The 125111-nt window shown below is 39.3% G+C and overlaps 4 protein-coding genes, 2 long non-coding RNA genes and 4 pseudogenes across 7 annotated transcripts; 3 read left to right on the forward strand and 7 right to left on the reverse strand.

Annotated features, from left to right (window-relative positions):
• Window positions 1–11763: 11763 nt before the first annotated feature.
• LOC148698617 (uncharacterized) lies at window positions 11764–12638 on the reverse strand (annotated as a pseudogene).
• Window positions 12639–28588: 15950 nt separating this feature from the next.
• Window positions 28589–29317, reverse strand: LOC148698618 (secreted RxLR effector protein 161 pseudogene; annotated as a pseudogene).
• Window positions 29318–38789: 9472 nt separating this feature from the next.
• Window positions 38790–43640, reverse strand: LOC137734301 (uncharacterized). Its single transcript, XM_088678474.1, has 7 exons — window positions 43430–43640; window positions 43177–43234; window positions 41686–43042; window positions 41359–41604; window positions 39745–40698; window positions 39056–39507; window positions 38790–38892 (listed from the first exon to the last, which is right to left on the reverse strand). Exons 1-7 carry the CDS (start codon window positions 43638–43640, stop codon window positions 38790–38792), a joined length of 3381 nt encoding a protein of 1126 aa, XP_088534600.1.
• A 2848-nt stretch (window positions 43641–46488) lies between these two features.
• LOC137746605 (uncharacterized) lies at window positions 46489–47233 on the forward strand. Its single transcript, XR_011069880.2, has 2 exons — window positions 46489–46555; window positions 46650–47233. It is a non-coding gene; the product is annotated as an uncharacterized LOC137746605 (long non-coding RNA).
• Window positions 47234–50384: 3151 nt separating this feature from the next.
• LOC137747912 (pectinesterase inhibitor 9 pseudogene) lies at window positions 50385–51198 on the reverse strand (annotated as a pseudogene).
• Window positions 51199–57982: 6784 nt separating this feature from the next.
• Window positions 57983–59941, forward strand: LOC148698619 (uncharacterized). Its single transcript, XR_015951983.1, has 4 exons — window positions 57983–58355; window positions 58470–59272; window positions 59480–59651; window positions 59755–59941. It is a non-coding gene; the product is annotated as an uncharacterized LOC148698619 (long non-coding RNA).
• Window positions 59942–61004: 1063 nt separating this feature from the next.
• Window positions 61005–81723, reverse strand: LOC148698620 (uncharacterized; annotated as a pseudogene).
• Window positions 64042–66092, forward strand: LOC148698621 (uncharacterized). Its single transcript, XM_088700324.1, has 2 exons — window positions 64042–64050; window positions 65349–66092. The coding sequence occupies exons 1-2, from the start codon at window positions 64042–64044 to the stop codon at window positions 66090–66092; spliced, it is 753 nt and encodes a 250-aa protein (XP_088556450.1).
• Window positions 81724–88973: 7250 nt separating the features above from the next.
• On the reverse strand, window positions 88974–92198 carry LOC137746928 (protein GRAVITROPIC IN THE LIGHT 1-like). Of its 2 annotated transcripts, none has more exons than XM_068486938.2 (3): window positions 91920–92198; window positions 91749–91809; window positions 88974–90457 (listed from the first exon to the last, which is right to left on the reverse strand). In XM_068486938.2, the coding sequence occupies exon 3, from the start codon at window positions 90392–90394 to the stop codon at window positions 89126–89128; it is 1269 nt and encodes a 422-aa protein (XP_068343039.2). In that variant the 5' UTR covers window positions 90395–90457; window positions 91749–91809; window positions 91920–92198; the 3' UTR covers window positions 88974–89125. The 2 variants fall into 2 exon arrangements, with proteins under 2 accessions (XP_068343039.2, XP_068343040.2); XM_068486939.2 differs by having other exon boundaries at window positions 88974–90464; window positions 91920–92160.
• A 26927-nt stretch (window positions 92199–119125) lies between these two features.
• On the reverse strand, window positions 119126–119566 carry LOC148698622 (uncharacterized). Its single transcript, XM_088678484.1, has one exon. The coding sequence runs from the start codon at window positions 119564–119566 to the stop codon at window positions 119126–119128; it is 441 nt and encodes a 146-aa protein (XP_088534610.1).
• Window positions 119567–125111: the final 5545 nt, after the last annotated feature.

A 125111-nucleotide genomic window follows, 5' to 3' on the forward strand; every position in this document is an offset into this window, starting at 1 on the left:
TGACCCGTAGCTCACAACCTGTTCGTAAGCATATCTCCGACTTTGACGGTGATTTCGAGAGGACTTTGAGAAGGAACAAGAAATTGCAAGATTCTAATCCTCCTAGTCCCGAACCTGAAGTAGAAGAGGAAGCCACGGATTGGGTTAAAGAGGAAGTACCAACCATGGCCGTGGACAATCGAACCATCAAAGAGCTTTCTGCCTCGGGTTTGGCCAATCCAGCCCCTCTTTGCATTCAATACCCCGCGGCTGCCCAAGGCAAGACCGATGAATTCGAGTTGAAGTCAAGCTTGTTGCACCACATTCCGAAATACCATGGGCTTTCCATGGAAGATCCCAACAAGCATCTCAAGGAGTTCGAGGTTGTTTGTTCGAGCATGACACCCATAAATGTCGATGGGAACATTCTGATGATAAAAGCTTTTCCATTCTCTCTTGTGGAAAAGGCTAAGGATTGGCTTTATGAATTGGCACCCGGGACCGTTACTTCTTGGGAAAGCATGAAGAGAGCGTTCTTGGAAAAGTTCTTCCCTACTTCAAAAATCATTCTCTTGAGGAAGAAAATTAGCGGAATCCAACAAAGTCAAGGAGAATCTTTTCCGGCATACTACGAGCGTTTTAAAGCCCTTGTTGCATCATGTCCTCAACATCAAATGAAGGAGGAGCTTCTCCTTCAATACTTTTACGAAGGTCTTCTACCACTTGAACGGCAAATGTTGGATGCATCCGCGGGAGGAGCTCTAGTGGACAAGACACCTAGGGATGCCAAAACTCTCATTGCTAATCGAGCACTCAATGCACAACAATATGAAGGTGTTGGGCAAAGAGACACCCCACGGCCACATCATGTAAATGAGGTAAGTTCTATTTCTGAGTTACAATCCCAAATGGCTAACCTTACATCTATGTTGTCGCAGTTTGTGGAGGGCCCCAAAGCGCAAGGAGCTACAATTTGTGGTGTATGCTCCATTCAAGGACACCAATCTGATCAATGCCCTCAATTAATTAAGAACGGAGGATGGGAATCTGCCAATGCCATGGGCTATGGGAATCAAAACCAACCGAGGAACGATCCATATTCTAACACATATAATCCAGGTTGGAGAGACCACCCAAATTTCAGATGGAGAGATGCACAACAACCTGCCCAACAAAGTGGATTCCGACAACCCCCAGGTTTCTTTCCAAGGCCAATGGCACCACAACCACCTCCTCAAGCACAATCATCCCAAACCAACTCAGGTACGTCTATGAATGACAATAAAACATATCAGTTACTAACCACAATGGTGCAGGGAATGCAGAACCAAGCAAAGGAGGTTAATGAGCTAAAGAAGCAAATGGGTGAAATGGCCGAATTTTTGGGACAATTTCGTGAAAATGGTAAGTTACCAAGCACTACGGTAGTCAATCCAAAGGGTGGTTTCGAAACCGCCAATGCAATCACCTTAAGAAGTGGCAAGGAAGTTGGAACCACCTCACAACCACCAAAATCCAGTCAAGAAGAGGACATGTTACTACAAGAAGAGGAGGAACGAGCAAAGAAGGCCACGGCAAGGGTGAAAGAAACTTTGCCGCAACCCCCTATTGTGCCAAAACCATCCAACACGCCTAAGGTAAGTCCAAATTCGACTTTGTCAAGTTCTATTCCACTAAACGTGCCCTTTCCTAGCAGGTTTAGGCAATCAAAGAAGGAGGAGAGTGAAAAGGACATTCTGGAAACCTTTAGGAAAGTTCAAGTCAACATTCCGCTCCTTGATGCAATCAAGCAAGTCCCTAAGTATGCCAAGTTCTTAAAAGAGCTTTGCACAACGAGGAAGAGGATTTCAAACAAGGAGGTGGTAAGGGTAAGTGAGAACGTTTCCGCTATTTTACAAAGAAAGTTACCACCAAAGTGCAAAGATCCAGGTAGCTTTACAATCCCTTGTATTATTGGTCAAACTAAGTTCGAACATGCTATGTTAGACTTAGGAGCTTCAATTAACGTCATGCCATACTCTATTTATGCCTCAATGAACCTTGGTGAATTGAAAAATGATGGTGTGATTATTCAGTTGGCCGATAGATCTAATGCCTATCCAAAGGGCGTATTGGAAGATGTCTTAGTGCAGGTGAATAATTTGATCTTCCCGGCGGATTTCTATGTCCTTGAAATGGAGGAAACCACCCATGCTCCATCCTTGCCGATTCTTCTTGGGAGGCCATTCATGAAGACGGCCCGAACTAAGATAGACGTGTTTAAAGGCACTTTAACAATGGAATTCGATGGGGAAGTGATTGATTTTAATATTTCTGACACTATGAAATTTCCGAATGATGATCACTCATGTTTCTCTATTGATATTCTTGATTCTTTGGCGCAGGCACACATTGATCAAATACATGGCGAAACGGTCATTACAAATGGCAAAGAAATGAAAGATCATGTTATGGAGGAGATTCCATTGCATGCCGTGGGCTCTAAGTGAGAAATGAAGGTTTCGTCCGGCCGCAAGACGTAAAAGAAAGCGCTACTTGGGAGGCAACCCAATACACTGAATAAAATAAAGTTGTCCATTGATCTCCGATTTGATTACAAAAAAAAAAAAAAAAAAAAAAAAAAAAAAAAAAAAAAAAAAAAAATAAAACTAGATACTAAACATGGAGAAAGATGGAGCCTTCACAAAGGATGTTTACGTGAAGCCCCACTACGAGGCGTCGAAGCGGAAGGCATAGAAGCGGAAGGCATCGGAGCGGGAGGCATCGGAGCTAGAGCATTCCAGGCCTCAATACTTGGCCAAACGCTGGATGACCCAGGAAAAAGGTGCCTCTGGAGATAAGACGCAAGCCTTTGACGGTCACTGTGAATTCGACCCTCAGATTCTTGCAGCTCATCAAGCTTCCTCTTCATGCCCGACGAATAGTTATTTGCAAGCATATGCAAACTTCTATTCTCGTACTTAAGCTGTTAGTTCTCTTGCTTAAGACTTTCCACCTCTGCCATCAATGATTCCACCTGACGGGACCGAGCAAGCAGGCGTTGGCCCATGTTGGACACAGAACTCGCACACTGGACACTAAGTGCGAGGGACTCTTGAACGGCCAACTCATCGGACCGTCCTGACAGCAGCCTACTATCTTTTGGAGTGAGGAGGTTCCCAGCTACTATTGTAGCTGTTGTGGCGTCCTGCATCACGGAGTCTTCACCTGTAAGAAGACCGTTCGAAGATAAAAAAGAAGAGCGCCATACATTACCTTGACGGGGCGCAACCGGATCGCTGCTGAGACTCAAATCTAAGCTAAGGTTCGATGAGTTTGCCATTTTCAAAAGTGTTCAAAGAGAAGGGGTGGATGAAGTTAAAATTTCAAAGGGCCGGAGACGATGTTCAAGAAATCGAAGAGGCGCCACTATTTCAAAAAGCCGGATTTGTGGGATCAAAACGTTTGTCGACAAGGGTAAAAGAACAATACCACCACTTGATATTATCTCTATATATGTCGACCTTCGTCTTTTATGGCAAGGCAAACCTGAAGAAAAATGCCCAACTCTCCCTCACCTCTGAGGGCGCACTCCCAGCAAAGCCTTTCGAAATACCCAATTCTTTCTTCTTCCCCAAAGATGATACCAGATGCCTGGAGTACAGATGACCCAGGAGGAAACGGCGGATTGAAGTATGCTGATTCATTCACCGCTTCTTCAAAAGCAAAGGTATCTCATATCATCAAGGTCAAAAGCAAAAGTATCTCATATCATGCTCTTTCCCTGTCTTTTTCTTTGTCCTTGTTCTTACTCGCATGGCAAAGTAAAAGAAGCAATCAGCCGGCACTTGGAGTCAGTCTTCCGATCTGGAGCCAACTGCCTGGAATCTATTCCTGATTGCTTACCTAGCGTTGCTCTCGAGTAGTCATCTTCAACGGTTGATACACTTCCAGAGAAGGGACCACTTCTGCAAAGGGGAGCGAGTAAGGCAAGTGAAAATGATACATTGAAGCATGTGGAGACAAACTTAGGCTGAGTTATCCTCCAACCCTTTTCAATACGAATTGGAAAGATTGAACAAAGAAACAGACCAAAGGAGTAAGCTCAGACCTTCGGGGGAGACCAAAAGAATCCTGCTGCCCAGTTCAAGAGTAGCACAAAGGAAAATCAACGATGGGCGGAAACCAGTTCAAGAGAAAGCCTGTGGAATCACAAAGATCAAAGCCTCAATGCAATCACCAAGGAGAAGAGGGAATTTACACTCCATAACCAGATTTGTGTCCCTAAACTCTTCTCTTTGTTAATTACATTCTGCCATGTTTAGTATGTTTAAGTGCTTTTTGTGTGTTTACTTATGTTTTGTGTGAATCTATGCTTAAAACATTGAGGACAATGTTTGATTTAAGTGTGGGGGGGGTAACTAATGTTGTTAATGCAAATTCGTGGGATTTTATCACCCATAACTTCAAATGTTGTTCCTTGCTGTTTTAAGGTGTTTTTAAGTTGTTTTAGAGTGTTTTAGTATGTTTTGTTTTTATAACTCCGAAAAGCACATAAAAATTTGAAAAATTGTTTTGAAAAACCCAAAAAAAGAGTTGTTTTTGTGTGTTTGTGTCTTAGGGAACCTTCCAACGTTATGATGAGGATTTGGTTTGTAATTGCATGACTGATAAAAAGAGTTATAAACATGGAGAAAAGTTTGATTTACTCTTGGTATATGCTTAGTTATGGTTATAATGTATGACTTCACATGCAATCATAAAAGAAAAATTCGTTTTTGTAACATGCTTGAAGGAAGGAACTCATACAAATGCTACAACCTTGTGAGACTCGAGCTATTACCTTCTTTGGAGAGTTATAATCTGTGATTCTGTGTTTTCTAAAGTTGTTGCATGATCTCATTATTCCTTGCTTGGTTGCTACTTAGAATGCAATTGTATCATGATAGAACTAAATGCTAGAACTTATATCCGTTTCATTCAAAGCATGACATTGAATTGCATAACATATATCAAGATGAAGTTGTGTAGTTGCCATCATAGCCAAGTAGCCTTATTTCCCATATTACGTATATATTGAAGGTTTTAACCCCGTTGAGCCTCGTTTAGCCCATGTTCTTTGTTAACCCATATCATCTCACCTAGCCTAGATTAGGACCATCCGTACCCTTGTTCTTGAAGCATAGTGAGCATGACTTAAATGAATTCCTTTTGAGTTACATTATGCAAGAAAATGAGTGTGGGGGAGTAAAAGTTTGTTCTTAAGTTTATATGAGATTCAAAAGAAAAAGAAGAAGAAAAAAAAAAAGAAAAGGAGTGAAAATAAGTAAGAATGAACTCACAAGCGTTGATGGTTGAAGAAAGGGTCCAAAAAAGTTGAATATGGCCCTAAGTTTTGTGAGCTTCCCCCTTGAGTGATCAAAGTTGATTTTTGCGTTCTAAAGGGAATTCTAAATGTCTAATTCATTACTTTGCTCACTATTGCTTAAAGAACCCTTGTTTTCCATACTCCTTCTTTGTTATCCAAACATCCCAAGCCCCATTATAACCCGTGACTTCAATCTTGAGTGTTATGTATTTCAATTGTGGAGTTTGAACTTGGTATGAGCATATGGTGTCACTGGTTCTCGCATCTAAGTAGTAGCATTCCATTCATGAGATCATATCTAAACATGCTTATTAACTCCAGAAATTGCTTCCTTTGAAATACATATATGTAAGTGTTCGTTTTTATGTTTACATCAATCTTCTCACATATAACTAGTTTAGGGTGTGTAGTCAGAAAATCTGAGTGAAAATTGAGTGCATATCTTGTAAGGAATTGAGCAAATTCTCTAAGGCATGTTACTACATTCAAAACATGGTTTTAAATGCTTAATTGTGAATTAGTATGTGGTGACTATGATTAAGTATGTACTTAAGTGTAAAGATAACCAAAATCTGTGGGAATGATGATTTTAACTTGTCATGTGCATTGGAAATCCCTGAGGCAACGTTGGAAGGTTTAAGATTGTCTTTGGTTTGTTTCGTTTCGTTTTATTTTGTTTTTCTGTTTTGCTCGAGGACTAGCAAAAGCTAAGTGTGGGGGAATTTGATAGGAGCATATTCATGCGACTTAAATGGCTTGTTCTCGTACATTTACGTTATGTTTCTTTAGTTATTTTAGTCCTTTATGCTTCTTTCGTGTGTTTTTAGGTTCATATGGCTAAGGAAGCAAAAAGATGCATTTTGGAGCATTTTGGAGCAAAATCGGACTTGGAATGGATAGCTTATGTTTGGAGAAAAAGGGATGGACGAAATTGAAGACCAAATTATCATCACCACCTATCATACAATTATACACTTATCATCACCACATATCATTCATTTATCACTTAACATATCATTCATTTATCACCAACATATCATTCATTTATCACCTATATAACCATACACTTATCACTTATCACAACAACAACCTTGCACATGCTTTCCCATTTCATTATTCATTCACTTTGCATTCATTCAATTCAGCCACATGCACTTGCTCTTTCATCATTGCACCACCAATTCAACACATGCACCCATCACCTAACACAAACATCTCATTGCCGTGCATTACCCTTCCCTTTCCAGCTTTTCCCTTTGCATTTCCCTTTCATTTCAGCCACATGTATCCTTCAATTCAGCCACACTTCCACATGCATTTATCATCATTCACCCTAGTTGTCCCTCACATGCTTTTCCAACAAAGAATTCAGCCAACACATGCACCCATCACCCAAAACAAGTCCATGCCGTGAGCTTCCTTTGCATTTCCAGCATCCCACTTCATCATTTCAGCTTTCCAACCTAGCCACATTCACATGCATTCACTCATAATCATTCACCAAACTTGCAGCCACATTTCCACCTATTCCTAGCTGTCATGTTCCCTCTCATTTACCTATAAATAAGCATGCATTTCAGCCACAAAAGGATTCATTCCATTCACAACACTTCACACAACACAAACACAACCCTTGTGCCGCAAATCCCCTTCCATTTCTGTGCAGTTTTTCTCCTCCATTGCAGCCACTATCCAACCACTTCCCATCCCTCCAAAACACTTCACATAATCCCCAAAGCTCACCTTAGACCTTGTGCTACAACAACGAGGAAGAAAAGAGTGCCTAAACGTTCATACAATTCAAGTTTGAGTTGTTAGAATGTTTAGGTGTTTCTTTGATTTCAAAGTTTAAATTTAATTCTCTTTGTTTTGTACGTATGAGAATGGAAGAGAAGAGTGCCTAAACGTTCATACAATTCAAGTTTGAGTTGTTGGAATGTTTAGGGGTTTCTTTGATTTCAAAGTTATGAGGAACTAAACCCCCTTTAGCTAGGGGGTGATTCGAAACTATGTTTATATTTGCAATATGAATTGATTAACTTTCGTTGGAATTTCATAAGTTGTGGATTCAATTTGTTTAACCGTTTGATTGATAACTTATTTATGAATGTTTATTAAGAATGCGCGCTTAATTTTCATGCATGAATATGACGCTAGAATATAAGTGAATTTCACCTAATCGTTATGAACTTATATTCACAAGTAGTGGAGGTTGCTTATAAACAATCGCGTTAAATGAATTCTTGGCACGAGTTTCATGCTCATCATAGTAACGAATGCCTCGTCAACACTTATAGTTTTCATAATGCTTAATGATCTTTGATTGTATCTTTATTGTGCTTTTCACGTAAAGGACTTTTGGAGAATGTGGTGAATTGCGTTGCGCTAACCCATCCAATTCATTAACTTAAGGAGAACTTGACGGTTAATTTAAGCGGACCTAATTAACCCGGAGTGTTGAGTTTCATAATTTATCGAAAGACCAACTGAGAATCAATCTTGTATGCAAGTGTAACATGTGTGGAGAAGAACCCCTTGGCTATTCCATCATCCATATTTTCATCACATTCATATTTACGTTTTGCCTTTAATTACAATTTGTCCATTTAATTTAATCTCGTCCAAACACAATCCCCCCCATCTTTTGTTAAGTCTTAATCATTCGTATTTGTTTTATTTTTGTGTTTTCAAGTATTTGAAGTCTTGTGTACTTGTTTTGAGTTCTTGTTAAGTAAGTTAAGTGTTTTAAAAATTAGTTTTATTTATTTGAATCAAGTGTTTAGCACCCCTAGTTAATCCCCGGTTACAACGATCCCTACTTACATCATTACTACAATTGTCACAAATAGGGTTTAGTTTGTGTGCGTATAATCTACGTATCAGTACCTTGAGAGCATGAACCTGCGAGAGAAGAGATTGCCATACACACACACACACACACACACACACACACATATATATATATATATACACATACATACATATATACTTCACATATTAGAATGTGGATTCTTTATTAGAATCCTTATGGAAAACAACTTAAGTTTTCCCAATTCATATCAGTTCACTACTGCAATAAAATCCTTTATTGACAAGAACTGATATTCATCTTCCTATAAGGCTTTCTTATACCTAGTGGACTCATATAGCTAATGCCCGATCATCAAATCTCATGTTCATATACTTACATTCTCCCACTTGAACATGAGACAAAGATCAAACATAGCTTTCACCAATTATAAGAAGTGATCACATAGCCCTATTCAAGATTTTAGCATCATGACTATCGTCCCATTACATCTCAAAATACAGAAACTAAGATTCACAGACTACAACCAAAATGTAGTATTGAATCTAAGCTCACATGTATTCAATCTCCAAATATGACTCATGATTCAAAACAACATAAACAGTCCAAATTATGCTCCCACTTTTCAAAAGATCTTAGCACAAAACAATCTTCAATGAAAAGCAACATTTTAATGACTGAATAAAATTCATCAACTAGAAACTTCAAAATAGATAAACTGTTTTCCAAAGTATCAAATGAATCTAACTTCTAACATGGTCCATCACCAAAACTACAATACTTTTAAAACTAAAGCATTGAGTCTGGACACAAGGACACTTGTTAAAACACAAAATCAAACTAGCAAACTAGCTATAACTTAACCTCAGAATGTCAGAACTGCACTTCATTGTTCTAAATCCTTCACAGCTGCAACCCCGAGGCCTCCAAACATTCATGATTACTCCCACTGATCAAAACTTTCTAGCACTCCCATCAAGGAAACATGTTTTCTAAATTCTCCAATAGGCAATGCTTTAGTTAACAGATCAGCAAGCATCATTGCAGTGTTTATGTGCTACACTTCAATAACTCCTTTCTTGACCTGTTCTCTGACCTCAAGAAATTTCACATCCATCAAACGTGAAGCTCAAGTACGCCTACCATTCTTGGCAAAGAATACAACTGAGTTGTTATCACAGAACATCTTAACAGGCTTCTGAATTGTATTCACAACCTTTAAATCTGTCAAGAAATTCTTCAACCATGCTGCCTATTTCATGCCTTCAAAACAAGCTACAAACTCATCCTCCATAGCAGATGTAGCTGTAACAGTTTGTTTTGCACTTTTCCATGAAACTGCCCCTCCATTGAGCATGAAGATGTAACCCCTTGTTGACTTTCTGTCATCCACATCTCCAGCCAAATCTGAATCTGCATATCCCCCAAGTTCCAAAGAATTGCTCCTGCCATACACCAACATATGACTTTTGGTTCTTTGCAAGTATCGCAGAACTTTCTTGGCTGCCACCCAATGTGCTTCACCTGGATTTGCTTGAAATCTGCCTAACAAGCCAACAATAAAGGCAATATCAGGCCTTGTACATATGGTTGCATACATGAGACTTCCAACCAACGAGGCATAACGTTTAGCTTGCATTTTCTTCACTTCTAAATCAGTTTTTGGACACTGACTCTTCGAGAACTTATCACCTTTATTAACTGGAACTTGACCATTATTGCAACTTTCCATATGAAATCTCACATTTACTCTTTGAATACATCCCTTTTGAGATAAGCCAAGAAGCCTCCTTTGTCTATCTCGAACAATCTCTATTCCTAATACATAATGTGCTTCACCAAGGTCTTTCATCTCAAAGTTGTCACTGAGCATTCTTTTAGTACTTTGAAGTAATTGAGGACATGAACTAGCGAGAAGAATATCATCAACATAAAGCACCAAGAAAATGAGTTTGGATCCTGAGAACTTAATGTATATGCAATCATCTAGCATATTTTTCTACAAAACCTTGTGCAGAGACAATTTGATCAAATTTCAAGTACCATTGCCTTGATACTTGTTTCAAGCCATATATTGACTTATTGAGCTTGCATATCATACTCTCTTTCCCCCTTTCAACAAATCCAACAGGTTGCTTCATATAGATATCTTCTTGTAGGTCTCCATTAAAAAAGGTTGTTTTTACATCCATTTGATGTAACTCAAGATCAAAATAGGCAGCTAAAGACATTATTACTTGCATAGAATCTTTAGAGGAAACTGGAGAGAAAGTGTCATTGTAGTCGATTCCCTCTCTCTGAGTAAATCCCTTAGCAACCAACCGTGCTTTACATCTCTCAATTCTTCCATTAGCATCTCTTTTAGTTTTATACACCCACTTGCAACTTATTGGCCTAATTTGAAAGTTTGATTCCACCAATGTCCAAACTTTATTCTTGAACATTGAATCTAACTCATCCTTCATAGCATTGTTCCACATAACTAATTGAGGACTTTCAATTGCCTGAGTGTATGTGAGAGGGTCATCAATGTCACCTATATCGAACTCACTCTCTTGCAAGTACACATAGTCACTTATTGCAGTAGATTTTCGAGCTCTTGTAGATTTTCTGAGTTCAACTGGAGGTGGAAATGATGCTTGTGACTCTCCAAAGGAAATCAATGTTGCAGGCTATGTTAATTGACCAACCTCCATAGTTTTGTCAACTTGAACCCCTAAATCTTCATTCATATCCTCAATGGCCGGTGACAATGGATGAGAAAACAATGGAACCTGAGTGTAATCCATTTCTACTTGGTTATCACCAACTTGATGCATTTCTTCAAATACAAAATTTTCCCTTGACAAATGTGAGACATCTTGATCTTCTAAAAAAGTTGCATTATGTGTTTCTTAAATTCAAGTGTGACTTTGAGGGACATAGAACCTGTATCCTTTTGATTTCTCAGGATAGCCTATGAAGTAACATGACTAAGTCCTTGAATCCAATTTTCTTTCATTAGGATTGTAGAACCTAGCTTCTGCCTTACAACCCCAAACATGGAAATAAGTAAAACTAGGAACTCTCCCATACCATAACTCAAAGTATTCACCTAGCAAATGGACCCTTTTGCTGCCTGGATTTAATGTACCTGCCAAAGTATTCACCTCGCCTATCTAATCTAACAACTTTTATGACCTTCCCTTCCCTTACATAAACATTAAACAAAGTATTTCCAATTTCCTTTTGTTTTTGAAAACCATTTAAAGAGTTAGTTATATGTACTGAGCATCCAGTATCAAACCACCAAGAATCAACAGGTACTTCACAAAGATTTGACTCAACACAGACAAGTACTTGTTCCTTTTCTTTGCTCTTCACATAGTCTTTGAAAATTTCACAGTTGACTTTTAAATGTTCCTTAGTTTTGCACCAAAAACGTTTAAGTTTAAACACATCTTTAGGTTTAGCCTTAAACTTGATAGATTTTCTAGGGGACTCAACTACTTTAGCAGAATTACTGAACTTACTAGAATTCTTAAATGGCTTAGAATTCTTACCGGAACCAGAAAAGCCTCTATTGTTGAATAGCTTCTTCTCATTTGCAGTTTGCACAAAGTTGATATCCTCAATCTCTTTGCCTCTTTCTTGTTTTTTGACGAGCTTCTTCTTGCACACATTGTGCAATCCACTGATCAACATCCCATTTTTTGTCTTGGAGTGTTGTAGGAGATCTTCAACTGGCCATATTTGTTGGGAAGTGCTTGAAGAATCATGAATACTAGCTGCTTTTCACCAATATTTATATCCATTGCATTGAGTCTTTCTGCAGCATCAATCATCTTCATTATGTGATCCCTTATAGAGCCAATTCCCTCCGTCTTATATGTAGTCAATAGAGACATGTACTAACTCACTTCAGCTTTTTCAGATTCTTGAAATTTCTTTTCTATGGCATTCAGATAGTCAACAGCCAAATCATGTTTCTTAATTCCTCCTTGAATTGTATTAGTCATGCCACTCTCTAGAAAAGGCAGTGCCACCTTATTGGCTCTTGTCCATCTCTCATAATCTGCATTTTCAGCTCTAGTGCTCTGATAATTGATGACAGGCTTGGGGTTGTCGATTGCTATATCAAACTCATTCAGGGTTAACAACAAACTAATATCCCTTCTCCACTTTTTCACCAGTGAGGATTGGAATGTTAGCCAAATTAAGGGTCTTCATTGATATTGCAAACACTGAAGAACACAATGAAATCACCATATGAACACTTAGGCTCCTGATTTCTATTCCCAGTCTATTGCACATCATATCATTTGAATCAATTATCCATATACATAACCATAACAACCAGAGGTGATACGTATATATATAGAATATGAGATATGAACAGAATACTTATGTATCCTCGGACAATCATTCCATTTAAATAAAAGGAATTTGTCTCATGCAAAATAAACTCAGCATATCAATTTTAATCTTGTAATTATTTAGAAATTTCTGAAAAAGATCCGGGCCCTAAATGGCTGACTTCCACAGATGATTAGATAGTGAATCCAAACACAAATTTCAGATCACAACAAAACCATATATGTCTACGTTATTCGAATCATGCTAACAAAGAATGTATGCGCCACAAGTATAATTTGAGGAACATCTGGGTTTAGACTTTCCGATTCAAGTTTCAAAGGACATACCATGGAAAAAAAGCATCAGTATCCCGCGGCGGAAGCATTTATTACAGGTATTATAAAACTCAGGCATGGTATGAGCCATCATGAAGCACTCAGATTATCAAAGTCGAAATCCAGAAAGGCAAAGGAAAGACAAAAGATGTGTATCCCAGCCCAGAAAACCCCAATTGAATATAGGTATGAAGTTCTAAGTCTAACAGTCGAGAAATCAAACAATTATATTTAATTAAAACGCACTGTTTTGACTATGCTTAACTTTAAGTCCAGAACCAGTTTCGAAACCTGAAGAAGGAAAAACCACCCCTCCTTCTTTTTTTCTTTGGATTCTATCGATTTTGTTGATTGAATTAAAGAACATGAACCTTAAGCTCTAAGACCACATGTTAACTCTTAAATCCCATGAATGATTCAGTTGCTAGAATCACAATCAAACAAGACATGAAAACATCAATCCATATAATGACTAAAGCATGCTTACCTGAAGAACTTCTGTTGGATGCAGCCATGATCCAATTTGTACAACCTGTGAACTCAGCAGCTCTTCTTCTCTCTGTTAGGATACTTATAGCTCGGACCAAGAATAGGGCTCGGTACCTTGAGAGCATGGACCTGCGATGCAGTGACGGATCCAAGATTTTAAACTCGGGGGTCCCAATAATAAAGGTCAAAAATCATATGCAAAACAATATTACAAATTATAAAATCATAACTCAAGCGTCCATTACGATGTTTCATAAGTTACTAGGAAGTACCTAAGTTATTGATTATCTAATATAGACCACTAAATTTAAAACACCGGTCAAATAAAACTCTCCCCAAACTCCCACTATCTTTCTAACAAAACACACCATTTTTCTCTTTTACTAGTTTCCAAACATCGACCTTCTCTCTCACTAGGAACACAGTTGCCATACCTCCACCGACCGCCTCCCTCCCCATTCTCCCTAAGCCATGGCAGCTCCACCCCCAAATTTCACCAACCCATGATAGATCATATCCATCTTACTAACCTTATGAAGGAAATTTCACCCATAAGAAAAATTACTAAGGTGGTTGAAATAATTTGGGGAAATTTGGGCTTACGTACTGCCCCGCCAGACGACAGAGAAAGGTTGGAGAAGAAGTGGGTGGCACCGATGGATGAGACCATGGCAAAAGCAAGGAGGAGAGAGGCTGGAAGGGTCCCTATTTTCTTTTTTCTCCGTGCGTGGTCATCTTCTCCGAGAAGAAGACAGCCACTGCAACCTACAACCTGCACAAAGACCTCATGCTTGAGTACGAGGGGTCCCCGGAAAATTTCTAGCAGCGATTTAGGATCGCAGACGGGTCCTGGGACCACCCAGGTCCCTATGTGGATCCGTCCTTGCCTACGAGAGAAGAGATTGCCATATATATACATATATCCTTCTCATATTAGAATGTGGATTCCCTATTAGAATTCTTTTCGAAAACAATTTAAGTTTTCCCAATTCATATCAGCTCACTACTACAATAAAATCCTTTATTGACAAGAACTGATATTCATCTTCCTATAAGGCTTTCTTATACCTATTGGACTCAAATAGTTAATGCCCGATCATCAAATCTCATGTTCATATACTTACAATAAGTGCAAAGGGAACATTATAATACCAAATGGGTTGTACTGGAAGGTTAGAGCGAGTTCTGAATTCTGATACTTATGGTTTCCAAAGATAGCTTAGCTCGTTGGTAATGCATTATATAACTTGCACTACAGTTGAATTAAGAGATTCTGCCTATTTAAGGTAAAAATTTACCGCATCAAAAAAGAACAAAGAGATTGATGCAGAGTATGATTCTGAATCAAAATCATAAATCTGTAATGCTAAACTCCTTTCTGAAGTTACTAAGCAAGGACAGAATTTGAAGATATCTTAGTCTCACTTTCTATTCAAATAAGTCTTTTCCTTTTCTTTTGGTCAACTTCCCAGTAATAGCTTTTAATTGCAGGTTTTACTGGAATATATGACCCCTACAAGCGACCAGAGAACTGCTAGGTATGTGTTTGGTGGAATATAAAAACTAATGACCATGTCAGCATGTATCTTCTATTACACATTGCTTAGTTTAGAGACATTATAAAATCACCAGTGTTCTTCTGGTGTATGCAAATCACCCTTCTTTTGTCAGGTAGAAATAGAACAAGAAAATGGAGTTTGCCCCAAGCTTGCAGCCATGGCAGGAAAAGTAGTGTACTACTTGGAGGAGAAAAACTGAATGCCAACAAACGCACATAATGTATTCCAAATCGCTACAACTAATACAACTATTAATTAGCTGCATAGAATAAGCCTGAAAATGAACATATGCACTATTTTCTTTCTATCTAATGATGAACATATTGAGACAAGTTAAACAAAATCAGTTTCATACTTGGGGAGATGATTTGGAAACCTGGTAAGAGGAATTGGGAACCTGTTTTACACCATTCTTAGCCCTTTGGAGATCTATAGTGCCTCCATGTTACTAATGAATACGTACTAAATAGAAGTTGATCAGTTTCATATTCAACAAAATATCATTTTTTACTAATGACACAGTTTTACCTGAGGCCTATTTGTGGAGACTTGAATTGCATCAGTGGTATTAGTTTCTTTACCATTTCCCTGCAGCGACATTATTAGAAGTTAGGATATATTTTTTAGACCATTACTTATTGTTTTATTTGTACTCATTAAAAAACGAATCCAATGAGTCTTTTGTAACAAATATCTCCCATTCCGATAAAAGATGCGATTGCTAGGGTAAAGTGGGATGTATCAAGTGCTGTTGACAAATATTCATCCAGTGTTGGTGTGTATTTACGGTGGAACCATTGGCTTCCCTCAAGTAAGCTCTAACTATATACAAAGTGATCATGCCGTAAATCTTTTATCATTTTTATAAGTATATACAAAGTTGCAGATATAATTACCTCATTTTGTTGTTTAGCCAACACAAGATCAACACTTCCCGCAATTTTCCTTCGACATTTTGTAGTCGGTCTCTAAGCTCTCGATTACTCATGCTGGCATATGTTTGGGCATCATATATAGAAGGTGTAACCCCATAACCACCTCCTCAAAGTCGACCTCGATGTTCAGGTCCATGTACTTGTGAGAAGGCTGTTAAAGTTTCTGATCTGAATAATAATCAATCTATCATATCAGGCCTTACGGGAAGGCTTTGTTATATACACTACAACATACAAACTTTACAATTTAAAATACAAGTGACTGCACGCCACACATGCAGCAGCACACAACAGCAATCGGATGCAATAGCACAGCAATAATAAAATGTCCTCCCTGCTGTCCATGAGTCAGCAATCACATGTCCTCCTTGCTGTCTTTCCTTTATGGCAATGATGACTATAGTTGTAATGATGGCAGGTACATACACTCATGCTTGCCGACTAGGATTCTGCACTGCATGTGGAGCATCAAACTCCTCAAGTTGCAGTGATTGCCTTAGCATACTGATCTCGTTTAACAGCCCCCCGCAAGCTGACAGGTTGTGGAACAACAGGAAGCTTGGAGACAAGGAACTTAAACCGAGACGAAGACAGACCTTTGGTAAACAAGTCAGCAAGTTGATCTTGCGAACAAAGATAATTAACCAATAATTGCCCACGAACCACCTGCTCCCGTACATAGTGATAGTCAACTTCCAAGTGTTTAGTTCGTGCATGAAAAACTGGATTAGACGCGAGAGCTATGGAAGATATATTGTCACACCAGATTTGAGGACGAACCAAATACAAATGCAGATCTTTGAATAATGATCTTAACTAAGAGAGCTCAGCCGCAGTGTATGCCAACTGCCTGTACTCGACTTCAGCACTAGACCTAGAAACAGTCTTCTGCTTCTTTGAACTCCAGGATATAAGGTTGGAACCAAGGTATATACAAAAGCCTCCAGTTGAATGACGAGTATCCGGATTCCCTGCATAATCCGCATCAGAGAAAGCACTGAGTTGAGTAGGTCCAGGTTTATAGAGAAGACCATGAGTATGCGTGGCCTTCAAATATCGTAAAATCCGTTTGACGGCCATCCAGTGAGTTGTTTTGGGAGCATGCATAAACTGGCATACTTGGTTGACAGCATAGGACAAATCTGGGCGTGTAATTGTCAGGTATTGTAGTGCTCCAACCACACTACGATACACATCTAGTTTGTCATACAGTTCAACCCCATGCGCACTGAGCTTTTGACCGGATGAGACGAGAGTAGATATAGGCTTGGCTTCAGTAAATTTGGTGCGAGATAGCAAGTCCAATGCATATTTAGATTGACAGAGATGCATAGCAGTCCCATAATAGTTGACTTCAACCCCCAAAAAATAATGAAGGGTTCCTAAGTCTTTCATGGAGAACAACGTACCCAAGCGCTGAATTAATCGGGATATTTGGTGAGAACTATTGCCTGTGATGAGTATGTCATCCACATAGATTAGGAGAAGCAAATACACACCGTTGTGTCTGAACACAAATAAACTGTAGTCGCATGTGGATTCCTGGAACCCTAATTCGAGCAAAAAATCTGAGAACCTCTGAAACCAAGCCCTGGGCGCTTGCTTCAAACCATAAAGACTACGTTGAAGTTTACACACATGATTTGGGAATTGCTGATCAACAAACCCCGGCGGCTGGCGCATGTAAACTTCTTCCTTCAGAAACCCATGCAGAAACGCATTTTGCACGTCAAGCTGCCTGACCTGCCATTTATTAGACACAGCAAGACTTAAAACAAGCCTGATCGTACTGTGCTTGACAACAGGACTAAAAGTCTCACTGTAATCCACTCCAGCCTGTTGATGAAACCCATTGGCGACAAGCCTCGCTTTATGTCGTTCAATCGTACCATATGCCCGTCTCTTCAACTTAAACACCCACTTGTTAGGAAGCAAATTCATGTTGGAATGATGGGGAACCAAACTCCAAGTTCCACATCGCTGCAATGCATTAAATTCTTGACTCATCACATTTCTCCATTCCGGAAACTTAACAGCTTGACTGAAACACGTTGGTTCAACAGGTAACGTGTCAACAGTTAAATGCATGGCATATTTGGGATTGGGTTTATGAATCCCTGACTTGGAACGAGTAGTAACTTGATAGTGTGGAACATCAGGAGTAGCAGGGAGCACAGGTTCAAAATGTTCAGCGACTTGCTCATTTGATGGTGCAACAGACTGGATAGTAGGGGATGGCACAGGTATTGTAGGGCAAGGTTGAGATGAAATAGGGTTAGGATGGGTGTCAGTTGGAGAGGGTCCTGTGGCAAGAGTGGTTGGATTAGGGTTAATGTCTTGGGAAAGAGATGAGACAGCAGGATTAGGGTTAAGTGGTTGATGTAAACTAGATCTGCTAGGGGTGTCAAATGTCAGTAAGAGATCTGGGGTCAGAAGGGTACCTAAAGATGTGACGCTTTCTGAAGAAGATGTGAGTCCCTGAAAAGGGAAGCAGTCCTCATCGAATAGGACATGGCGAGACACATAAATGCGTCTTGTAGACAGATCCAAGCACTTGTAGCCCTGATGATTCAGTGAATAACCCAAGAAAACACAAGCTTTGGATTTTTGTTGAAGTTTATTTTGTGTATAAGGCACTAACCAAGGAAAGCATCGACAACCAAACACCTTTAAAACATCATACTTTGGTTTTTTTTGAAAAAGTTTCTCATAAGGGGATGCGTAAGACAAAAGTTTAGTTGGCAAACGATTTATCAAGTAAATTGCCGTGGAACAGGCATCAAACCAAAAATTTTTGGGCATGTGAGATTGTGAAAGCATGACTATACTTGTTTCAATAATGTGTCGATGTTTTCGCTCGGCAATTCCATTCTGTTCAGGGTGTTTAGGACAAGAAAATCGTTGTGAAATGCCATTATCATTGAGAAATTTTTGAAAGGCATGGCTTTTATACTCGCCACCTTCATCACATTGAAGGGTTTTAATGGACAAATCAAACGTTTTTTCAACTTTGGCCTTAAATGTAACAGAGATTTCGAACACTTCACTCTGCAAACATCCTGCCGAGTGTTCCCTTTGGTTTTGTGAAAGTTTCTTGTGCACTACATAGTCTTGATTAGGAACCAAAGTTGCACATCACAATTAGGCTCATGATTAGAGACATTTGATCAAATCCACATATCATATGGCTGATCATATCTAAGTGAAACAAACCCAAGAAATAAGTAGAGGGATGAGTATAATCTGACTTAACAAGCATGGACTTGGCTTAGCAATGGTGAAATCGAATCTCTAGCTTCATCTCCATTTGTGCTATCTCTTTTTATTAGCTGTTGATTCATTCATTTTGTGTTTACTTCATTTCCTTATGCTTTAATTTACAATCTGTCATTTAGTTTAATCAAAACCTAAATCCCCCTTTACCTTATTGTTCAATTTAGTTAGAAATCAATTTAGTTTATGCTTTAAAGCATTTTGAGTCTTTGGTTTGTCTTAGTGTTTTAAAGTTTAGTTTTGCATTCTTTGAGTCTAGTATAGTGTTTTAGATTGTGTTTTTAGCGTTTTTGAGTCAAATCCAAGTGATTAACAATCCCTCCTAATCCCCGGTCCAGAACGATCCCTACTTACATACTTACTACAATTGTCAAAAAGAGGGTTTAATTTGTGTGCGTATAATTCTCGCATCAAATTATGGCGCCGTTGCCGGGGATTAGAAAATTTGCTAATCCCTTGGATTGTTTTATTTTCGTTTGATCTTTTTATTTTTTTTATTCCAGATTCTTAATCTTGTTTTGTTTCTTGTTTTAGGTACTAGTTTATGACTCGGAGTTTTCATCCGATTCGTCCGGCTGCAAGACGTAAAAGAAAGCGCTACTTGGGAGGCAACCCAATGCACTGAATAAAGCAAAGCATGTTCATAATAAAAAAAAAAAAAAAAAAAAAAAAAGAATAAAAATAAACATGGCAGAAAGATGGAGCCTTCACAAAGGATGTTTACGTGAAGCCCCACTACGAGGCGTCGGAGCAGAAGGCGTCGGGGCGGAAGGCATCGAAGCGGGAGGCATCGAAGCGGGAGGCATCGGAGCTAGAGCATTCCAGGCCTCAATACTTGGCCAAACGCTGGATGACCCAGGAAAAAGGTGCCTCTGGAGATAAGCCGCAAGCCTTTGACGGTCACTGTGAATTCGACCCTCAGATTCTTGCAGCTCATCAAGCTTCCTCTTCATGCCCGACGAATAGTTATTTGCAAGCACATGCAAACTTCTATTCTCGTACTTAAGCTGCTGTATCTCTTGCTTAAGACTTTCCACCTCTGCCATCAATGATTCCACCTGACGGGAGCGGGCAAGCAGGCGTTGGCCCATGTTGGACACAGAGCTCGCACACTGAACACTAAGTGCGAGGGACTCTTGAACGGCCAACTCATCGGACCGTCCTGACAGCAGCCTACTATCTTTTGGAGTAAGGAGGTTCCTAGCTACTATTGTAGCTGTTGTGGCGTCCTGCATCACGGAGTCTTCACCTGTAAGAAGACCGTTAGAAGATAAAAAAGAAGGGCGCCATACATTACCTTGACGGGGCGCAACCGAATCGCTGCTGAGACTCAAATCTAAGCTAAGGTTCGATGAGTTTGCCATTTTTTTCAAAAGTGTTCAAAGAGAAGGGGTGGAGGGAGTAAATTTTCAAAGGGCCGGAGACGATTTTCAAAGAATGGGAGATCTTCAGAGTGTGTATGTTGGCGGTGATCGATAGCTCTATAAAAGCCAAGGCGACGCGTCCACCGATTCAAAGAGCCGGATTTTCCGGTGTAAGTTAGGCGACGCTCCCTCGGCTTTTCAGAAAACGCGTTCAACTTTGTCAAAAGATTTCTGACAAAGCTGAAAACATGTGGAGGCCATCATCGCAACTACACATCTTTAGCCGACAAGCGCAAAGTCCGGCGACGCTTTCTCTGCTTTTCAGAAGACGCGTGCAGCTTTGTCAAAAGGAGCCGCATCCGCACTACTACGTGTCGTTCAGAAAGCAAAGGGGCGTTTGCTCAGAAATCGAAGGGGCGTCGTTCAGAAATCGAAGAGGCGCCTGCTATTTCAAAAAGCCGGATTTGCGGGATCAAAACGTTTGTCGACAATGGTAAAAGAACAGTACCACCACTTGATATTATCTCTATATATGTCGACCTTCATCTTTTATGGCAAGGAAAACCTGAAGAAAATGCCCAACTCTCCCTCACCTCTGAGGGCGCACTCCCAGCAAAGCCTTTCAAAATACTCAATTCTTTCTTCTTCCCCAAAGATGATACCGGATGCCTGGAGTACAGATGACCCAGGAGGAAACGGCGGATTGAAGTGTGCTGATTCATTCACCGCTTCTTCAAAAGCAAAGGTATCTCATATCATCAAGGTCAAAAGCAAAAGTATCTCATATCATGCTCTTTCCCTGTCTTTTTCTTTGTCCTTGTTCTTACTCGCATGGCAAAGTGAAAGAAGCAATCAGCCAGCACTTGGAGTCAGTCTTCTGCTCTGGAGCCAACTGCCTGAAATCTATTCCTGATTGCTTACCTAGCATTGCTCTCGAGTAGTCATCTTCAACGGTTGATACACTTCCAGAGAAGGGACCACTCCTGCAAAGATTGAACAAAGAAACAGATAAAAGGGGTAAGCTCAGACCTTCGGGGAAGACCAAAAGAATCCTGTTGCCCAGTTCAAGATTATGTAGCACAAAGGAAAATCAACGATGGGCGGAAACCAGTTCAAGAGAAAGCCTGTGGAATCACCAAGATCAATGCCTCAATGCAATCACCAAGGAGAAGAGGGAATTTACACTCCATAACCAGATTTGCGTCCCTAAACTCTTCTCTTTGTTAATTACATTTTGCCATGTTTAGTATGTTTAAGTGCTTTTTGTGTGTTTACTTATGTTTTGTGTGAATCTATGCTTAAAACATTGAGGGCAATGTTTGATTTAAGTGTGGGGGGGGTAACTAATGTTGTTAATGCAAATTCGTGGGATTTTATCACCCATAACTTCAAATGTTGTTCCTTGCTGTTTTAAGGTGTTTTTAAATTGTTTTAGAGTGTTTTAGTGTGTTTTGTTTTATAACTCCGAAAATCACATAAAAATTTGAAAAAAATGTTTTGAAAAGCCTAAAAAGAGTGTTTTGAGTCGTTTTTGTGTGTTTGTGTCTTAGGGTACCTTCCAACACAATGATAAGGATTTGGTTTGTAATTGCATGACGGTTAAAAAGAGTTATAAACATGGATGAAAGTTTGATTTACTCTTGGTATATGCTTGGTTATGGTTATAATGTATGACTTCACATGCAATCATAAAAGAAAAATTCGTTTTTGTAACATGCTTGAAGGAAGGAACTCAAACAAACGCTACAACCTTGTGAGACTTGAGCCTAAACATTCTTTGGAGAGTTATTTTCTGTGATTCTTTGTTTTCTAAAGTTGTTGCATGATCTCATTATTCCTTGCTTGGTTGCTACTTAGAATGCAATTGTATCAGGCTAGAACTAAATGCTAGAACTTATATCCATTTCATTCAAAGCATTGAATTGCATAACATATATCAAGATAAAGTTGTGTAGTTGCCACCATAGCCAAATAGCCTTACTTCCCATATTTCGTATTTGTTGTAAGTTTTAACCCCTTTGAGCCTTGTTTAGCCTATGTTCTTTGTTAACCCATGTTATCCTTACCTAGCCTAGAATAGGACCATCCATGCCTTTGTTCTTAAAGCATAGTAAGCATGGCGGAAAATGAATTCCTTTTTGATTAATATGTTGCAGAAAATAAGTGTGGGGGAAGGATTATTGATGAGAGTTGTTGTGCCATAGGCACGGCTAAAAAAAAAAAAAAAAAAAAAAAAATTGAAAAAAAAAAATGAAAAAGAAAAGAAAAATAAGAGTTGTTTGAATTTCCCCTATTAGTCTAAAAGTTGTTTTCCGCGCTCTAAAGGGAATTCGAAGTGCCTAATTCAATACTTTGCTCACTATTGCTTTAAGAATGTTTGTTTATCCTTCACCTTTCATTGTTAACCAATACCCTAGCCCCGTTACACCCCTTTGACTTCTATCTTGATCGTTATGTGTTCAATAATGTGGAGTTTGGATTTGATATGAGCTTATGGAATCACTGGTTCTCATTCTAAGTAGTAGCATTCCATTCATGAGATCATATTCATGTCATTATTGTAAATCCAGAAAATGCTTTCTTTGTTATAACATATGTGAGATACTAGTCTTTCATGTTTACATCAATCTCTCACATATAACTAGTGTAGGGTGTGTAGTCAGAAAATCTGTGTGAAAATAGAGTGCATTCTAGTAAGGAATTGAGTAAATTCTCTAAAGCATGTTACTACATTTGAAATGTGTTTTAATTGCTTAAATGTGAACTAGTATGTGGTGACTATGATTAAGAATGTACTTAAGTGTAAAGATGGCTAAAATCTGTGAGAATAATGATTTTTAACTTGTCATGTGCATTGGAAATCCCTAAGACGGTTGTTGGAAGGTTTAGGTTGTGTTTTACTTGTTTAGTGTCGTTTTGTTTATTTGTTATTATTTTGTTTTGCTCGAGGACTAGCAAAAGCTAAGTATGGGGGAATTTGATAGGAGCATATTTAGGCGACTTACTTAGCTTGTTTTCGTGCATCTATGTTGTTAATTCATAGTTGTTTTAGTAGTTTAAGCCATTTTCGTGTGTTTTTAGGTTCATATGGCTAAGGAAGAAAAAAGATGCATTTTGGAGCATTTTGGAGCAAAATTGGGCTTGGAATGGATAGCATATGCTTGGAGCCAAAGTGTTGGACGAATTTGAAAGCCTTGTATGCACTTTGGACATAAAACAAAGGGCCTAGCCCAATCAAACAATCCTTTGAGCCATGCAAAACCTCTAGCCCAATCAACAACCCTTAGCCACATGCATTTCCACCTTCCTACTTCATCATTTCATCATTGCACCACCATTCACACACACATGCACTTACTCTTTCATCATTGCACCACCAATTCAACACATGCATTTCCACTTTCCTACTTCATCATTTCATCATTGCACCACCATTCACACACACATGCACTTACTCTTTCATCATTGCATCACAAATTCAACACATGCATTCACACACCAACAACCTAGCTTTTTTTCCATCATTATTTCATCCACATGCACTCTCAATCATAACAACCACATTCACTCTTAAACAATCACCCACATATTCTCCCATTCCCCCTATAAAAACCCATGCATTCATACACAAAAATCACATCTCATTTTCATACACAACACATCACAAACACATCCAATCTTCCCTCATTGCCTTGAGCTACCATTCCCTTATAATCCAAACACCACTCCTCATCCATTTCCATAATTCCCCAATCCATTCAACACACCAACAACATCCCTTAGACCTTGTGCTACGACGAAGAGGAAGATAAGAGGGCCTAAACGTTCTTACAATTCAAGTTTGAGTTGTTGGAATGTTTACGTGTTTCTTTGATTCTCTTTGTTTTGTACCATGAGGAACTTCCTCTCGGCTTCATTCCATTAGATACACTCTCCCATTTCTTAAAGGATTTCGACATCAGTTTTGCTTCAAGGGTTCTTTCTTCTTAATCCTATGTTCACTCATGTTATATATTTTTATGTCAAACCTTTTGTAAACATGAAGTGTAACTAATCTCTCTCTAGGGATTCGATGTAGCCTTGCAAGATTGCCATGTAGTTAATTCGGAATTCTCATTTAATCTATCTATTTCTTGTTTCATTCTCCGATTTAATTGTGACTTAGTGTGTTGATTTTAATGCTTGATCATCATTTGAATTAACCACAGGTTGTTTAGCCAAAATTAAAGCACACATCATGCATAATCTTGGTAGATATGTGAATGAATGAAGGGAATGTTTTGCAAACATCCTGCCGAGTGTTCCCTTTGGTTTTGTGAAAGTTTCTTGTGCACTACATAGTCTTGATTAGGAACCAAAGTTGCACATCACAATTAGGCTCATGATTAGAGACATTTGATCAAATCCACACATCATATGGCTGATCATATCTAAGTGAAACAAACCCAAGAAATAAGTAGAGGGATGAGTATAATCTGACTTAACAAGCATGGACTTGGCTTAGCAATGGTGAAATCGAATCTCTAGCTTCATCTCCATTTGTGCTATCTCTTTTTATTAGCTGTTGATTCATTCATTTTGTGTTTACTTCATTTCCTTATGCTTTAATTTACAATCTGTCATTTAGTTTAATCAAAACCTAAATCCCCCTTTACCTTATTGTTCAATTTAGTTAGAAATCAATTTAGTTTATGCTTTAAAGCATTTTGAGTCTTTGGTTTGTCTTAGTGTTTTAAAGTTTAGTTTTGCATTCTTTGAGTCTAGTATAGTGTTTTAGATTGTGTTTTTAGCGTTTTTGAGTCAAATCCAAGTGATTAACAATCCCTCCTAATCCCCGGTCCAGAACGATCCCTACTTACATACTTACTACAATTGTCAAAAAGAGGGTTTAATTTGTGTGCGTATAATTCTCGCATCACCTTACGGGAAGGCTTTGTTATATACACTACAACATACAAACTTTACAATTTAAAATACAAGTGACTGCACGCCACACATGCAGCAGCACAGCAACAGCACACAACAGCAATCGGATGCAATAGCACAGCAATAATAAAATGTCCTCCCTGCTGTCCATGAGTCAGCAATCACATGTCCTCCTTGCTGTCTTTCCTTTATGGGAATTATGACTATAGTTGTAATGATGGCAGGTACATACACTCATGCTTGCCGACTAGGATTCTGCACTGCATGTGGAGCATCAAACTCTTCAAGTTGCGGTGATTGCCTTAGCATACTGATCTCGTTTAACAAAGGCATCATCTTTTTATAGAACCATTGTCTGTTGTTGACATTTTATTAGCCAACTTAATGTCATCCTATACATTTAAAAATCATTACAAGGGTAAAAGAAAAATGGAATAAAAAATAACATAAGGATGATTCCAAACTAAAGCTTCATACCATTTTCTTTGACACTATCTCATTTACGGGTTCACCATCTTTTCTTGTACGAGCAGCTATCCAAAGATTGGCTCTATTTAAATCCTCCTCAAGTGTACCTTTCTTTCTCTATTGATTATTCCATAATTTAAACTTTGAATAAGTGTGTTGTCGCTAAAATGAAATTAAAAGATATACAAATGTTCATACCAGCTCGCCCTCCAAGCGTGCATATCATGTACAACTCATCACATGAGGGAGAATATGGATTGATTTCAACTTTTTGAACTTCTCACTAATTGCCTAACAAAGAAAAATAGATAACAAGAAATTGCATTTAACCAAAATTGATGCATTGAAAACATAATAATTAATTTAAAATTTAATACAAACAAGCTTACAGCAAACTCAGGATAGCATCGATTAACAAATTTGTCTCAATCAACTTGTTCCTCAACATTAGCTGGCTTCAATAGTTGCATTTGTTCCATTGCATCAAGACCATCATCAAGGGCTCTTATTTGTTTTGTCGATGTGCTTGCTTCAGCTTTGGCAATCTAACTACCATTTCTTTGTCCACTAACTATTCTAGACTTTGGAAATTTAGATGACCAAGTCTTATGTGCTACTCCCAACCACTGTCTTCCATCACAGCTTCTAGTGCAATCAAATTCATATCTTCCATTATTAAAGGAAAACACCTATTTCATGTCTTCTACACTGTGACACATGGACGAAGCCAATGAAGGCTCACTGGGGACATATGCCCTATGCCCCCACTCAAGTGATTTGTTCGTTAAGTTGTAGACTACAATTATATAATAAACACGCGTTATCTTTGAATACAATATATGTATCTAATATCCAACATACATTCATACTGCATATACTCCATATTATATATGAAGGAAAATTTATGTCCTAGCTAAGAACATGTAAAGAACATTTGAATACATAGGCAAACTATTAACAAATTAAAGTAGGCATGCATCCAAAAACAATTCATAAAACCCATGACTTTCAAAGCCTAGTATATGGTGAACCATAAGACTCTTTAACAATATTAAAGAGAATAAGAATTTAGAGATTCTTTACCCTTGAAGCTCATCCTTGATTGCACAAGGGATTCACCCAAGTGGAGGGCCTTCAAGTCACCTCCTTGCTCCTTGGATCTTCCTTGTGATTTCCTCCCTTTTAGTGCTCATTTTCTTCTTTGAGGATTTGAGGATTTGTTCTCCAAAACACCAAAGGTTTGGTGTCTCTAAGTCTCCACACCAAAGATGTAGTGTGAAGATGAAATGGATGACTTAGGGAAGAATAGATTGCTAGATGTTCCTCCCCTAAGTGGCCGGCCTCTATGTAGAAAATGAGAGAATATGTTTCACCCAAATTCAATTAGAAAACCCTAATGTGAAACAAAGCTATAATGTTGATTTTATACTTCATTTCATGTGAGTGGCAAACTTGTAATTAATACAAGTTTGCTACCCCTCACCCTTATGGCCGGCCATATGTTGTTATTGGGCTTAATTGCCCATTTTGTTTTAGTTGTCATACAACTTAAACATAATGGGCCTTGTGGACCAAAACGTTTTTGTGCCCCGAAGCCCAAAACTAACTTAAACGCCCAATACGAACGTTTCGTATAATTAATTAACTATTTAATTAATCTTGACCATTCTTCAATTAAACCATTTAATTGCTTATCCATTTCATATAATTTCTTCACTTATATCCTTACTCGGTGTACGATCCATTAGGTTCCAATTAGCGAGGTAGTGGGCGATGTTACTCTTAACGATCGATTGTGAATTGAAACCACATTTCAATTCTCCCTTAAAATTAGTGTTTGCTAATCTTTAGGGCTTCCACAAACCATGGGTGATGCCTAGCAACATGTCATGGTTACCCAAGCTAAGTAGAAGTGGGTGGAGAACCTATCCAGTTACAACTACAATGCAATACAGTCCTTCTCTAATACAATACTCTTAATCACATTGTTTAAGTGATAGTTTGTTTCATGTCTACTATCCAATGTGATACTTCTCTATATGATTCAATTGAATAAGATTTGGAACAAGCTTCCTTAGTCATATTCATATGCTTTGGCCAAAGACTCTCGAATCATATCTTAGAGTATTCTCCTTCCACCATGGAAGGTTAGAGATCCCTTGTTGTGCATTCATATGCCTACATGACTAGATAGCTTGACCCCAACAATGTTGTGGACACTCCAATGGAATGCCGTTGACATAATCAAAGATCAAGGACCTAACCATTAGACATCAATGATGCCTCAGGTCAAAGGACTACTTTGCATATTGCAACTATCGAGTTCTCACATGACATGTATGTTCGAACTCTCGTTTGATCGTTGTTCAGTGTACTCGATTACTCTTTCGAGCACCTATGTGTTTTCCTTAGTGTCCAACACCAAATGACTTGAGACTAGTTCATACTCACGCTTGAGTCGACATAACAAATACTAACCTTAGCGGATTGTTAATGCCCAATTGGCAATCCTATGGCTAGGAACGTTTTAGGAATAAACATAAGAGAAAGGTCTCGTTAATTTAACTAACTTAAATCACTTGTCTCTTAGATCAAATACATTCCTTGGATTCCCTTATTGCTTAAACCCAAGATACTATAAATAGTGATTAACAATAAGCTTTGCCCTCTATTAAACATATAAAAGTTTAACACAATAAGTATTCCAAAAAGCTATTACATCAAATGAGTGGCTTTGTGGGCATACTTCCAACAATCTCCCACTTGCACTCAAAGCCATCTTCCCATGTATCTAATACCCATCTTTTCCATATGACGGTCAAGCTGGATTTGAGACATTGGCTTTGTCAGTGGATCTGCTACGTTATCGGCTGAAGCAACTTTGAGGATGTTGATTTTCCCCTCGGCAGCATATCTTCTAATGATATTAAAGCGCCTGTCAAAATGCTTGTTCTTTTGATGTGCCTTAGGTTCCTTGGCTTGAGCTATCGCCCCATTATTATCACAGTACAAAGTTACTGGTGATGTAATGGTTGGAACCACTCCAAATTCAGTAATGAACTTTTTCATCCAGAACGCTTCTTTGCCGGCTTCAGCTGCAGCGACATATTCAGCCTCTGTCGTGGAATCGGCAATTACACTTTGTTTCTTGCTTTTCCAGCTGACAGCCCCACCATTCAGAGTGAATACATATCCGGAGTTGGAACTTCTATCATCGACGTCAGATTGGAAATCTGCGTCTGTATAGCCTTCCACTCGCAACTCTGTCGCTCCTCCATAAACGAGGAACATGTCCTTAGTTCTTCTTAAGTACTTAAGGACCGTCTTGACAGCTGCCCAGTGTTCTGATCCTGGGTTAAATTGATATCGACTAGTAATGCTCAAAGCATATGCGATATCAGGCCTTGTGCATATCATGGCATACATAAGACTTCCTATGGCGGAAGCATAAGGAATCATATTCATATGTCGTATCTTTTCAGGAGTCTTAGGTCCCATGGACTTAGAAAGATGAATTCCATGTCCTACAGGAAGAATACCTTTCTTAGATTGCTCCATCTGGAACCTACTTAGCACCTTATCAATGTACATAGATTGGGATAATCCAATTAATTTTCTGGATCTATCACGATAGAGCTTTATCCCAAGTACATAAGATGCATCTCCTAAATCTTTCATGTGGAAGGTTTTGGACAACCACACTTTTACAGAAGAAAGTACTGCAGTGTCATTCCCGAATAGTATTATGTCATCTACATATAACACTAGGAATACAACTGCTTCCCCAACGACTTTTTGATAAACACAATTGTCGTCTTCGTTTTGAGTAAAACCAAACGATTTGATTTCAGTATCAAAACGAATGTTCCAGCTCCTAGAGGCTTGCTTAAGTCCATAAATGGACCTCTGAAGCTTGCATACCTTAGTCTTTTCAGACTTGGACACGAAACCTTCGGGTTGAGCCATATAAAGCTCTTTCTCTAGGTAGCCGTTCAGAAAGGCTGTCTTCACGTCCATTTGCCAGATTTCATAATCATGGTACGCAGCTATAGCAAGCAAAATTTGAATGGACTTAATCATGGCTACAGGAGAGAAAGTTTCTTCATAGTCAATCCCTTCTCATTGCCTGTAACCCTTGGCTACAAGTCTAGCCTTATAAGTCTCCACGTTCCCATCAACGCCTATCTTCCTCTTGAAGACCCATTTGTTTCCAACAGGTACTATACCTTCTGGAGGGTCTACAAGAGTCCAGACCTGATTTTGATACATGGAATCCATCTCGGATTTCATGGCCTCATGCCATCTCTTTGAATCAATGTCGGACATTGCTTCAGTGTAGTCCCTAGGGTCCTCCTTTGTGTCATTGTCACCTAGAAGGTGCAATTCCGCAAATTCATTGTCTAAGCCATACCTCTTAGGTGGCTTACTAACCCGTTCAGATCTACGTGGAGCTAGGGGTTCAGGAACAGGGTTGTCAACATGTCGTGTGCTTGTTTGTGGTTCATCATTAATCTCATTAATTTCCATCGTTTTACTTATAGTTCCTTTGAGAACAAATTGTTCCTCAAGAAACATAGCAGTTCTGGCGACAAAGACTTTCTGGTCGTCAGGATGGTAGAACTCATATCCCATAGTTTCTCTAGGATATCCCACAAAATAGCACCTTACTGATCTCGCTTCAAGCTTAGTAGCTTCAAGCTTCTTGACATATGCTTCTGATAGGAGCATATTCATGCGACTTAAATGGCTTGTACTCGTACATTTACGTTATGTTTCTTTAGTTATTTTAGTCCTTTATGCTTCTTTTGTGTGTTTTCAGGATCGAAAGACGTGTTTGACGAAAGGATGCATTGTGGAGTGTTTTGGGGCCTTTTGGAGCACTATTGGGCTAAGGATGGATAGCTTATGCTTGGAGCCCAAGTGTTGGATGAAATTGAAGGCCTTGTATGCACTTGAGGACACAAAACAATGGCCCTAACCCAATTACATAACACCTCGCCATGGGCTTAACACAAACACCATTCCTTGCCATGCAAGGGGGAGCAATTTGGGTCCATTTCATGCACTTAAAACCTAGCCCAATTACATACCATTGCAGCCAAATCCATTCTTTGACATGCACATTCACCACCAATTCAACCACATGCACTTATTCCTCCATCATTGCACAACATTGCAGCCACATGCACCAAAAACACCTAATGCCGTGCACTTCCCTTGCCATTTTCAGCCATCACACTTCATCATTGCAGCCACCATTCACCCTAGTTGTCAATCAAATACTTTCCCATTGTATAATACATCCACATGCATCTTTAACCAACAAACAAATCAGCCACAACACTCAAACACACTCAATGCCGTGGGGTACCATGCAATTCCAGCAATTCCAGCTTTCCAACCTAGCCACATTCACATGCATTCACTCATAATCATTCACCAAACTTGCAGCCACATTTCCACCTATTCCTAGCTGTCATGTTCCCTCTCATTTACCTATAAATAAGCATGCATTGCAGCCACAATTGATTCATTCCATTCACAACACAACACACAACACAAACACACATCCATAGTCGTGCATATCCTTCCATTTCTGTGCAGTTTTTCTCCTCCATTCCAGCCACTATCCAACCACTTCCCATCCCTCCAAAACACTTCACATAATCCCCAAAGCTCACCTTAGACCTTGTGCTATAACAACGAGGAAGAAAAGAGTGCCTAAACGTTCATACAATTCAAGTTTGAGTTGTTGGAATGTTTAGGTGATTCTTTGATTTCAATGTTTCATTTTAATTCTCTTTGTTTTGTACGTATGAGGAATGAAAGAGAAGAGTGCCTAAACGTTCATACAATTCAAGTTTGAGTTGTTGGAATGTTTAGGTGTTTCTTTGATTTCAAAGTTATGAGGAACTAAACCCCCTTTAGCTAGGGGGTGATTCGAAACTATGTTTACATTTGCAATATGAATTGATTAACTTTCGTTGGAATTTCATAAGTTGTGGATTCAATTCGTTTAACCGTTTGATTGATAACTTATTTATGTACGTTTATTAAGAATGCGCGCTTAATTTTCATGCATGAATATGACGCTAGAATATAAGTGAGTTTCACCTAATCGTTATGAACTTATATTCACAAGTAGTGGAGGTTGCTTATAAACAATCGCGTTAAATGAATTCTTGGCACGAGTTTCATGCTCATCATAGTAACGAATGCCTCGTCAACACTTATAGTTTTCATAATGCTTAATGATCTTTGATTGTATCTTTATTGTGCTGTTCACGTAAAGGACTTTTGGAGAATGTTGTGAATTGCGTTGCGCAAACCCATCCAATTCATTAACTTAAGGAAAACTTGACGGTTAATTTAAGCGGACCTAATTAACCCGGAGTGTTGAGTTTCATAATTTATCGAAAGACCAACTGAGAGTCAATCTTGTATGCAAGTGTAACATGTGTGAAGAAGAACCCCTTGGCTATTCCATCATCCATATTTTCATCACATACATATTTACATTTTGCCCTTAATTATATTCTGTCCATTTAATTTAATCTCATCCAAACACAATCCCCCCCCCCATCTTTTGTTAAGTCTTAATCATTCGTATTTGTTTTATTTTTATTTTTGTGTTTTCAAGTATTTGAAGTCTTGTGTACTTGTTTTGAGTTCTTGTTAAGTAAGTTAAGTGTTTTAAAAATTAGTTTTATTTATTTGAATCAAGTGTTTAGCACCCCTAGTTAATCCCCGGTTAGAACGATCCCTACTTACATCATTACTACAATTGTCACAAATAGGGTTTAGTTTGTGTGCGTATAATTCACGTATCAGCTTCACAACCCCAAATCTTAATATGCTTAAGACTTGGCTTTCTTCCATGCCATATCTCATAGGGCGTTTGTGAAACTGATTTGGAAGGTACTCTATTAAGCAAGTAAGCTGCTGTATATAGAGGGTATCCCTAGAATGTTACTGGTAGATCAGCGGAACTCATCATAGAACGAACCATGTTCATCAAGGTTCGATTTCTCCTTTCAGAAACTCCATTAAGTTGTGGAGTTCCCGGTGGAGTCCACTGTGATATTATTCCACACTCTTTGAGATAATCTAGGAACTCATTACTCAAATATTCACCCCCTCGATCTGATCTTAAGATCTTTATCTGTTTCCCAGTTTGCTTCTCAACTTCATTCTTGAATTCTTTGAACCTTTCAAAGGATTCTGACTTGTACTTCATAAGATACACATAGCCAAACCGAGAGTGATCGTCGGTGAATGTGATATAGTAGGAGAAGCCTCCTCTCGACGTAGTAGACATAGGTCCACATACGTCAGTGTGGATTAACCCTAGAATTTCAGTGGCACGCTCTCCTTTCCCAATGAATGGAGATTTGGTCATCTTCCCTTTCAAACAGCATTCACAAGTACCCATCTAGTCATTACCTAATGGGCGGACATATCCGTCTTTCGACATCTTGCGAATCTTTTCAAGGTTCACATGTCCAAGTTTAAGATGCCACATCCTTTCTTGGTTAACTTCTTCTCTAGCCCTTTTGGGTTTTGAGGTATTCCCGCTTTCAATACAGTGCAAACCACTATTCGTCTCTTGGTGAAAAAGTCCCTCTATCATATTACCATGAGAGATAATACGACCGTTCAAGTATAAAGTGCAACTCATTTTGTCAAACAATATTGAGTGCCCATCTCGTAAAAGCTTAGAGATAGAAATCAAATTCTTTATACATGAAGGAAAATATAAACAATTTTTAAGTTCCAAGACTTCCCCAGAGGGTAGTTTAAGCATATAGGTGCCTATTGCTTTTGCAGAGATTTTAGTGCCGTTCCCAACTCGCACAACTATCTCCCCATTGCGCAGTGTCTTGCTCTCTGCTAGTCCCTGCATCGTATTACAGATATGTTGACTAGCGCCTGAATCAAATATCTAGGAATTGGAGCTCACTGTAAAAGCACTTTCTATGACCGAAATAGTCTCTTCAAAAGTTCGTGTCATAAGGCTCGCAATGCGCACCCTGTATTTCTTCTTCCAACGTTCATCCTTTCCACAATGAAAGCATGCTCCTTTGGATTTCTTTGCCTTCTTCTTATGTAACCTTTTCCTTATTTTTGCATTCTCACTCCCACTGTCCTTTTTGAAACATTTTTCAAATTTACAGCACATGTCAATCATCTCGTTAAAAGTATGATCGAATCTATTCACTTTATAGTTTACAATAAACTTAGTGAAATCATCCGAGAGATATGCAAGGAAAAAGTCTTGGGCCATTTTGTCAAGTATAATGGTGGGTAGTATTTTAGGCATGTCGTTAACTACATAACATAACAGAAATCGTATTAGATTGTTGATTAACTACTTGATTGGGTCTTGAATCAAATAGTACCACCCACTATTTTTGGCAAATTCCATATCCCTCAATAGAATCCAAGAGTTATGTTGAACTCTTAGCGGGGTATGGGAGACTCACCATTACCAAGCCCACCTCACGATGATACGATATCGGTTAGCAAAAATAATGATGAGAGAATAACACTTTACTCATTTACAACTCTTGTAATTACCCATCTAGTTTTGCCTCTAGAGAATGTGGCCTCACGATGATACGATATCGGCACCATTGCACTTAGTTAAGTTATTCCCACCATGCTTAGTTCATGAAGGGGTTCAAGAATAGCCTCACAATGATATGATATCGGCCATCCTCGTTGCCTACACTTACCTCATCATATGTTTATGAACTCCTCCTGAGTGTAAGCATGCACTTTGTACTCCCCCATGATAGGGTGAAGCCGGTGTACAAGTCACAAACGATTGGAGCCCACCACGGTGGAAGGCCTACGAAGAAATGTTCAAAACATCTCTCGTTTATCAACTTAATATTCGTTTGTTGAGGGAGTAGTTTTGGGCTACATCAAAATCATTTTAATCATATTAAAAGAACATGGCCCTATCATAACTATTGGTCCAAGTTAATATGATTTAGTAGCATATAATACTCCCACTGTTTCGTTGAAACACGCGAGACTATATGGAACTACTAACGAACGCATTGCATCCTCATATGGACTATATAGTCATATTAGGTTTTAGGATGATTATGAACCGTTTGATTTGATCCAACACGAGCCTTGTGTTGGACCTTGGGTTTAAGGTAGATAGTTGTTGATTTTAGTTACGCGTTTAATCCAATTAAACCATTATTTCCTATTGGGCATTGGACCCAACTATTCCAATTTGCATACATATAAACAAAGAGGAATACATGAAATAATAAGAAGGGCTTATGCCCTTTTACAACACAAATAATGGGCTTATGCCCTTTACAACAAATTGAAGGACTTATGCCCAATACAACAACTTGAATTAATCAAATTACATTCAAATCTACATTACTTAAAACCCAAGCATTCATAATGTAAATCGGCCAATCACATAGCTCAATTATCGAGGCCTTTGGTTCATAATCACCCTTTTCTTAATTAACTAAACTAACTAAGAAAGCAACTTTAAACAATTGGTTTTTGGATCCATAGAATTGATTTAAATGGAACTAAATATAATGAAAATCAAATTCTCATTAAAGAGACAAAACAATTTTTGTTCTCATTTTGTTTTGGGCCAAAAACAATGACCACAACAATTTGGGTCACTTTGTTAAAACAAAAACTTTTGGGGTCAAAATGCAAATACACAAAAGTATCAAAACTTTATATAATTGCACAAAAGTCCCTCCAACACCTTTTACCAAAGGTGGCCGGCCATAGTGTTGAAAAATTGAAAAAATCTAAAGTTTTGTAAGTGGTTTTTGGTAGGTAAGACAAAGGTGACTTTGATGGTTTGTAAGAAAATGTTTTTTATAAAACTTTAAAATTCTTTTAGTCACATCTCACCAATAACTATCACCCACCATTTGAAAAACAAAACTTTATGAAAAACATAAAACTTTTGAATCAAAACTTCAAAACTTTTTGTTCTTGGTAAGAACTTCAAGAAATATGAAGAACATACATGAAAACTCATAATAGCTCCATGGATGTTATCTTTCACCAAAAACTCAAATTTTCACAACTCAAAAGAGGGTTAATATCCTAGGGTACTTAGGGGTTCCAAAAAGCACTTTAAAACCATTTTAACAAGCCTAACATGAACCCAAAAAATCACCCTTTGGATTTGGCCGAAAATCCCAAAATACTTGGCACCAAAGTTTAGTTCCAATATTCATGCTTATATGAACTACATCTACAACATTTGAGATGCTAAATTTTCAAACAAAATTTATATTCAAAGCAAGAACAAAGCTTGTAACATTTACAACATTTAAATCACATATTATGAAAAATCACAAAACCCAAAAGGATCCACCATAAACTAGGCCTAGGCTCTGATACCACTTGAAGGAAAATTTATGTCCTAGCTAAGAACATGTAAAGAACATTTGAATACATAGGCAAACTATTAACAAATTAAAGTAGGCATGCATCCAAAAACAATTCATAAAACCCATGACTTTCAAAGCCTAGTATATGGTGAACCATAAGACTCTTTAACAATATTAAAGAGAATAAGAATTTAGAGATTCTTTACCCTTGAAGCTCATCCTTGATTGCACAAGGGATTCACCCAAGTGGAGGGCCTTCAAGTCACCTCCTTGCTCCTTGGATCTTCCTTGTGATTTCCTCCCTTTTAGTGCTCCTTTTCTTCTTTGAGGATTTGAGGATTTGTTCTCCAAAACACCAAAGGTTTGGTGTCTCTAAGTCTCCACACCAAAGATGTAGTGTAAAGATGAAATGGATGACTTAGGGAAGAATAGATTGCTAGATGTTCCTCCCCTAAGTGGCCGGCCTCTATGTAGAAAATGAGAGAATATGTTTCACCCAAATTCAATTAGAAAACCCTAATGTGAAACAAAGCTATAATGTTGATTTTATACTTCATTTCATGTGAGTGGCAAACTTGTAATTAATACAAGTTTGCTACCCCTCACCCTTATGGCCGGCCATATGTTGTTATTGGGCTTAATTGCCCATTTTGTTTTAGTTGTCATACAACTTAAACATAATGGGCCTTGTGAACCAAAACGTTTTTGTGCCCCGAAGCCCAAAACTAACTTAAACGCCCAATACGAACGTTTCGTATAATTAATTAACTATTTAATTAATCTTGACCATTCTTCAATTAAACCATTTAATTGCTTATCCATTTCATATAATTTCTTCACTTATATCCTTACTCGGTGTACGATCCATTAGGTTCCAATTAGCGAGGTAGTGGGCGATGTTACTCTTAACGATCGATTGTGAATTGAAACCACATTTCAATTCTCCCTTAAAATTAGTGTTTGCTAATCTTTAGGGCTTCCACAAACCATGGGTGACGCCTAGCAACATGTCATGGTTACCCAAGCTAAGTAGAAGTGGTTGGAGAACCTATCCAGTTACAACTACAATGCAATACGGTCCTTCTCTAATACAATCCTCTTAATCACATTGTTTAAGTGATAGTTTGTTTCATGTCTACTATCCAATGTGATACTTCTCTATATGATTCAATTGAATAAGATTTGGAACAAGCTTCCTTAGTCATATTCATATGCTTTGGCCAAAGACTCTCGAATCATATCTTAGAGTATTCTCCTTCCACCATGGAAGGTTAGAGATCCCTTGTTGTGCATTCATATGCCTACATGACTAGATAGCTTGACCCAACAATGCCGTGGACACTCCAATGGAATGCCGTTGACATAATCAAAGATCAAGGACCTAACCATTAGACATCAATGATGCCTCAGGTCAAAGGACTACTTTGCATATTGCAACTATCGAGTTCTCACATGACATGTATGTTCAAACTCTCGTTTGATCGTTGTTCAGTGTACTCGATTACTCTTTCGAGCACCTATGTGTTTGCCTTAGTGTCCAACACCAAATGACTTGAGACTAGTTCATACTCACGCTTGAGTCGACATAACACATACTAACCTTAGCGGATTGTCAATGCCCAATTGGCAATCCTATGGCTAGGAACGTTTTAGGAATGAACATAAGAGAAAGGTCTCGTTAATTTAACTAACTTAAATCACTTGTCTCTTAGATCAAATACATTCCTTGGATTCCCTTATTGCTTAACCACAAGATACTATAAATAGTGATTAACAATAAGCTTTGCCCTCTATTAAACATATAAAAGTTTAACACAATAAGTATTCCAAAAAGCTATTACATCAAATGAGTGGCTTTGTGGGCATACTTCCAACAATATATTATATGAGCAAAAGTGCTATTGTTCTGTCATTCAAACCGAAAAACCTTTCTTGAGTAATCATGTATTAATATTTTTCTTATCACTTTGCCATTGTCCACTACTACACCGAAATTTTTGTAACATTGAAATTGTGATGCATCATCATTTGAAATCATCCCTATTATTATATTAGGTATAAGCCATACTATAATAAGGTTTTCTTAGTTGATTTTCGGGTTGCCCCCACTAGAAGAAATTTCTAGCTCCGTCCCTGCTGTGACAACATGATTCTTCAACTTTCTGCCATCAATAATGTAAAAATGGCGAAGTGTATGTATGTAGAAAGAATAGATTCTCAACTATTCATTATTGAAAATATTACAACCCTAATATATAAACTAGCACTGGCCTTCACAAGGCAAGTTTACAAAACATAACCTAATCAAGATCCTATAATCAAGCTCCATAGTCAACGTGCTATACAAGGCAAACAACCCTAGAATGAATCAAAGAATATTTACAATTAATACAAGAATTTCAACACTCCCCCTCAAGTTGGAGCATGAATGTTTTGGATGCCCAACTTGCTGAGAAGAGAATGAAACGTTGCCTTTCCTAATGCTTTTGTAAATATGTCGGCCAACTGATGCTTTGAAGGTGTGAACCTTGTTGCAATCATTCCTGAATGTAACTTTTCTCGGACCAAGTGACAATCTAATTCGATATGTTTAGTTCGCTCGTGGAATACTGGATTAGTTGCAATGTGTAAAGCTGCCTTATTGTCACAGTAAACATGAGCTGGAGCTGCATGGGAGACCTGTAAATCTTGTAACAGATAACGAAGCCATGTAAGTTCACAAGTGATTGCAGCCATTGATCTATATTCTGCCTCTGCAGACGATCGTGAAACCGTATGTTGTTTTTTAGTCTTCCAGGAGATAAGTGATTTCCCCAAAAACACACAATAACCTATCACAGACCTTCTAGTCGTTAGACATGATGCCCATAAAGCATCACAGTAACCACTCAATTGTAATGCATCTGTAGATGGAAAAAATAGACCTTGTCCTAGAGTCCCTTTGAGGTATTTCAAGACTCGTATAGCAGCTTCAAGATGAGGCTTGCGTGGTTGGTTCATGAACTGGCTAAGATTTTGGACAGAAAATGTGATATCTGGCCTTGTTATGGTGAGGTAAATGAGTCGTCCCACGATCCTTCTATATCTGGTTGGATCCTTCAATAATTCACCATCCGTTGGCCTTAACTTCAAGTCTTGTTCCATGGGAAAATCCACCGGACATGCCCCTAATAGTCCAACATCGTCCAGTATGTCCAAAATATATTTCCTTTGTGAGATAGAAATGCCTTGTTGTGAACGAGCCACTTCGATCCCAAGAAAATATTTGAGAGGTCCGAGGTCCTTAATACGAAACTGATGATGAAGAAATTGTTTTAAACGTTGAATAGCCTCATGGTTGTTCCCTGTAATGATCATGTCATCAACATAGATAAGAACCACTGTAATTGAATGCGCAGTAGTGCAGGTGAACAATGAGTAGTGTGCAGTTGATTGTTTGAACCCCACGAGTTGAATGGCTTGAGAAAACTTTGAAAACCATTGACGGGAAGCCTACTTTAAGCCATAAAGGGATTTATGGAGTCGACAAACCAAGTTCTCCCCCTGTCGACGAAGTCCAGGAGGTGGAGACATGAAAACTTCTTCGTCCAAATCACCATGGAGAAAAGCATTCTGGACATCGAGCTGGTGGAGGGGCCAGTGGCGTTGAGCAGCCACGGCTAATAAACAACGAACAGTGGTAAGTTTGGCCACGGGTGCAAATGTTTCAGAATAGTCTAGGCCTTCAATTTGCGTGTAACCTTTGGCAACCAAACGCGCTTTATAGCGCTCGATGGAGCCATCAAAGCGATGTTTGATCTTGTAAACCCACTTGCTGCCGATAACACGTTTTCCAGGAGGCAGGGAAGTGAGTGTCCAGGTATGATTTTGTTCAAGTGCAGCAAGTTCAAACTGCATGGCAGCTTGCCAATGAGGATCAAGGTTGGCTTGGGCAAAAGAAGTAGGTTCGATGCTACGAGTGATGTTATTGACAAACACTTGGTGAGATGGTGATAAATGTGAAGAAGAGAGATAATGAGAGAGGGGATAGCGAGTACCTGACCGCGAAGAAGAAGTGGACGTGGAAGGCGACGTGGTGACCTGTGAACAGTCATAATCCTTCAATAAGACAGAAGGTTGCTTGGGGCGGAGGCCGCGACCAAGGGCAGGTGGTGGTAGGATAGAGTTGACAGGGCGTGGAGAAGGAAGAGAAGATGAGGGCGACATAGGTGATGGTGGCGACACAGGTGATGGTGGAAAAGGGACGACAGGTACGGCAGGTGAAGGAGGAGAAGTGGTTGGACTAGGGATGGTGGGAGAGGAGGATTCTTGTGGAAAGGTGGAAGAATCTGAGATGGTATCGGTGAGGGGAAGAGGAACGACGGGCACAACTTCATCAGGTTGGGTGTCGGGAGGATGATGAGCAAAAGGGAAGATGTGTTCATGAAAAACCACATCACGACTAGTAAAAATTTGATGAGTGTGAAGATTGTAGAGACGATACCCCTTTTGTCCAGAAGGATAACCAACAAAGAGACATTTGTGAGCCCTAGCATCAAACTTGTGTTTAGGAAAAGTGTGTGTAGCATAGCAAAGGCACCCAAAAACCCGTAAGTGCATATAAGTGGGTGGGCGTGTGTAGAGCATTTCATAGGGTGTTTTTTTGGATAAAATGATGGTGGGTGTGCGATTGATGAGATAAGTGGCAGTGAGAAGACTTTCTCCCCAAAATTTGAGGGGAAGATTTGCTTGAAAACGAAGTGCGCGACCTACATTAAGGAGGTGCCGATGTTTACGCTCCACCACCCCATTTTGTTAAGGTGTGTGCGGGCAAGTATGTTGAAAAACAGTTCCTGAGTTGGCAAAGAATGAACGCATGGATAGGAATTATGCGCCATTATCAGTGCGTACTTGTTTAACTTGACGCTGAAATTGAGTGTTGACATAAACAAAAAATAGTTTGATTTTCTCTTGTGTTTCAGATTTTAAATTCATGAGAAAAAGCCAAGTAAATCGGGAGTAATCGTCAACTATGGTTAAGAAGTATCTAGCACCTGATGAAGAGGGCAAACGATGCGGACCCCAAATATCACAATGTATTAACTCGAAAGGTTGTAGATTAGAAGTAGAACTTAAGGAAAAAGTTAACCTTGTTTGTTTGGCTACTGGACAGACATCACAATGAGAATCAAAATTAAAAGAAATATCAGGAATGGAACTAGATAAAACACGGGCTGGACCAGTGGAAAGATGTCCAAGGCGTTGGTGCCAGACGTTGGATGGTGCGGATGCAGAAGCAGCAACGACCCCAGGCTTATTCTGTCGAAAGACGAAGTCTTCTTTGATCGGGACTAGGTAATACAGGCCATCACGCTCCTTCCCCAATCCAATCATCTTCTTCGTTGCCAAATCCTGTAAGAGATAAAAAGTAGGGAAGAAAATGATCAAACAATTTAATCCCCGAGTAACTTTGCTAACTGACATCAAGTTAACTCGAAAACCAGGGACACAAAGGACATCTTTTAGGTCTAAATTTGGAGTGAGTTTGATTGAACCAAGACAAGAAATTGGTGCTTGTGACCCATTTGGCAGATTGACGGAGGAAGAATGTGGGCTCCTTTTGTCGTTTAAATTGGAAGAAGAAGAAATGTGATCTGTAGCACCACTGTCAATAATCCAAGAATCGGGATTGTTTGTGGAAAAAGAATAGCATCGTGTATTAGGTATACCTGCTGCATTTGCAAAAATCTGATTTTTACCATCACCACGAAGAATAGCTTTGATTTGGTTGATCTCGTCCACTGTGAATTTCAAATCAACAGGTTCTTTGGTAGTGCTCGACTTGGCTTCTTCTTTGTGGGCATTATTGGCTGCTGCGCGCCTGGTTTTGTTTGGAGGCTTTACGTCCTTCCCGTGAAACTTGTGGCCAGGAGGAAAGCCGTGAAGGTAGAAACAGTAATCAACTGTATGAGTATTTCCATCGCAGTAAGTACAATGAAAATCTTTACCAGTGTTTGCCTTGCCACCATTGTTCGGCTTGCGAGACTGCTTATCCCAGGTGGTCTTGGATACGTGCATGGCATGTGTAGTGTTACTTTCACCACCTTCTGCCACCTCTCTTTGTTTTTCTTCTTGTAAAGTCAAAGAATATACCTTACGAATGTTTGGTAGTGGCTGCATTAAGAGGATTTGTCCACGAACAGCCGAATAAGAGTCATCCAATCCCATGAGAAATTGAATAACCTGTTCCTGTTGTTCTCTTTCATTGATCGTTTTCATCGTTCCACATGTGCAGGCTGGAATTGTATTGTAGAACGCTAGTTCATCCCAAAGTCCTTTGAGTTTGGTATAGTATGCCAATATGGACTGTTGACGCTGTCGATGTTCAATGATCTCTCTTTTAATTTGAAAATTGCGAGAAACATTTCCTTGCGAGAAACGTTCCTTCAAATCCTCCCATATCTTAGAGGGTGAATCCGTGTATAGGACGCTGCTCATCAAATCATTACCAACAGAACTAACGACCCATGAGAGAACCATATCATTGCATCGTTTCCAAAGGGAATATTTGGCGTCGGTTTTTGGCGGGGCTTCTATCGAACCATCCACAAAACCGAGCTTGTTCTTGGCGCTGAGGCTGATTGTCATCGCACGACTCCATGTGGAATAATTGTCACCATCCAGTGGTTTGGAAACAAGGTGTAGACTCGGGTGATCCGAGTGATGGATGTAGAATGGATCAGTGATGTCCATTATTGTTGTGAGTTGTGGTTTGTGTTTAGGAGTTTCTTCGTCACTCATGATGAACAACGAGATCAAGCGGAAGCGTTTCAGGCACCAGGAAGGTGCTCTGATGTCATGTAAAAATGGCGAAGTGTATGTATGTAGAAAGAATAGATTCTCAACTATTCATTATTGAAAATATTACAACCCTAATATATAAACTAGCACTGGCCTTCACAAGGCAAGTTTACAAAACATAACCTAATCAAGATCATATAATCAAGCTTCATAGTCAACGTGCTATACAAGGCAAACAACCCTAGAATGAATCAAAGAATATTTACAATTAATACAAGAATTTCAACAAATAATAGTCACCTCATCATCACCAAATAGAAGAAAATAACCATGGTGCATCATTGTCTCACACTGAGTAATTTTTCATCTAATCCTCGTACTAGCATCACCTCTTTAATGTGCCTAGTACCATTCTTTGTCTCAATAACTAGTGTACCTTTTGCAACAGCCTGCACAATCTGCCCATTTCTTATTTTGATTCTAGTTGTCACATTCCTGTCAACATTACTGAGTACTGACTCATGAAAAGTCATGTGGTTACTGCAACCACTATCTATAAACCAGACAAGTTCATCTTTAATCACAGAAATAGAATTACAAGCAAAGAACATAGAAGTTTCTTCACCAACATCCTTTGCGTTGTGCATTTCTTGAATAGTTTTGCTTCTCCCGTCTTTAGCACTAAGTCCAAACTTGGCACACTAATGACTTTTTGGCTTCCCTTTAAACCAACACTCATCGAATGCAAGTTTCCACAGATTCTGCGACTTTCCTTATTGCCATTGTTCTTCAGAACTACATTGGTCTTCTCATTTGGTCTCACAAATGGCTTCTTCTTCAACCACACAAAAGTAGCAAACAAATGGGTGATAAAACATCGATTGTCATCACCGATTTTTTCCCTAGCATTTTGTAGGTTTTAGGTTACAAGGATCGTTTTGTAGATAGTGTTTATGAGTTGCTTCACGATAATTAGGCACAATCATTCGAGATCTAAGTCCAGGGTATGCATGAATATTAGCCAATATTTCATCTAACTCAGTGACCTCACTTTGTTGTGAACTACCCGAGAAATTCAAAGGAGGATTTGGAATAACTGGAATATTCGAAGGAGAACTACTCCAAATATCCGAAGAAGGACTCCCCGTAATATTTGAAGAAAGATTTAAGCACTGTTTCATATAGTATTGTTCCATTACGTAACTGTATAATAAAAAAAAAATCTTAAACTCTTACTCGTAAAGTCTAGTATGACTAATAACAAACTAAACCAACAATTCAATTTATCAATAATCTTATAAATAATTCAATAAACAAATGCTATAGAAGACCTCCGTCTCTGTAGCTTCGGTATGCACATGAACGCTATAAACAAATGCTATAGAAGACCGTTTGTGGTGTAGGTTTTTGAAGAAAGTTCAATGTTTATATTTCAATATTTTAACCATTAACTTTTCAAATGACACGTATATTAGTAGATATTTAGTTAAATATTAGACTTGTACTGCATCTACGGATGGATACAGGGCAGAGAAGGCTTGAGTGATGGTGCAATGTCTAAAGCTGAAATAATTATTTCTTGTAATGTTATATTGTTTATATTTTATTGGGCAAAGTTATATTAATTGTCTTAATTTATTACGTCAAATTATTTTGCTCTAAACTTGTAAAACTCTCCAATAAAAACACATTTAAAGTATCCGAGGCAAACTTTAACCACACTATTGTTTTGGTAAAGCTAACCACACTGTAAAACATGCAAGTCTCCATAGTCGTCGACTTGATCTATTGTATCTATAGATGCCAATCGGTGAAGATTATTGAGTTCAAACTTTAAACACCCGTTTTTGAGCCAATAATAAAGAAAAAAGAGCACATGAGTTAAATTGAAGGCAAAGTCTCATATAACGTCTTGAAAGGCTTTAACATCTCATTTCAAACAAGAAAAATATAAGAGGTGGCAGCATTGGCCATAAATTAGGGTTAGCACCATAGTAATACGCACGTAATATTGTATGTACTAGTTATCTATAACTTCTCTCTAACTGCTTATGATTTCTCTCATAAAATATGAAAAGGAAAGTTGTTTATAACCAGTGTATATAATGACAATAATTTCATTAAGTCCCCAACCAATTCAGAAATAATTCTGCAAGGTTTCGTATTTTGTGGTACTGAACCACTGCCATTTGATATTATAACTCAGTCCACCCATATTATAACACATGACGCTAGTAGAAAAAACAGTTTGCGCGACGAGATTTTGCGTGACGAAAAAATATATTCGTCGCGCAAAAATGGCAGGAAAGGAAAAGATATATATATTTTATGCGACGAAAGTATTCGTCACGCAAGAATACTTCGCGCGACGAATACTTATTGTCGTCACGCAAGAAAACGCAGGAAAAACCCACCAAATGTTTGCGCGACAAAAATTTCCATATATTCGTCGCACAAAGTTTCATTGACACGATCAGATGCCTTCCAACCACTCCCATTTACTGCGCATTTATGACGCGTTTTGCATGACGAATAAACCAATTTATGCTACAAAGTGTTCTGAGTGCTATATAAACACAATTTAAGAACCCTAATTTTCAAAGATTTTGTTTCAAAGGTAATGGCCGATTCGAGAGAAAGCTCTCGCGAAAGGAAAGTTGTATTGCTAGTAGAGAGGTACCGACGTAAGCAAGTGCCCTCCTGTGAAGACAAAAGTATGGCTGGTGTGTACGCCGAACTTAGGTTTGATATTGGGGGTTTGGTGCGGAGGGAATGTTTTGCTGAGTTTGAGTCTTGGAAAAAGGTGCCTGAGGAGTTGAAGAAGTCCATGCTGGGGGAGTTATCGGTAAGTTTGTATTAAATAATGTATAATTATTTTTGTTAAAAAGTAGTATTTTTAAACTATTAATTTATCGTTATTGGCATTAATATAGGTTCATTGGGATGTTGATAAAACCGATGACCTTTTCAAGAAGCATTTATGGCAGTGGAAGTTTGATGTGCTATGGGATGCAAAGCGAGGTGCTGCTACCCCGAAGGAGGAGGATTGAAGTTGAATTGTATTTTTTTTTTTTTTTTATGAAAGAAGATTTTTAGGACTTTATATTTGATTTTAATTAATTTATTTATGTTATGTGGATGACTATTAATATTTTCATTAATTATAATATGTATTTGGGATAATAAATTAGTGTTGTTAATTAATTTGGTAATGTTTAATTAGGTTTGAGTTCTTTATTTAGATTAAAATAAAATTTTACATTAGATAAAAAGAAAACGGACAAAAATAAAAATAAAAATAAAATATGCATTTTGCACGACGACAATAGTATTCGTCTTGCAAGTTGTTTACATTAATAAATTATAAAGTAAACAGAGAAAAAAAAAGTAACTTGTGCCACGAATGATATATTAGCCGCACAAAGTGTATTTGCTCGACGAACACATTATTCGTTGTGCAAAATCATTTGTCCAAAAGTTAACCTTATAAGTTGGCCCGGGGATCGATGTCTTTGGAGACATTTATGTTTGACCCGGGGATAAGTTGGCTGAGTCCCTTCATGTAAGTATTCTTCAATTGTAATTAATATCTTACGCATTCAAGTATCATGGTTATTATTTGAATCAATATTAATATTTCATGTTATATTACATAGGCAACGATGATGGAGAAGAGGCAGTTGGTTCTTTAGGAGTCCATCTCCCAACTTCCTCCCGAGACTCTGTTCAAGTCTGTGGATCCCCCCGAGGATGTGAGCTTTTAGATCCTTACAGACACCTTAGATCAGACTCTCGGGCGAAGGCCAGGAACGTATTCTAGGGCGATGGGGAATGCCTGGCGGCGAGAACCTAGAGCCTCTTCATCCTCGCAGTTGAATGATGAGGTGATAGCTTTGACAACTGAGGTGGCCGACCTTAAAACTAAGCTCACCTCGTATAAGAGCCAGATGTCACTGATTGTATAGGCCTTCAGTCAGTCCAACATTTGTCTCCCCAATATCCGTCCCCCGTTGAGGTCCGAGCCCCTCCAACCCGAGCATGCCCAGAACTCCACCCCTTCAACCTCTGAGCCTATCCTCAACCCTGAGCCCTTCTTGCCCCAATCTTTCCAGCCACATGCGAACGACGACCCCGTAGATTATTCCACCTTTTTTTCTTAGTTGTTTAGTCCCTTACTTTTAAAACTTTTTCCTTGTACATACATTTTATTTTTATTTTAAATAAATTATTTTTCTCTTCATTACATTTTTTTATTTCAATTTAATTTTATTACTTTATTATAAAATTAAACCCAAAACAAAAAATATAATTTAAAAAATATATATATAATTTTTTTTTTTTTTTGCGCGACGAATAGCTTCGTCGTGCATACTTTTTTGCTATAACTCACTTTCATCACGCAAGGACAACATGTTGTAACGCAAAGTTTTTAGAGATGAATATTAGTCGTCCCAGGTTTGTATCCTGGCATTTTGTGCGATGAACATACTTGTTCCTAAAAATTTGGTGCGATGAATGAGGAACTGTCGCGCAAAGTCTTTCTTCACAATCTTTAAGCGATGGATTCTGTGCGACGAAGTTTTCGTTGTGCATACGTTTGTGTGACACTATTAAGTTTTGCGCGACCAATTTCTGTTCATCGCACTAAATGTTAAACGTGGTAGTGTGAATTGATTGATAATTATATCACATCAAATTCAATAACTTTTTTAGCACGCATAGTCAACCTAGCTAATTGGTAAAGGTACATATATATCATTTATATTATGTTTTGTAAAAATCAGCTAGCCATGTAGAGATCAACTTACTGTTCTGTCTTCTTGAATCGAAACTTTTTATTTAATTTCCTTCTGTTAAACACCTTATATAACTAGCATATTGTTGACCCTACAAACTAAATATTGGGTACAAACACATATATATCAGGAACAAATGATTAAAGAGAAATTCCACGGACTAAGAAAAACTTGGTATTTCCACGTGATGCGAGATTTATACGCACACAAATTAAACCCTCTTTTCGTCAAATTGTAGTATATGTATAAGTAGGGATCGTTCTGGACCGGGGATTAGGAGGGATTGTTAACCACTTGGATTTGAGTCAAAAACGTAAAATAACAATATGAAACACTATACTAGACTCAAAGAATGCAAAACTAAACTTTAAAACACTAAGACAAACCAAAAGACTCAAAACAACACAAACACACTCAAATCTGCCTAAAAACCACTTTCTGGGCAGATTTGAGCACAAACACAAATTTGGACGAAATTAAGTAATAACTTGACTCAAGAACGTAAAAACACAATATAAAACACTAAACTAACTTAAAGAATGTAAAACTAAACACTTAAAACATTAAAACAAACCAAAAGACTCAAACATCACCCAAAACACTCAAAACTGCCTTAAAATCACTTTCTGGGCAGTTTTGAGCACTTTGGTGAATCTGGACGAAATTGGGAAATAAAATGAATCAAAACACTTAAAAGCACAAACTAAATTGATTTCTAACTAAATTGGACATTAAAGTAAAGGGGGATTTAGATTTATACGAAAATTGAAATAACAAAACAAGTTAATAAACTAAACAGATTGTAAAACGAATTTGATGGAATGGAATGAATGGATGATAGAATGGCTAAGGGGTTCATCTCCATACATGTTATACTTGCATAATAAAATGATTTCCAATTGCATTTCAATAAACTATGATACTCAACACCCCAAGTTAACCGTGATGCACTAATTAACCTTCAAATCTTCCTAACGTTATTGAATTGGATGATGCATGCGACAATTCAAAACATTCCCCACAAGTCCTCAACATGAATGCATAGAAGAGGTACAAGCAAGAATCATTACGCTCTATGAAAATTATAAGTGTTGACGAGGCATTCGTTACTATGGATTGCATGAAACTTATGCCAAGAATTCATTTAACGCGATTGTTTATAAGCAACCTCCACTACTTGTGAATATAAGTTCATAACGATTAGGTGAAACTCACTTATATTCTAGCGTCATATTCATGCATGAAAATTAAGTGTGCACTCTCAATGAACATACATAAATAAGTTATCAATCAAACAGTTAAACGAATTGAATCCACAACTTATGAAACGCAATTAGAAGTATTCAAGTCAAAATGCAAGCATAAACATATATTCGAATCACCCCCTAACCAAGGGGGGTTTAGTTCCTCATGGTACAAAACAAAGAGAATCAAAGAAACACCTAAACATTCCAACAACTCAAACTTGAATTGTATGAACGTTTAGGCCCTCTTATCATCCATTCCTCATTCGTACAAAACAAAGAGCATTGAAATTAAACATTGAAATCAAAGAAACACCTAAACATTCCAACAACTCAAACTTGAATTGTATGAACGTTTAGGCACTCTTCTCTTCCTCTTCGTTGTGGCACAAGGTCTAAGGATAGTTTGATGGTGTGAATGGTTTGGGGAGTGGTTGGAGTGGCTGCAATGGAGGAGAAAAGTGTTTTGGTGGCTGCAATGAGGGTGTGGAGAGGTTTTGACGAATTTCTGGAATATGGAAGAGTGTATGAATGAAATGTGTATGCAATGGATGCTTATTTATAGGTGAAATGGGGGGAACATGACAGCTAGGAGGGAATGTGGCTGCATGTTTGAATGATTAAAGGATGCATGTGGGTTGGAATTGCATGTGCAATGAATATGTGGCTGCATGTGCAAGGGGACAATCTGAAAATGCATGTGAAAGCATGTGTTGGCTGCAATGATGAAATGGATGGGAGTGCATGTGGCTTAATTAATTAAAGGGAGTGCATGTGCAATGTTTTAAAGGATGGAATGCATGTGAATATGATGGAAATCTGATGGGAGATGGAATGGGATGTTTTGCATGTGAATTAAAGAGTGAATGCATGTGCAATGACAGCTAGGTTGAATATGCATGTGGAATGGCTGATTTATTTGAAGATGCATGTGCAATGAAGTGGAATGACAGCTAGGTTATGATGATGAATGCATGTGGCTGATTTAATTGAATAGGAAAGCATGTGGATTTAATGGTTTAAAGGGTGAATGCATGTGGATGCATGTGTTGATGAATGGGATTAGGAAAGGTTTAAATGTCCTAAAACTAAAGGGAACAAGGTTCCAACACTTTGGTCTTCAATTAGGTCTTCAATTTCGTCCAACACTTTGGCTCCAAGCATAAGCTATCCATCCTTAGTCCAAAAGTGCTCCAAAAGTCTCCAAAATGCATCTTTTTGCTCCTTTAGCCCTTTGGACCTACAAACACACGAAAATAGCTTAAAGTACTAAAATAACTAAAGAAACATAACGTAAATGCACGAGAACAAGCCATTTAAGTCGCATGAATATGCTCCTATCACCACGGACTAAGAAAAACTTGGTATTCACATCCCTTCATAGGATTGACTCTGTGTATTCATGCATTTATATTAACATACATCAACAAGTAAACACATCAAAGAACAAGAAGATTAAACAACCACAACACAAGAACAAAACGCACGAGCCCTAAAAAAACCCTAGCCCTCTAAGGTTTGTTTGCAGCTCGATACCTTGCAGCAAATCTATGAAACAAAGCAAGCGCATTGCTCGTCACCTCAGCCACATTCACGATCTTCCCTTTTATCGTAGCCTTTAACTTGCTCAAGTTTTTCACCGGCAGCTCATCCACACAAGTGTATGCATCAGTCAAAGCTGTGCTCACCCAAGTCTCCACGTTACTTATGTGCCAAATCAAGTCATCCCCCACAGTTTCTTGGCCAAAACGACGTAGTTCCTTGATAGACCCACTCAGTTGGTCCACACTGTCATTGATCTGTTCCAAGCAGTCTTGCACGACTTGGTATTCCCGGGCCCTGAGCTTCTTGAGCTCTCCTGCCACCTTGAGGACGTAGGCTCTGGCATACCGTGCACGGTACAGGCTCATGGACAAGGCGTATTCTGCCAGCTGCTGCGGGCTTTGGACGGTCATATTGGGCTTGATATACATGGAGAGGCAGTGGACGCATAGGTCTGGATAAAGCGTTGTCCGGCACGAGGCCTCGATGTAGGCCTGAGCATGGGAACGCCAAGGCTGATCATTAGAAAAGGATGGCTCTACAGCACTCAGAAGTAAGAAGATCGAGAGGAGCACTACGAGCAAGGAGAAGCTCAGTTTTGCCATTTTTTATTGAGATTTGGACTGAAGTTTGAGTTTGGATAGGGAGATGTGATGGAAAAAGGTGATTTTATATAGGGGAGGGAATTAGGGTTTATCACATGGGACACATGGCTAACTTAACGTGCGCTTTAAGTGCATTAAGCTTCCACAAATCTGTGCATATATGGATTATTGTATTAGATCTCTTCTCTAGGAGAGATATATGAATAGCATAAATAAATAGAATATAGTAAAATCAGATTGGATCAAGATTATGGATGACTAATTGAGAGATTATGTGTCCACCAATTGTATTATATATTTTGACATCCAAGCAAGGAACACTAAGGGAACAACGTTAAGTAATGCCTGTAAGTGATTAGGACAACCTATATCAGATTGGATTAAGATTATGGATTACTAATTGAGAGATAAGTATGTGTCTGCCAACTGTATTATATATTTTGACATGCAAGCAAGAAGCTCTTGGAAACAACATTAAGTAATGCCAGTAAGTGGCTAGGACGACCTTTGACTGCACTTGTGCTTATCCAACATTTGTAGCACTTCATGGAAAAGATCATGTGTTCGTATACATTTGTTGCCATGTGAACTTAACTATTGTTTAAAACTCAATATTTAATGTATTAAAAGACTAATTGTTCGATTTCCACATGTACTCCTCATTAATCTACCATCTTTAACTTCATTACAAGAAAAATTATGTTATGAGACGAAAAAGCTTCGTCTGTATAGAATACATTTCGTCTGTTTAATATTTCCGCGACGGAGCAACGTTGACCAAATTTCGTAGGATCAACACCGTAGTGTAAAATTTTACTCGACGGACTTTCACATCCGTCGGTTAAGTATAACTTTAGCTGACTAATCGTTCGTCGTGTAGCAGTCACATTATGCGACGGACATATCTGAAAAGACGAATAGGACCTAGTCGTCGTTTTGTATTAAAATAATATAAAAGTATACTATTCTGTCGGTTAAAGTAAGATTTACCGATTACTGTTCCGTCGGTTATGTAACTTTGATACTAAAAAATTATAAATTTATTACTTAAAAATAAAAATTTATTAATTAATAAGATAACTGCAGATAAAAAAGATATGAAATACGAAAATTAAAAAATTATATTGCAACTTAGAAAAATATATTGTCTAATTGAAACAAAATATATACAACTAAAAAAATTGTTTGTTCAAACATATTACATAAAAATAAGGGTAAATTACACAAAACTACATCAACTATGGGTCAAACCACAATATCATACCTCATGTTTTAAAAATTACAATTTCATACACTACAACATAATTGGTCTTTTGCAGCGCACAAAGGGCGCCGTAAACGGTTATTCACGACGTGAGCCCACAAGTAGTAAAAGCCCCTGTCGTAAAAGATGTTTTGTCAAATACGACGTTCCTTAGTAGCCGTGAATAATTTAAGCAAAACATGTCATAAATACTCATTAAGGCGTGCCTTGCACACCTTAATTGGTATTAGATACGGCGTTAATAGAGTGTCATAATACTGCAAAAGCAATTACGGCATACCTATATGTCGTAATTTATATTTGATACAGCGTTTGTTGAGTGTCGTAATAATGTGAAGGCAATTACGGCATACGGCATACATCGTAAAAGAAGACTACCATCAACAATTACGGCTGATTTTACATGTCGTAGTTTACATTTATTTTTAACAATTCATTTTAGATGGACCTCACTTCATAACATCTAAATTAATATTGTAAGGAGTACAATAGAAAGATAACAATAATCATCGTAAAAGCATTAAACTCTACATACTTGGATTAATTAGTAAAAATTGTCAATTACATTACAATTGGAAGTTTACAAAAAACCTGAGTTGTTTTGTTCCTCATACAACTTATGCACACCCTAAAGCTAATAGAGGAAACTAATGATGACCATAAGGCAACATCATACCAAAAAGCAATATCCCAAGCACACCCTCCTGTTCATAGAGCAACCAATTTCGTCACAAAAGAGCACCGTACCAAGAAGGAAGGGTTGAGCTAATTCTCAAATCTGGAGGACCAAAATATAAGCAACATCATACCAAAAAGCAATATCCCAAGCACACCCTCCATATTCATGGAGCAACCAATTTCATCACAAAAGAGCACCATACCATGAAGGAAGTGTTGAGCTAATTCTCAAATCTGGAGGACCAAAATATATATAGCTAGTAAGTGAGAAAAACCAAGAAATAACTAAAGTAGAAATTGATATAAATTTAGTGAACCATCACAACCAAAATTAGTGCCTTTTAATTAAGAGCTAGTCAAAGGAGATAGATTTGATTGGCCATGCAATTGTACTAAGGAGTGCATCATCGAGAAGAAAAAACTAACGTGTTGGTCAAGGTAAGTTTATCCTAGATACAAGTATCTCAAGGACCCAAACTTTCCAATGCTTTGGTCCAAGTGGCCCAAAATGCATCAAATCTTGAGGATTTGTGGATTCAATTTCAGCAAGTGCAACAACTTCACTAGTCCCTGTCCAATTTCGTAATTTTCACTTAGTCCCTTGAGGTTTGGGAGAATTATGATTTAGATTACCAGAAGAGGCATCAAGGTTGGAAGATTTAGCTTGAGGCTTGGAAGGAGTAGCATGATGGTTTGCTGAATTAGCATGGTGATTGGCTGAATCATTTGGTAAGTTTCCAGATCCTTGTTGATTTAGGAGACTGCCATTAAAGTAGACCATAATTTATGAGTTTGATGCTAATTTAATAGTTAATAATAATAATAATAATAATAAAGTGTACGAAAAATGTACTTACCGAGTTAGCATTTTTCCCCATCCATCCAACCAGTAGAGAATGGACAATATTTTTCAAATCTTCCAACTCTTTTTCCAGCATAATAACTCTCTCACGATTATATGTTTGAACACTCACTTGTGAAAGTGTTGCACCAAACCCAAGTCCCCTTACCTTACCTCTACGCTCGGGTCCAAGCGCTTTAGCAATAGCATCATTCTTAACAAAGTTTTTATCAACATCTGTTACATTCTTATTTGCTTCTTGTATTTTTTTCTACAATGAGAAAGCAAAATGTTGACTTATAAAATAAAGACTATAATACTAATGCAAATGAGTATAAATTGTTCCATTCATTACCATTGCAGTTGCAACCTCTTCGTTTAAAAATTCACCAGGTTTCCTTGTGTGCCCACGAATGTAACAGCCCGTCCCTAAAAATTATGATTTTTATAATTTTAATATGTGGAATTACAAAAATGCCCTTTGAGGCAAAGACGTTGACTTATGTGAACTGCCTTGTCATGACATGTATGGTTCGTTTTCTTTGCGTATCCTCATAGTACTCGTCGCTATGGACGCGTGGGCACAAATGGGACGTGATTTGGAGTTATAACGAAGGAGATATTAACGTTTAAAGTAGAGGACAAAAATTGTAAATTTATTAATGTCTAGAATGCTCTAAATTTTTAGAGCAAAGGTCTGTGGAGCCAAGTGTGTGGTTGGGATCGTAAAGGAAGAAGAGAAGGAAGAGAGATGTACGGTTGAGATAAAAAAGAAAATGAGAGAAAATAAGAAGAGAGGAGAGAGGAAGGAAAGGGACCAATCAGAAGGGAAGGAAAGGAGAGAAAGGAAGAAGGAGAAAAAAGAGGGGAACGGGCTGGGTTTTCCCTTGACCCGTGCGGTGAACCCGGTTCCCTTTGTGTTTTCCAAAGGTTTTCCGTCCAAATTTCCGGCTTTCTTCAACCTCCCATCACTACCAAACCTCATCACAACATCCAAGCAGCTAATTGTAACAAAAAATCGAGAGAAAAGAGCATAGAAACCATGAATTTTCACACGATGGGTGAAAGGTGTGTTGGAGCTCCTTGGTGTCGATACACTATTTTTTGAAGCCAACTCTGACCACCACTACTATCAATGGACTCTTGATGAACCCATGAACATGTCCTAAGCCTTGGATGGGGCGGCAGAGCATCGGATGACATGGATCGACCACACCCAAAACTAGGGTTTCCGACAGGTTTTAGTAAAATTGGGGCTTTTCCCGACCAAATTGGCCTTCGTCACAGGTATGAAAGTTACTCTACTCACTGAGATCTTCATTTATGTGAAGTTTGAGAATTTTTAGAAATAATTGAATTCTCCAACGAGTCGGGACGATCAACCGCCACTCGGGATGAGTCGTTCTAAGTCCTATTAGAAGCCCTGAGTTCATAGTTGATATTCATATTATGTGAGTTGCTTATTGTGAATCTAGGTTAATTAAAGTGCATCACTTGATTATTATATGAATTGACGATCCGACCGTTGGATCGTCACCAAACTCTGATACGTCCTAGAACGTAATTTATGAGGATCATAGAAATTTACGGATCGGGAATCTAACATACGAATCTTCCCGAATTGGATTGGTAAGTTCATAAAATAAAATGTTACTTCCACTTGAATTTGCAATTGGCGGAGATTCAACCGTTAGACTGTAAGGAAACTTTAGTATGATGTTTTAGAAGCGTAATGTGGATCTTTGGAAATTATTGATCAGAAACCCGAGGAGCGGATCTTCTAGATTGAGTTACATAGGGTTGTGGACCCTACCGTCAATTTTTGACCGACGGTTGACTTTTAGTCAATGGGTCTCAAATCATTTTAGAACGTCCTTAGGGATATGTTTTATGTAAGTTACATGTTCTATCGATAAGATTTCTAAGACATGATTTGATAATTGTTCTAGGTGCCGATTGTTCGTGACACCTCGATGTTCGTACTAGGGAGTTGTAGTGCAGACTCCAGGTGAGTGGCCTTTTGGTTTTCTATATAAGTATATATACTTTACATTTTTCCCATAAAACTGATTTAAATGATTTATATTTTGAAGTGCCATGTCAAATGTTTTATACTTAGAATATGCTTTAGTAGTTACATATGTTATCGTTGACACTGCGGACGCTCAGGTAAGTTCCAGGTGAGTTTATAGATTGTAGATGTAAGTTGCATGGTTATGATTCCATTTGATGCATTTAAAGCTCATAAACCTGCACCTCGGTGTTAGTGCTCCCGTCCGTGGCCAGGGCACAGTCCTTCACGTGATGTTCACTTCCCGCATCGTACGCTCACCTTGGATCCAAGTTTAGTGCACAGTCCTGTCGTGCAGACCACTATAGGTGGTTCCGACTCATAGGTGACCCGTAATTATTCGCACAGTCTTCACGTGATCGTAGCACTTGAGCGTACTTATTTACACCTAGTCCTGTCGTACAGACCACTGTAGGTGGTTTCGACTCATGTGCAAGGATAGTTGATGAGCTATCGGTTCAACCGTACAAGCCACAATAGGTGGATTCGACTGACATATTACTTTTCATTGATTTTCTTCACCTAGTTTACTTATTTCATTATGTTGAGATATTTGGCATGGCATATAGGTGGATTTTGCTATTTCGAGTATGGTTTCGATATAGATATTTATTCTATTTTCTGGGAAATTTTGTGGGTTTTACGACGAGGGGTTTACTTTTACTAAGTGAAATGGTTTTGAAAAGCTTTGTTTTTGCTCACTCACATTTTCTGTTTTGCGCCCCTCCAGGTTCTAGTAGCAAAGTTTCTGTATCGACAAGGATTCGTGGCATATTCCAGTATAGGTGGCTTCCTATGATGGTATAATCATTATCTTACTTACTGTACTTTACTTATGCTCTGCATCACGTGTGAAATTGGTCCATACCTACTCACCGCACACTCGTGTATTTAGGCACTTTTAGAATTAAATTTATTCATAGTTTACACATTATCACACTTTATGGCTTCGTCACCTTCCAGGTGCTGGCCAGCACAGCTCGATTCGGAGTCCTAGCGAACATTCCAGGTCAGGGTGTGTTAACGAATCCATACATCTCCCCTTGTTATTGGATCAGGTGTTTCACTTTCTTTTATCTACATCATTAGAAATTTGAAAAAAAAAAAAAAAAAAGCATTAAGAGAGAATATTAGATCATAGTCTTCATATAGCAGCACCACTCATAATTATGTTAAAAAGTAAAATATGACTAATAGAAATTAAAATTGTAGTTTACCATCTCATCTTCAAGGCGAGCATTGCCCTTGCAACTCATTGTGTGTAGCATAGTTTGCTTTGCCCTCATTTTCTTGAATCTCTCACTTATCTCCTATATATCCAAAATTTATTCAATATAATTGTTATGGATTTGAAGTACTGAAAATAGAATGGATATATTTGAATAAAAGAAAATAAATATTGTTACCTTATATTTTGGACCTAAACTTTTCTTAACGAAACTCCGCCATTGTACCAAACTCACATTATCAGGCATGAGTTGCTTTGTAGCACGCTTAAAACCAATTTGCTCTCCTTGTTTTTGCACTTCCTTAAGCATTTTCCATCTATGATCTCGCCAATGCTTTGAAATCTTTTGTAATGAATACTTCTTATGACATTCATCAACAACAAATTATATATACACACTAAAAGAGTAACTTTCAATTTAATTCCCATTGTGTCCTAACAGACTCAGATCACTGTTACTTCTACAGTGTGCTTCCCTTTTTGCCCCTGCTTGATTTGTATGACTTCGATTTTGCCTCTTCTCGACTCTTCTTCTTCATTTTTGTCTCTGTGGGAAGGGAATTATCTGGATGTACACGTGCGGGTCATTTAGGAAGGAAAAGAGGTTAAACGTACGCGTGTTGATCATCTGGGATGGGAGGGAGTCCCCCTCATTCCACTCTCAGAAATCTCAAAAATGGCTCTGCAGTTGAAGAACACTGAAAGAGACAATTGTGGCCTACAGAAGCCTCTCTTCGGCTTCCTCTATTCTACAACACTCTCATCTAATTTAAAAAGCCAGGGGAAAAACTGGGCTCTTCCAGAGACTTCACCCCATCACTCACCACGGAACCCACCTTTCCTTTCTTTTCTCTTTCAAATCAAACTCTCTTAAATCTTCAAAATTCCTACAACCGCCTCCGGTGAGTCCTCAGGTAAAACCCTATTCTTCCCTAGTTTTTTCTTCTCAGCATCTTACAATAATATTTGTTTCTTCGTATTCTCTTAATGTTTGGCTGAAATTTTGAGTTGCCGACTCCCATTGTTTTCCTTCTTGACTCATCTGCCGAAATCTCTTCAGTTTCAACAGCAGCAGTCACCACTCTTCCCAAAGGTAAATTTATCTTCTCTTTCTTGAATTCGGAATCTTCCAAATCCTCATCTACATCGTTCGATTTTTGCAATTTCGATTCCACAGAAACATGAACTTGCTTTGTTCTCTTTGCAGTGCTGCCCATTTTCCACCAAAATCACATCTCAAACTCTTCAAATTTCGAACACGACATGCCCGACGAAGGTCAGTACCCTCACTCATACCCAATTTTCCCAAAAAGATAATTTTAATATCAGTGATGGGTTTTTAACAGGGGCTTCAATTGAATTAGGGTTTTGTACTGTTATATCCCATTTTCCACCAAAATCACATCTCAAACTCTAAAGAAAAGAAGCAAGATGATCAAAAGCAACAATCTACATCACCTTTCTTTATTAAAAATATTGAACTGATCCTAGGTGAGAAGAAGCGTTGATACGCAATAAATTTAGTTCCTGATGAAGTAGTGTTTAATTTACTCTTAATATATGCTCAATTTATAATCTAATCTTAATTTGTCTTCAATTTCTTTTAGAAATTAGAATTCCGATTTCAATTTTATTTAGAGAATTCATATACTTACCTTTCTTTTATAGATTTCTGATAAGCCTTCCTCTTTGGAATGAAGCAACAAAGGAAAATATCATGCAGGGGTATTTTGTTTTATCTTTACATTTTCAAATTATTATTTTTTAAATCGGTTGTACCTAATTTGGACTGCATCGATAAAACCAAATTTCATATCTTACGGCTGTCCTTTTGATGGTCTGAAGAACTCAGAGCTTAATCCAAGTTTCTTATTTTATTTCCGAAATTATAGTTGTGGTTTTCATTCACTAATGGTGCTGATTTGGTTGGAAATTTCGAATTTTTCAGGTCAGGTCCTCAAGAATTGAAGAGCAATGAATTGAGGGACTGTTCGCTGTAAAGTAGCTTCGGTATTCGATCAAACTTTCGCCATTTTTCGCAATCAATTGATTTATTTTTTAATCCAATGTGCATGCTTTGTGTAATTTTAATTTTTGTTTTGGGATTTTTTTGTTCTATGTTTCAAGTGATTATTAAAGAACGTTATAGTTTGGTAGTTGCTTATCTATGTTTTGTCCATCAAGTATAATAGTCACCGTTCTTTTTCTGATTGTCAGATCTTTGATGGGCACAATGGAAATGCAGCAGCAGTATATACAAGTGAGAATTTGTTAAAGCATTTATTGGGTGCTATTCACCGTGGGCTAGGAAGGGAGGAGTGGCTCCAAGCTTTACCTCGAGCCTTGGTTGCTGGCTTTGTGAAGATTGATAAGGATTTCCAGAGCAGAGGTATGGAATTTACAACTTGCTTAGTCTTTGTTCTTTTTTCTGGTTTTTCTCATATTTTTCAGCACAAATGTACTAATTCTTTCTACTCTTATTTTGTGGCCAGGTGAAACTTCTGGAACAACAGCAACCTTTGTAATAGTTGATGGATGGATCGTGACAGTTGCATTAGGAGACTCCCATTGTATCTTAGATACTCAGGTTAAACGTACGCGTGTTGATCACTTGGGATGGGAGGGAGTCCCTCTCATTCCACTCTCAAAAATCTCAAAAATGGCTCTGCAACTGGAGAACACTGAAATTGTTGATCATTGCAAATTTCAAGCAACGAAAATTCAGAATAATAAGCAAAAACAACTCACAATGAGAGCACAAAAACACATACAACAATTGATATCTGATACATTTCAGAGTTCTAAGCAAAAAGAACTCACAATGAGAAGCACAAAGACACAAACAACAATTGATATCTAATACATGTCCCAATTTGAATATCATGTGGATTCAGTTGATTTCATTTATTTTTAAATAATTTAAAAATGAGTGTTAAATTTTGGTTACTATTTCAAACCCGCAGCGGAGCTCGGGCTTCTTTGCTAGTTTATTCTAAAACATAAAACATTAAATTATTGAAACTGATAGAGGACTAATTTAAACATCAGAATAAAAACATAATAAGGTTTTTATATTACCTAAACATGCTCCCACAGTTGATGCTTAAAGTCATCAGCAAATTCTTTCCATGTATCTATGGTAATGGGAACCATCTCCCTTGCCCTGACACCAAGGAGAGAAGCATACTTTGCTGCATTTTCCCCAAATGGTTGGCCTCGATGATTGAAGTCAACTAGGAGCTTTTCCCCTTTACTAAGATATTGCAATTTAGCCCGACCCCTAGGTTTCCTTTTCCCTTCATTATTCTTAGACTCACCAACCTTGCTTTTGCCTTTGTTTTTTTTTCACGGATGCTTCTTCAGTGGAAGGTGAATTATTATCCTCACTTCCTTCATTGTCAAGTGTAGATGGTATGTCAGGTGGAGGATTAGAAGTTCCTTCTTGTATTCTGAAATTACTACTTTGTCTTTCCCGTAAGACAGCAGTGGCAATAGGAGCTATTTGTTTCTTTGATTGCTTAGCACCCAATTTTGACGACTATATAAGAATATAAATGAAGCAACAAAAAATGTGAGAACACTTTATATGATTATTTGAGATGAAAAATAAAAGAAAAGAAAGAAATTGGTAGAGTATGTCAGCTTACTTCACCAGACATATTCACTTGTATGCAGACTTCCAAAAAATATATTTCAACCTATGAACCTTGAACATTAAAGTAATCATCATAAGTACCATCTCCTAATTTGTATCCTCAAAATCATGAAAATGATAACTATTGTCACTCAAGTGCATGTCAAGTCTTGTTACATCTAATGGTATGGACAATGTACAATCACTTTCATCAGAATTATCAAAATCATAAAATCCCCTAACTAGTGCATCCAGCACAACATACCAATTTGATTCATCGCATACTCTCCAATAAAACACTTTCTTAGCTTGAGAAGCAAATATAAATGGATCATTTTTAAATTGACGTAGGCCTTGATGGAGATTAACCAATGTGAATCCTTCTTCAGTTTTGACACCATTGGTTATATTTGCCCAATCGCAGTCAAATATAGGCACTTTAAACATGTGATAGTCAAGCAAGATTATGTCATTTATAACCCCATAATAAGTAACTTTTCCAATGGCTTGAGATATGTCTTTTGCACTAGATCGACATAGTGTGTCTGCTTCCAAAGATACACCACTATCTTGAGTACTTCAATCAACATCTCTTGTGTGGAAGCGATTTCCATTGATAATATAGCCATAATATGACATTACATCTCTCGAAGGCCTACATGCAAGCTACTTCATTGTAGTTGACATACCACTAGTATTGCCAAACTTGACTTTTCTTTCTAACCATTCACTAAAAGTTGATATATGTTTTCTTTCTAAAAGACTTTGATTATTCAAAAGGCGTCCATCTGAATGCTTAAGCTCTTCTCGGTGCATTCTGGTACAAAAAAACAAGAGCATGTAGTTAGATTTGATTAATTTCAAATGCCATAGAAAGTTATATGTGGTGTGTGTGTGTGTGCGTGCGCGTGCGCTCGCGTGTGTGTATTACACATAAATTTTAAACTTATTCTTACACTATGTACAATTGAACTTCTGCTGTATTTAATAATACATAACGATGAGCGATCTCCAACATGTCACAATCCAATGCCTTCAACCTTCCTGCTAAATTGGGCATTCCGTCAGTTGCTATTCCAAATTCAAATTCCTTATTACGGATTTGTCGATCTCCGACTCTAGCAGCTTCTTTTATGTACCCACTACAATGTTTTGAGTTTTCTTTACTAGCATAACGTTTTGTTATACAACCTTCAGATCTTGCACGATTTTTAACAAATCCCTTTAGTATCTTCAAAAATCTAGAACAAGATACAAAACCATACACATTGAAATTTATTTTGTAAAATTTAATTGAAGCCTTATATATGCACATGTACATAATAATATTTATACAAATGAAAAATACCTTTCAAATGGGTACATCCAACGAAATTGGACTGGGTCACCTATTAGAGCTTATCTACCAAGATGAATTGTCAAGTGCAACATAATATCAAAGAAGAAAGGTGGAAAATACTTCTCAAACATAAACAAGGTCTATGCAATTTTGGAGTTAAGAGCTTCCAATTTGTTTTTGTCAATGACTTTTTAACACATTCATTGAAAAATGCACATAGTCGGAAGATTGCAATCCTTGGTCCATCTGACAGAAGGCCTCTTAATGCCATAGGTAACAATTGTTGTAATAGAACATGACAATCATGAGACTTCAAGCCTAAAACCCTACAGTCTTCTAAGGAAACATGAATTGCAATGTTGAAGCTTTAACCATCCGGTAATTTTAAATCTGCCAACCTCTTACAAAAAAAAAACTTTTTCTCTGCTTGTGTAAACATGTGTGGCCCTTGAGGCAAGTGAACATTGACCCCATCTATATGTAAGTCCTCTCTATTTCCCAAGTTTTGCAAATCATTGCGAGAATTGACCCCGTCTTTTGTTTTTCTCTTCATATTCAAAAGTGTCCCCAAAATGCTCTTACATATATTTTTTTCAATGTGCATCACATCTAAATTATGACGCAAAAGTAATATCTGAAATATATAAATTTAAAAGAAAATTCTCATAAATATAAGTAAAATCATGTTTAAAATGAATAGGAAAAGTAAGCAAAAAGGCCAAGTAGAAATTCTAACCTCCTAATATGGTATATCAAAGAAGATGGATTTTTTTTCCAAGGCCAAATAGCATCTGTCTTCTTCTTCTTTCTTCTCTTCCCAAACTTTCTCTTCTTTCCTACCTTTCCCCAGTCATTCTCCTTATCATTAAGTGCATGGGCAATTTCTAAACCATTCAACATTCTAGGCTTAACCCCATGTTCTTCTTTTCCATCATACCAATCTTCATTTGTGCGGAATGGATGATTGTGAGCACGAAACCGTCTATGGCCCATGTTTGCAAACTTATGACAAGCGTCAAGCCATAATGAACATGTGCCAACATCACATATGTGTCAGCCCATTCTGGATTTTCGAACCGTAGGGGTGAAATGACGATTTTGCCCCTATTATGGTTGTTTCGTTATGTGGTTGTTTTTGGGTGTTGCTTGACTGGTTTTGGACCACACACATTCTCCCACACCCCCTCACCCTTTTCCCTGTCCTGTATCCCTGTCCCGAGCTCTCTCTCTCTCTCCCATTTCTATCCCTATATGTACAGACACACCCAAAAACCATTAAAACCTACACAGATCGAGGAAACAAATTACATATTCACGCTCGTGAGGTCCTTGGGAGTTCAACCATACCCATTTCAGGTAAGGATACCTTCGTTTTCACGTCGAACTCGGGATACCCCAATTTTGTCATTGTTCATGCATACGTTAATTCTTGTGTTTTTGGGAATTTCAAGCTTGTAGGAAGCTTGGTAAGGTCCTTAGGAGGCTCGGGGTGGTTCATTTGAAGGTTTTGGAAGTCAGGATCGTGAGTTACAAGCTTGGCCGGAGTTGGTGGTGTTTTCCCGACGAGATTCTGTGGATTTTAGTGCTTGAAAGTGGTATGGATTTGTTCCTCTTGTTGTAAGCTTCATTTTGGTACCAATTTTGTGAAATTTGGTTGAAAAACGAAGAAGTTACAAGGTTTTGAAAATTTCCCGGTTTTTCGGCGCCAGAGCCTCGCCGGAGAAGACGACGGAATATTCCTAACGGCATTAACGGAATCTGTTAAAATTAACGGAATATGCCTGACGGCGTTAACTGACGCTGTCAATGTGCCTGGCACGTGCCTGCACGTAGCCGGCGCGTGCGGCTGTGGAAAATTTTTCTAAAAATATGGGGATGTTTATGAGGTTGAGTAGATCACATTGGTGTATTCATACATCCCATTTGAGCATTGTATGAGAAGTTATTTCATAAGGTTGGTTATGTGCTTTAAAATTAACGTTTTTATAGTTGTTTCGCATATAGGTGAGACCTATCCCGAGGACGAGCGCGGTCACTCGAGGCAATAGGGTTACGACCCTTCTACATACCAGTGAGTGGGCTTTTGGTTTTTCGGTATATACCTATATACTTATACTTTTCCCAGAAAGTGAAATGAAATGTTTATTCGTTTATATGCCATGCTTATTGTTTGCCATTTATTTACGCATTATTAGTTGCATATATATATATATATATATGTGTGTGTGTGTGTTGGTGAGCCGTACAGGTCACGTTAAGTGACTCCGGCTGACAGATTACATGGCATTGATTTTGACATTCCTGAGCACTTGCATTTTACTTCAAGTCTTTTGGCATGGCATATTTCTGAGCATGACTTATATATATGTATATTCTATTTTTCTGGGAAGTATACAGGTTTTACGGCGAGGGGTTAGAATCTTGTTTATGAAATGGTTTTTGAAAAGCTTTGTTTTTGCCCACTCACACTTTTTGTTTCGCGCCCCTTCAGGTTCTAGTTGGCTAGTACTTTTGGTGGCTTCCCTGAGGATTTTCCCCGGCATATCTGACAGATTATCACCAGTGTAGGACCACCTTTGGGTGTGTTTTTGTAGCGTTATTTTCTCCCGGATTGCATTAGGTCTTCGAGCTTTGAACTTTGTTTTCACACTTACGCTTGCACATGTATGCTCTTGCTTTGTGTAAAGCTGGATTTTATTTATTCATACTTTTATTATTTTATTAGCTTCCACACTGTGCACATGGTTACGTCATTTCCACGTGACGGCCAACATGCCCTGACCTCGATCAGGGTGTGTCAGTTTGGTATCAAAGCCTAGGTTTGGCAGTCCTGTACTTTTGTGAGTATTCTAATGGTTTTGGTGTCTTCTGTCAGAATTATGCCGCCTCGTCGGGAACCACGTCGCTCTGCTGAGCCTAATTTCCCCGATGTAGCTCAGCTGGGGGAAGCTATCGCTACAGCTATTCATTCGACGCTCCGCCTTCCCCAGAGGACTCCTCTGGAGACTATGTATAACTTGAAGTTGGATAAGTTCGAAGGTAACGAGGATTTTGAGGGTGCGGAGCGGTGGCTAGAACATATTGAGAAGACCTTTCGTGTTTTGCATAATCAGGGGAATCTCTCTGTCGAGAAATGGGTAGAGACGACATCGTGGTTTTTGGGTAAGGATTCTGTATCCTGGTGGGAGCAGGAACTTCGTCGTTTGACTCCAGCGGAGAAGACTAATTGGGATGTATTTCGAGAGTTGTTTAAGAGAAGGTTTGTGCCTCCTGAGTATATTGACCGCAAGAAGCAGGAATTCACTGAGTTGAGACAGTGGAAGTTGACAGCAAATGAGTACTACCGGAGGTTTACTGATTTGTCTCACTATCATCCAGATGTTGCTGGCAATCCGGCGGAGATGCTTCGTCGTTTCAGTTTAGGCACTAAAAAGAAATGGCGTTCGATGGCGACCACTACCCCTTGTGACACCTACCAGGAGTTTTATGAGATTCTGTTGAGAATTGAGGATTCAGAAAATATGCCGAGCGAGAGTGAGGAGGAAGAGAAAGACGGTAATCAGAGGAATGATGATAAGGGCAAAGGTCAAGCGTCGCTCGGACCTCATAGGACCCAGAACTTCAAGAGGGGTGGCACTAGTTCTAGCTCTTTTAGCGGTGGTTTTAGCGCCACTGGTCAGGGTCGTGGTGGTAGGTTTACTGGTGGTGCTAGAGGCCAGAGACAGAGTGATGCTGGTAGAGGTAGGGCCCCAGTTTGCCGCAGGTGTAATAATCGACATTTTGGTGAGTGTAGGCGGGGCAGCGGTGGTTGCTTTACTTGTGAGCAGATGGGACATCGGGTTGCAAATTGTCCCTAGAGTCAACAGAAGCCTCAGCAGACTTTCTTGCCACCACCTGCACCGATTCAGCAGATTCTTGGTCCTGGTAGTTATGGGCAGACAGGTCGAGGTGGTCCTATTACTATTAAGGCGATGTTGTTCTTTATGCCCTGGGACATTATCAATATCCCCATGACCCATATTCTCAGGGTGGTTATCCCTAGTATTCTGGTGGCTATATGCCTTATCCTCCAGTTCCAGCAGGCGGGTCTCAGTGGTTTCAGGGAGGACAGACTCAGCAGGGGGAGATTGCTACGAGTAGTGTGGGGTCTTCGAGGCAATCTGGTTAGCCCAGTCAGGGGCGTGGTACATAGAGTCGTGGTGGCCAGACGGGCAGAGGTCGTGGTGGACGGCAGCAGACCCATAGGTGTATTCATAACATTTCTCTGCAGGACGCTCAAAACAATCCAGACTTGATCATGGGTACGTTAAAGATCCTTGGTTATTTTGCTAGAGTATTAATTGATTGTGGTGCTCGACATTCTATGATTTCTCATACCTTTGCTCAAGTGACGCAACCTCGCCCCACACCTCTAGGGTATGATTTAGAGTTCGCTATGCCTAGAGGGGAGAGATGTATTGTAGTTCGTGTGTACCCAGGATGTCTAGTGATAGTGGAGGATGTTGTTATGCCAGCTGATCTTATCCCGTTGGATATTGTTGACTTTGATGTGATTCTGGGCACGGATTGGTTGCATTTCAATCATGCCAATATTGATTGTTACGGGAAAATAGTTACGTTCCATCATCCTGGATTACCTGTGGTTACTTTTGTGGGCAAGCAGAGTGGGGTGAGACATGGTGTTATTTCGGCCGTGCGAGCGAAAAGGTTGTTATCTAAAGGTTGCTAGGGGTACTTAGCTCATGTGGTGTTGGATGAGGCTGCTCCTAGTAGAGTGGAGGATGTGAAGGTAGTCAGACATTTTCCTAATGTTTTCCCTGAGGATTTACCTGGCTTGCCGCCAAACCGAGACATGGAGTTCACCATTGAGTTGCTTCCAGGTACTAATCCTATTTCCTTGACTCTCTATCATATGGCTCCCGCTGAGTTAAGGGAATTGAAAGTTCAGTTGTAGGAATTAGTGGATAAGGGTTTTATTCAGCCTGGTACTTCACCTTGGGGAGCTCCAGTGTTGTTTGTGAGAAAGAAAGACGGAACTTTGAGGCTATGTATTGATTATAGGCAATTGAATCGGGTAACGATTAAAAACCGTTATCCATTGCCGCGTATCGATGATTTATTTGATCAGCTTCAAGATGCTTGTGTATTCTCCAAGATTGACTTGAGGTCTGGATATAATCAGCTGAAGATTAGTAGGGATGATGTTCCTAAGACAGCCTTCAGGACTCGTTAAGGTCATTACGAGTTTCTGGTTATGCCATTTGGATTGACGAATGCACCAGCTGCTTTTATGGATTTGATGAACTGGGTATTCCAACCATATTTGGATAGGTTTGTTATTGTTTTCATCGACGACATTCTGGTGTACTCTAAGTCTAAAGCGGAGCATGTTCGACATCTTACTTTGGTGTTGAAAAGGTTGAGGGAACACCAATCGTATGCTAAGTTTAGCAAGTGCCAGTTTTGGTTAGACCAAGTTGCGTTTTTGGGGCACGTCATTTCAGCTCAGGGTATTTTGGTGGATCCTCAAAAGGTGGCAGCTGTGGAGAAATGGGAGCAACTGCGAACCGTCATTGAGGTGAGGAGTTTCCTTGGTTTAGCAGGGTATTATCGACGGTTTGTTAAGGATTTTTCTGTGATTGCTTTACCACTGACGAGGTTAACGAGGAAAGACGTTAAATTTGAGTGGGATGATAAGTGTGAGCAGAGTTTTCAGCAGTTGAAGTATTATCTCACTCATGCACCTATGTTGGTGCTCCTGGACGATAGTGGTGATTTCGAGGTCTTTAGTGATGCTTCTTTGAATGGTCTGGGATGTGTGTTGATGTAGCATGGTAGGGTATTGCTTATGCTTCACGACAACTGAAACCTCATGAGTTGAATTACCCTACACATGATTTGGAGTTAGCAGCTATTATTTTTGCGTTGAAATTGTGGAGACATTACCTTTACGAAGAGAAATGTAAGATCTCTACAGATCATAAGAGTCTTCAGTATCTCTTTACGCAGAAGGATCTTAATTTTCGTCAGTGGAGGTGGATGGAGCTGCTCAGTGATTATGATTGCACGATTGATTATCACCCTGGTCGTCCAAATGTAGTGGCTGATGCACTTAGTAGGAAGTCTCAGGGCCGTATCAATGTGTTGTACACTAGTCGTATTCCTCTTCTGGCAGACTTAAGATCCACGGGAGTGAGGTTGAAGGCAGAAGATCGAGAGGTGGCTTTACTTGCTAATTTTCAAGTTAGGCCAATATTAGTTGATCGGGTGCTTGAAGCTCAGGTAGTTGATAGGGAAACTCAAGAATTGATCCAAGCTCGAGATCGAGGGAGGAGGAGAGACCTCAGAGTTCATAATTCGGATGACATGCTGATGCAGGAGGGTAGGATGTTTGTGCCTAATAATTTGGATTTAAAGAAAGCAATTCTCAATGAAGCACATATCTCGGCTTATGTTATGCATCCAGGAGCTACTAAAATGTATCATACATTCGACCATTTTATTATTGGCTGGGTATGAAAATGGAGATAGCTGAGTATGTGAGTAGGTGTGCTGTTTATTAGCAAGTTAAGGCGGAAAGGAAGAAGCTGTTTGGGTTGTTGCAGCCGCTTCTTGTTCCAGAGTGGAAATGGGAAAACATTACTATGGATTTTGTGTACAAGCTTCCACGTACACATAATGGTTTTGACGGCATTTGGGTGATTGTTGATCGGCTTACTAAGTCAGCACATTTCATTCCAGTGAGGGAGAAGTATTCTTTGGGCCGATTAGCTGAGTTGTTCATCTCGAAGATCGTGAAGTAACATGGTGTCCCTGTGAGTATTGTCTCGGATCGTGATCCAAGATTTACATCTAAATTTTGGGTGGCATTTCAGGAAGCTTTGGGTACGAGATTACTTTATAGTACGGCGTATCATCCTCAGACGGACAGACAGTCAAAGAGAACCATTCAGACTTTGGAGGATATGTTGCGAGCTTTGGTGTTACAGTTTGGTGATTCTTGGCACCAGCGGTTAGATTTAATGGAATTTGCCTACAACAACAGCTTTCATTCGAGTATTGGCATGGCACCATTCGAGGCGTTGTATGGTAGATCTTGTCGCACGCCCTTGTGTTGGTCAGAGGTCGGAGAAAGAGTTTTAGTGGGCCCGGAGATTGTTGAGGAGACTACTCAAAATGTTCAGGTAATTAAGTCTAATATGAAGGCGGCCCAGGATAGGCAGAAGAGTTTAGCAGATCGGCATGCTACTGACAGAGTGTATGAGGTTGGCGATTGGGTGTTTCTGAAGCTTTCACCGTGAAGAGGCGTTTTACGGTTTGGAAAGAAAGGTAAGTTGAGTCCCACGTATATCGGACCGTACATGATTACCGAGCGAGTTGGCGAGGTAGCTTACAGGCTAAAGTTGCCTCCGGAGTTGGCTAAAGTACATAACGTTTTTCACGTGTCCATGCTTCGACATTATGTTGCTGATCCGTCTCATGTAATACCTCTTCAACCCTTGGAAATCAATCCGGATTTGACTTATGATGAGGAACCAGTGACGATTCTAGATTGGAAGGAAAAGGTTCTAAGGAACAAGACAATGAATTTAGTGAAAGTTTTGTGGAGGAATCATTCCGTGGAGGAAGCTACTTGGGAAACTGAAGATCAAATGAGAGATTTGTATCCTCGGTTGTTCTTTGATCGCTAGGGGTTTCTTTTGTGTGGTTGTTTTGAATTTCGGGACGAAATTCTAATAAGGTGGGTAGGTTGTGACAGCCTGTTCCGGATTTTCGAACCGTATGGGTGAAATGATGATTTTGCCCCTATTATGGTTGTTTCGTTGTGTGGTTGTTTTTGGGTGTTGCTTGGCTGGTTTTAGACCACACACACTCTCCCACACCCCCTCACCCTTTTCCCTGTCCTGTATCCCTGTCCCGAGCTCTCTCTTTCTCCCATTTCTATCCCCATATGTATGGACACACCCAAAAACCATTGAAACCTTCACAGATCGAGGAAACAAATTACATTTTCGTGCTCGTGAGGTCCTTGGGAGTTCAACCATACCCATTTCAGGTAAGGATACCTTCGTTTTCACGTTGAACTCGGGATACCCCGATTTTGTCACTGTTCATGCACACGTTAATTCTTGTGTTTTTGGGAATTTCAAGCTTGTAGGAAGCTTGCTGAGGTCCTTATGAAGCTCGTGGTGGTTCGTTTGAAGGTTTTGGACGTTGGGATCGTGAGTTACAGACTTGGGCGGAGTTGGTGGTGTTTTCCCGGCGAGATTCCGTGGATTTTAGTGCTTGAAAGTGGTATGAATTTGTTCCTCTTGTTGTAAGCTTCATTTTGGTACCAATTTTGTGAAATTTGGTTAAAAAACGAAGAAGTTACAAGGTTTTGAAAATTTCCCGGTTTTCCGGCGCCAGTGATGGCGCTGGAGCCTCGCCGGAGACGACGATGAAATATTCTGTTAGTTTGGACGGAATATTCCTAACGGTGTTAACGGAATCCATTAAAGTTAGCCGAATATTCCTGACGGCGTTAACTGACGCCGTCAGTGTGCCAGGCACGTGCCTACGCGTGGTGGCGCGTGCGGCGATGGAAAATTTTTCTAAAAATATGGGGATGTTCCTGAGGTTAAGTAGATCACGTTGGTGTATTCATACACCCCATTTGAGCATTGTATGAGAAGTTATTTCATAAGGTTGGTTATGTGTTTTAAAATTAACGTTTTTATAGTTGTTTCACATATAGGTAAGACCTATCCCGAGGACGAGCGCGGTCACTCGAGGTAAGGGGGTTATGACCCTTCTACATACCAGTGAGTGGGCTTTTGGTTTTTCCGTATATACCTATATACTTATACTTTTCCCAGAAAATGAAATGAAATGTTTATTCGTTTATATGCCATGCTTATTGTTTGCCATTTATTTACGCATTATTAGTTGCATATATATATATATATATATATATATATATATATATATATATATATATATGTGTTGGTGCTGTGGATGCACAGGTAAGTGCCATGTAAGTTATGGCTGATGTTTATATCCAGTAGTGATTTGAGATGCATAGAGAGCTCATAACCTGCACCCCCAGTGTTAGTGTTCCCGCCCAGAGTTGGGCACAGTCTTTCACGTGATGTTCACCTCCCGCACCACGCGCTCATCTTGGATCCAAGTTAGGTGCACAGTCCTGTCGTACAGACCACTTTAGGTGGTTCTGACTCGTAGGTGACCCGCAATTATTCGCCCAGCCTTCACGTGATCGTAGCACTTGAGCGTACTTATATTACACCCAGTCCTGTCGTACAGACCACTTTAGGTGGTTCCGACTCGTGTGCAGGTATAGTTAGTGAGATGGAGATTTGAGCTCTAGATTCAGCCGTACAGGTCACGTTAGGTGACTCTGACTGACAGATTACATGGCATTGATTTTGACATTCTTGACCACTTGCATTTTACTTTAAGGCTTTTGGCATGGCATATTTCTGAGCATGACTTATATATATGTATATTCTATTTTTCTGGGAAGTATACAGGTTTAACGGCAAGGGGTTAGAATCTTGTTTATGAAATAGTTTTTGAAAAGCTTTGTTTTTGCCCACTCACACTTTTTGTTTTGCGCCCCTCCACGTTCTAGTTGGCTAGTACTTTTGGTGGCTTCCCTGAGGATTTTCCCCGGCATATCTTACAGATTATCACCAGTGTAGGACCACCTTTGGGTGTGTTTTTGTAGCGTTATTTTCTCCCGGACTGCATTAGGTCTTCGAGCTCTGAACCTTGTTTTCACACTTACGCTTGCACATGTATGCTCTTGCTTTGTGTAAAGCTGGATTTTATTTATTCGTACTTTTATTATTTTATTAGCTTCCGCACTATGCACATGGTTACGTCACTTCCACGTGACGGCCAGCATGCCTTGACCTCGATCGGGGTGTGTCAATATATCGGACATGCTACTTTACCTTTTACAGGATTCCCAGACAAATTTCCATTGGCTGGAAAATCACATATTGTCCACATCAGAATAGCCTTCAAATTGAACATGGACTTACCAAATGCATCATACACTTCAATACCATTGTTCCATAGCCTTTTTAAATCATCAATCAGTAGCTCCAAATATACATCTATATCATTTCCTGGTTGCTCCTTCCCAGGAATTAATAATGACAACATCCACATTATCCTTAGACATGCATAATGATGGAGGAAGATTATACGTAACTAGTACCACTGGCCAAACACTATATCTGAAACTAAGATCAACAAAAGGATTAAACCCATCAGATGAAAAGGCAAATCTAAGATTTCGTGGATCTGATGCAAAATCAGGATACCAGATGTCTCAACTTTCCATCTTTACTTTGCCATGTCAACAAATATAAACCGTGAAATTATTTCTCTTTTAGACTGTGGCAACGTGGAAAGTTTTACATTGCCATGTTTGAATGTGAATACAGGTACAGGTCCATAGTTTTGACAACTTAATGAAAAATAACATTAAGTACCCTATTAATAATCATCCATATTGAACAATTGATCAACACTTAAAATTAAAGAAAGAATATATAAAGCAAAATACCTTATTTGCGCTACCGTGTTTATTATTATTATTTTTTTTTTATCCCAAGTAAAACTGTACATTAAAGCAAAGTCGGTGATCCAAGAAATAATTCGTGGGACTTCTATCTCAAGTGAAGGCTTCCAACCTTTACAAATATTTGTAAACTTGTCTTACACTTTGAGAGTAATTTTTTTGCATTATTTTTAGTATGTTTAAAAACCTAACTCGTTTTGGTCTTTGCATTAAGGTACCAATATAATTTAATTAATTTGCACTCTAGTAGTATGGACAGCCATGAGAAATAAAGATTAGAATTGGGAAAGTACATCTTCTGTTTTATTTGTAAACCTGTCTTTGTACTTTAGGAGTTGATTTTTATGTATTATTTGTGATCGTAAATTTTTATGTATTATTTGTGATCGTAAAAGTCTTGTGTGTATCTAGTTGGATAAAGAAAATCATGTATTGATAGGAGCATATTCATGCCACTTAATTAGCTTGTTCTCGTGCATTTATGTTGTGTTTATTTAGTTATTTTAGTGTTTAAGGCCACTTTTGTGTATTTTCAGATTATAAGGCCAAAGTGTGCAAGAAGATGCAAATTGGAGTCTTTTGGAGCGAAAGAGGAATGAATGAGTTGAAGACTTGAAGAAACGACGAATTCCGACTCCAACGATGAATTCTTATCAAAACGAGAAATCCTACTCAAACAAGGTTTCCTATTTGAAGTAGGAAAGTTAACCCTAAGTTTCCCGTTTTGGTAACCTTTCCTAATCTAAACGTCCGTATTTTCTAGCCACTTTGTAGGCCTTGTATGCACTCTAGGACACAAAACCAAGGCCCTAGCCCAATTACATAGCCTTAGCCGTGACTTTTCCCTTCTCCCCTTCCCTTGCCGTGCAAGGGGGGGGGGCATTTTTGTCTAATGTTATGTAATTAAACCCTAAGCCTTCTAGTTCTAATCTCAGCCATTCACCCTAATTTTACGACCTTAGCCGCACCCTAGGGGGATGATATATTGCATTCATTCACAAAACCTAGCAGCCACAAAACCTATTTTGCCTTTCTAGCCGTGGCCTCCCATTAATAATGGACCCTAATAAACCAAAAAGAAATTCAATCCGCAGCCACCATAGCTCATTATTCTAATTCACCCTAATAATCCCATTATTCTTATCAGCCGCACCTTATGCACTATTATTTATATATTATTTTTCATCCAGCCATTCATAAAAAAATCATCAAACCATTCAGATTTTCACCCTAATTCTAGCCCTAGCCGTCATACACATAATGCATTCAGCTCCCTTCACACATATTCCATATATACACATATTGTTTCACGCAGCCACCATCACCCATTCTACCCTATTTCTCTCCCAAAAACCGTGCAGCCACCACCACTTAAAACCATTGCCGTAGCCTTCCCATTCCATTTTTCCTCCATTCTAGCCATCTTCCACACTCTTCCCACCATTGCCGCACCACCTTTCTTCCCTAAATCCATCCTAAACCCAAAATACCATCCAAAAAGCATCATTTAACCTCACTGCCGCAGCAAGGAGAAGAAGAACGAGGGACTTAGACGCGCAGAAATTCAAGTGGAATCGTTGGGCGTTCTAGGTGTAGTCAATCCTTTGTGCTTTATGTTTAAATTCAACTGTATTTCTCTTTTTGTGAACATGAGAGGCTAAACCCCTATTTAGCTAGGGGGTGATTCGAAACCATGTTTATGCTTGCAATATGATTTGATTACTTTTGGTTGGAATTTCATGAATGGTGAATTCAATTTGTTTAACTGCTTGATCGATAACTTATTTATGTATGTTGATTGAGAGTGCACGCTTAATTTTTATGCATGAATATGACGCTAGAATATAAGTGAGTTTCACCTAATAGTTATGAACTTATAGTCACAAGTAGTGGAGGTTGCTTATAAACAATCGCGTTAAATGAATTCTTGGCACTAGTTTCATGCTCATCATAGTAACGATTGCCTCGTCGACACTTATAGTTTTCATGATGCTTAATGATCTTTGATTGTATCTTTATTGTGCTTTTCACGTAAAGGACTTTTGGAGAATGTTTTGAATTGCGTTGCGCTAACCCATCCAATTCATTAACTTAAGGAAGACTTGACGGTTAATTTAAGCGGACCTAATTAACCTGGGGTGTTGAGTTTCATAATTCATCGAAAGACCAACCGAAAATCATCTTGTATGCAAGAGTGACATGTGTGGAGAAGAACCTTCTAGCTAGCATTCATCCATATTTTCATCACATTTATATTTACATTCTGCCTTTAAATTACAATCTGTGCATTTAGTTTAATTTTGTCAAAACCTCAATCCCCCTTTACTTTAGTGTCTAATTTAGTTAGAAAACGTCTTAGTTGTGTTTATAAGTGTTTTGCATTCTTTGAGTCTAGTTTAGTGTTTTTAACGTTTGTTTTACGTTTTTGAGTCAGTTTTCAAGTGATTTAGTAATCCCTCCTAATCCCCGGTCTAGAACGATCCCTACTTGCATCTTTACTACAATTGGCAAAAGAGGGTTTTAATTTGTGTGCTTAATTAGTTCGCATCATGTATGTATTGTGTCATTGTTTAATGTAGGATTAGGGCACTATTGAAGCATTAGGGAAAAGAAACACGACAATTAACAAAAATTAGTGTCTGATTAGGGCAAGAAGCAAATTCACAGAAAAAATGGGCTAGGTCAAAAAAGCTTGATAATTAATTAGAACTTAGATTTTCTCTTTTATTTTGTTTCTTTTTGTTTTACAGTGTCTGGTGCTTAAAAGTATATCAGTGTCTGCACATGATAAATAGCCCTCCATGTGATGGCTTGCTTATTTTGGTCCAATAAATCAGAAAAATGGTAAAGTTCTTCTTCTAGTAAATTAAAGACTGTTTTGGTTTTATTTTTCCACACATGTTCTAATCTACAAATTCACATGTGCTTCCATTTCCCATTTAATCTCTGTAAGACAATTAACATAAGTGAATTATTGAGTTAGGTGTGTTGCTTATTGCAGTATCTCTGACCCCTTACTATATATTAATTTTTACCAGAACTAACTCTTACACATTGAAAACTTCCTCCAACAAAAAGAGAGAATACGATAAGCCTCTTATTACACGGCCATAAGGAAGCACAACATTAGGGTTAGCTGACGTTGAAGCTATAGAGCAATTGAGTTTGGATATCCCTTGAGGCAAGATACGGGCACATTAGTGTCAGTGGAAGTTCCTTTTGCATGTTTGCTGGTTGCATAAACCTTCTTCCCAGGAACCGCAGAGGTGATGTTAACATGTTCAATAACGATGTTTTGACAGCCTGAAATCTGGCTGCAGTTCAACGCAATCGCCTCCTCGTTACCACAGGTTCCTTCAAAACCAATGTATCTCACATTGCTCACCGACACAGCTGATGAGGTCTGTGGTGATCATCAAGAAATGTTCTTAAGAAATGTTTTGAAAAATGATAAAAAATTTCAAATAGGATACCAAGTAAGCCCTAACCTTTTTGTTGGTTGCAATCTTGGAATATCTTGCATGCTCTTGCCACATCAACCAACGCAGAGGGGGTGATGTGCCTTATATGTACATGCCCACCTTCATATAGCACGAGGCTTTTTGGTACCTCACTGGCTTCGGGTTCCATCAGAACTCCGAAGTTAAACGAGTTTGGGCGAGAGCGGTCCTAGGATGGATGACCCACTAGGAAGTTGCTCGTGAGTTCCCAGAAATAAAACATTGATGGCGTGGCCCAAAGCGGACAATATCATGCTATGGCAGAGCCGGTCTATGATGTGATAGAATGGTATGAGAGCCACTCTGCCGTGTGGTGCGAGTGTGCCGACGAGGACATCGGCCCCCTAAGGGGGGTGGATTGTAACATCCCACATCAACCAACGGAGAAGGGTGATGTGCCTTATATGTACATGCCCACCTCCATATAATACAAGGCCTTTTGGGAGCTCACTGGCTTCGAGTTCCATTGGAACTTTGAAGTTAAGCGAGTTTGGGTGAGTTCGGGCGAGAGCGGTCCTAGGATGGGTGACCCACTGGGAAGTTGCTCGTGAGTTCCTAGAAACAAAATCACCGTGAGGGCGTGACCCAAAGCGGACAATATCGTGCTACAGTAGAGCCGATCTAGGATGTGACAGGGTTAATCTCAGTTTACTATCCTAATATTTCATGGTTTTCAACATTTGGTACATGAAGTTTTTTTAATCCCAGAGTCATACCTCTAGACCCAATAAAATAAACATTTGACACATCCATTGAAAAAGAAGAGGATTTAGCACTTGTATTCAATTTGTCACATCAACCATCAAATAATATTTTGACATATCATATTTAACATCTCATTTGGAGATGCTCTAAAAGACTCACCATATTCTAAATGGACTTAACAAATTTCTAAGTAATTAAAAGTGCTCTGCCATTATAATTCCAATTCCAATGCATGTGAGCAATTTCCAAGGTCGTATGCTTGCTCCCGCATCATTCCCCAAAATCCTCAAGTTCTCATCGTTTTGTTCTTCACCAAACCCCTCATATTCCAATTTTTGTTTGGTAATGGACGAAAACGATGAAAAGCCTAAGGTTGGTCTGATGGTTATGCCCGGTTTTTGGATTGGTGGTAGTATGATTCACTGTCGGGTTTATCTCTCTGGCATGAAGGTTGCTGAAAGACGGACCAGTTCACGGTGACAATCAATGTTCATATGGGTGTGCAGTGTGCTTTCATACATGTCTGTTGCCTTCATCATATATTGCCGTTGTTTGTGTTTTTTATTTTGTATAATTGTAAGATGAAATGAGCTATTAAACACTATTTCGAACTCTCTCTCTCTTTCTCACACATTTTTTCGATCTGACTCATAACCAAGATTACAAAGTTGATCAACTTGCGGCATTTTTCTATTATGCACCGGAATCCGTGATTGTTAGATCTTTAGAGGGAAATGAAATCCTTTATATGACTGGAGATACGTTAATCTTTGTCGAGTCTAACATGCATCTTGATAGAAAACAGGACCCCCATTTTGGGAGCAACAACCTCATTCATTGATGCATGGGAGAAGTGAAAGCCTGTTCTACAGAAGTGTCAATTTTAAGGTTACTAATTTACAGTAATTATTTTGTTGGGTAAATCTCAGTTTACTATCCTCAAGTTTCGTCGTTTTCAACATTTAGTATATGAAGTTTTTTTTGTCCCAAAGTAATACCTAAAATGTTAATTTTGGGATAGTCTCATACATCCGTTAATCTAGCTGTTAAGTCTTCCGTTAACTGATGATGTGGTGCCCATGTGGACAATGACTAGGCACCACATGTCATTAAGGGTCCATGTGGAAATTAAAAATTCAAAAAATTCAAAATTCAAAAACTTAAAAAATTAATAAATTTAAAAAAAATAGAAAAAGGTGGGGATAATTGCTTCCTCTCTTCCCATCCCTTTTTCTCTCTTCTGCAATTATTTCTTCTACGGATCTAAGTGCAACAGAGGTGAAACTTTGGTGGTTTTGAAAGGTTGCAGTGGGTGGTCAGGCAAGCAGAGCTTGCCACGGTCGAGCAACAACAGGTGTGGGTCCTGGTGGATCAGGGTTGACTGGGTGGTTTAGGCAAAAAATAAAGGGTTGGGATTTGGGCTAGTCAGTCTGACGTGCCTTTGGCTTTGCCCAGCTCCACCGTGGCTCAGATTAAAGAACAAGAGATGAAAACCCAATGAGTGGGATTTGGCCGTGGAGTGAAGAGATGAGCGGGATTTCTCTGGCCTTCACCTTTGTCCCCAAATTTCTGCAATTTTTTTTAAAGGCAAGAATAAGGAAAACATTGGAAATTGGAATTGGAAAAAATTTAATGGGCAAACTCCATGGACAAAGAATTCAAATTCTTGGGAGCAAATCAGATTGATAGGCTTATCATTGGGCATGCTTTATTTTCCCGTTCAATTCCTTCATCGATGTCCAAATGGATCTCCGCCCACCATTGCCAGTGGCAACAAGAGCAAGGGTGATGGTTACGAGGTCCGCAAACCTCTGGTGAGGGTTACAAGGTCGCAAGGGCAAAGGTTGCTGGGGATCTGAGATTTAAGGGAGAGCTATGAAGATGTCGCCAAGGTTATGGACCCCTCCTGGTTCAAAGAATCGGTTCCTAATTGTACGAACGAAGCCAAGATTTGAAGTTGTCGTTTCATCCCAATCTGATCGGGGTACTCAATCACAAATAGCCCACTCACTGTTGTAGCTAGATTCGAGTAGTCGATCACCATCATGGGCATATTCAACATGTCATGGAATCTTCTAGAAGATCTTCATATCTGGATCGCTATAATCGATGGCTATGGTAGCGAGAGAGGTTGTGGTTTGGTGAAGCAGATAACTATGGCAGCAAGAAAGTCGAAGGATGAGATGGAGACAGTGAGGAAAGTGAAGGATTCGGGTTCTGGGTGTGTGAAAAATGACGGCTTGGGAAGCTTGGGAATGGGTTGTCGGCGGAGATATGGGGGTGGCTGGAAAAGGTGTAGGTGATAAAGACTTCAAGAAGATGGAGGTTATAATATATATATATATATATATATATTGTTTATTCGGTCTCCTCCTTACTTGATAAAGGGCTAGGAAAAAAATATTATTTAATTTTTTAATTGTTTTATAGGTCTATGTGGGGCTCACAATGCCACATTTTGCATTGCCATTGCCTGATCAAGTGCCACATCACCTTTTAATAGAGTCCTTAATAGAAAGACTAATGGAAGTATAAGATTGTTCCAAAATTAAGACTCAAGGTATGACTCTGGGATGAAAAAAAACTTCAGGTACAAAATGTTGAAAACCACGAAATATTAAGTAGTAAACTGAGATTAACCCTTTTAGTTTTTATTCTATTGGTTGGTAATGGGACCCATACATTAAAAAATTAAATAAAATATATTTGACTCATTTTTTGTTTGCTGTTAAAAAAGACAGCTAGAAAGTAAGGAGCCAAATGACTCACATGCCACATCATATATGGCATATCCATTGAGAACACCTGAATGTCTTTTAATCCTATTTGGCATATTTGACATCTCCTTTGGAGATGGTCTTAGTGTCACATCCCGGCCCGGGCCCCCACCACATCCCGGGCTCGACTTCACCATAGCACGATATTGTCCGCTTTGGGCCCCGACCACGCCTTCACGGTTTTGTTTCTGGGAACTCACACGAGAACTTCCTAGTGGGTCACCTATCATGGGAGTGCTCTTGCGCGCTACTTGCTTAACTTTGGAGTTCCCATGGAACCCGAAGCCAGTGAGCTCCCAAAAGGCCTCATGCTAGGTAGAGATAGAAATATACATATAAGGCTTACATAATCCACTGCCCTATGCGATGTGGGATGTCACACTTAGGAAGTTGTAATTCATTTATGCTTCCCTTAAATTATGATGTAATACAATTATTTGGAAGACTAGAATGAATTAAAAATATATTTGCCTTGTGCAGTTAAAGTGAGTGTTTCCTCCTTCCGAAAACAAGTGTGAAATTTGATCGTGTCAAGTGAATCCACGATTAGCAACATGAGTGATTCCATTGCCCCTGGTTGAGGGATTCATGTGTATCTATCCACCGTTCTTTCTATTTCTCTCGGTCTTTTGGTTCTCTATTGCATCAAAAAATATGTGAGGAAAAGGGAGAGTGAATCTGTGATTTTCGCGAGAAAATATTTGTCGCGAGAGATGTTGGCGACAAATTTCCCCTACCCATGTTTTTTCTCAATCATTGCACAACGAACATATGGTATCATTTTGTAAATGCATCATGCGTGACGAAACTCTTGGTTGCATAAGGTCTCTCTTTTATTATGTAATTTATCTACTTGCTTAGTAAACTCTTTTTGTACTAATTGAACTTTTTGAAGTTCTAAATTTAATTATTTAACTATTTCTAATGATCTAAGTTCTACTTGCTTAGGCTTACTATCTATAATATCAATGAGTTCTTTTATCTCTCTTTTGCTAGGAAACCTCTGAGTAATTGGGTTATTATCTTCTAACTGGAATGTTATATAATCTAAATTCTGCCTAATAATCTTTATGAAATTTTTCTGAAAATAGTCAAACAACTAGTTTAATAAATAATTATACTTATTGTTTTCTAATTTTATATTTTCTGATTGGCTCGTGATAAGATCTACAATACTATTTGCTTGAGGATTTTCTTCACTATGTAAAATATGATTATGCTTCCTTAATGGAAAATTATAGAGTAAAATGTTTTGGTCTAGAGTGATTTTTCTCTTTTTGTTCACTAATTTCTATTAGGGTAATCTGTGACATCTCGTCCCAAAATTTTAAGTTTTATAAATTTTTAAGTAGTGATTTTACGAAAATGCCCTTAGAGGCGAGGATGTTTGACTTTTGTTGACCATTCGAAGTCACAATTAATGTTTCCAAATAGATCTTGAAGCTACGAACACGTGGGCGAAAGCCGTTTGTGAGTCTGGATTATAACGGTATAGATACAAACGTTTGAAGTTGATTATTTAAAGTTAGTTAAATAATTTGAGCTTCCATTTTGTGGGAAGGAAGCCAATCAGCTTCTAGCAAGGGAATAAAGGACCAATCAATTTAAATGGAACTAAGGACCAATTAGACAGGGGGAGGAAAAGAAGGAGGAAAAAAAAAAGGGGAGGAAAGCCTTCAGCCTTCCCCCGACCCGTGCAACTCGCACACCCAACCCAACCAATTCCGACGAATTTTGCCATTTCTTCCATCGAATCATCCCCATACCACACCTGCAACCTCTTACACAATCTTCCCCCTTCCATCTTCACCCAAATTCGTGGGTTTTTAAGTTCAAAATCACCAAGAACAATGCTGGAGCATCGGAGGTGTTCGAAGTCGATTTCACCGTTCCAGTGAGTTTCACTACCCACCATCACCCTCAATCAACTCCCTTTGGACCCAGGAACATGACCCAACCAGTGGTAAAGACATTGGAACACCGAGGTAGGGGAATTGAAGTTCACCCATTTTAGGGTTCCAGCGGGTTTGAGTGAAATTGGAGCCTTTCCTGGCCAAATTGGACTTAGCCACAGGTATAAAACTTGCTCTACTCTTGGAGATCTTCATTTTTATAAAATTTGAGAATTTTTGGAGATAGTTAAATTTTTCGACAAATCGGGGCGGTCGACTGCCGTGTTCGGTGGCGCGTAAGCCGAGCCATCCCCTGACCTTTCTAAGCTAAGTTTGACACCTCAATTCCATAGGTGAAGTCCGATTGATGAAATCTCATCGTTTGAACATAGTTTTGATAAAGACCGCTACTTGAACATTACGTGAATTGACGATCTGACCGTTGGATCGTCACCAAACTTTAATACAATATAGTATGTAATATTTGAGGATATTAGAAACTTATGGATTGGGAATCCGGCGTACGAATCTTCCCAAATTAGATTTGTAAGTTCGAAAAATAAAACGTTGACCGTCACTTGAATTGGCAATTGGCGGAGATCCAACCGTTGGATTGTAATGAAACTTTAGTATAATGTTTTAGAAGGACAATGTGGATCTTTGGAAGTTACGGAACAGAAATCAGAGATGCGGATCTTCCGGATTGAGTTACGTAGGGTTGTGGACCCTACCATTGATCTTTGACCGACGGTTGACTTTTGGTCAATGAGCCTCAAATCATTCTAGAACGTCCTTGGGATGTGTTTTATGTAAGTTATGTGTTCTATTGATAAGAGTTCTAAGACGTGACTGAATAATTGTTCTAGGTGAGGATCGTTTGTGATGTCTCGATATTTGTGCTAGGGAGTCGTAGCGCAAATGTCAGGTGAGCAGGTCTTTTCCTTTTATCGTATGTATATAATTGATAGTTCCACAAACGCTTCTAAATTGATTTATGTACTTTATGCCATGTCATATATATATTTATATATTCTAAAATACTATGATATGGTTGAGTTTTAGATTGCATCATGGTATAACCATATGCATATTACCTACATATAATTGTTGTGAATGCCTTGAAGTGCTAAGGAACGCGGGACGTACAGGTAAGTTCATGTGAGTTTATGGTGTTATTTGAAATGATTGAGTTATGGCATGACTATATTAGTGTTTTAGGCAACTCCGACACTATCGTACAGGTTGCATTAGGCAACTCCGACACTGCCGTACAGGTTGCAATAATAGGCAACTCTGACACTATCATACAGGTTGCATTAGGCAACTCCGACTCTTGTGTTATCATAGATTGATTTATGAGTCGTCCAGGTTGCGTTAGGCAACTCAGTGTCGTACAAGTTACAATAATAGGCAACTCCGACATTATCGTACAAGTTATCTATGAGTCGTACAGGTTGCATTAGGAAACTCTGACTCTTGTGTTATCATAGATTGATTTATGAGTCGTACAAGTTGCGTTAGGCAACTCCGACTCGTGGGTTATCATAGATTGATGAGCACCTTATTTTATTATGTTGTTGCTGATATGTAGTGATTTTGGATTATTCTTGGATTTAATGTTGATTTACATTTGACTTCATACTTATATGTAATATGATTCCTGGAAACTATATAGGTATTACAACGAGGAGTTATATCGTTTAAAAGGTCTTTATTAAGGCTTTATATCCGGGCCCACTCACTCTTGTTTTTATCCCTCCAGGTTCTAGTAGCAGAGTTTTCGTATGGACGAGGATTCGTGGTAAGTCTTGGTATTGGAGGTTACCTTCAACGGTATGATTTTCAATTCACTCTACTGTACTTTACTTATGCTCTGGCGTCACGTGTGAAATGGGTTCATTCCCACTCACAACACACTCTCATGTTTAGGCACTTTTAAGTTTAAATCTATTCACATATTCCACATCACCACACTTTATGGCTTCGTCACCTTTCAAGTGTCGCCCAGCATAACTCGATTCGAAATCCTAGTGGACAATCCGGGTCGGGATGTGTCATAATCTATCATGACCTATAGTCTACCTTTCTCTAGAGTTATTGCTAGTTGATTTCTTAAAAACCAAGGTTCTAAAAAACGCTAGGCGCTAGTCTGGAGGCGAGCTGGGAACCAGCGCCTAGGCAGCTAGGCAAACGCCTAGGCGGGTTAGGCGGATTTACGTAAAATTATTATATATGTTATAAAATATGAGTATATTTGTAATATTTTAATATTGTCTATGTTGGTTTTGTAACATTTATTCAACCTACATATTTCATTCAAAATTGGACTTTACAATATTGGGCTTTGCCTTTCAATTAATAACAGCCTTGTTTTCTTATAAGAAATAAATTTTCTTGTTTCCTTGTTTCTACACATCTTTTCCCAGTTTAGTGTCTTATCAGCCGGTGATCCATTACTACACATCTCTTCCCACTTTAATATCTTATCAACTATACACAAACCCAGAAAATCTCTCTCTCTCTCTCTCTTTCTCTATCTCTCTCTATCTCTATCTCTTTCTCTCTCTCTCTCTCTCTCTCTCTCTCTCTCTAGTTTTTCTAGAAACCTTTAGCAAGGCTAGATTCAAATGCAGACGCAAGTTGCGATGCAGGTGCAACTGCGAGTTTGGTGCAGATGTTGCTGCAAGAGTTGGATTTGCAGATCCGATGAGAGTTTGAGATGAGAGTTGTAGATTTGATGAGAGTTCGAAACGGCGAGAGTTGTAGGGCCCTTAGCTATGGCAAGAATTTCAAACCGTCTAGAGTGCCGCCTAGAGTGCCTAGCAAGCGCCTAATGAGCGCCTAGCGGCCGCCTAGATACCCACCAATTTTTGTAATGATTTTCCCCGAATCGCATCGGGCAAGCACCGCCGAACGCCTAGGCACCACCTAGGGCATTTTTTATAACACTGTTAAAAACTCTCTTTCTTCTCTCAAAGTCTCTAAAGTATGTTTAGTTGCTCTTTTTACTGCTAATACGTTATAATGCACTTCTCTACTTTACTGGTAAAATTGGGGTGTTCAATATAGCCAAGATAAAACTTTTGCTTCTTCATAGTCTTGTTAATTCTCTTATAAATATATATTATTTTATTTTTATTTTTTTTATTTTTATGCTAGTTATAGTTAGATGTCCATGACAATAGATTCTTGATGGTTGTGGTTGATAAGGTCTACAAAGACAATAATAGACGGTATTCATGCAAAATTAAATGAGTGTGTGATATCAGTTATGTTGATGACTTCCGTCCTTGATGTACTTTACTATTATAATTATACTATTAAAGTGCTAAACTTGACTTTGATACCATATTCGAGGCACAAGCAGGTTAAATAATCAGATGACCATTATAACAACTAGACATAAAACCTAGCACATGAAACTTGACATATTTCAGCATAACGACCACTCACAATGCAGGTATAAGGCCGCAAAGGCTAAACTCGGAGGTACTAAGAACTAAGAGATACCCTGATTAATGTCCAGTTATTTGTATGGCAAGTATTCATGACACACCCCGACCGAGATCAGGGCATGCTGGCCGTCACACAAAGGTGATGTAGCCATGTGCACGTGCAGAAGCTAATGAGATAGTAATGTAAAAGTACGAATAATTTAAAACTAGCATACAAAGTACTAAGACAAGTGCTAGCGTAAGTGAAACGCTAAGTTCAGAGCAAGACTACAGCAGTCCAAAGAAAATGATACGATAATAGTACACCCGAAGGTGACCCTACAATGGTGAGTGTCTGTCAGAAATGCCGGGACGCCCTCTAGGAAAAAGCACCGAACCTGCTAGACCACTAGAACCTGGAGGGGCGCAAAAACAAAAACGTGAGTGGGCAAAACAAAGCTCTTTGAAAACTCTTTAGCAAAATACATTCTAACCCCTCGCCGTAAAACCTGTATACTTCCCAGAAAATGAACATATATACGTATGTATAGATATGCCAATCATGCTCCAAAATATGCCATTCATGCTCGAGAATATGCCACATCGGAATCTCATAATAAAATGTAAGTGCTCAAGCATAACTCATATCGATAACATATAATCTGGCAGCCGGAGTCACCTAACGTGACCTGTACGGCTGCGTATAGAGCTCAAATCTCAAACTCAATAACTGAATCTGCACACGAGTCGGAACCACCTAACGTGGTCTGTACGACAAGACTGGGTGTAATATATATACACTCTAGTGCTACGATCACGTGAAGACTGTGCGAATAATCGCGGGTCACCTACGAGTCGGAACCACCTAATGTGGTCTGTACGACAGGACTGTGCACCTAACTTGGATCCAAGCTGAGCGTGTGGTGCAGGAGGTGAACATCACGTGAAGGACTGTGCCCTACTCTGGGCGGGAGCACTAACACCGGGGGTGCAGATTATGAGCTCTCTAAGCATCTCAAGCTACTACTGAATACAAACATGAATACCACTTACCTGGCACTTACCTGTGCGTCCACAGCACCAAATACACATATATAAATGTATGCCGCTACTAATGCATGTGATGATGCATAAGCGATAATAATAAAGTGCATGGCATAAAGCAATTAACCCTTTTTAATCTATTTCTGGGAATATAAATGTATATAGGTATATACGGAAAACAAAAGCCCACTCACTGATAAGTGGAAGGGTCGTAGCCCCCCTGCCTCGAGTGTGCACGCTCGTCCTCGGAATACGAATCACCTATATGCGAAATAGCTACGAAAACGTTAATTTAAAAGCACATAACCAACTTCTCGTGATAACTTCTCATACATTGCTCAAATTGGACAAATGAATATACCAACGTGCTCTACACAACCTCAGGATCACAACCATATTTTTAAAATAATTTTCCTCCGCCGCACGCGCCCCCACGCGGCGGCCAAGGCACGGCCACACGCGCCGGCCACGCGCAGGCACGTGTGGCGCACACTGACGGCGTCAACTGACGCCGTTAGGAATATTCCGTCAATTTTGACAGATTCCGTTAACGGCGTCAGGAATATTCCGTCAGATTTGACGGAATATTCCGTCACCTTCTCCGGCGAGACTCCGGCGCCGGAAAACTGGGAAATTATCAAACTTAGTTTTCTCACTCGTTTCTCAACCAATTTTCATGATTCAAACGCCAAAATGAAGCTTAGGACTAGTAGAATCACGATAGACCACTTTTAAAGCCTAAAAACTACTAGATCATACCTGTCCACAACTTCAAAAGTCGGCCAACTTTTAACAGGATGATCCCGACGTCCAAACTCGTCCAACGAAGCACTCCGAGGCTCCTTGGGACCTCACTAAGACATCTACAAGCTTCAAAATTCCAAAAACACACTAGATTTATGTTTGCATGAATACTACCTAAATCGGAGCTTAAGAAATCGACGTGAAAATGAATGATTTCTCACCTGAAAATGGTATGGTTGCACTCGTACGAGCTTCACGAGTTCGATGGTGTCCTTAGTTTCCTCGATGGGTGATGTTTTGGGTGAGTTTGATGTTGGTCCGTGTGTTGAAGGAAGAAGAAGAAGAATAATGGAGGACTCGGGGGAGAGAGAGAGAAGAGACAGAGAAGAGACAGAGGGAGAGGGAATCACGGGAGAGAGAGACAGTATGTGGGTGTGTGTGTGTGTGTGGCTCGGCACATGCCAATCATCACACAAAACACCACTAAACGTAAACGAATCAAACTAGGGGTAAAATGGTAATTTCACACGTACGTTCTAAAAATCCCGGGACGGGATGTCACAATTCAACTATACAGAGTGCTTGAACAAAGTATGATAGTTAGTTTAGTAAGCTAATAATATAACTACAATAGTATTTTCCTGTTTTAAACTAAAAGTCGAATTAAACAAACACACTAAAAGAAAGAAAAAATTACTTAAGACTAGAGAATTGTTTGAATATGTACACTTGCTCTGTTATTGATATACAAAATATTACAAAGGAAAGTGTTTACAAGAGGGCTGGAAAGCTTTGGGAGTTTGGTTGCTCTATATAGGCATGAGTTCTTCTGAGTTGTGTTCCATCTGTATACAATGAAGGAAAGCCCCTCTTATATTTATGAATGAGGGTGCTACTTTACAAAAAAAAAAAAAAAAAAAAAAGACCTTTTCAGATAGATGTACAATTATTTACAATAGTGTTGTAAAAATTGGCCTAGGCGGTTTGGGTTTTTTTTTTTTTTTTTTTTTTTTTTTTTTTTGTTAATTGTGTGCTTTTTTTCATTCTTTTATTATCCATACAAGTATATATTTTTTATAAGTGTAAATGGACACTTATTTAAAAGATATACAATAAATTTACATAAATCCTCCTACGCGCTTGCCTAAGCCTCGCCTAGCAGCCTAGACACTAAGCCCCTACCCGCCGCTCGACTAACTCCTAACGTTTTTTAGAACCTTAATTTACAAAATATCTTTCTTCTCTTTATTTTTGTCACTGTTTCTGAAAACATGGATTGTTTCTGGACTTTTCTCCCAACAGTTTCTGAATGTGAAATTTTCACCGCTTTTTCATGGACCATACTTGCATCATGTCTTTTGGAATTTGTCTTCCAAGACCACTTTCTTTAGGGAACATAATCCTTGCATTATGGTTTAAGACATTATAGAATAATAATGTAATAAGGAAGCTTTCACATTCCTCGTACAAATGACCACATCAAATCAATCACGTGGGTGCGCTTTTAAGTGGAAACGAACCTTTACGTTGGTTGCAATCTTGGAATATACTAAATGCTCTTGCGTTGAGGGGAAATTTGTATTATAAAAGTCCTTGCTTCATTAACACAACATAATAATTAATGCGAATTAGTAACCTTAAAATTGACACTTCTGTAAAACTTGCTTTCACTTCTCCGATGCATCAACGAATGAGGTTATATTGTTGCTCCTAAAATGGTGGTCCTGTTTTCTATCTAGATGCAGGTAAGACGCAACAAAGATTAACGTCATCTCTAGTCACGGACGGCTAAACGTCACCCTTCAAAAAATAATATTTTAAAAAATAGTTCGAAATTCTTCCTGGGTGTGCAGAACGGAAAAAAAAATAAAGGATTTCATTTCCCTCTACGGATCTAACGACCATGGATTCCGGTGCATACTAGAAAATCCCCGCTAGCTGATTAACTTTGTAAAATCCTGGTTATGAGTCTGATCGGAAAGACATAACACATGGCGCATATCAAGGGCTCATGATCCAGAGAGTTTGACAAAAAAAATGTCTGCGAGAGAGAGTTTGAAGTAGTGTTTAATAGCTCACTTCATCTTACAATTATACAAAATAAAAAACACAGACAACAGCAATATATGATGAAAGCAACAGACATGTATGAAAGCACACCGCGTACCAATATGAACACTGATTGCCACCGTGAACTGGCCCGTCATTCAGCAACCTTCATGCCAGAGAGATAAACCCGACTTTGAATCACACTACCTCCAATCCAAAAACCAGGCATAACCATCAGACCAACCTTAGGCTTTTCATCGCTTTCATCCATTATCAAATTCTTCACCACACTGTCCATATAAACCTCTGAGAACTCACTCCCCCTCTTGACCTGAAAGACTTCAGCCCGGGAATCATAAGAATGAGCCAGCCTATGCAAAAGCCATATTGACTTGGCTAGTTTTAGGAAAGCCTGGTAAAATGGAGTTCTTGGATGCCCTCCACCCATTACATAATTTCGCTGATCTAAATTCCCAAAAAACGAAGTCTCCATTTTCGGGTGAACCACTACCAGGTACTTGCTCCTGCAGAATCTCCCAAAAATAGAATCTGGATTTTGGCCAAGCATGTCCAATGGATCCATGTCCCGTAATGTAACATATTGGTGGAAGAAACCCTCCTTAGTCACTGTAAGATTGTCTACTTGAAGGGAAAAACTTTCCTGCTGAAAGCCACTAAACATTCTTTGGCATATATGCGACTCAAAGGCATACTTCTTGTGAGGTCTCTTAGCATAAATAACACCGGGTTCAATTGAATTGGCTGCTGCATCAAGGTCCCACCCAGCCGCTTTCATCATGTTAATCAACGGTTTAGAAAAGTCATGAATAGCTTTATATGCAGCTTCAACAACCGATATGAAGAGATCCGGAGTTAGATCTGCAGGCAAAAAACCATTCTCATCAGTAGAACCTTCTGATTCTTTTGTAGACATGCCTCTGAGCTTTAGATTCTTTTCTAACTTTGCTTGCTTCTGTTTTGCCTCTTCAATATGCTGCTGGAGCTGAACGATTTCAGAATCTTTATTTTGAATTTCAGACTGGAATTTCTTAACCATAACCCCATATGTTTTCAAAAGAATTTGTTGTTCTTGAATCTCTGCAGCTAGGCGAGAGTCCTGTGGAGAAATGCAAACTGGGCTGGGATTGTTCTCCCTGTAGAAATGCTTAAGTTCAGAGAGGTTTTTTAGCTCAGAAATTACAAGTCTATCGGCAGCTTGAATTTTTTCAGGGTCATAGGGAGTATGAGCAGCTTGGAGCTGAATGTATGCTGATTTCAGAGAAGAGATGTTCGTGAAAACCTTAGATATCAAGGCTTCCACAGCTTCTGGATTCTGATTCATGGCCTCTTCCATGGGTTGTGGGTGAACCTTCTGGCTATTGCTCTCGCGAAGTTGAGTATCTCTTGCTCCAGTGGGTAGCATAGCTACTTCCAAAAGGAGTGGTTAAGTTGACTTTCTTCAGAAAAAGCACCAACACTACAGTACCTGCAAACTTTGGCCAAGTGTTAATGGGTGGTGACAAAATAATGTAGTCACCCAAAATGGTGACAGCAATGATGTGTGCTCCAGCATACATAAAGATTAAAAAAATAATAATAAGTACATAGACATTCAGGATCGTTGATAACCATTTGTTTTTTATGTTTTGAATTTTAGTTTTGAATTTTTGAGCTTGAGACATGGAGAGAGTAAACACGGGAAGAAGAAGGGTGGTGAGAGGGAGGGAAATAAACAAAGAAGAATGAATGAAATCAAAATCTTGAAGGTTAACATCTATCATGTTCGGATCTGTTCTAGATTACAATTTTATATTCCATTTGGACACTTTTATAAAGCATTGACACGTATCAGGTAGTACAGAAAACAAATTCTTCCCAGAAAGAACATCAAACAGACATAGCACCTTAGCTGAAGTACTAATGGTCCCTAGAAAGCAGTTCTTTTATGACTCCATGAAAGTATTTCTACTCAATTATTGTTTTGTTTTGTTTTGTTTTCTGAAACTGACGGGACAGTGTCGTGGGGAGTTTGCTCGAGTCAAAACATGAGATTTTCTGTGACCATATGCACTCAGTTTAACTTTTCTTGCTCATGTTCTAACTTTTGAAGGAATTAGCACACCTATATCTTAGATATAGGAACTAGATAAATATGCTAATATCTCCACACTCTAAACACTAAAGGTCTCAATTCAAGATTGTGCTCATATGTGAACACAGGGAATCTGCTCAATTTATCTTGGAAAATGCATGGAAATTGTTGTCCAAGAAACTTTAATCAAAATACTAGCTTCATGAACATGTAACACATGTGCAAGTACAATATAAGCACAAAAGATTCAAAATTGCAGCTACGATTCTTCTGCAATGGTCAATTGACAGCTTGAAGAATGCCTAAGATTGTGATCAACAAACAAACAACCTATGATACAATTAATGTGAATCTACAGTATTATTCTGTAAATCAACAAAATACAAATTATATGATCAACCAAAATGCCAACCTCGAACTAGAAGGCTAGAACATTAGGGGCAACTTACAAGCAGCACTCCTCGAAAGTCAGATAATTTACATGGTTCACACCAAGAAGCATTGTGCAACTCTCAGTGACTCGTACCGAAAAAAATTCAGATTATGGGTATTAACAACAATCAAAGAACAAAATTGGAAATTGGCTGGATAAGTATTAAAAATTGCAAATATAGAGAACCCAAAACATAAGTTAAAAAAAAAAAAAAAAAAAAAAGAAAAGAGAAATGGGGCATGAGCTGCTTACCTATCAGGACCACATCTCTGCCACAGACTGCATCTATCAAACATAATCCCACCCCTTCAACCTAAAACACAACACAAATCCCAAATTAACAACACTAATCCCTCTAATAACCCTAAATTCCTGTTTTTTTACTCAGATTTTCAGCTTATCGCCATAACGAGATTTACTTACTGATTCAAGAATCCTCCTTTTGACCTCGTCGGAGATCGGAATCCCGAGGCCTCTCAAAGCCCTAACTCTAATTTTCCGATTGCTGCGATTCGTATCGTTGTCTCTCTCACTGGAAGTTGCTGTGCTGGTAGCTAGTGTGTGTTGTATCAGGGGGTCTGCAAGCCCTAATTGAAAACTTCGGGATCGTTCCACCGAACTGTCTTGCCGTTTCGGTGTCTATAAAACGCAATTTTGTCACTGTATGATACGAAGTGTTGGGATTTTTTTCTATTGGGTAACAAATTAACATGGGCCGGGTAAAACTCCAACTAAACAACCCATTTTTCTTTAATATTATTGCACCCAAGAGAAAATTCCATTGTAATTAAAATAGTAAATTCAATTGAAAACCGTTGTACTAGATGTTTTGTTCTTTAATAATATTTCCTTTTTCATCCAAAAAAAAGAAAAAAGAAAAAATTCAACTGTAATACATAAGGGTAAATTACATTTTGCACTCTTAAGTTTAAGTGCAATTGTAACATCATACAACATCTTTAATACATTTTAATTGTAGACGTGTAAATTTCATTGCATACAAATGATGCCACAAAACTTCATGTGGCGTATGACTCATCACAAATGGACAAGTCATCAATGACATGTGGCACAAATCAAAGCAAAGGAAGTATAAAACCTTCCCAAAAATCGGCACAAGGGAGAAACACCCTTTAAATTCGGCAAGGGACCAAAATGCTTTTAAAACCGGAAAGAAAGTTAAGGCATCTTCATAAACAAGCAAGAATTGAAGATTGCTCACAAAATAGGCAACAAGGCCTCATAATTTTGGTCAAGGGAGTAAAGTGGCAGAAATTAAGATACAAAACATGCCTAAATTATACCATGGACGAATTAAAACACAAATCAAAGCCAAATCCACCCAAAGGCAAGCTTTGAGAAGCCTATAAATACAAGGTCCTCCCACAAGCATAAGGGTTGAAAAATCTTTACACAGAAGAACCTCTGCCAAACCTTTGAAAACTGATACGTTACCAAAGCTCTCTTCGAAGAACATTCAACCAAAGCTGAAGCTTTCTCTCGACCAAAGCCGAAGTACTCCCTTGAAGAATCAATAAGCACTCGTGCTAATTCCTTCAAGACTTTGTTGCAAGCTTATAAACTTGTAGCAACGTTCGTTTCAAGATCAAGTTGCCAAGACCCTTGAAGTAATGAAATCCTACATCAAACATTACCTTTGTCGCACCTTTGAGGTGAAGACCATCCACGCGTTGTTTTCAAGCTCAAAACTTGAAGCAATCGTTCAACTATTCGTCCGAGATCAAGTCATCGTAACCCCTAGATCAACAATCAACCATCTACATCAAAATTGAAGACTGAATCAGAGGAAAAGTTGTAAACAGAGATTGTAATCTACAAATTCAAATCAATACAAATTTACTTTGTACATGTGTTATTGTTTCATTCGGTACAAAATTTTCGTGTTTACATCAATCTTATACATTTATTATCATTTCATTACAATTTCATACATCCGTTAATTAATGCGTTAATTTGACCATTAAGTGGTGATGTGGACGACGTAGGACCCTCATTTATGCTAACATAGAAGTCATAACATGCCATAAGCAAAAAACAAAAATAAAATTCCTTTAGCATAAAAAATAAACAAATAAATTAAAACCATTGTATTAGGCAACCGTGGGCCCCACCCCCAACCAATCGTTCTTCCTCACCCTTCTTGCTCACTCTATTCAAAGTCGAGATTATTTTGTGACAGTAGAACATAATGGTGGTGGTGGTGCCACAAGGAGATCAGGTGAGAAAATTGTTCGTCGATGCAAATTTTCGCCATCTCTAGTTTTGACGAAAACGCACCTGCAAAACAATCAACACCTTTGATCAAGGACCTAAGCCTTACGCACCCACGAGGTGAGGGGGGGTTAGGCCAATGGATATCCGATCCCTAAGTTAGTTTCTTTGAAAAAAGAGTAAGTGTTTAGGCTTTTAAGGGTAGCAAAAGTTTACCGAAATTTGGTAGAATTGGGGGTATATATAGGGTGAGTGGCCAGCCATGGTGTTAGAGTTTTACCCTAAATTTGGCGACATCCTATTGGCCAAGGTTTTATGGAGAAATATTCTCAAGATATTAAATAAGAGATGATATCTTGAGATAATGGAGTAAATATCCCTCATTGACTTAAATATGGATTACTTACTTGAATGGAGTCAATCTTCAATTGGGAATGTATTAAAGATAAAATTTGGGTATCAATCCTTATCTTTAATGCTTTGACTTTTCCTTGCTAAGGGCAGGTGAACTGTAAGCAATCGTATTCAGCTGTAGAGACCTTCAGGAGTGTGAGCAGCGCGTGGGAGTATATGAGGAGTCTGCCCATTTAATGAAGGCAATCTTGTCTTTCTTGAGCAAAAGTCTACGTGTCGTCTCTATAATTTTTGGGATTATTTAGGCTCCACAAATGCCCACACACCTACTGGGCTGCACATAGAAAAAGGGCAGTAGGTGTAGAAATCTCAAGCTACATGGGCTTGTAGAGTTATTTCCCAGTTTGAACTAGATCTCCTTTCTTGATTTAGAGATAGACTTCTTTTAGGAAAAGGAAGCTAGTTGCCTCCAATACCTATTTAATTCTGCCTTAAGAAGGGGATTAAATAAATTTGGAGAATAATCATCATTCCAACAAGGAAGAGAAAAGCCAAAGGAAATTTGTTCCCCCTCCCCTAGCCTTCTTTTTCTCTTGCCCTTGCAAAGAGTCGTCTCTCATTGTTGTTCTTTTTCTTTGCGCCGCACCAAGGTAAGAAAAATTTGAATTTTCTTCTTCTTAATTTTTTGGGAGCCTAAAGGCTTGAAAAATTGGCTCGGCAAGGATGAGGTGACATGAAGGATGTGGCAAGGGTGCCACAGTGTTGCTGTATGTGCAGGGGGTGCAACGACGGAGCTCGGATGGCATGGGCCAGAGGCTTGGCTCAACTAGGTTGAGGTGACGTGTGGCAAGAGCCACGACAGCGCGGAGCTGGGCGAGTCGTGAAGCTTTAGCCTATCTGGGTTTTAGCTTGGCACAACCAAGCATGGAGAAACAGGCTCGAGCCTGCTATGGAGATCGGAAGGAAGAGAGAGATCGGCATGGGCCGGGTCTCTCATACTGGCAGGTTGTGCCAAGAGGCCATGGGCTCTATTGGGCACGTTGGGCGCAAGAGAAAGATGGCAAGGGTCAGGGCCAAACGCGTAGCTGGGTTGCTGCAGTTTGGGCCTACGTTAGAGGGGAGAGAGTATGGGGGTTAGGCCCTTTATGGCCTGGCAGTGTGGATAAGTTGGGTCGTGGGGCCTGGCACAGAGGCGTTGGGCTCTACGGTTCTATATCTATATATACATATATATATATATATATCTATATAGGTAAAGGACCGCATAAATTTTGAGATGTCTTCTTCTGATCGCAAAAGTGATGAATATCCTCCACCTTTGTACCATCAAGGTGGTTCTTCTGGCAATGTGGTCTACTTCAAGGCTACACATGTCAACATCAATTCCGATGAGCTGTTTCAAGATTTTCTCGAGATGTGCAAGCATACAATTCTATTAGGGTTTCACATCAAGTGAGTGAATGATGATAACGGCCATGAACCATGCGATGAATGCTTCGCTGCTAGGAAGAGGGCTGTCAAATTCCATCCATATTACTTTGTGCTGGGATTTACTTTTGCCATGCCTCGTCTTTTCCAAGAAGTGATCTACTCCATGAAATGCGTCCAGCTCAATGCTCCTTGAATGTAGTTCGTGCGATAATGAGGTTTTCAAACTTGAGTAGGTTCTTTAATCTTGGCTTTACCATAAATGAGTTCTGGTACTTCTTCGAAATTGGCCATAAGGAAGGCGTTGGGCAGCTAAGGTCTCGCCATAGGATACTTGATGCTTCCTGTAAAGGTGATCACGAGTGGGCGAGATATACCATGGAGGTAAGTGGAAAGTGGAAGTATGACTTATTTCCTAAGCTGCATATTTTGACTGTCTTTATTAGTGGTAAGTAACCTGCTTCATTCTTAGCCTGTTTTGAATTTTTGTTGAGTTGCTTCATGACTTCAATTTATTGATCGTCATTCTTACTTTGTGTAGATTAAGAATTTAGCTTAACTCTAAGAACTTCGACGGATATGAAGAAAGTGCACATCGCCTTGGGCATTCTTGCTGAGTATTATGAGTGGTGCTAATGCTCAGCCCTCTTCATCGAGAGAAATGCGGGTTGCCTCCGAAAGAAGAGATAAAGCAAATTAAAGATGAGGCGTTTGCTCGTCTGATCGCTGCTGTTGAGCCTACTACCAATAAAGGTGGAAAAAAAAGATATTTCCCATCTGCTAGTGAGCCTTCGGCTGAGAATAAGCCAAGGACTTCCTCTGCTGCTCGTGGGGGCTCATTTGTTGCTAAGAAGCTTGTCATTAATCTGACTTCCTTCAAGGGGAAGAAAATGAATGTTGAGTCTGAGCTTGTGAAACTTGTTATTCCAAAGGTGGTCATGACCATTGCTGAGAGGATTGCCCAGCGGAAAGGTTTGGTGGTGCCCTTGGTGTCTAAGTTTGTGTCGAAACGCACGTCGAGAGCTAAGTCTAGTTCGACTTCTGAGAGGTTTGTCGTTATAAAGAGCAGGAATGTGGATTTTACTGTTAAGGTGGTCCCTAGGCCTATTCCTTCTTCTGCTGCGACTGATTTGTCTGCTGAGAAAGGGAAGTCTGCTTACACGGGCAGTAGTGAAAGATCCACTGAGTCTGGAGTTGGGAGTTTCCCGAGGTTTAAACGATATGTCTTGCCTACAGAGGAGGTCCTCTTTGCTTGCTATAATGCATAAGACTTTGATCTTGGTATATGAGTCTATGCACATTGATCAAGATGCTGTCGAGTATGCTAACGAGGCCAAAGTAGTGTTAATGGCTTATCTTCTCTCGGTAGCTAAAAAGATCGAGAAGGTTAAATCTGAACCCACTTTTTTGAAGAGGTCTGAGTCTATGCCCCCATTTCTGTGTAGTTGGAGATCGTTCATCAATAGGTCATGGATTTAAAGTCTAAGCTTAGTGCAACTCAAGCGATGTTGGAAGCTGTAAAAAAGGAAGTCAGTAATGTTGCACCAATGGTCAAAGACCATAAGCGTGTCAATTCAGAGCTACGATGTGCTTGTTTTGCCAAGGATGAGGAGTTTGTCATCATGCATATTGAAGTGTCTTGTCTTAAGGATGTTGCTAGTAAGCCTGAGTCCAAGAAAATTAATCTACAAGGTGCACTGTCTATTAGCGAGAACCTGAAGAATGAATTAGTAATTTACAGGATGCTTACACTGGGCTTGTTAAAGAGAATGTGCAGCTGAAAAATAAGAAGGTCTATCACGAAGTGGCGCTTACTTCTTGTCAGGCTGATTTTTACAAGACAGGCTATGTAAACCATTTCCAAGGTAGACCGTCAGATTATAAGTTTTATGAGAATGACTTCGAGACTTTCTCCATTTCTCCAATTAATTTGCTTAACTTCTCATTTGAGGCTACCTTTCATGGAGCAGGTGAGGATTAGGCAATCGAGGCATAGGTAGTTGAGGATGAGTTGATGGAAGCATTGGCTGCTGAGAGTGGTGTGGCTGCTAAATGCGTGGCAGTCGAGAAACAAATAGATGTGCAGGCTGCCGACGAGTAGTCTTTTTGCTTAGACTTAGGAATTTTCTTTTTTTCCTTTTCGTTTACATTATTTGAACTTTGTTGGCCTTCGAGCCAGTTTATTAATTTGCTAGAAATTTAATAAACAGTTTTCCTTGCTTTGCTTCATCCTTGCTATTTTGCCATTTTTGTTTTGCAAAACATTATCGTTAGACAGGCGAGCTGCTTCAAGGAAGCAGTTGATCCCACGTTGTCACTTAGGTTTTAGTTCCAACTTCGGGGCTTCGGGAGCATTACCTGCTTAAGGTGACTTGCAAAACTTTGTCGTAAAATGGGTGGCTAGGTTGATGATGCGTGAATTATACGCATACAAATTAAACCCTATTTGTGACAATTGTAGTAATGATATAAGTAGGGATCGTTCTAACCGGGGATTAACTAGGGATACTAAACACTTGACTCAAATAAATAAAACTAACTTTTAAAACACTTAACTTACTTAACAAGAATTCAAAATAAGTACACAAGACTCCAAATACTTAAAACACGAAAATAAAACAAATACGAATGATTAAGACTCAACGAAATATAGGGGAAATGTGTTTGGGCAAGATTAAATTAAATGGAAAGATTATAATTAAGGGCAAAACGTAAATACAAAGGTGATAAAAATATGGATGATGGAATAACCAAGGGGTTCTTCTCCACACATGTTACACTTGCATAAAATATTGATTCTCAGTTGGTCTTTCAATAAGTTGTGAAACTCAACACCCCGGGTTAATTAGGTCCGCTTAAATTAACCGTCAAGTTCTCCTTAAGTCAATGAATTGGATGGGTTAGCGCAACGCAATTCACCACATTCTCCAAAAGTCCTTTACGTGAAAAGCACAATAAAGATACAATCAAAGATCATTAAGCATTATGAAAACTATAAGTATTGACGAGGCATTTGTTACTATGGAATACGCATGAAACTTATGCCAAGAATTCGTTTAACACGATTGTTTATAAGCAACCTCCACTACTTGTGAATATAAGTTCATAACGATTAGGTGAAATTCACTTATATTCTAGCGTCATATTCATGCATGAAAATTAAGCGCGCATTCTTAATAAACATTCATAAATAAGTTATCAATCAAACGGTTAAACAAATTGAATCAACAACTTATGAAATTCCAACGAAAGTTAATCAATTCATATTGCAAATATAAACATAGTTTCGAATCACCCCCTAGCTAAAGGGGGTTTAGTTCCTCATAACTTTGAAATCAAAGAAACCCCTAAACATTCCAACAACTCAAACTTGAATTGTATGAACGTTTAGGCACTCTTCTCTTCCATTCTCATACGTACAAAACAAAGAGAATTCAATTTAAACTTTGAAATCAAAGAAACACCTAAACATTCCAACAACTCAAACTTGAATTGTATGAACGTTTAGGCACTCTTTTCTTCCTCGTTGTTGTAGCACAAGGTCTAAGGTGAGCTTTGGGGATTATGTGAAGTGTTTTGGAGGGGTGGGAAGTGGTTGGATAGTGGCTGCAAGGGAGGAGAAAAACTGCACAGAAATGGAAGGGGATTTGCGGCACAAGGGTTGTGTTTATGTTGTGTGAAGTGTATGAAATGAGATATGCATGAATGAATGAATGCTAGGGTATTTATAGGGGTAGTGGAGGGAACATATGGCTGTTTGTTTAAGCATTTGTGTGGAGGAATGATGGAAAAACAGCTAGGACACATGTGAAAACTGGAATTGCACAAGGGGAGCAAAGGGAACCCACGACATGGATGGATTTGTGCATGTGTTGGCTGATTAAGATTGTGGAAATAGAAGGGAATGCACGGGTTAGTTTTGAAGAAAAGGTGTGTGAATGGGGTAATTGAATGATTAAAGTGCATGTGGGTTGGATATTAAAGGATGGAATGCATGTGAATTAAGTTGGAAAGCTGGAATGATGAAGTGGGAGTGCACGGCATTGAGTGTTTGTTTGATGATGATGCATGTGATGGGTGGGAACAAAGGGGGAAACATGGCACAAGGGGGCTTGAATGAATGATTAAATGTGCATGTGGATTTAAAGAATGAGTGGTGGTGTAATGATGAAGTGAATGCATGTGACTTGTGAATACAAAGAGAAGGGGAAAAACTGGAAATGCTCAAGGAGTGCACGGCATTGGGGGGGGGGGGGGGGAAGAAATGATGGCATGAAAGTGAAGGGATTAGTGGTGCATGTGCATGTGAGTTGAAATGCATATGTTTAAATGGTTGAAATGTGTAGATGATTATGAGTATGATAAGTGATAAGTGAATGATATGTTAATTGATAAATGAATGATATGTGGTGAGTGATAAGTGAATGAAAGTGATAAGTGATAATAGGGCTAGTTTAAAGGGCTAGGGTTTAAGTACATAGAAAGGGCCTAAAATAGGTTGGTTTGCATGGCATAATATGTTTGATTGGGCTAGGCCCTTTGTTTGATGTCCCCAAAGAGCATACAAGGCTTCAATTTCGTCCATCCTCTTTGCTCCATGATTAAGCTATCCAATCCTTGCCCAAAAGTGCCCCAAATAGCCTCAAAATGCACTTTCTTGCTCCCTAAGCCCTTAGAACCTGAAAACACACAAAAGAAGCATAAAGGACTAAAATAACTAGAGAAACATAACGTAAATGCACGAGAACAAGCCATTTAAGTCGCATGAATATGCTTCTATCAAACTCCCCCACACTTATCTTTTGCTAGTCCTCGAGCAAAACAGAATAAAAACAAATAAACAAAACGACACTAAACACGTAAAACACAACCTACACCTTCCAAACAATCATTTCAGGGATTTCCAATGCACATGACAAGTTAAAAATCATTATTCCCACAGAATTTAGCCATCTTTACCCTTAAGTACATTCTTAACCTTAGTCACCACATACTAGTTCGCAATTAAGCATTTAAAACCATGTTTTGAATGTAGTAACATGCCTTAGAGAATTTGCTCAATTCCTTACAAGATATGCACTCGATTTTCACTCAGATTTTCTAACTACACACCCTAATCTAGTCATATGTGAGAAGATTGATGTAAACATGAAAACGAACACTCACATATATGTATCACAAAGAACGCAATTTCTGGAGTTAATAAGCATGTTTAGATATGATCTCATGAATGGAATGCTACTACTTAGATGCGAGAACCAGTGACACCATAAGCTCATACCAAGTTCAAACTCCACAAATTGAAACACATAACACTCAAGATAGAAGTCAAAGGGTTGTAACGGGGCTAGGGTATTGGCTAACAATGAAAGGTGAAGGATAAACAAACATTCTTAAAGCAATAGTGAGTAAAGTATTGAATCAGGCACTTAGAATTCCCTTAAGAACGCAGAAGTCAACTTTGAACACCCAAGGGAAAGTCACACAAAACTTAGGGCCATATTCACTTTTTGGACCCTTTCTTCAATCACTCATTCTTTCAATTTTTTTTTTTTTTTTTTTTTTTTTTTTTCAAGCTCTCTGTTTTTTTTCTTTCTATCTTTCTTTTCTTTTGAATCTCAAACATACTTAAGAACAAGCATTCCTTCCCCCACACTCATTTTCTTGCATAATGTAACTCAAAAGGAATTCATTTAAGTCATGCTCACTATCTTTTAAGAACAAGGGTGTGGATTGTCCTAAACTAGGCTAGGTGAGGAAAATATGGGTAAACAAAGAATAGAGGCTAAACAAGGCTTAACGGGGTTAAAACTTACAACAAATACGAAATATGGGAAGTGAGGCTTTTTGGCTATGGTGGCAACTACACAACTTTATCTTGATATATGTTATGCAAATCAATAACATGCTTTGAATGAAATGGGCATGAGTTCTAGCATTTGGAACTATATGATGAAACGCCTTCTAAGTAGTAACCAAGCAAAGAATAATGAGATCATGCAACGACTTTAGAAAACAAGAAATCACAGATTATACTCTCCAAAGAACGTTATAGGCTCAAGTCTCTCAGGGTTGTAGCGTTTGTTTGAGTTCCTTCCTTCAAGCATGTTACATAACTAATTTTTTCTTTTATGATTGCATGTGAAGTCATACATTATAACCATAACCAAGCATATACTAAGAGTAAATCAAACTTTTCTCCATGTTTATAACTCTTTTTAACAGTCATGCAATTAGAAACCAAATCTTTATCATTGTGTTGGAAGGTGACCTACGACACAAACACACAAAAACGACTCAAAACACTCTTTTTAGGCTTTTCAAAACATTTTCTTCAAATTTTTATGTGATTTTCGGAGTTATAAAACAAAACACACTAAAACACTCTAAAACAATTTAAAAACACCTTAAAATAGCAAGGAACAACATTTGAAGTTATGGGTGATAAAATCCCACGAATTTGCATTAACAACATTAGTTACCCCCCCACACTTAAATCAAACATTGTCCTCAATGTTTTAAGCATAGATTCACACAAAACATAAGTAAATACACAAAAAGCACTTAAACATACTAAACATGGCAAAATGTAATTAACAAAGAGAAGAGTTTAGGGACGCAAATCTGGTTATGGAGTGTAAATTCCCTCTTCTCCTTGGTGATTGCATTGAGGCTTGATCTTGATGATTCCACAGGCTTACTCTCGAACTTGTTGCCGCCCATCGTTGATTTTCCTTTGTGCTACTCTTGATCTGGGCAGCAGGATTCAATTGGTCTTCCCCGAAGGTCTGAGCTTACCCCTTTGGTCTGTTTCTTTGTTCAATCTTTCCAATTCGTATTGAAAAGGGTTGGAGGATAACTCAGCCTATGTTTGTCTCCACATGCTTCAATGTATCATTTTCCCTTGCCTTACTTGCTCCGTTGAAGATGACTACTCGAGAGCAACGCTAGGTAAGCAATCAGGAATAGATTCCAGGCAGTTGGCTCCAGATCGGAAGACTGACTCCAAGTGCCGGCTGATTGCTTCTTTCACTTTGCCATGCGAGTAAGAACAAGGACAAAGAAAAGGACAGGGAAAGAGCATGATATGAGATACTTTTGCTTTAGACCTTGATGATATGAGATACCTTTGCTTTTGAAGAAACGGTGAATGAAGCAGCACATGTATTTGTTGTGGTTGTCTCCACATGCTTCGATCGACCGTTTCCTTCTGCCTTATTTGTACTCCAGGTTTCTGGTATCTTCTTTGGGGGAGAAAAAATTGAGTATTTCAAAAGGCGTTGCTGGGAGAGCGCCCTTAGAGGTGCGGAAGAGTTGGGCATTTTCTTCAGGTTTGCCTTGCCATAAAAGACGAAGGTCGACATATATAGAGATAATATCAAGTGGTGGTACTATTCTTTTACCCTTGTCGACAAATGTCTCTTCGATATCAGAACGACGCCTCTTCGATTTCAGAACGACGCCTCTTCGATTTCTGAGCAGGCGCCCTTTCGATTTCTGAACGATGCCCCTTTGCTTTCTGAACGACACGTAGTAGTGCGGATGCGGCTCCTTTTGACAAAGCTGCACGCGTTTTCTGAAAAGCAGAGAAAGCGTCGCCGAACTTTGCGCTTGTCGGCAAAAGATGTGTAGTTGCGATGATGGCCTCCACATGTTGTCTGAAAAGAAGAAATCTTTTGACAAAGTTGAACGCGCCTTCTGAAAAGCCGAGCATCGCCTAAATTACGCCGGAAATTCCGGCTTCTTGAATCGGTGGACGCGTCGCCTTGGCTTTTTATAGAGCTATCGATCACCACAACAAACACACTCTGAAGAATTCCCATTCTTGAAAATCGACTCCGGCCCTTTGAAATTTAACTCCATCCCTTCTCTTTGAACACTTTTGAAAAATGGCAAACTCATCGAACCTTAGCTTGGAATTGAGCCTTAGCAGTGATACGGGCGCGCCGCGTCAAGGTAACGTATGGCGCCCTTCTTTCTTTTCTTCTAACGGTCCTCTCACAGGTGAAGACTCCGTGATGCGGGACGCCACAACAGCTACAATAGTAGCTAGGAACCTCCTCACTCCAAAAGATAGTAGGCTGCTGTCAGGACGGTCCGATGAGTTGGCCGTTCAAGAGTCCCTCGCACTTAGTGTTCAGTGTGCGAGCTCTGTGTCCAATATGGGCCAACGCCTGCTTGCTCGCTCCCGTCAGGTGGAATCATTGATGGCAGAGGTGGAAAGTCTTAAGCAAGAGATCCAACAGCTGAAGTACGAGAATAGAAGTTTGCATGTGCTTGCAAATAACTATTCGTCGGGCATGAAGAGGAAGCTTGATGAACTGCAAGAGTCTGAAGGTCGGATTCAAAATGACCGTCAAAGGTTTTCGTCTTTCCTCCAGAGGCACCTTTTTCCTGGATCATCGAGCGCTTGGCCAAGTATTGAGGCCTGGAATGCTCTAGCTTCGATGCCTCCTGCTTCTCTGCCTTCCGCTCCGATGCCTTCCGCTCCGATGCCTCCCACATCGATGCCTCCCGCTCCGATGCCTTCCGCTCTGATAGTTTTGCCCAGTAGTGGGGCTTCAAGTAAACGCCCTTTGTGAAGGCTCCATCTTTCTTTGTTTAGCAGTGCCTATCAATAAACCAAACATTTTCTTAATGTTACAATCATAGACTCACACAATTAATAAACAAACAAACAATAACAACTAAACAACCTAACAAGGCAGAAACGAAATATCAACAAAGAGAAGAGTTTTTAGGAATCTGGAATTGTAGTGCTTTCTAAGTCTTCTTTTGTTGAATGCATGGGTTGCCTCCCAAGTAGCGCTTTCTTTTACGTTTTGCAGCCGGACGGTACCTCCGTTTAAGCTTGACTAGGTTCCACGGCATGGAGGGGTACCTCCTCCACGCATACAAATTAAACCCTTGACGGACATCAGTTGCTCATCTGGGAATGTCTCTATGATAGGCACGGCATCCTCTTCATGCACCATACGGCTCAAGTGGTCAGCCACCACGTTTTCACTTCCTTTCTTGTCCCGGATTTCGATATCGAATTCTTGGAGAAGAAGCATCCATCGGATAAGCCTCGGCTTTGCTTCCTTTTTCGTGAGCAAGTACCTCAAAGCTGCATGATCAGAATAAACGATTACTTTAGTTCCAATTAAATATGAACGGAATTTATCTAAAGCAAAAACCATAGCTAGAAGTTCTTTTTCCGTCGTGGAGTAGTTCAATTGGGCATCGTTGAGAGTCCGAGAGGCATAGTATATGACATGCGGCCACTTGTCTCTTCTTTGTCCTAGAACAGCTCCTAATGCATAGTCGGATGCATCGCACATGAGCTCGAACGGAAGGCTCCAATCTGGAGGTACAATAATGGGGGCTGAGACTAGCTTCTCCTTGAGTTGGTTAAATGCCGAATTACACTATTCATCAAACTTGAATGGCACATCTTTTTGAAGCAATCGGCAAAGAGGGTTGGACATCTTGGAGAAGTCCTTGATAAAACGCCTATAGAACCCTGCATGGCCAAGAAACGAACGTACCTCTCTAACCGAAGTAGGAGAGGGTAAGTGACGTACAAGGTCTATTTTCGATTTATCTACTTCAATTCCTTTTTCTGAAACAATATGTCCTAAAACTATACCTTGTTTCACCATAAAATGACATTTCTCCCAATTCAAGACAAGGTTAGTTTCAACACATCGTTTCAAAATTAAGGTCAGATTATCCAAGCAATTATCAAATGAACTCCCAAATACACTGAAATCATCTATGAAAACCTCAATGATCTTTTCAACAAAATCGGAAAATATACTTACCATACACCTTTGGAAAGTGGCCAGTGCGTTGCATAAGCCAAATGGCATGCGACGATAAGCAAATGTTCCAAAGGGACATGTGAATGTGGTCTTCTCTTGATCATCCGGGGCTATCACAATTTGGTTATATCCAGAGTATCCATCAAGAAAACAGTAAAAAGCATGACCGGCTAACCTTTCGAGCATCTGGTCGATGAATGGCAAAGGAAAATGATCTTTCCTAGTCATGGCATTTAGCTTCCGGTAATCGATACATACTCGCCAACCTGTTTGAATGCGGGTTGGCACAAGCTCATTCTCAGCATTCTTCACCACTGTCACTCCGGACTTCTTTGGAACACATTGCACCGGTGACACCCAACGACTATCAGAGATCGGATAAATCACTCCACAATCAAGAAGTTTGATAATCTCCTTTTTCACAACTTCCATCATTGGAGGGTTGAGACGGCGCTGAGCCTCTCGAGTTGGTTTAGCCCCCTCCTCAAGAAGTATACGGTGCATGCATGTGGTAGGGCTTATTCCTTTAATGTCGGCCAAAGTCCACCCTATGGCTGTTTTGTGCTCTCGCAGCACCCTCACAAGCTTCTCCTCCTCCATTGCCGTGAGACTTGATGAAATGATGACGGGCAATGTTTCGCCTTTTCCCAAAAACACATACTTCAAATGGTCTGGCAACGGCTTAAGTTCAAGCGATAGTGCCTGAACAACAGAAGGTAGCATCTTAGTGGAAACTGAATTTGAAAGTGAGAGTGGAACCTTACCATATTGTTGTGGCAATGACTCAAGGGCTGCCACAACCTCAATTATTTCTTCACTAGAACCCATTGCAAAGAATTCCTCCTCCTTGCCGTGGCCTTGCATTGGCCCAAATCCTTCATTTTTGCGCTCTATGGCTTTAGTGATGGTTGTTTCCAGGGCGTCCTCGTTCAATTCTTCAAGGTATACCTGCGCCAAAGAATCGATAACATCAATGGAAAAACAAGAATGGTCATCAACGGGATATCTCATAGTTTCAGAAATATTAAAATCAATCACTTCCCCATCGAATTCCATTGTCAAGGTGCCTTTGTATACATCAATCTTCGTTCGGGCCGTCTTCATGAATGGCCTACCAAGGAGAATCGGCAAAGATGTAGAATGGGCTGAATCCTCCATGTCTAGGACGTAGAAATCAGCCGGAAAAATTAAATGGTTCACCTGCACAAGCACATCTTCCAAAACTCCTTTTGGATACGCGTTAGAACGATCGGCCAATTGTATAATTACACCATCTTGTTTTAATTCACCCAAATTCATAGATGCATAAATAGAATAAGGCATGACATTTATGGATGCACCTAAATCAAGCATGGCATGTTCAAAACGATTATGTCCAATCACACAAGGAATCGTGAAACTACCAGGGTCTTTGCACTTGGTAGGCAGTTTACGTTGCAAAACAGCGGACACATTCTCGCTTACCTTCACTACCTCTTTGTTTGCCCTTCTTCTCTTTGTATTGCATAGGTCCTTGAGGAATTTAGCATACTTTGGAACCTGTTTGATTGCATCGAGAAGCGGTATGTTCACTTGCACCTTTCGGAACGTTTCAAGAATGTCCTTCTCGCTTTCTTCCTTTTTTTCTTGCATGAACCTGCTAGGAAAAGGTACATTGGGCAGATTAGGACGTGAAGTACATGAATTTGAACTTAAATTACCTGATTTGGCCGAGTTAGGGTGATCTGCCTCAGGTTGTGTCGTCTCTTCATCTACTTTCTGGGCAGATTTGGGATTGTTTGGCTTGGTCCCAACTTCTTTTCCACCCCTTAGGGTGATGGCCTTGGCGGATTCGAATCCTCCCTTTGGATTGACTGTGGTTGAGCTAGGAAGCTTTCCTTGCTCTCTAATCTGTCCAAGGAACTCAGAAATCTGCCATATTTGTTTCTTCATATCCATCATCTCCTTCTCGTTATTTGCTATCCGGTTGTTTTGATTTTGCAATCCCTGCGAAATAGAGGTTAGTAATTGCATAGCTTGATCACTTTCCAAGGACGTACCTGAATGAGATGATGCCGAAGGTTGTTGGGGTTGTTGGGGTGCATACGGCTTGGGATAAAAACCAGGGGGGTTTGGCCTAAATCCTCCTTGTTGGGCAGCTTGTTGTGGCTCCCTCCATTTGAAGTTTGGATGGTCCTTCCATCCGACATTGTAAGTGTTCGAGTATGGGTTATTTTGATTTTGTCCTTGGAAACCAATTTCATTGGCAGATTCCCACCCACCATTCTCGATTAGTTGAGGGCACTTGTCGGATGGATGCCCTTGAATTGAGCACACGCCACAAACTTGGTGTTCTTGTGCTTTTGGACCAATCACAACCTGAGAAACAAGAGAAGTAAGATTAGCAAGTTGTGATTGAATTTCAGAAATAGCACTCACCTCATTTACACTTTGTTGCCGTGGGGCTTCCCTTTGGCCCACTCCTTCATATTGTTGAGCGTTGAGCGCTCGGTTGGCTATGAGAATCTTGGCATCCCTTGGTGTTTTGTCCACCAATGCTCCTCCCGCTGATGCATCAAGCATTTGACGTTCGATAGGAAGGAGGCCCTCATAGAAATATTGAAGGAGAAGTTCCTCCTTCATTTGATGTTGAGGACATGAAGCTACAAGGCCCTTGAAGCGCTCATAATAAGCCGGGAATGTCTCACCATAATTCTGTTGAATACCACTAATTTTCTTCCGTAGGAGAATCACTCTCGAAGTAGGGAAGAATTTCTCCAAGAAAGCACGCTTCATACTCTCCCACGAAGTCACAGTTCCCGGGGCTAGTTCGTAGAGCCAATCTTTGGCCTTGTCCATAAGTGAAAATGGAAAGGCCTTCATCTTCAATATACTCCCATCCACATTGACGGGGGTCATGCTCGAACAAACCACCTCGAACTCCTTCAAGTGTTTGTTGGGGTCTTCCATAGACAAGCCATGGAACTTCGGAATATGGTGTAACAAACTGGATTTGAGTTCAAATTCATCGGTCTTGCCTTGGGCAGCCGCGGGGTATTGAATGCAAAGAGGGGCTGCATTGGCCAAACCTGAGGCAGAAAGCTCTTTAATGGTTCGATTGTCCACAGCCATGGTTGGTACTTCCTCTTTAACCCAATCCGTGGCTTCCTCTTCTACTTCAGGTTCGGGACTAGGAGGATTAGACTCTTGCAATTTCTTGTTCCTTCTCAAAGTCCTCTCGAAATCATCGTCAAAGTCGGAGATACGCTCACGAACAGGTTGTGAGCTACGGGTCATAAACTAGTACCTACACACAAAAGTAAACAAGATAAGTAACCAACTTAATAGACTTGGCACAAGTAAGAAAACAAGTTGCCACACACGGCACAAAAACACATACACACGGTGCAAAAAAAATTAAAACAAAACAGAAACTAAACAATTTAAACAAGACTCAAGACAAGGGATTAGCAACTTTGCCAATCCCCGGCAACGGCGCCAAAATTTGATGCGTGAATTATACGCATACAAATTAAACCCTATTTGTGACAATTGTAGTAATGATATAAGTAGGGATCGTTCTAACCGGGGATTAATTAGGGATACTAAACACTTGACTCAAATAAATAAAACTAACTTTTAAAACACTTAACTTACTTAACAAGAATTCAAAACAAGTACACAAGACTCCAAATACTTAAAACACGAAAATAAAACAAATACGAATGATTAAGACTCAACGAAATATGGGGGAAATGTGTTTGGGCAAGATTAAATTAAATGGAAAGATTATAATTAAGGGCAAAACGTAAATACAAAGGTGATAAAAATATGGATGATGGAATAGCCAAGGGGTTCTTCTCCACACATGTTACACTTGCATAAAATATTGATTCTCAGTTGGTCTTTCAATAAGTTGTGAAACTCAACACCCCGGGTTAATTAGGTCCGCTTAAATTAACCGTCAAGTTCTCCTTAAGTCAATGAATTGGATGGGTTAGCGCAACGCAATTCACCACATTCTCCAAAAGTCCTTTACGTGAAAAGCACAATAAAGATACAATCAAAGATCATTAAGCATTATGAAAACTATAAGTATTGACGAGGCATTCGTTACTATGGAATACGCATGAAACTTATGCCAAGAATTCGTTTAACACGATTGTTTATAAGCAACCTCCACTACTTGTGAATATAAGTTCATAACGATTAGGTGAAATTCACTTATATTCTAGCGTCATATTCATGCATGAAAATTAAGCGCGCATTCTTAATAAACATTCATAAATAAGTTATCAATCAAACGGTTAAACAAATTGAATTAACAACTTATGAAATTCCAACGAAAGTTAATCAATTCATATTGCAAATATAAACATAGTTTCGAATCACCCCCTAGCTAAAGGGGGTTTAGTTCCTCATAACTTTGAAATCAAAGAAACCCCTAAACATTCCAACAACTCAAACTTGAATTGTATGAACGTTTAGGCACTCTTCTCTTCCATTCTCATACGTACAAAACAAAGAGAATTCAATTTAAACTTTGAAATCAAAGAAACACCTAAACATTCCAACAACTCAAACTTGAATTGTATGAACGTTTAGGCACTCTTTTCTTCCTCGTTGTTGTAGCACAAGGTCTAAGGTGAGCTTTGGGGATTATGTGAAGTGTTTTGGAGGGGTGGGAAGTGGTTGGATAGTGGCTGCAATGGAGGAGAAAAACTGCACAGAAATGGAAGGGGATTTGCGGCACAAGGGTTGTGTTTGTGTTGTGTGAAGTGTATGAAATGAGATATGCATGAATGAATGAATGCTAGGGTATTTATAGGGGTAGTGGAGGGAACATATGGCTGTTTGTTTAAGCATTTGTGTGGAGGAATGATGGAAAAACAGCTAGGACACATGTGAAAACTGGAATTGCACAAGGGGAGCAAAGGGAACCCACGGCATGGATGGATTTGTGCATGTGTTGGCTGATTAAGATTGTGGAAATACAAGGGAATGCACGGGTTAGTTTTGAAGAAAAGGTGTGTGAATGGGGTAATTGAATGATTAAAGTGCATGTGGGTTGGATATTAAAGGATGGAATGCATGTGAATTAAGTTGGAAAGCTGGAATGATGAAGTGGGAGTGCACGACATTGAGTGTTTGTTTGATGATGATGCATGTGATGGGTGGGAACAAAGGGGGAAACATGGCACAAGGGGGCTTGAATGAATGATTAAATGTGCATGTGGATTTAAAGAATGAGTGGTGGTGTAATGATGAAGTGAATGCATGTGACTTGTGAATACAAAGAGAAGGGGAAAAACTGGAAATGCTCAAGGAGTGCACGGCATTGGGGGGGGGGGGGGGGAAGAAATGATGGCATGAAAGTGAAGGGATTAGTGGTGCATGTGCATGTGAGTTGAAATGCATATGTTTAAATGGTTGAAATGTGTAGATGATTATGAGTATGATAAGTGATAAGTGAATGATATGTTAAGTGATAAATGAATGATATGTGGTGAGTGATAAGTGAATGAAAGTGATAAGTGATAATAGGGCTAGTTTAAAGGGCTAGGGTTTAAGTACATAGAAAGGGCCTAAAATAGGTTGGTTTGCATGGCATAATATGTTTGATTGGGCTAGGCCCTTTGTTTGATGTCCCCAAAGAGCATACAAGGCTTCAATTTCGTCCATCCTCTTTGCTCCATGATTAAGCTATCCAATCCTTGCCCAAAAGTGCCCCAAATAGCCTCAAAATGCACTTTCTTGCTCCCTAAGCCCTTAGAACCTGAAAACACACAAAAGAAGCATAAAGGACTAAAATAACTAGAGAAACATAACGTAAATGCACGAGAACAAGCCATTTAAGTCGCATGAATATGCTTCTATCAGTTGACTACTTTGATAAAGCAGTTGATCCCACGTCATCACTTTAGGCTTTAGTCTTGGCTTTGATGCTTAAGGAGTTTTACATGCACAAGAAAAAAAAAATGCAAAATTGTAACTTATAAAGCTAGCGACCGAACTCGTAGCCTCTATAAGAAGCAGGGGAATCCATGTAGCTGCTATATTCATGAATCTCGGCTTTAGCAGCTTCACGAGCCTTGGCCTTCCTGAGGCATGTTGCGAAATTTCTAACTTATAAAGCTGACGGCTGGACACGTGCTTCTCATAGAAAGTAAAGGAGTCCGCGTAGCTGCTATAGTCATGAATCTTAGGTTTAATGGCTTCACAAGCCTTGGCCCTCCTAGGGCATGTTGTGAATTTCTAACTTATAGAGCCAGGAGCCAGATATGTGCTTCTCGTAGAAAGTAGAGGAGTCTGTGTAGCTGCTATAGTCATGAATCTTGGTTTTAGCAACTTCACGAGCCTTGGCCTTACCAAGGTATGTTGCGAAATTTCAAAGTTATAGAGCCGGCGTTCGAATAAGTTCTTCTTGTAGAAAGCAGACAAGTCTGGGTAACTGCTATAATCGTGAATCTCGACCTTAGCGGCTCACAAACCTTGGCCCTCCTAAGGCATGTTACAAAATTTCAAACTTATAGAGTCGACGGGCGGACACGTGCTTCTCGTAGAAAGCAGAAGAGTTCGTTTAGTTTCTATAATTGTACAGTTTGGTTTTAGCTCTTGTAAAACTTAAATCATAGACTGTGGGTCAGAAGCGTTGCTTTTGAATAAGCAAACGGGTCCGTTTAGTCATAGTACGTGTAAGTCTCGGCTTACAGATTTCCTAGGGTTGCCAGTCGTTGGGTCGTCGGTCGGGTGTCTTACTTACAGAAGCAGACGACTTGCGTAACCACTTAAGCATTGACCCTAGCTCTTGGAGGCATTTTAGGCTTAAGTTGTATGTAAAATCACTACTCAGTGGCCATATCCTTCAAAGTTGTTGGTTCCTTGATCTGGTAAGCTACACATAACTTGATACGGATCGCTTGGGCAGTAATTGTAACTGATTCCACAGGTCGCTTAACTAGTATTGCAACACTTTAGAGCCGAGTTACGTTCAAGAAACCTACACATCGAGGACGGACCATCTAGTCACGCGAATTATTTCATAGGCAGGGATCATGCACTTAGCATTTCTTCCGGTTAAAAACCTAGGCTTCCGCGAAATTAAATCCTTCAGTCGGCTAAGTCTTTTTAGGAAAAAATCTATTATGGCCAATTCTAGGAGTTATCTAGTGCAGGCAGTCGATGCATTCCGGGGGACTGAGCAGTTGAACAACCCATCCACGTCTGGATATCCCGAATCAATTTACTCTCTCCTGATTGAAGAACATATGCCATGTCTGCAAGGGCAGGGACGTTTTCTGCTTTGGCAGGGGTGGTCAATTGGTTGTTTATGCATTCAGCCCAAGCTTATGAAAAATTCCTTCAATCTTCATTGAAAATAAAGAAATTGATAAGAGCATATTCATGCGACTTAAATGGCTTGTTCTCGTGCATTTACGTTATGTTTCTTTAGTTATTTTAGTCCTTTATGCTTCTTTTGTGTGTTTTCAGGTTCTAAGGGCAAAGTATGCAAAAGGATGCCTTTTGGAGCAAATTAGAGATTGGAATGGATATCATATGCTTGGAGCCAAGAGGATGGATGAAATTGAAGACTTGAAGTAGGAAAGTTAAATCCTAAAAGACCTCATGTTTGAGCATCATTGAAGACTCCTACGCATTTTAGAACACAAAAACAACATTCCTTGCAACCTTAGGACAATGTCGTGTGTTTCCTTGTGTCTCCCTTCCTTGCCATGCAAGGAAGGGCTTTGTTTCCTGTTTTAAACCATTTAAACACATTCATTCATCAAACCATCTCAGCCACATGCACTTATTCCTCCATCATTGCACCACAATCCCAACCATGCCATGCATAACACACCAACAACAACATTGCCGTGCATCCCATTCCATCTCCCACTCTTTAATCACATGCATTCCTATTCTTTAAATCAGCCACATGCATTCATATTCTCCTTTGCCGTGCATAATCTCTCATCATTGCAGCCACATTTCCAACCCACATGCACCCTTTATTCTTTCATCATTCCAGCCACTCCACATCCCTCACCAAGAAATCATTCAACACATGCATCCATAATCATTTCTCCAACCTTGCCGTGCACATCATCATAAACAATCAGCCATTCCACATGCATTTCCACCCACATGCACTTTAATCATTCAATCACACATCACCCATTCACCCTTTGCCGTGCACTCCCATCCCATTTCAGATTGCATTCCATTCATTCCAGCCAAGCCACATGCACTCCCTTTAATTAATTCAACCTAGCTGTCAAAGCACATGCACATGCACCCATAATCATTCACACAAAGCAGCCACATGCATTCCCCTTTGCATTTCCAGATTTCCACCAACCTCCTAGCTGTCATATTCCCTCTTTTTCACCTATAAATAAGCATCCATTGCAGCCACATTCTCATTCATTCTTCCATACATTCAGAAATTCACCAAGCAACAAACCCCTTGTTGCCGTGCCTTCCCTACTAATCCAAACACCATCACTTCCTTCACCATTCCACAAAATCTATCATTCTACATCGTCCATAATCCCCAAAACTCACCTTAGACCTTGTGCTACAACAAAGAGGAAGAGAAGCGGGCCTAAACGTTCATACAATTCAAGTTTGAGTTGTTGGAATGTTTAGGTGTTTCTTTTCCTTTGAATTCAATGTTTAATTTCAATTCTCTTTGTTTTGTACGTATGAGGAACTAAACCCCCCTTGGCTAGGGGGGGATTCGAAATATATGTTTATGCTTGCATTTTGATTTGATTACTTCTAATTACGTTTCATAAGTTGTGGATTCAATTTGTTTAACCGTTTGATTGATAACTTATTTATGTATGTTTATTGAGAGTGCACGCTTAATTTTCATGCATGAATATGACGCTAGAATATAAGTGAATTTCACCTAATAGTTATGAACTTATATTCACAAGTAGTGGAGGTTGCTTATAAACAATCGCGTTAAACGAATTCTTGGCATAAGTTTCATGCGTATTCCATAGTTATGAATGCCTAGTCGATGTTTATGATTTCCGTTGAACTTAATGATCTTTGTTGAATGTCTCTATCATGCGTATTCCATAGTTAGGGACTTTGATTAGGAATAATTTGGTTGTAATGCGTATTCCATTCAATCCAATGAATCTAGGGAAATCTGAAAGTTAATTTAAGCGGATCTAATTAACTTGGAGCATTGAGAATTCATGGTTTATTGAAATGCAATTGGAAATCTTTTTATTATGCAAGTGTAACATGTGTGGAGATGAACCCCTTGGCTAGCATCCATTCATTCCATTTCATCAATTTCATATTTACATTCTGTTTTAATTGCAATTTGTTCATTTAATTTAATTTCGTATAAACCTAAATCCCCCTTTACTTTAATGTCAAATTAGTTAGAAATCAATTTAGTTTGTGTTTTTAAGAGTCTTGAGTTAAGTTACAACTTAATTTCGTCCAAATTTGGGTTTGTGCTCAAAACTGCCCAGAAAGTGGTCTTTAGGCAGATTTGAGTGTGTTTGTGCTATTTTGAGTCTTTGGTTTGTCTTAGTGATTTAAAGTTTAGTTTTTCATTCTTTGAGTCTAGTATAGTTTGTGCATTCCCGGCAAGTGGTTATAAAGGCTTTTATAAGGACTAAGTCTCCTGGTTGGAATTGCCAAATCTTCACCCTCTTGTTGTAGCTGGAGAGGAGTTATTACTGATAGGCAGCAATGCGGGTGATAACCTTTTCGTGTTCTTTCTCTGCCAAGTCTAAGTTTGTGGCCATCTCCTTCTCGTTATGCTAGGAATTTGGCAATATAGTGCTGATGCTAGGCACTGTGATGTTGGGATGAATGATAACCTCATAGTCAAGCGCCATGGAGAACAGAGTTTCACCGGTTACTCGTCTCTTGGTTGTGCGATATGCCCACAGAACACCGGGAAACTCATCTAGCCACTTGCTCTTCTTTTCTGAGAGGTATTTCTTGAGGGAGTCGAGAATAATCATGTTGGATGCCTCGGCCTGCCTATTGCCCTGCAAATACAATGGCATAGACATGTGTTACTTAATGCCATATTTTTTGAAGAACTTCGCCAAGTCTTTGCCCACAAATTATGGACCGTTGTCTATGACAATGAAATGAAGGAAGCCAAAGCGGCAGATATGATGTTTTTCCATATGAAGCGCTTTATGTCCGTCTAGATAGTTGTAGTCATGGGTTCGGCTTTGACCTATTTCGTGAAGTAGTCGGCTGTTATGATTATCATGCCTTTGCCCCTAGTGGCATGCATCATCGGTCCTACTAGGTTGATCGTCCACTGCATGAATAGCCAAGGGCTAATATGCAGGTGAAGTTCACTGGCAGGTAGTGCAAGCACGGGCTTGAAGCGCTGACAGTTGTCGCACCTTTGTACATACTTTTCGGGCATCTTGATGCATGGTTGGCTAGTAGTAGCCTACATTAAGAGCTTTTTATGCCAGGGAATGGCTTTTAGAGTGGTTTCCATATACGTCTTCGTGGAGTGAGGTAAGAACCTTCAGGTTGTCGGGAGGCGATAGGTTGCGAAGATGTGGTCCTGAGAAGGATTTGCGAACGAGCATGCCATTCTATATGTAGTAGCGTACTGCCTTCGTTTGGAGCTTTCTAGACTTTAGTCTGTCTACGGAAGGCGTTTCATTGACTACGTAGTCGATGATGGGATCTTGCTAACTCAGAGTTGTGTTGATCTACGCCTCCTCGATAGCTAGTTTCGTATCTATGCTCAGCTTCTCCAAGTATTCGACTGGGATGGAGCGTTTGAGCTAATGGTCTAAGGCATCGCCAGAGCTTGCTAGTGAGTTTACGTAGGCATTTTCGGGTCGTGGAACTTGAGTGAGTGTGTATGCTTAGAACATCGTTAGCTACTCTTGTACCTTCTTGGATGCTTTGCTGCGTACTCCCCCGAGGTTTAGTTGGTGATCACCTAGGAATCGGAATAGATCACTAGCTTCTTCACCGCTAGGTCTTTTGCCAATCGAAGGCCTGCTAATAGGGTTTCATAATCCGCTTCATTATTTGACACTTTGAAGTTTAGAGTGATTACCTGCTCAAGCATCGAACTGTCAGGGGTAGTTGAACTAGGTCTGCTCTTGCTCCCTAGTAGTTGGATGATCCATCAATGTGTAAGTGCCAGAAATCTTCTGCAGGTGGGGCTAGTGTCGTTGTGGTGTGCTTGGCTACCTTTGGGGCGTTATTGGGCTGAGTTGTTGCGTCATTCAAGCTTAGGGTGAATTCTACTACGAAGTTTGCCAATGCCTAGGCCTTTAACGTCGTGCGAGTTTAATATGATAAGCCATACTAGCCAAGTTCCAACGCCCATTTCATCACTTGTTAAGAAGCGTCTAGACTACGCAAAACTGATCATGGTGGGTACTGGGTTATGACGATGAGCGGATGTCCTTGAAAATAAGGTATAAGTTTCCAAGCTACAATAACTAGCATCAAAATCAGCTTTTCAGTCTTCGTGTATCTAGTTTTAGCATCAAGAAGAACTTTGGATATGTAGAATACAAGCAGTTGAGCCCCTAACTCTTCTCGTATGAAGGAAGAGCTTACTGCTACCTTTGATATTGCCAGATAGATGTATAAGTTCTCTGCAACTTTCAGCTTGGATAATAGTGGAGGTGACGTCAGGTACTGCTTCAGGTCCTGAATTCTTTTTCGCACTTGTCCTCCTATTTGTCTTTCTATGCCCTCTTGATTACCTTGAAGAATGGCTTGCATTGATCGTTGGATCGTGAAAGAAAAGGATTAAATGCAGCTGCTCATCCGGTCAGACTTTGGATTTTCTTCAGAGTCGTGGGAGACTTCATATCCAGGATTACTCTGATTTGCCTTAGATGAGCTTCAATTCCTTGTTGGGTTACAAAGTACCCTAAGAATCGGCATGGTGAGACATCGAATGTGCATTTTGCTAGGTTGAGCTTCATTTTGTACTCTAAAAAAATGTCAAAATCTTCGCTAAGTTGCCAATATGGTTTGACCGCTGCTTGCCTTTCACCATCATATCTTCGACATAGACCTTCATGGTTACTCTGATCTGCTTCTTAAACATCGTGTTAACGAATCGTTGGTAGGTAGCTTCAACATTCTTGAGGCCAAAGAGCATGACCTTGAAGCAGTATGTGTCTCACTCGATCACGAATGCGGTTTTCTCCTTATCAAGCTCGTGCATAGCAATCTGATTGTAGTCTGAGTATACATCCAAGAAGCTAAGCAGCTAGTTCTTAGATGTTGAGTTAACAAGCAAGTTGATTTGGAGAACTGGATAGTTGTTTTTAGGGAAAATTTTGTTGAGGTAAGTGTAATCCACGTATACGCTCCATTTTCCCTTTTTTTTTTTCATCACCAGCATAATGTTGAAAAGCCATGATGAGTGCGCCACTTCCTCAATGAATCCAGCCTCCAGTAATTTATCAATCTCCGTCTCAATAATTGCTACTCGCTTGGGTGTGAAATGTTGCCATTTCTGGATCACAAATTTGGTAGTAGGGTCGACATGCAACTTATGGCAAGTTATCGATGGATTAATGTTGGGCATGTTAGAGGGTGACCATGCGAAAATGTCATGATTTTCCCTAAGGAAAACCGTGAATTCCTCATTCTTTGTCCGGTTCCTACGTGAGCCAATCCTAGCTATTTTTTTCAGCTAGTGGGGGTCAAGAATGATGTGCTCTACGTCTTTTTTAGGTTTCCATCTTGATTCATCTACCAAAGCATTGTTGACCTTGATGCCATCTTCTTGACCTGTCTGCAGTGATTGTTAGTTGGTGAAGGTAGAATCGTTTTTCTGCACTTTAGCTGCTACTGTTTGGGTGAAAGACTTTTTCTTTCACTACTTGAGAACTTGTACAATGCATCACGGAGACATGGCCTAGTTGACATTGATCTCTCTGAATGCTCCTCCTGGGATGAAATTTCTGATACTTGATCGAAGTCATATCTCTATTTTTCACTAGCCAAGGTTAGCCCAGAATCTCGTTATGGGGGGATGGGTCGCTGACGATCATGAAGGTCTGTGATGAGACAATTAGAGGGCTGGTTATGTCGAGCGTGATTGTGCCAATGGTAGTTGAGGTAAGTTAATTGAATCCGGTCAAGACCTCTACTTTGCGTTTGATCGTGCTTTGTAGGCCCATCTTCTAAATGATTGACAGTTGTAGAATATTGATTGAGCTGCCATTATGCACCATAATTCTGTCAACGATGGCGTGGGCCAGTTGAACAAAAATACCAAGGCGTCGTCATAAGGAGAGTCTACTCCCTTAGCTTCCTGCTCAGTGAAGCCAACAATCGATCCAGGTAGAACATCTATGGCTTGAACTTGAAAGATTGATCTCGTCTGTAAGATATTCTTCTTCTTGGAACTATTAATGGCCCCCAGATGCTCGGATTCGGCAAAGATGTCGTTGATTCAGATCATCTTGGTTAGGGGTTCGGCATTAGCGTCTGTTTCTCGCCTTGGTCGGGCAGCTGGCTTATCAATATACTGGTTGCACTTGCCTTCCTTCACGAGCCCCTTAAGGTACTTCATCTATGTGGTGCAGTCATTGGTTATGTGTCTTTGACCTCTGTGGAATGCATAGTATTTCATCTGATCCATCTTGGAAGTATCTTCCTTCATGAGTTGTGGCATCTTGAACTACAGCTTGTCCTTGAGGTTGCGAAAGATCTGGTTGATCGGGACTGAGAACTTAGTGACATATTGGGCGCCGAGCCTCCTTTCGCCTAGGATCGGTCATTGTGCCTGCTTCTTGGCTTGTTTTTTTCATTAAGTGGTTTATCACCTGCCTTATTCTAAATTTGTTTTGTGTCTTTGCGCGGCTGCTCAGGTGACTTCTGGGAATGTTTTTCTGCCAAAGCATAAGAATCTGCCAGGGTCAAGTTCTCGCTCATAATTAGCTCTCTAAAAAGTAGGTGATCTGTTGAGAGCCCATTCCGGAAGGCTGAGCTTCCAATGCTATCATCGTATCCGACGATCTTTGCTTTCTCCGTTTTGAACCTCTTGACGTACGTGCGGAGTGACTTCTTCGAGTCCCTCTTCATGTTGAAGAAATGATCTGACTTCTTCTTGATCGAGCGGTAAGATGAATATTCCTTAGTGAAAACCAAGGAAAGTTCGTTGAAATTCTGGATTGAGCGTGGTGGTAGGGTGTGGAACCAGTCTTGCACTTCATCTTGGAGTATCGTGGCGAAGATTTTGCACATGAAGGCGTCAATATGGCCGTAGGGGATCATGGCGCTTCAATAATACCATAAGTGTATGTCCGGATCTTCATCTTCTTTGAACAAGGTGAAATGTGGAGGGCTAAACTTCCATGGTGATTTCTTTTGCTCGATCTCATCTGTAAACAGTGACCTGCTCATGTTGGACACGTCTATACGAAGGATATCGTCGGTAGTCTCAATGAGCTAGAATTCACGCAGTTGCTCTGCTACGAGCCTTTGTACTTCTTCCTGGATTTGCGCCTGGTAGGGCAGTGGAGACTCTGGCTACTCCCAGTGTTGACCTACTGGTATATAGTGATTTTCTGCATGTCATGCCCGTTCGTGTCGCGGTCGCGGTGCATGTGGTTCATTTTATGCTGCTCGCTGTCTCTCTTGGCGCGAACTGCCAGTGGAACTCGAGCTGGGTTACTCTTGTGCTCTCCTCGTTTTGTCATGTGGCTGCCTACTCCAGTGCCTCACAAGAGGATCTCCTTATGGGCCTAGCCTCGTGTAGACACTTCGCTTGGAATGTTTGGAATGCTCGTCAAAGTATAGATCCAACTTTGAATGTACACTAGCTAGTGAACCAAGTGAGGAATGAACGATTCTCTATGCACTGAGGAGGGGAAAAATGTTTTCCCGAGGGCCCAAATGAGAGTGCACATTACTCGAACACACGGTTCATGACGGGCTAAACGGCTGTTTGCTTAGACGTCGCTAGAATAAGTCACGATCATCTATTCTTGTCCTACTACAAGACACGGTGCGCTACATCTTAATGTGCTTAATGAGCTGGTTCACTAGAGTGGTCTGCTGCACTAATGCGCTTGTTAAATTGGCGACCTGTTGAGACAGGTGATGTTCGCCATTTGAGTTGGAAAAGTCCAGATGATGAGCATCTCTATATGTAGTGGAAGTGTAATGGATGCAAGTACAAAGCTTGAGCTTGGAGCGGGTATTCCTGTAGAAAAGTGGGGTGAAAATAACTCTAGGTCAATCGCGGGACTGGTGGCTGGAATTGGAATCATCGGAGGTAGCCTCAATTTGGATTGGGCCGCATGCCGCGGGCCGGGTCGCAGGGCGAGCTAACGCGACTAGGTGGACAGAGTACATGCAAGGGTACGTTAGGCTCGTGCGTGAAGTAGCTGGCCTAAGGCCAATTCTTGCCTGGCAAGCTTGGGCTTGGCTGGCAGCTGGTGTAGCTTAGGCTTTGTTCTGGGCCTGCTGTGCAGCAAGGCCTGCTATTGGAGTGGGCGGGCCTCTTACCCTAGGCCTATTGTGGCAGCTGTAGTGGGTTGGGCTTCTTGGTTGTAACTTGTTGGTGCCATAGCAGTGCGGTGGGCAACTGCAACTCGTGCTTGGGCCTAAGCTTAGGCCGTTGTTGCTACAATAGTCCTTACCATGGGCTGTAAAGTGGTGGCTGCAGTGGTGGTGGGGTTTCTCTTGCCATCACGTTGAGTCTTAAGGGATCGTCGTCGTGGGGCTACATCATCATCTTCGTTATCCGGTCCAAATCCTTGTACATATGGGTTCCATTCAAGAAACCAAATGCAAGAGACTTCTTCGAGTATTTGAATCCAGCTCTCAATGAAAGTACCAATTTGTTGATGCAAATTTTCGTCGTCTTTAGCTTTAACGAAAACGCACTTGCAAAACAATCAACATATTTCATCAAGGACCTAAGCCTCATGCTCCCACGAGGTGGTGGGGTTAGGCCAATGGATCTCTGATGCTTAATTTAGTTTCTCTAAATAAGAGTAAGTGTTTAGGGTTTAAGGGTTGCAAAAGCTTACCAAAATTTGGTAGAATTTGGGGTATATATAAGGGAATGGTTAGCCATGGTGTTAGGGTTTTACTCTACACATGGCGGCATCCTATTGGCCAAGGTTTTATGAAGAAATATTCTCAAGATATTAAATAGGAGATAATTTCTTGAGATAATGCAGTAAATATCCCTAAATGACTTAAATAAGGATTACTTACTTAAATGGAGTCACTCTTCAATTGGGAATGTATTAAAGATAGGATTTGGGTAATTAATCCTTATCTTTAATGCTTTGACTTTTCCTTGTCAAGGGCAGGTGAGCTGCGCGTGGGAGTATTTGAGGAGCCTACCCATTTAATAAAGGCAATCTTGTCTTTCTTGAGAAAAAGTCCACGTGTTACCTCTAGAATTTTTGGGATTATTTAGGCTCCACATTGTCGGATTTGGGTTTAAGGTTTGGCTCCGATTGAATCGTTTTATTGGATTTCTTGGTCTTGATGGGGGTTTAAGGTTAAGGTTTTGGATTAGAAATTGTGGGGGTTCAAAATTAGGGTTTTCTTGTTGATGGGCTTCTTTTTCTTCTATTTAGGTCATTGTCACATCTGGAATTTTACCTACTTCCTTATTGCCACCTCGACCTGATTTGCTTCAACTCACCCACACTTCTCCATCTTTTCATCCATGGTCCTTTTCAGGCAACAATGTCCACAGATAGGATATTTCTAATCTTGCAGCCAATGGTGGGGTTTCGATGAATATCACCCACTCCAATTTGAAACCACTCGCTTTGTTTAGTTCAAAAAACTTAAGGGTTTCACTCAACCTCTTGTTAGAACCAACCTATAAATCAACATGCAAAATATATGAGGAGTGGCCTTGACTTTTGTCACCTATATCTCGTGAAACAACTCAATCATTTCGACAACAAGCCCCCGCCTTTTAGGATTTTTGATTTAGATTAATCGTCAAGGCAATCAAGGTTAATAACACGGTTATTAGGAATAAGCTTACTCCTTCTATGTCATCCAAAATTGGGTTTGGATTTCACAATTCAGGTCTGATATCGGATCGGGCGAAAGGTGGCGATGGGGGAGTGGTGGAATGGGTTGTGGCTTTGGTAGTGAAGGGAGAGGGGGCCGAGAGAAGGGGAATGTAGGTGATGATGGATGGGTTAGTTGGCCGACTGTGGTTGGTTATTATTATTATTTTTTAATTCACATGGTGCAAAGTTGGTAGCCACATCAACACAACAATACACCTTATATGTGTCACGTCATCACTTAACAATTAATTTAACAATTTTTTTAACGGATGTATGATATTGAAAAGAATGAGAGTAAATTTATGTGATTGAACTCTTTTAAAGATGTTGCATGAGGTTGCAATTTCAGCCAAACTCGAGGGACAAACTGTAATTTACCCTCTAATTAAATAAAAATATCAATTATGATAAAACAAAATGAAAAAAAAAAAATTTCAATTTGTGCCTATGAATCTATGAGGCATTGATGATGAAAGAACACTAAAAATAAAAGAAATTTTTTAGGATAATGCTAGCTAAACCAAATTTTTAAACCAAGAATCTAGAAGCCCTAAGAATTTGCCGCAACCACCCTCTCCTTATTCTCCCTGGTTTTTGCCATGTAGCAAACCCTTTTCCTTTAGAAATCTATCGTGCCCTATCCTTGTCCTCCAAGGATTGGTGCTGTGAACCCTAGCCTATATATATATACATATTTATGTTGCACAAAATCAGGGAGAGCCTTAGAGAGAAATCAGAAAAATACACTTGGTGCCGTAGCTTTGCAAGGAAGGAAGGAGAAGAAGAGCTTGTGCCATAACCTGCCATCTAAGGCCATTTTAGTGCTGGAGCGTCTCTGGGTTCTTTCTATCCTTAGATTTAGTTCAATGTTTAAATTAGATTGGTTTTGTTTAATTGCAAACATGTGGAACTAATTTCATTTTAGTTAAAGGTGAATTCAAAGCCATGAACATATATGTGATATGAATTTATTACATCCAGATATTGTTTCATAAATCATGAATGCGATTTACTTATCTGTTTGATTGATAACTTATTCTTGTATGTTGATTAAGGATGCATACTTAATTTGCATGCGTGAATTTGATGCTAAAATATAAGGGAATTTCACCTAATAGTTATGAACTTATATTTATAAGTAGTGGAAATCACTAGTCATAATTGTGTTAAGTGAATCCACGGCAGGAGTATCATGCAGTTCATAATTACGAATGTCTTGTCAATGCTTATGATTTTCATAAAACTTAATGATCTTTGATATGTATCTATATCATGCAGTTCATATAGGGAACTTGATAAGAATAATTTGATTGCGTCACTGAGTCCAATTCAATGAAATTAGGAAAATCTGAGAGTTAATTAGTGATGTTCACAATTAATTTGTGGCATTGTCATTCATGGTTTATAGGAATAATAACTGGAAATCGATTTGTATGCATATGTGTCATGTGAGGAGAAGGACCCTCTAGCTAGCTTTTCACCCTTTAATTCACCCAATTTGTGCAATCTTTAGTTTGTTTCTGCAACCTACTTTGTTTTAGTTAAAATTCGTCAAAACAACCCCCCATTTAGTATTCTGAGTCTTTTTAGTTTAATTTTTGTCCAAACTTCTCTCTAGTTCATGTTTTGAGTCAATTTAATTTAGTTTTGTGTTATTTGAGTCAATTTAGCTTGTTTTGAGTTGTTTGAGTCTAGTTATCTATTTTTGAGTTAAATAAGTGTATATTAGCATCCCTTCTGATCCCCGACCTAGAACGATCCCTACTTTCACATACTACAACTATCAAAAAGAGGGTTTAATTTGTGTGTTAGTTTCTATCACATCAAATTTTGGTGCTGTTGTCGGGGATTAGCAAAATTGGTAATCTCCCCTTTGTTTCAGTTTTCTGTTTTTCTTGTGTTTCTGATTTTGTTTTGTTTTGTTTTCTTTGTTTTAGGTACTAGTTTATGACTCAATGTTCTCAACATGTTCGTGCACATATATTGGAGTTTGACGACGATTTTGAACGAACTTTTAGAAGGAAGAGGAACTAACAAGAACCCAATCCACCTAGTTCTAGCTTTGAATCCAAATTGGAAGAAGAAGATGAGGAAGAACAAGACATGGCTGTGGACAATCGAACAATCAAGGAACTTTCAGCCTCGGGATTGGACAATGTCATGCCTATTTGCATTCAATACCCTAGGGCAGCTCAAGGCAAGACCGATGAGTTTGAATTAAAGTCTAGTTTGCTGCATTATATTCCCAAATACCATAGGCTGTCCATGGAAGATCCGAACAAGCATTTGAAGAAATTTGAAGTGGTATGTTCAAGTATGACACAAATCAACGTGGATGGCAATATTCTGAAGATGAAAGCCTTTCCATTCTCTCTTTTGGAAAAGACTAAGGATTGGCTCTTTGAATTAGCACCTAGAACCGTTACTTCTTGGGAAAGTATGAAGAAAGCATTCTTATAGAAATTCTTCCCAACTTCAAGAGTCATTCTTTTAAGGAAGAGAATTAGTAGAATTCAACAAGGCCAAGGAGAATCATTTCCAGCGTATTATGAGCGTTTTAAGACTTTAGTTACATCTTGTCCACAACATCAAATGAAGGAAGAGCTTCTAATTCAATATTTCTACGAAGGACTTCTTCCAATTGAAAGGCATATGCTAGATGCTTCGGCAGGTGGTGCTTCGGTTGACAAAACCCTAGTCGTTACCAAGATCCTAATAGCCAATCGAGCCTTGAATGCATAACAATACGAGGGAGTTGGACAAAGGGA

Source organism: Pyrus communis, chromosome 2 (genome assembly GCF_041283825.1).
Source record: "Pyrus communis isolate YQ-2024b chromosome 2, ASM4128382v1, whole genome shotgun sequence".
NCBI lineage: Eukaryota > Viridiplantae > Streptophyta > Magnoliopsida > Rosales > Rosaceae > Pyrus > Pyrus communis.

Excerpts from the sequence above, each read along its gene's own strand:
- LOC137734301 (XM_088678474.1), bottom strand. The coding sequence starts at position 43,640 with ATGCACAACGCAAAGGATGTTGGTGAAGAAACTTCTATGTTCTTTGCT. Across the intron at positions 43,043-43,176 it reads GATTATATGATCTTGATTAG|AGCACCTTCCTGGTGCCTGA; the intron begins GTTATGTTTTGT and ends ACATGACATCAG. Across the intron at positions 41,605-41,685 it reads TTTGTGTCCCTGGTTTTCGA|GATTTGGCAACGAAGAAGAT; the intron begins GTTAACTTGATG and ends TATCTCTTACAG.
- LOC137746928 (XM_068486938.2), bottom strand. The coding sequence starts at position 90,394 with ATGCTACCCACTGGAGCAAGAGATACTCAACTTCGCGAGAGCAATAGC.
- LOC148698622 (XM_088678484.1), bottom strand. The coding sequence starts at position 119,566 with ATGATCCCCTACGGCCATATTGACGCCTTCATGTGCAAAATCTTCGCC.